The sequence below is a fragment of the Notothenia rossii genome (assembly GCF_949606895.1).
Source record: "Notothenia rossii genome assembly, chromosome: 4".
NCBI classification, from domain to species: Eukaryota; Metazoa; Chordata; class Actinopteri; order Perciformes; family Nototheniidae; genus Notothenia; species Notothenia rossii.
The window spans coordinates 13,181,335-13,297,434 of record NC_136902.1 but is presented as its reverse complement, the minus strand read 5'-3'; the positions used below and the strand labels follow the sequence as shown (position 1 = coordinate 13,297,434).

The window sequence follows — 116,100 nt, the reverse complement described above, 5'->3', positions numbered from 1 at the left end:
TAAATATTTGGTAGTCTTTGTTATGATTCTAAAAACCTTTTGCTGACCTCACACTGCTTTATATAAGCACACGAAGCAGGGTAAAAAGGGTTTTGAGTATGCTCATGTGTAAAGAATCACAAAAAAGGCTTACAAAATAAATAAATCATAGTAAAAATACTGCAGAATTGTCAGAAATGCCACCAAGACCTCTAATCTCACTCTGCTTTTCCCCTTTGGGGTGCGCATTTCAGGGTGTAAATCTGGTGACGAGATGTGACGCACTTTTTTCGCTTTACACCAACGCTGACCTAGACAGTTTACGGCCCTTTGGGTATTACGGTGTGACACAGAGAATTATGTTTGTCCCCTAAGTGAATCACCATTCTTACTGGCCAGCAATAAGCACTCGAACAAGAAAATCAATAAAATCTCAATCAGAGAAAATGGAAGGGAGAGAGAGAGAAGGAGGGAGGACTGGCTTTTTGTAATTTCAAAACATACAACCGGAGAGAGAGAGAGAGAGAGAGAGAGAGAGAGAGAGAGAGAGAGAGAGGGGAATGTAATTTGTTTTACTGTCTGTGGAAACACAATTTCTCAGCAGCAGTACATGGCCGCTGGTTTTGAATTAGAAGTGATCTGGTAATTATAGGGGAGGTCATGCTGTACCAATAAAACCCACCTGAAGAAAGATGACACAATCACATCTCCTGATGTCTTCACCTTTGGGTGCAGGTTGATTAAGAGTACAAACTTTAAGTGATATTTAGAAAGCCGACACTGAGAAGCTTGTATTGTTTAGTGGGAAGTACTAGAGGTCATGTGTTTACATTTCTATGGATGGTGTTTTTATTTCACAACAGTGCAAGATGTGGTCACAAGACTGAACAGATGTGTGGTGGAGTACAAAGATGGGCGTGGTCCAAGCAAAGGGGCGATTAGGGGTCATTGGCCCCCAATTACACTTTAGAGTTGATGGCAGGGTCAAACGGACACAAGCCTTTTACACAGGAGACTGCTGCTTGTGTCCCATGTGAGAAAAGAATGCCAATATAGACTTAAGTCCAGGAAGTTGCTCAGATCATAGAGATTTGCCTTGGAGACCAGAGGGTTAAAGGATCAATTTCCCCCACGGACCAAGTAGAGATTAAGGACTGGTATCTGAAGAGGTGTCAGTTCGCCTGCTGCACCCTGCCGAAGAACACTTGTCAACAAACTCATTACTGCTCGGGGAACCTGACCATGCTCAGACCATCGCTCCATTATTGCATGTGTATAAGTCCTGTCTGTGCATATATGTGTGATTGGTGCTTATGTGTGTGTTTAGAGTTAAATAACACCAAAGTGAACATTGAATTTCCCCTTGAGGGATTAATAAGGTAAGTCTTCTTCTTCTTTCCGAGCAATTTGTCATTTTAGCTGGTGTAACCCCACCACAAAATGGTCGCTAGTTTTTAGTTTTCTGCGCATTGACGTTATTGTCAAATGTTACTAAAACAGGAGTAAATGGTGCATCTCCAGATACATATTTGGGTTGTTGCTTTTGTTTAACTGAACCAAGGTGGTGTATGTAATATTGCCTCAAAATAACAGTGCCCAGGTTCATCATGACCACCGAGGAAAATACATTGACAATACTTGTTAGCAGGTTCACTTCTATGTTGGTGTTGGTATATTTATGGGATTTCTGGACAATAAGAGAAAACTCCTTTGACATGGCAAAGGTTCAACCAAACCTGGAGGTGGATGCTTCTTCACTTTCTGCTGCTCTCCGCCTCCATATTGTTTTGAGAAGGGTAAAAGTAAAATGGCAGCCTTCCAATGTGATTTGGACTAAACAAAAGCCCAACAGTTTATATTCCCTGCTCATCAAATTTCGGTATGACATTTAGGCCTTGCCATTGAATCCATGACAGCTAGACAAGCCTGAATTCCTCAGTGGTTTCTTTTCCACAATGTGTGGGATCTCTTACTGGCCAGTGGATGAAACCCAGGCAACTCTGATTCAGTGTCTGAGTGGGAACAGGATATTGATCCAACACAGATTCATAGCATGCTGGGTAAACCCCGTGGTGTGCAACACTGGCACCTCTCCCATGAGATATAAAACATATCAGCATAGTGATTTGACGGATGACAAATCTAAAGGTTCTCATCGTAGATTTATACTGCTGACTATTGCTGCTAAAGAAGACACTAATAAACGTGTGTGTAGTAAGAGAGAGCTAAAAAAAAACCTTCGCCAGACCTTACTTTGAACTAAACAGGCCAAGTCTCTTGAGAGATTCAGTGCAACTTGGAATACATATTAAAGCCTTTCAGTCCATGACTATGGGAAGCCATTAAAATGCATCACCCAACGTAGGCTTTCCCTCGAAATCACATGTGAAGCCATGTATTTTTTTTCTGGACAATGAGAAAGGGCACATGGCTGCGTTTTAACAAGATGTAAATGCAAATGTTTTTTCTGATGAGCTATTCAGCAACATCTCAACAGGAAAACTGTGACGCTTCGATGAAGGTGATGAGATGAGAAACCTCATATACAGCATCACATCCACCAGCAATCACATCTAGTGCTTCCCTCCTGTTCTTTTTTTATGATTTTATGATGATTTATGATGATATGATTTTATGATTTATGATTTATGTTTGCGGTGGCCTTAAACGTGAAGCAGTGAAGCATTGTAGCCGCTTTCTCGATCTTCAAATCTTTATAGCAAATGCTGCCTTCATGTGTTGAATGCACAGTGTTGGGGCTGGCAGCCAGGGATTAGATCTGGTTCTGTGTCTGTATGGGATGTGCTGCAGATGTGAGGAGGTGCAAGAATGCTATACTGTGTGTTTCACTTTGGTGGGCAATTTCAGATCTGACAGAGTGAGAGGTAAACCCCTCTGCTGGAGCTATGTTTCTATAATCTGTCCAGAAGCTGGGACACTGTGTGGTATTACCTCTGAAGGTTGAAGAGGTACTGCGGGAGAAAATGCCAATTTAGGACTGAATGGAGACTTCTTAGATTATATGTTTCAAAAACAACTGTGTTTTCAAAGATTGTACAAATCAATGCTCACAATTGTTCGTGTTCTACAATATATCATCTGGTGAATGCACATAAAAGTTACTAACGCAACAATATTTGGGATGATAAATGTATAAGCCTTGTTAAATGAGATAGAACAATTCATTACAAACAACAACAATGTGTTTTAGAATAGATACATTTTTTATATTTTTATACAAACATGCAGGGGTGTCAAACTCAAGGCCCGGGGGCCAAATCCGGCCCGCGACTTCATTTTATATGGGCCGCAAGAGCTTGCAAAGAATATAATACGTTTATTATACGGTTACATCCCACTTTACAGAAGCAGGTTGCCCATAAACTACATGTCCCACAATGCATCTCATTTTGTGACATGCGCACTGAAGAGACTTATCTAGAACTTCTGCTTTCAAACGTAGTTTTACCCTATCCGATAATAATCCAATTCAGAGGCAATAATGTAATATAATACATTATTTTATATATATATATATATAATATATATTTATATAATATAGTTACAACCGGCCCTTTGAGTGCAACCATAATGCTAATGTGGCCCTCGATGAAATTTAGTTTGACACCAAACGATTGCTCTATATTTTCAATTCAAAATATTATAATCCAAATCAACTGTCTTTCAGCGTATTGGTTTGGTTTTAGTTTCCTCCTATCATCAGTTTATAAAGACAAACTACACCATTTGCTCGGCACTAAACAGCAGACAAGTTAGCGTCTCGCTTGTGAGCATAGTGGGGCATTTAGCAGCTGCTCAGTGGCATTATATTACCCTCAGGAGTTGGTGGAGACCAAAAACAGAGCTAAAATACGGGTGAATGTAAGACTTTCATCCATTGCATGAAACAGTACTGCAAATAAATTGTGATTTTTGTGTTTTAGCTGCACCAAATGGCCAAATATCATTAGTTGAATAAAAATAATTATAATTATTAACATCTTTGTGTTTGACTTCTTGTTTATTATGTAAAGTTTCACCTTGATAGTGTAAAAATATATCTTTCCCCCATTCAACTATGGTGCTTTACTTAAAACAAAAGACAATATAAATGCATGTGCATTTCTCTAGCTGCACTGGAAAAAAATCATTATACATTTAGTGAGAGCAACAACCTCTCTTGGCGCTGCTGCATATTCAAACAACTAATGGAGAACCACCAGTCCCCGGGGTATGAATCTCATTCAGTAGATATTGAGCTGATCAATGTTAATACTGATGAGACTGACACAGGGCACTGAGGACTGAAGAATGGCAGATGGCCGTAGAAACAGAGATTGTATAAAAGCGGCGGCCAGTAACCGTCCTTCAAGGCGTGGCGGTTTGTCCGCTGAGGTTTATTAGCTCTCAGTAGCCTCTGAGGCACCGGAGCCTACATCACTCATGGAAATTAGTCTGATTAATCAGCTGAGTGCTGGACTGTTCATGGTATGCTGGAGACCCGACCACTCCGACAGTAAATCATGCGTGGTAACAGTGGGCTGCACCTCCATCCACACCACGCCTCTCCTGCTCTCTACACACTGCAGTGGCCTCCCCCCCCCCCCCTCTCCCTGGCACATGCAGAGCTTTTCTAAGAACAGATGGGAGAGTGGGGGAAACCCAACACAAGACGATTCATGCTGACATCTAGTGGAGTCCAAAACATGTGACTCTGTATGTGTATTTAATAAATATGTTGGGTTTAATGTTAATCCCAAAAGAAATCTAGTTCAAAAATAGTATAATTAACTTGATTAGTGTTTCACCCAACAGATCACCAGAGTGTTATATTACTGGACAGTTTGAGAAAGCATCCAGCCATAGACAGCCTGCCATCTGGGCCATGCCTTCAGTGGACAGTAAAGACACTGAGGAGGACGAGGAGTGGGAGATATTTCTGAGAGCGGCGGAGGATGGAGGCTTCTAACAATGTGCAGTGATCTGTCTCCTCTTAAAGAGGACGGTCACAGCGATGACAGTGGACTTCTGATGGAGTGCAGAGTCTCCTCCTCTGTCCTTCCCTCACAACCTTTAGATTCACAGAATAGTTGTTTGGCCTCGAACCGCACCACACAGAACATCTTTCCTGACAGGATACTTACAGCCAAATCTTGATTCCTTGAAAGTGGCGGGAGGTAATCACTGTGAGGCTGTTGTCAATCAGAAACCCTGAAATAGAAAAACAACGTGAAGTCAGAGGCACAGTTCACTTTTGAGTCAAACAAACATATGTTCTGTATTTTCTGGAAACATTTGACAAAGTGAATTATATTTCAAATATTTGCAGGTCAACCCAGTCTCATTATAAAAATGAATTTAAGTGGTTTGAAGGTGGTGTAACTGGTATGTGTATATTTTAAAGATAAATCACACAGTCTTGAATAAAAGCATGAACAATGAAACTTTAGAATTCCACACTGCAGAAAGTTATTACCCCAAAAAATCGTTTTGAGGCAAGAGCAGAACATTGATAACTGTCTTCCTTTCACATAAACACGCTGACATGTGGCTGAATCCAACCAATTTTAATCCACAAGCTGCAGGGCGAATGAATAATGACTGAAAGCTATCCGTTGCACATCACGGCTCACCGGCTATTGAATAAAGTCATTGTCATAACCGTAGGACAACTCTACTGTCCGTCTCTTTGAAAACTGTCTGGGTCAGCGTGCTATACATAAAACAGCTCTCTAATCCAACATACAAAATTCAAATGTAGTTAATAATGAGAGCGTTAAATTCACAATTGTTTTTATAGGAAATATTGTCTCTATCTTTTTGAAACTTCCCCAGTTATCTCTACAGTAGTATTTACAATGTTAAATTATTTACAAAAAACAAAGACCCCTATCTATCCTCCATCCATAATAATAGGCGCGTCCACACCAAGTACTTTTCCCATAAAGATTCCTGAGAACTCTTTAGTTCTCATGAACTAAGTACAGATCGCGTTCACACCGGAAATTAGTTCCTGGGGGTGGATTAGGCAAATTAAGCCGCTGACGTCACTTCTTCTTCTTCTGCTTTGGGTTTACTGGCAGGCCGCAAACAACTTCACGGCGGCCGGAAGTCCCCGGAGTTAGGGACTGGCTTCAGTAGAAGCTGCTGAGTCTCTCCGCGTTTCTGCGCTGGGCTAATGCTAATGCTAATAATGCAATGCGAGGATAATAAAATGGCGGCTTCACAGAAGTTGTTGGGAGTTTTACGGGGCGTGGTTTGCATTCCGCCCAGCCAATCAGACACAGGAACCTTTTTCTCCCACGAAATTCCCTGCTCTCTAGCAGGGACGGAAAAGGGGGTAAAAACGTTCTCTAGAACTAATTTAGTTCCTGGGACTTTTTGGTGTGAACGCAACTAAATCGTAGTTCTCAGGAACCTTTGTGGGAAAAGTACTTGGTGTGAACGCGCCTAAAAACATACTCAAAAGTTAAAGGCATAGTTTGCTTATTTTATCTCTTGCCAGGAGTTGTATAGAAAATACACACTGTCATGTTAGATATGAAGACTGCTCCTAACACTAGGATGGGTCAAATGCAGAGAAACCCGTTTCGTTACTAGTAGCCTAGCTGTACTATGTAATGACAATAAAAGTTCAAATATATATATTTTTTTAATAAATAAGATATAGCCAGGATATGGTTAGCTTAGCTTAGCTTAGCATAAATAAACTAAATCTGCTTACCTGCACTGCTTAAGCTTAATAATTATAATATGCTTGTTTAACCAATATAAAAACCAAAGAGAGAATTGACAAGTTGTGGTTTTACTGGGTTTTTATCTGCTGTCCTACTCTCTTGGCGGTTGCTTCATGTTAGCAATACAGATACTACAGCGGCATTTCCCCCAAACTCAAACTATTCCCTAAAGGTATAACCACCAGCTAAGTAATTTGCTCAACAGCACACCCCGCCTAGCACCAATCTCCTGTGCTATTTAATATGGTTGTAAATCACAATGTGCTTACAAGAGAACTTAACAACTTTTATGATCAGTGAGATTCAGTCCCCCATTCCTATGCAGACCTTTGAGGATATACTATTTGTGGCCCAATTGCCTTATTCTTTTTTAGCAAAACAATCAATTTCATGATTCACTGGACTTAATTGCTTTATTGTAATTGTATCATGAAAGACATCCACAGGGAGAGATAACCAACTTCAATTTGTGCACCTCAGTGAAGGAAAACAGTTCACATAATTCTGCCACCCCCAGCATTGCGTCTACAAATTAATGGATTATATATGGATTATACTTTTATAAACATGTTTATTTTTCTATTGAAATGGCTTTTTAATTACGTCAGACCCTTGGGATCAGCCCATCATTAAATCCTGCTAATGCCATAAAATATATGCACTGTTAAAATAAATTATTTTCTATACCCAATGCTCATGAAATTTGAATCTCACACATACCAAAAGCACTTCTCCACAACAAAATGGCTGATGAAGTTTGTCATTGCATAATCTCATGGTACATGGAAGAGGGTAAAAGCGGGGAACTCTTTAGGTTCCTGCACAGTCAAATACCTGCAGTCCTTATAGAAACACTATGAAACTGTCAGAGTGAGTTGTTTACGGCCAGTTGAGGAGCAACAGTGACAGAGAGGAGAAAAGCCCTTCCTCACTCCGCAGCACTCCAAGAGAACAAGTGGCATTTAATTTCATGTCAAACAGAAAGGTCAAACGACAAGGACTGAATTCAAATTAGAAAAAAAACAAAAACATTCAATCAAATCTGATTGGAAGCTCAAACATATAAATGCTTTCCTATTAAACGCATAGCATGTCAAGGCAGAAATAAATGTTATACTTTAAGCATACATTTAAGGTCAAATCGCACACAAAAAAAGGAAGAAATGTTGAAAGATCATAAATTGGCTAGCTGACAGGGGCGACGTGCCCTGATGTGCAGATTCTCAGATACAATCACGTTAAAGGGAATTGCCTCTTGGTGAACATAATTGGACCTTTCCCACACCTATTTGTGTCCCCAAGGGAGCAAACTATGCAGAGGGAAAATGAAAGGGTATTTAATGAAGACTCTTTTCCCTTGGCTTTATCACAAGTCCACATCAGTGAGCCAGGCTGACAGAGTCATATCAAAATGAACATTGATAGGCAAATTCATTCAATGTTAGGATGTGTGTCACCGGATGTGAAATAATTACAACTTTTAGGATGTTTTTTTTTAAAAGACTAATACTCAGAGCTGATTAAAATGCACCCACACAGTTGTGACAAAGATTAACCAACTTGTTCTGTGTATAACTCTTCATATGATATGTGTATTGATTGCTGCTCTCAGAGGCTTTAAGTCTTCATAGCTGTTAGATAACCTTTCACACTGTCCTGATCTGATTGGCAGTAATGATGGCTGTTGGAGTTGTCCTCATGTGTTAAAATCAGAGCCCATTAAAAGTCATCCCCCCAAAAAACTCACACCACTGTTATCAAAGTTTCATGTCACACAAATCTTCTTTTTCCTTTTCAATATCCAAGCTTTTGTTCCTCAACATTCTGGTTACAATTAAATCCCCAAAGCATTGTCGAAGCTGTCGGCGCTGTGCTTTATTGAGTCATTGATTAAAAAAGTCCAAAGTAAGAAACTTGAAACTTGATTCCTCCTTACTCAAATCACACTTCTGTCCAAGAGAAAGGACCTTCTCTGATTTATGTTCCTTTTTATTCCCCAATTGTTCTCTGTTTGATGAAGAGGGCGATGTAGTCCACACAACGGGAAAAGGCACTCAGCACCAAACTACAGAGCCTTTCCTTTCTCTAACCAGATTACTGTGCAGCTTCTCAGACAGTACTTGAATTGCAGAGCCCCCGAGGATGCCATGCTTTCTTTCTCTCTCTCTCTCACAGTCTCTCGTTTCTCTGTCTGTCTCTAAGACACGTGGCTCCACATGACTGTTGCTCCCACTCAGACATGGGAGGGGGGATTCATGTGGGACAAAGGGAGCCTTCAGGAGACTTTGGGGGGCTCTCAGCTGCCCTGCACTCTCTGGAGCGTGACGTATGAACACTGGAAGATGTGCATGTGTGTAGCGAGGAGCTTTCTACGCAGGAGATCTGGCCCACATAATCCCTCTATTGTGAAGATGGAGGGTTAGAGTAAAAAAAGGGTCGTGCCTGCTGAAATCCCACTTGCAGTACTGCAATGCAGGGGTTTAACAGAGCCAGAAGGCAGGCGTGTACACATTAAAGAAGCTGCCCTCTGATTACACACAATGCACACATTTTTTGCGCAAATACACACGGATGCATGCACACACACAAAAGCCCATTTGATCTCAGATACCTGCATAGAGAGTGGTTGAGAAGCACAAAGAAGTGATTTCACCGTCATGAAATCCTGAAACGCCTACATGGGTTTTATAAAGCCGCTCTTCTTTAAGCTTGGTCACATGTTTTATCTCAGTGCCCAGGTAGGTCAAGGATTTGCATCTCTGCAAGGAGAATGAGAATCACTAATAAACCAAATGTAAGGAGTGAAAACAGAGAAGACAGTTCTTCATATATTAATCATTCATTCATGAGGATGCGTGGGTGTGGGTTGTTGTTGATGTATCCTGATTGTTGCATGAAGTAATGTGACACAGCCTTTTTTGTCCGAAGATGTTGTAATTTTGGCAGAAGATAGTGTGTCCATGTTTAATCCCATCCATCACAATAGGAAGCTTATTTAGAAAGTAGGGCCTTTAAAGGTTGCTCAAATTAAAGAGTGAAGAAGACTCCATCACAGTTGGCATAGGGGCATGGTAAAAGGCACGCTGAGGGAAACACATTAATAACTTTGCTGGACATTGATCAAAATAAAACCCAAGTCATTATTTGTTCAAGACAGCTTTATTTGAAGTCATATAACAATGACGTGCCAAAGTAACCTGCTTACCCTCTCGTTCAAGGCTGTGAAGTCCAAACAGAGCAACAGACAACTGCAGCCTTAAGTAGAGGCTCAATCACTGGAAACACCTGTGCTCAATTCGAGCTTGTAGTGCATGGTCAGAAATGTAGAATGTGTTGACCTATTTGATTTATTGTGTTTAATTACTTTGAACTACATTTTGAATATGTTTGTAGATGATAAGAATAACAGTAATTAAGGGTATAAACAGTTGATTATCCTATGGGGAGGGGCTTAACATATATAAACCTCTGGCCACAAGTGTTTTGGAGTTAGTCTGACTGTGGCTGTAGAGCAGAGAGGTACCAGTTATATTTCTTCAACCTGTACATATATATTATATTGAGGTTTTTCTTTCTATTTTGGACTGTGGATGCTTGTTACTTTGTGTTCTTTCAGCATTTTGGCTGCTAATAAAATCACTTAAGAATACTTTTTTTTTTACTCTAGCCATCTTATTTAAATCCTAGTCTTTTCATCGACCCTTTTTGTAACATAAAGCTTGAACGGTTTCACCAATGCGGCCGCAGCACTACTTTTTAAAATATAAATCGAGATGGAGGCTGTGAGGGGGTTTCGTGTTTACTGTCCATTTAGTTTCTCAGAGCGAGAGAGGTGAAGAGCGTGCTGGGTGGTTGCGTACATGACAGATTGCTGACAGTGGGAGTCTTTTACAGTCAGCAGAAACATGCAATTGATGACACTTTGGCTTCTTCACGCTCTGATACAGCCATTACAGAAACAAGAGGGAGAAACAGGGCTGTCCATCAAAACACTTCTTACTTTAAGGGTTCATTGAATATAAAACTGAATCTCAACATTAGTGTGGATTTAAACAAAGAATATGTCATTTCTGCCACTTTGGGTCTTTCAATGGTGACAATATGACAATGGGAGTTTTTTTGTCTTCATTGTTTAATAAAGCACCATGGCAAATGAAGGTATAAATCATGTCCATGTCTTATGCAACGTACTAAAGTTGTATTCACCTTATGTGAAACAGCCGCGAGTATTATTATTTAAGGTAAGGTACGTTTATTTATACACAGAGGCAATTCAAAGGGCTTTACATCCACTTTAACATAACATTATCTTGCTAATTTAGAATAAGATGAGTTGACCAGCCACACAGCCACTGGAGCTACAGTATGTGGCAAATTCAATCATGAGTTAGCCCGGCGTTCTTATCTTTATACAGTCTATAGTTGTAATCCATGGTCATAACAACCATACTAAAAATAATTGCATGTTTCATCTGGTTAGAGCATCTACAGAAGATGAGACGCAATTGACAGGCGACCATGATGCAAGTGCATCATTGTATCTTTCAAATTGCGGATGTAAGATAACGTTTCATAAACAAATACTATTTGTGTTAATGTGCAGGATTTGTGAGTTCATCATAGCTGATGCTGTTGAGTCATATTTATGATGATCCATTAAAAACCTCTCTTAGCCCAGGGCAAAGCCTCTGCTCTCCCCTGCCCGGACACGCTGTGCCCATCGCTGCTTTATTGGGGAGCCCAGCACCATCATGCTGACATTATGTTGCCTCAAAAAGGATAATATTTTTCAAAATGGCTTCCTCAGTTGAACAGTCTGTTGTCAGCATGGATGTATAATAAGAACTGGATACAGCGTGGGAGGCGGGGCCTCGTTAATTCCTATGAGAGTTGCTCATTGGCGCATGAAGACAAAATGGCCCAACTTTTGAGAGAGCGAAACGTCACGAAAGTATTCATATAATCATATAATCCGTTGTTATTGTGCATCGATGGGTAAAGGTAAAATTCATGTAGTTCTGGACACGTCACATGAAAGTGCCGCGCGGCGCGGTCCCGTGGGTTGGATCCAGGTTCCTAATGCCGAGGAAAATAACTCTCCGAATAACGTTATTAACACATTTTACAACTTGAGGACTGAATGTTTTTAATAAGGGCTATACAAATGTTCATACTGGGTAGTTTATTTAGATTAAAAATTATCCAACGACTTACAGACGTCTCTTTCCCGATGCTAGTCAATGGAAAGAAGTCTTTCCGCGTAGTAACGCCGTTTGGCCACAACAAATATTTTCCTCAGAGTCCGGCGCACTTCCTGGGGGCTTGGTTGTCAGCAGCAACCCCTACTGGCTGAGTTACATAGCAGCTAACTGACATTGTTACATCCACCATTTTGAGCTTTATCCAAGCAAATACTTATTTGGACTTCATCTTAAAAGGTACACATTTTAATTCAGACTTTTTCTAGTTGTTTGCTGAAGATGTAGTAGATTTTTTTATATCAGCTAACTGCCAACCAAGCTAGCTGATATATGCTGTATACATATATGTAACCGCGGCGGTTACATATGCTAATACGACATTCTGAGATGAATTACAGTTGGGCTAACTGTGCTAACCATGCTGTCTTTGCTTTCACTATTATGACTTTATGTGTATGTGTACTAGATGAATGTTCTACTTTCAATGTGGACTTAATGTTGATCCTTTAACTGAAATTATTTTGTGAAACTTTTGTGTTTCCTTCTTACAGTATCTCATTCTCACAAAATCTTTCTTCTAAAAGACCATTACTCCACACAGGCGTGACAAAAAAAAGTAAGTATAGGCGCCATGCAGTCATAACCCTTGACTGAACCTCTGGTGTAAGTTTTGAAATGACATTCTTTCTGCGTTTATGGCGTTTAATATGTTCAAAGCTTCACAGTTGCTCCCAGTAAAAACCGCTAAAGGCCGTGTCCTGCGTTCAACCTTTAATGGAAGTGCTGTCTTCCCTGCACCCACAGAAGAAACACAGTGAGGTCAGACAAAGGACTGTGATACCCTTTAGCAGAGATCTAACCCTGATGATCTTGCATTAAGCCCGGCAGATATCATATTCAATTTAGGAGAACAGGAGCAAACAACTGTGTTAGGCCACAGATCTATCAGATAAATTTAAAATGGCTGCATCAAATCAATTTCAATGTCCTGCCTGGCAGCAGTTAAAAAGTAATTGGTCGATCAGCCTCTTGACACAGCATAAACACCAATGAGAGAAATGTAGCCTTTGCAACATATAGTTTTTAGTCTCTTTTAGGAAACAATGATGTGTCTTCATTTATTTGAAGCACAAGCTATTCTTCCCAAGCTACTGTCCATAAATCCTGGTGAAGAGCGTCTATACTTCCCCCAGGCTACCTGCTTCACCGAGAGACAAGACCTGTGTTTATGTGCAGAAATAAGGCAATTTATCATCCAGTCCCAGAGAAATGGTCAACGGCAGGGACAAACCAGTTTACAATTCCAGATGAATTGCTTCCCTCCTTGCCTATAGCCGATGAATGAAACATAACCCTACAAACCACACTAGACAGGAGAGAGATTAAATATTGTTAAGGAAATAATGACATATATATAAATTTACTTTCTGCTATTGATCATTAACATTTCGTATACATCGAAACGACTGATTGACCTAATTGTGCTACACATGGTTTGAGTTAACAGCCTATTATCATCACGGCTTGACCGTTATAGAAGAGGACAATCTGTACAAAGACAAATGGAGAAGGGGAGACACACTCAAAGGCCTGCAGACCTTCATATCTCTGAATTACATGCTTTCTGAGAGCAGTGAGGCTCAGGAAAAACAACAAACTCCCCAGGGGACCAACAAACTCTTCGAAATGTCAGATTGGTTTCTCTGATGTAGCGCCTTCTCTAGGACATGGCCTCTCAACAGAATAACCCACAATACCTGTCAAGTTATCCATAGCTGAAAGAAAGGATACATTTATTTTGTGTTTAGTGATTTCTGATTAACACCAATGCAACAATTCTTATTTAATCGGATATGTTATAAGGGAATTTAAGATGTAGACGTCTGAAATGCCTAAGAATGAGTGCAGTCTTGCAATATTACATTTGTCAGAGGAGGCTCTTCTTCACTCCTACTAATGCGGTCAAAGGTATTGTAGGACAAACGATGGACAAGCCGCAAGTGCCAAAGAGAGTGGCGGCTCATGGGGATCATTCACCTTCACATCGACAATGAACTCTATTACTAGGCAGGCCCACATTTTGGAAACCACTGCGCCATTAGTCAAACTAAAATTGGTATGACAGCTAACCCCTCATGATGATATCATTGGCACCACATAAAAAACTGAGTGTCGTTGCTAAATAATCACTGTGTACTCACATCAGTCACACTGCATAGATATAGCCTGTAAAACCTAGCAAGGACAACTTTCTGCCTATCCATTATACAACATAGCTTTTAAACATCTAATAAACTAGGAAAATCTGTCAAATATAAAAGAAAATGAAAAATGACTCGTGACTGAAACTACATTTAATAGCTTTATACAGCTGAGCCATAACATTTAATTACAAATGCTTTTAACAGGCTCACTGTTGCACCCCTTTCGATGTAGCCTGTCTTTAATCTGCATTTCCTTCATGAGTTTAAAACAAACTTTCCCTCTAATGATTTTGTATTCATAAAGTAGTAGTTTTACTTACTTCTTTCAAATGAATGAAATTGACTTTAGGCACATCTCTCATGTATTCAAAAAGTCCCCGTCTCCAGTTGATTGATGGAGCGATGTGACCTAAGAACATTGCGATATTTAACTGAGATTATCTGTAAAGTAGACAGAGAGTCGTTTTCAATTAAGAGCTCATTAAAAACTAAATTAGGTACTGACCTTCGAAACATACTTGCATAGGGAAGAGGAGAGGAAGATAGAAGTGTATTTTAACACATCCATCATTGATTAAAATGAGACCTGTCAATGTTGTGTTTCAAGGGACTCTAATAGTACATTATGTTAGCAAAATGCCTCCGAACCATAAACAAATATTAATTACATCAGATTCATTTAGTTGGCTCTGATATACAATTTCAACTGCCACTCACTGCAAATTACCAACATAGTATTTGTCCTTCTTAAATGTGCACTGCATGCTGGCAGTGAGATTGCATGGATATCTAAAGTTAGAAATCCAATCAACTGTAGTGTGCTCAGCAGGAATAAGTGCTTCAATTGTAAAGAAATCTGAAGTGATCAGCTGCACTGTAGCATGTGTTCATGAATAGCTACTTATACTTGAATTTATTTATGAATTAAATTGTGTTTCTGAAGAAACCTATTTAAAAAAAAACATTTCTTCTGTGGCGATAAAAGAAAGCGTGACTTGCATAAACACACATTTAGTAAGATGAGGCGACATACGTTAGGGATGTTCCTGCAGACCAACACTAGTGTATTATCACCTGCCCTCACGTAGCTTAGCAATCAGAGAGCGGCATCAACAATCAATGGAAGGAGGGAAAGTGAAGACAAGACCGATCGATGCCCGTTAGAAACACCACGGTAATTGTACACTTATCAGTTTGGAGCAGCAACCTGCTATGAACTTGAAAGGCCATGAACCGAGCGACCATTACAAAATCGCCACAAATTCCCTGACATTTTTATACAATTAGAGTATTTTTCCTTTTGTTGACTGTTCTTTGCTCAGGTTGTAAATTATAATTGTAATCAGTGAGATTTGATTTTTGTGATCAACGGCTGTTTCCAAAAGCTCTTCCCATTTACTCTTTGTGTGCGATAAGGTGTAGCATTCAGTGTCACATATTAAGACAATTACAAGCTCATGTTTCAAGGGTAAATTGAATCAGACCAACATAAATGTGCTGTATATCAATAGACACTTGACCTCTTAACTACACCCTATACCAACAGACATGTTAGCCAGCATAGACATGAGGTTAGCTCTCATAGAAAGACACCATTTTGATTCCCGAGGAAGAACATGTCAGACTGTATTTATGTACAGTGGTGCTTTGAGCTACATGCTCAAAATGGTACTAGTGACTATGGCTGATGTTCAGCAAATGTGTTTACGATAGTCAGTCACAACCTTGGTTTTGCGTGTTAACATGCCAACATGTTCTCATTAACACAAAGTACAGCTAAGCCTGATCAGAATATGATTACCTTCTCTGGAATTCGTTTTGGAAACATTTGAAACAGTGGAAATTGGGACATTATGATAGCGCTAGATTAAAAGTCTTAAGAGCACCAATTGTATTACAACATATCTTAAATCAGGAGAATATGATAAGTCCGTAACAAATTCTATAAAATCCGTCCAATAGTACTCAAATAATTTCACATAATGCCAAAGAAGTGTACATGCTGGTTGCACCAAAGGAAGTATTTAAGCCTCATCCTCTGGGGACCATGAACAGACTAATAGATAGTTAATTGACCTTACTGTATAGCATGCTACAAACAAATAATAACAGCTTTTGTACACTGTGGTAAAAAGACATTTAAATAGTTGGACAAAAATGCAGGTGCCCAAATACTTTGCTGCAATGGAATCATTAGACGTTATTGGCAGTCAGTGTCAGCTGGCTGGAAAACACAAACAGTTTTGAGGACTTGCTGGTAAATGTTATCACAACCTGCTTTACTGTAGGCCAAAATGCAAACTGAATTATCCAAGAGGGACAAAATGGCTGTGTTTTATGAACCCATCAAATTATCCCAGCAGGATGTAGCACTGGTGAAAGAAGAAGCGATAGTAGGGTTAATGCATAGACTGTATCAAATATAGACAAAGGCCTTGTGAAGCTCATATGGTTGGCCCCAGGCATCACTATCCTGGCAGTGGTGACTCTGCCTTACTAATTAAAAAATGTCCAAAAAGGTGGATCGTTAGTGGAGCCGAGTCAGGCCCGGGTGACGCAGAAGAGCAGACAGCTAGTGGCTAGCAACCTGTGATGACACCCACCTGTCAAGCCTTAATACAATTTTAACGAGTGAGTTATATAACAAATCACCCCCCGACAGCTGTGGAGAAGAGAATTAGCTACAGAGGCCAAAGCCACTCTTTGTAGGCGAGTGTGAACATGGTTATTTCTAATCTGAAGTTGGGAGTTTTGACAGGGGGGTCTAAGGGGATTGACTCATATTTGAAGCCAGCCTCGAGGGGCTTCACAAAGAACTCCAGTTCCTCCGTTGGCTTTATCTTTTTTTAGCACCAGAGGTTGCCACTTGGTTTTAATGTGAGGGCAGAGGGGATGTCTGACCTCGGCCACCAAGAAGGAGCCCAAAAGATCAGGCACCAATGTCTTAGTTTCTTTGCCATAAATATAATTGTACTGTTGTTTGACTTTTTAAAACCCTCATACTCTATTCTGTAGGGCAGAATATACATACTGTATGCTGTGAGCTGTGCGTTTGCTGCTTATCTCTAGCTTTCTATTCTGGTGGCAGATATTGTGACTGGTAATAGTAGGGAAAGCACAGGTGTTACTAATAACACTAATGACGGCTGCGGTTTATTCGAGTGTTCCAGTGAGAGTGACAGCGGGCCAGCATGCACAATATCAAGACCCTCAAAGCCAAGCGGATAAATGGAATACAGCCATCATTGTTTCATTATCAACACCTGTGCCCTTTACTGCTGTGACAAGTCAAAATGCCTTCTGTTAAAAAAGCTCTAATGTGGAGCTCCTGTTGTTTGTCTGCCACCCGTTGACCTTTAATGTGCTTTGCCGATATGGTTGATTTGGTAGTCTTTTCAATTATTTTTTAAATCACTGTTTCCAACATGCTTGATTTTATTATTCATCTGGTTTGGCATACACATTAGTCAGTCAATGAGTCATGGTGGTAAACTGTTAAAGGTCGATAACACAGGGCTGGGTGTGGCCATTGGGATTTCGATGTATTTAGGAATATTCTGCCTAAGCTTTGTCAGCCACATCTATTTAAGCAGGTCAAATCTTATATTTGGCCTTTCTTTTATTACTACTAAACTATCCCAGTTTTACAGGTAGCCGTAGGGTTTCTACATAGCATTCAATGAGGTTTCGCCATAAGTCCTTCATCTAACTGCATCCCAACAGATGCAAAACCCACAATTAAAAACCACAAAGCCTTGAAGGGGCATATAACAAACCAAATCTGTCCACTCAATTGACAATATGTGAAATCCTACACAGCCAACTGACAGAATTGTATCAATTATTCAGGAGGAAAAAGGCTTGCAAAAAGTACTGCACCCCCGGCTATGCAGCAGTAAATCTCTGTATAGCACACCATCTGCTGCTTGTCACAGCCAACGGTAGCTGTGTGCACCGGAGAGCTGAAACACATTGATCTTTAAGTCTGGGTTGATTTCCAGTCTGAATCATAAATGAAAAAGGGCATGTAAAATTATGTCTGGATCCAAATGTAGAAAGAAAACACATTATATGGAGGTATTTATAGTTTCCTGGGCACATTTTTAAATTGAAAGAGTAATATCCCAATGTGCACACTGTGAGCGCTGTGGTATTTCTGTATCCATCTTGTGTGATTCACCTGCCAGGCTAAAGGATGTTACTGTTAAAAGAGCAAAAAAAAAAAAAATCCCTCATTAAATATGGAGCTTCCACATGATGGGATGTAAGGATCCCTCTCGGCTTTGGGTCTTTCACCCTCGTTGGTGTTTCAAAGCGTAACCTCCTCCAGAGACAAAATGTCCCGTATTTAGACTTCAATAATGCAACGGCCTCGTTCTCGGGGCTAAGGGAAGCTTGTCTGACATCTGACTAATCGCTGACAGAGCCTGGGGTTCAGTTAGCATACCAACCCTGTGTACTGGCTATTTTTGAGCAAATAGAAAACAGAATCCTCCTCAATATTCAGTTGCATAAACCAAAACAAAGAGCAACCATTTTGTAACAGTATAACTGAATAAGGACCTTTCAAATGTAACTTTCTTTAGTTGTTTTGTGGCAGTTTTGACTTATAACACTGAGTGCTGAGTACATTTTGTGTAGCTTTTGGTTTCTTTCAAATGACTTGTGGCAAAGTCCATTAAAGAACTCATTTGGTGTTAGAAAATATGCAACTGCATTCAGGAAAGTGCATTATGTCCCACACTGCAGATATCCCAGGACAACAAAGTCAGTGTGGGTTCTCATTATGGCGTTGATTATCAGTTATTCTGCACGCCAAAGTCAATATTTAGTCCTGTCAGTCACCCAGTCAAAGTATGACCCATTTAATTATTCGCCGTGTTTACATTTCCTGATGTCTCCGAGTGAGACACTTCTACTGACATCCGCTGAAACATGTTTAATGAAGCAAACCTTTCCCAATAAGCATCTTATGAATACAACTTCATACTATAACACTTGTTTGAAATGGGTCAGGTGTACACAATACAGTGTTACATTTCCCTCCTTTAGTCAAATTAACTAATATTTACTATTCAGTCACCAAGAGAATCATTTCAGTCTTGGGAGAAGTGTAAATGCACTTTGCCTCCAAACAGCAGCACCTGATTATGAAGCAGCACCACATTTAAACGTTGCATCATTGCACCCCTGGCGCTGCATGGCAGGGTTTAACGTCATCCAATATTGTCATTAAGAAATAGTGACATATCTGTAAAGGAATTAACACTTCACAGAGTTGGAGGAGAAATAATCCGAGCTGCTGTACGCTCTGTTTCATAACTGGCTGACATGTGGGTGGTGCTGCCTGTGAGTAAAAGGAAAAACAGCAGCCATTTTGAAAAAGCTCAATTAAAAGGGATTATTGGTTAAACAAATAAAACATAAAAGTCAATTGGAAATGAATTTGCATTTTTTTCGTGTCATGCAAACTCTTTAAAAGGCACATTTGTTCAGGTTTCTACTAAATGCTCAAACGTTCTGTTTGAAAAAAAGGAAACCTACAAGGAGTGGCAGTTTAGTCGGCAGCTACAGCGGTTTAAAATGTGGTCTCGCACAAAATGCACTGTTGGTTTGACTTCTATTGGAGCTTAACTTTCCAATTTGGATTCATTTCTTCACTTTATAATACGAAAATGGGGAGGCTGCAAAAATGAAAAGAACGTTTGTAAAGAGATTCTTAAACTTTTCAGCCGCATGCCGGGAACTAGATAAGGAGAATATGTCAATTTCAATTTATGTATAATTTACTCTGTAATGGCCCTATGCAATGTTACTGTGCTTTCAGACTGAGAGCAGCACAATCAGCCTTTCCCCATAAACCCATTCTCTTCTCATAGAGCTGAGGCACAGGGGAAACCCGGCCAACGTGATGTCGGACAACAAGCCTGCCAGCTGAGATAGAGCCAAGCTGAGGAGTTGTTCCCTCCTTGCAGTCAGTTCCTTGTTTTCCAACCTATTTCATTTCATAAATAATAGCTCTGTCTGGAAAGTGCAAAACAGAGAAGTTATTTACAGCAGGTTCAAAATGTCTTATCCTACTACTTTAATGTAGACGTGGTGTGAATGCAAGATGGTGCAGCGGCTGTGGGAGTTTGTGGTACAGTAAGCTGGTTCTTCCTTTAATTGGTTTTACAAAGAACAGATAAAACGATGAAAAACTGATGATTATAGCAGAAAAATGTAACTTGAATCACGATAATATGATATCTCATTTATTTAAAGGGGCCCTATTCTGCTAATTTCAGGTTCATATTTGTAATTTGTGCCTTTACTGTGACATGTTCACATGCTTTAATATTCAAAAAGGCCCCCTAGTCTGCCACGTACAATGTGTTGGAGCGCTAGCCAATAGAAGTGTTGCATTGTGATGTCACTATGTTACAGAAGTAAAGTAAGGAGTGTGTGGGAGTGAAACTCTGGAGGGAACTTTGGGACTTTTGCCTTTGCAGAACATTTCCATAAACAATAACCTATACAACCAAAAAGCATAATAGGGCCCCTTTAAGTTATGCTACTAAAAGTAACTCTAAACAGATATTATTGCATTACCCAAGTTAGACAACATAGACTTCAAAGAAGATGTTAACTAAATCAGTCGTATCAAATCTAAAACAATGTCCACTGATCACACTCTGTTGCATCACCCACTCAAACTCATCTCAAGGGTAAACTTTGTGGCGCAGTTTCATATTGAAAGCTGAAGCTTGCAGCGTGATCAAAGGGCCGGACAAACAGGGAATGATGCAGGGATAGAAGAATATCAATAGAAAGAGCAGATTTTTGGATATCATTTTTAACCCTTTGATGCATAGGTGGGTATTTTTTGACCCGGTGAGGTGGTTTTCTTGAAGTATCTTTGTAATTACATTTTTGTATCATTTCATATTCCAGCTATTCCTCAAAAAACATGTTTTGGATATCATAACATTCTAATTTGAAATTTAAATTGTATACATATTAAGAAATTGTAGTTTTTGTATTACTACCTCAAGCTTCCATAAGTAGGTCAAAAATGACCCGCATGCATTTTCTATGGAGTCCTATGGGAAAACGTTTTTTTTCAAAATATAATTTTATTTTTCCAAAATTATAAATAGTGAAAAATTAAATATAAAATATTTCTAGTGTGAACCAAAATATAGTACGAAATATTATACAAGCGATTTTTCTTAACCAAAATGACAAAAATTGCATAAAAACACATTATTCTAATACGGGTCCTTTTTGACCCACTTATGGAAGAGTGTAGGGTCCAGGCACTCGTGCATCTAAGGGTTAAGAATCCTTCAATTAAATGTGATGAGGATAGTTGTGGGGGGTCAGCTTTATCTCTATCAAACTGAAAAATCTACTACTTATGGATCAATGCATCAGAATTTATGATCTATTAATGTCATCTATAATATAGGTCTGAAACTAACAATTATTTTCATAATCCAAAATGTTGTTCTCAATTAATCATTTGGTATTTATAATGTTGCAAAGTGCATGACACATTCAAATTCTGAGGTGATGTCTTACAATTATTGTTTTGTTTGTCCAAAACCCAAAGATATTCAGTTTATTGTGCGGTAAAAAAGATAAAGAAGCAATTATTTCCATATTTGAGTTGCTGAAACCACATGGTCTTCCAACGATTAATTGTTTAAAAAACGATATATTATAATAATAAATTACTCTATGTTCTTCCACTTAGGCAGGATTTTAAATGAGGAATGTACTCTCGTAAGGGAGTACCATTCAAATGTAACATCGGTCATTTTAATCAAGTAAAGTATCTGAATACTTCTTTCAACAACTCACGATGATGACTGTGAATAAAAAAAAGATGTACCCTTATTTTTCCTGAGAATGTGAAAAGGTCAATTAAATGGTGCACACTCTGTGGATCTTGTCAATGCCAACTCCACTGTGTCCCTGGGCGCAGTGTTGACAGTAATGTGGCTCCTCCACGACACATGCTGTAAAACTCTCAAAGGTCAATGGTATCCTGCAGATGTGCTCAAAGGAGACACCACAACGAACCAGAAGGAGTCAATTGTTAAGCAACTAGGATGTGATCCCTCTCTGGCTTCCCATCAACCATCATAACCATGTCTCTGCAGTGGTATAGGTGAGAGTTTAGCCCCTTCACTATCAGCGAATCTCCTGAGCTAATGGCTAATTGCCCCACTGTGTCAAGGACATTTCATAGGGAAGTCTGAGACAGAGAGAGAGAGGGGGGGGGAAACACAACTAACTATCAAGCTCACTGTCACAGCCCTTTTGACGCATTTCAAATGAGGGGGCACAAACCAGCCTTGCCCTAGATAAACGGTACCCTGCTCTGCATCGGAAGACTCTCTACAGCAGTCAGGTTTACATAACATCAGACAACACAGGGGGAAGCACATCACTGCCACAGCTCCATATGAAAAAACACTGGAAGAAACCCTGCTTGTTTAAAAATCACCGAGGAATTTCTCCCTGGGTTTCAACATGACTCACAGGTGCACATTAGATATGCTTTTGTAATATAGGCGTTATAGATTGGTGTGTTTTACTTGGATTTCTATTATTTGGTCAGGGATATGATGCTGTAATTCGTTTCTGAGTAGAACTGTTTGCCAAAGGAGATCAATTGAGATGGAAAATGTGATTTCACACCCACATTCAGGTCGTACATCAATTATATGTGTTTGAAGATCAGGATAGGCAATGGTTTGTAGGGTTAGAATAATTATACTGATAGGGGTTTGGGCAGAACAAATAACCCGTCTTGCTACTGATGCACAGCCATCTTACACACCCAGTCTAAGCTGTATAAAGCATCGTTGTTCATTTGTTAAAATTAACAATTTTAGCGTTACTAAATGTTTGAGATTGAAAGGTTTCTGAGGAATAAAAAAGGAAGATAGCTGAAGCCCACTTTATATATGCATCTGGAAGCCGTTTTGTTCGTTGTATTATCCTACACTGAATGTTTTAGTACAAATGTTAATTTGAGTTTACCATTAATAATTGCTATCTTTTGTCTTTTTACTTTGTGTGTATACATTTTTGCACTCTGTTGATATGACATTTTCCACAATAGGCAATCCAAAATCTACTAACGACTTTACTCTCTTTCGTTTAATATCAGAATTTGCCTACGCAGGTTCATTAGAGCAGAGAAGACTTGAGTAGATCCTGAAATAGGCATCCCTTCTTATTAAATTGAGATATTAAGACAGGAATGACCTTGAATCAAGAACGCAATTTGAATCCTACCTGGCAGGCACAAGAGGGGAACCTGAGAGAGGGGGCGGCCTTTCTGAGATGAAGATGGACACATTACTTCTGACCAAGAGAGAGGTTGCATGTTTGCAAACCAAATTGAATTCACCATTATGTCACCGAAGTCTGTTTCAGACAGCAAGTAAGGAGTTTGGTAACTGCAATGCATAAACCAAAATGCAAAGAAAGCACGATGTGGAAAATAAGACTTTGAAAGGGTCGTGATTCACCAAAGCTTGGATGTAGTGCACTCCCCTCCAGCAGAGAACAGGGTACAACACAGCACCACCACAGCGACATCTTGAAGCTTCCCCCACTTTCGTTTAACTATTTCTCCTTCTGAGCTGTCAGATATTATACAACCATCTCATGCGAGCTCCTGGCGAATAACACATTCGTGCTACAATTCAAAAGGCATTCTTGTTTCAACCAAAAGACACACAATGGATCTCTGCATCATGAGGATTTGTGAAAAGATTCAGGAAAACTCTCCAGATTAGAATGAAGATTCTGAAATGTATTTAGGGACAGCTCTTCAGATAGCAACGCTGGGAGAGGGCTCATACAAAGGGATAAAGGGACGGTAGCAATTATTTCGATCAATATAGAACAATAAATGTCCTTCTTGCTGGTCCCAACTATTACCAGCCTTATCATAGATTTTGAAACCCTCCATCATGCTCTTGGAGAGGCCGACCAATTTGCTGTCAAGTCAATAATCTCTTTGGGAGAGATCGAATCTGAAAGATTTCTCCAAGTTGGCTGGCACACACTGCCTAGGCAACAACAAATCAAGTCATTCAGTTGTTATAATTCACTCTTTTCAATACCAAAGAGAGGTTCAATTAGTAGACATGATTTTTTTTTCCAACTGACACTTCTTGTTTTTGGAGTCTGACTCAAAACAGGTTTGCTGAATACAAATGAAATTCTGTGGACGGCAGCGGCTCTATGACTTGTGTAGAGAATGAGTAAAGAGGACGGGTCGACAGAGTGGAGCAGCTTCAGCTTTACAAAGCACCGTAAGTGACCTGCCACTCACACCACTTGAGTTCATTCAAGTCCCAACAATTGGAGTTCCAAAAACTGGAGTCCCAAACGGTAGATCAAACCTTTGGGATGAACTAACTCGCACGGCCACGATTTGTTTCTGAGGGTATCTTTCCACGATGTATTCAAAACTAGGTTGGTAAGGAAGCTGCTTCTCATTGTTAGCCATGGCTGAGTACTTATTTGCCTTTATTTTATTACTAGTGTGTGATTTTTCTCTAAATGTAATACATTTGTTTTCTTCTTTTACCTGCTATGCCACTTTTGCTGTAACGCTGTACATGTCCTCGCTTGCGGGAATAATAAAGGCATTCTTATTCTGATTCATTAGATATAAATAGATCAACCTTAAATGATATGTCACTTACAAATACTCCTTCTACAACAAGTAACATGTCTCTGTGCCTGACTGCATATCATAATTCATCATTTCAAGAGTAAAACATGTTTTCCCTTTGATTCTGATTCGTCTGTCAGTCGCACGACAGGTAAGACACACGGGGACTTTTTTCGTTCTGTATGCTGAGTGTTTCGGCTGCACACTGGCCTCAAAGAACTCAAAGAGAAAAGAGGCAGCTTTCATGCTGAGCTCCTTCTCACAACAACGCTTAAATACTCTCCTTCCTCCTCTCTTCCCCTTCTACTTGACTCTCTTTGGCAGACATTACATTGCACTGTGTTTCTCTAATGAAACATCTTTGTACACCTCAGATGTGAAAAGCAAACAGGCACCGATCACAGAAGCTTCGACGTCAATATTCTCAAAGTGGTAAAACTAATTTAAAGACAATTACCACACACACTCAGTACAATTCCAAAGCCTTTGTGTTTCTTAAAAGCAGAATTGTCTACTTTTTTTCAGAGTTTCTGTTGATGTTTGCACCGCACCAAGCGCTCTGAATGTCAGATGGGCAGATTCTCACTTGGCAACGCTAAGAAATGGCAACTCAGCTCTCGCACTGCAAAACCCAGTGGGACTGCAGAGAGAGAGAGAAAAGAGAAAATGTCTTCTCATTTCTAAGATTTCAGGGGACGGGAAAAAATATATTTAATGAGGCTCTGAGATGTTTCTCTAAGTTGAAAAACAACAACGTCAGAGTCTGCTGCCAGATGCCTTGTGGGATAAGAAGAGAAATAAAGAGGATAATACATACAAGACCCTTGAACTAGATTTGAAAACAAAGCGAGACCCTGAAGGCGATTTCTTCAGACAACTGTTGGCTAACATGAAGTCAACCATTGCTATTTAGACAGATTGAATCACTGCCTTGGTGATATTGCAGCTACACGATGAACTCTGTATCTTTCTGTGGCTTTTCTCTTCAAGGTTAAATAGTATCTGCCTCTCCGTGCACCTGATAATGTGGAAGTTTCGGTGTGATTTGCTGGTTCGTGGGGGACTGGAATGACACAGCCATCACTACCAGCGTCCTCCCTCTGTAGAGAAGCTTGGAGACGACACAGGGAACATTTCAAAAGCCTCTTTTGACAAGGACACATCCTCCCAGCAGCTTTTGGCAGACACTTCCCCACAAAGAGAGGCAATGCTTTGAGTTAAAAAATAATAAAAAAGGAAATAAAATATATTCAACACAATATGGATAACACTGAATACACTGTTGAGATTTGCTGTAAAGCAGTGAGGACATGAAGGCTGCAGCAGAATAGATGTCAAGAACTGGGAGCAGCCACAGTGATGATGAGGTTAGGTGACAGGGGTGCCAGCAGTACAGCGAGAGAGAGAGATGTGATCAGCGGCCAGGCATTATCGCCCCGGAGACACAGGAGTTAAACAGGTTCCTGGGCTCTGACAGCACCAAAGACCAAACACCCTTAGACATCCTGAACCCTGGATGTGTTTCAAACATGTCTTTATAAACATTTATTCACATCCAAGAGTGATCCCTGAGGACCCTGACTCCATCTTTTTCAAATATGTGCATGCATGTGCATACATAATCCATGTGCCCACTGTGAGCCGAGAGAAGGGCTGAACAGGCAGACGTCTAACAAGCAGGCAGTTTAAAAATAAAACTGAGGAGAGAATAATAGAGATTGTCTCAGAGCACAAAGAGCCTGAAAAAAAACAGCGGGTCTCCTACAAGAAAAGAGTTTCAAAAGAATCTCACCATGTAGACAACACTGAACAACAACCTAGAATCTGTAAAGGAGAGGACTAAATATAACACCGTCCTGCCGGATGAAGCCACTCCTCCTCCTCCTCCTCCTTCCTTATGGTCCAATTCAGACAGACCAGATGAGAGTTACACCAGATGTGTCATATAGGAAGCTGCTTTGCTACAAATTGGATGATTAACAGAGCCGTGCAGCCAGCATTGAGGCACTTGGCTGGGGAACACAGCTCCGAGGAGAGTGATTGGCTTTGAGGGCCGAAGGACAGATGGGACAGGAACACGGGGCTGGACCGGTGTGCCTCCTTGGTTCTGCATCAACATATCCCTCCTCTGTGTGATTAAACACTCACATGGAAATACGAGGTGGCTCTGTTTATAGCAGCCTTGTTCTTCATGGCAAGTTATCTCCGCCTTTAGCTCCTCCCCCTTAACATTAATTATGCAGCTCAATGCAGCACTCCGAATCCCCACTGCAGCTCACCCACACTACTCTGCCGCTTTTCTCCCACTCTCTCAGTCTTCTACAAACCAGTGTTTCTTTATATTTCCCTTCATAACTACATTCTCAGCTATCCACAGTCGGAAAACGGTATCTTCCTCCATGCTTAACCTTGAAAAGTTGAAAGGAATAAAGACATGACCGTAGCAGAAAGATATGTTTTTTTTTCCTCAATACATTTTGCAAGGTGAGATAAGAAGAATCACTACCTGTGAAGTCAAGGTGACAAATATATTTCTAAAGCTTTCATGAAATGTCCTACACATCATTTGTTGCCCCGTTATAAACACAATAATTCTGCACATCTGACACATTTGATGTGAACGAATGCATTCTGAATAATTACACGTTGGATTACTATCTTTGGTTGACTCACAAACAGCATTTATTCTTTTTGGCTTTATCAATTTCAAAGCCTGGAGCTGATTTCTGTGCAAATCAGAAGCAAACATGGTGTGATGTGCCGAGGCAAACACACTTAACAGCTCAAACACCTGTCTGGCAAGGTGTAATTGACTCAGCTACACCCGGACACAGAGAGAGACACAATCAGGCCCTGTCACAGGAAGCAGAGAGTCCACACTACGCAACGTGAATCAGCTACATCAACAGAGAGGAGGGAGAACGTATAAAGAGGGATGCTCTCACGCTTCAGCCGTCAGCCCCCCAGGCAGGCAGTGGGATGGAAACGTAGCAACTGTTTATTGAAGCAGAAACAAGCTTCTCCTTGGTTTCCTAGAGCTCTCACATGATTAAGATTCATTTCACATCTGCACACGTGTGTTTGTGTGATGGCGTGTCAGCTAGGCCAGCCAAAAGGCTGTATAATGAATCCAACTTCAGTGTCAGGCTAGCCTGTGTGACTCATTCACGCACGTCCTGACTTCAAACTGAATAAATAGCGTGTTTTCCTTAAAGCAATAAGCAACATCACATAAAGGTCTTAGCAGCTATTCATGGCATCATTATTTGTAATTCGCCACACAGAGTCTCGTCAACGAAATGTCAAAGCACAGGCATACACACAGAAGCTATTTAAAGCCACATGGTGTTTGTCTCTCCATTGTTGCCATTTCAATAAGCTCAATAAAGTCTGTGTCTTTGTTTGCAAAGATGCTACCAGTGGAACACAAGCAAACAGCGAGGCAGATGTTCCTAATGAGGAAGACACGACCAGGGAAGGAAGGATCATTCGGCTAGTATCGGGTATAGTTAATGTGTTATAGGCTTACATAATCCAGGGGGAGCGTGAATCAACGACTCCCTCTCTCTACATGAATGTGCACTGGCAGGCGCGGGTCGGCTGTTTTGTCATGAACACCGTGCTTCTATCACGCCTTCAAAATCTGTGCATCTTCTAAATGTACAGCGCCGTCAGGTCAAAAGCTCTTTGCGAGGTTGCCTCCTGCGCCGTGCAGCTCTGCGGCTGCAGGGGTCTTCTCAGTGCATGGAACCGGATGGTGAGCAGAGAACGCAGCGGGGGCTGGGCACTGCAATGTACTGCAGTGCTCGTAGCTCTGCTATGCACACCCACTCTCCTCCATTCGAGCTCTGCCTCTGACAACCTCTCAATCCCTCGCTCTATCTCTCGCCTATACGAGTATCGCTTGTCTTACATTCCTCACTTCCCTTTCCTCTCATTGCTTTCAGTCCTTTTCAACCCCATTTTCTACACACTCTAAGATGTCTGTTATCCATGTGTACAACCTCAGCTCTTGTAGTCTTCATTTCAACGAGCCTGCCCTCTTTCGCTCATATGCACTTGACAAGCAAACATTTATATAAATATACGTGTAAAAAAAACGTCATGTAACCTTTTCCTTGAGAGAATAGTAAAGGGGCCTTCTCCTGGTCATGGAGAGGGCACACACGCACGCACGCACGCACACACACACACACACACACACACACACACACACACACACACACACACACACACACACACACACACACAACACTCCACTGTGTTTCTCACGTGTCCTTCTCCTATGACCAACAAGGTCAAATCACCTTAACCATCTGCACACTTCCTCTGTTTAACAGCACAACATTGTTTCTGCTTGTTTGGTGAGTTTCTTACAGTACCTATTCTCCTCCCCTAAAGGCCCGGACACACCAGGACGATTATCGGCGTCGGTGTTAGTCGGACGACGAAGCGTGCCCTGTTGCCCAAACTCAATTTTGTGTGTCCCGCACCGTCGGCCGTGACACACCTTATTTGGCCTTTCATGGCCGACGTATGGCCGATTCAACATGCGTCGGGTCGGGCAGTCGGGCCAAATAAATCACTCTTTTGATTGGCTGTTCAGCTAGCGAATCAGTGCATGAGAAGCGAAACGGAGGTGAGGGACGTAAACAAACGCTTTAATAAGGCACGAAGAATGTCTTCCGCAAGCAACACTCCAATGGCTGATAGCTCCAGTACCGCACAAGACATGTTTTCGATGGACGAGAGTGAAAATGGAACGCACATGCTATTTGTTGTTTGTTTATATCACGGAGTCTGTTCTTCTTCTCTGTTTTCCGGTTGTTGCCTCTTTTGAATGGCGAATACACACTACCGCCGCCTGCTGGTAAGGAGAGTTATTGCCACTCACGCATGCGCAGTTTGTACGTGTTACTTGGCCGTCGGCTAAAGTCTTTGCGGTGTGTTCCAGTGCGACTGTTGGCCAAGAAGCAAGAGACGTGAGGCGACACAACAGTCGTGTTCCGCCGGGACGTGTTCTTTGGTGTCAGTTTGGTGTGTCAGGGCCTTAATATGGAGGGTTTGGGCATTGTTGCTAACTGTAGTCAGGTCACAGAGACAGCCGCTGTTGCTCCGCTATGTTACCCACACCATCATTTACAGGGGCAAACCAAACACCCATGTCGCACAGCCTGGGACTGAGGGTGTCAAACATGCAGGGTGAGCTATGACGAGCCCAGCAGCTGCTCCATTCCCCCAGAAATAAACCCACCGATCTCAGAAAAGAGTTACAGTACATCATTAATGTGCAAACATAGAAGTAGACAAAAGGTCAACTTTAAAATGAAACTTGCAAGCGCTCTTTCTCCAGCTTTTGCCGAGGTAAATTCTAACACATGGCCCACACTGTTTATGTTGCGATGCTGAACAGCCTGGTTGGAGAAGCTGCGATCACACTGAATTACACATACGTTTGTGTGAATCCCAGAATACAGGTCTGTGATTTTAAACTACCCATAAATCAGCGGTTAACTCCGATCCATCTCTGACACTTGCTTCTATCTTAGAGGGGGATACTGGCTAATTCTTAGGAACAGTGAGGGGTCTCATTTCCGTTTTCCATTAAGGCGCACATGGTTCTAATCATTGCTTTCTGAATGACTTTCTCACTGTGCCGGTGGTCTCCTGCAGAGACACTTTGCTGATCGCTCTCAACCATGATATGAAGCAAAGCTTTTTGTGACAGCAGGAGTCAGAGCTATAGGGGCAGCTGCCATTACAGGTTTTATATTTCATTTGAAATGACATAACATTACACCACTCTTGTTGAGCACCATCCTCAAAATGTTTTGAATGTGATTTCAGGGAAACATTATGACTAACTGTCTACTCACAGACACCGTGTATACCGTCTGCCTTTTATTGAAGTAATATGCATGAGATTTAGAGCTAGCCCCGATATAGATCCATATAATAAGTAAGTGTCAAACCTGAAAGATTTTTGCTGCCGCAGCATGTGTCAATCCGAGCTTTGCCGTGAAAAAGGAAGGTGGAACAATACCACAGCACCGGCAGTCACAACTTGAGCGTATAGTGATAACACAAGTAGGCAAGGGCAGGAAGGACAAGGGTTTTCTGAGAGGAAATGGCTAAGAACTGAGTTTTCAACACCTCTACAAACACACACCTCTCTTTAAGATGGACTGTGTTCTAGAAAAGGAGAGGGGCATGAATAATGAAAAGTGTTTTCAACTGGAAAAGGGAAAGAGCAGATGTGCACAGCAGACTGTCACATCAAATTGGGAATTCGAAATATGTGCACCCCGAAGATGTATTAGGTCATCCGAATAAGCATAGTGAGAAGAATTAGCTTTGCCTTGATACAACCCTCATTCCTAAACACTGGCCTGCTTTCAAGTATTTGAGGGAGCTGGGTCCATGGTGCTGAAATGACTCCCATTTCCTCCCCAGCCCTCTCCTTATCCCCGCCTATAACTCTTTGTTGAATAATTTAGACATCATTTAACAGCTAACAAGGATCAGTGAGTTTGGTCAGGTTAATGGTCGTCTTATAGCTACAATCTGAGGGTGAAAGGTATAAGCCCCCGGCCATGTAATATGAAAGCAGCGGTACAAACTGTACTCTTTATCCGGTTTGACGACGCTTTCCAACATGCCCACACACAATACACTGAGTCCATCCATTATGTCCTCCCATTCTGCAGCAGGCCAGTGCTCACACACATTTCCTACAGAGGAAACACACACTGCCCACTGCTGGACAGTAGCATATCTTCATTCACAAATGATGAAGGTCAGACGTCCAAAAAAAAAAGAAAAAAGAAGATGGTGGGATGTAATAAATAAACTGCGAATGTGCTTGAATAAGGTGGTAATTAATACTGGGGGGGAAAGCAGAAATGTGTGAAAGTATGAATCATCTGTCTTTCACTGAAGCAAGGTTTCATTTATTTGAGCGGATTTTACAATCATCATAAACCATATTTCAAAGTGTATAAATACGCATTTTTAACTACTACTTTTATTTTATTTTGTACACTGTAAGCCTCATTCATCCAACCAGAGGGTCTACTTTTGCTGCATCTCAGACTAAAAAAGGTCCCAGAGCAGTGGACAAACAAAAACCAGAACTCAAACACTATCAGGGCCAAATCAATCTGTTATCTAAGCAGCGCCGATATTTCCCAGAATACACAGTGAGGGCATGTACTATAAATCTAAAATGGGCTGAAGCACTTAAAGCTTATCAGCGCATTCACAGTATAATGGAGAACACTTTCCTCTTATCCCATCCAGGGAACAAAAAAATAAGTTCAAACTGTGACAGTGATTTTTTTTAAATATGTATCTGGTTGTAGTCGTGCGTCTTACACTGGCTGGATGCTGAGGCAGCTCCGCTCAGGGATGTAATGGGATACTGCAGCACTAGAGAACCGTGTGCACAGAAACTTGCCTAGAAGCATCAGGGAGTCCCGCACTAACCTCCCCCCTCCCTCTCTCTTTACCCCCCCCCCCCCCCCTCTGCTTTTCTGTTAAGTATTTTAATGACAAAAAACGATCATTAAAGTATGATGTGTAAATGTGAATGTAATGCCTAGTGAAAGGCTGAAAGGTGAAAGTGATGAAAGGGATACCCCACAAAAAAACTTCAGAAGTGTTAAAAAAAACAGCATGCCTGTAGTAGGAGGAGAACGGAGCTGCTTACCGTTTTTTGGCCGGTCGCTCTCCTCTGGACACCGAAGCTCTTCCCCTTCTCCACACGCTCGGAGACACTTTGAGATAGAGAGAAAAATGATCAATCTTCTCTTACTTTCTCTTATTTCCAGTTTTAGAATGAACAAGTCAGGAGTCTAACACAGCCATTTGGACACACCTTTACCCTGTCCTCCTGTCAACTCTGCCACATATACACACACAGGCACCCATTCAAATGCACCCCAAGACTGGAGTACACAAATTGATAAAGATCTGCTCAGGGGAGGGATAAAAACTACACACACTCACACACTGCAGTTTTTTTTTCTCCCTTGCTCTTGCCCACTCGCTCTGCTTCTTTTTTCCTGCTGTCTTTGCCTGCACTGCCTCCTGATTGGCTAAGCTGCTCTTCAATAACATAAGCTCTCTTCTTTAATTGGAAGTGGGCCAGTTGTGTGGTGCATCAGAAACCCTCCCGCCTTGCTCATCTCTCTTTTTTTTCGCCTAAGTGCCTGTGGAGAAGAATGCTGAGCTCTGCAATTTCATACGCATCGAGCGAAGAGGGAAAAAAAAAGGGAATGGAGGACAGAGGAGGGTGGGGGGAGTGTGTGGGAGAGAAAAGTGAGAGTGGGGGAGAGCATCGGTGTCGAAATCACTGGACCGCAGTGGGACAAGCAGAAGCTGCACGGGAACAAAGAGAGGGGAAGGGGCTATTTGGTGGAAACGGGGTAGATTTGGATGCACACTCGCACCAGCCGCAGCGTGTTGAGGGGATGCAGCGGGTCAGATGAAAGGAGATTTCCCTGCATGCACTGCAGCGTGGCAAGGTGGCTCTACTGCAGTGTGGAGTCTAATTGCCAGGCAAGAAGGGGGATGGGAAGAGAGGAGGAGAGGGGGTTGGTTGCAGTGATGCCGAAGTACAGTCATCCAGCCAACCATGGATGTATGGGGGGGGGGCAGCCGCAGTGTACAGCGGTTAATGCCTTTTCCTCATGAATTATTGAAGGTGCTTCAAAGGAGAGAGGGAGGGTCATAGACGGCAAACTACTGACATTGTTCAGACAGTCTCACTGCCACCGAGGTCCACTATAATTACTCACACACCTGAAGTACACGTCGTCAGATTATTATATGGAGCCCCCTTCAGTTCGATTATTTCAACTAATGTGAGAGACTGCTTTAAATGGAGATTGTGCCATATCAGCCCTCCGCTTTCCACTTCAGTTCGTGTTAAAAGGCTTTTGCCATCCCGGGGAAAATGTATGTGTGTGATTGACTTTGTGGTGTCGGGTTTCCTGCTACTCTTTTTCTTTTGACTCACATCTGGTGCCTCCCATGTGTCCCAGCTGCTTTGAAGAACAATACCAAAGCAGATCAATACTTGGTCCATCTGCAGAGGCAACAATGAGCACTCTAGAAGTTATACGACGCCCACGGAGAAATACAAATACACTGTTTGCTCAATCAACAACCTAATTGCCCTGGTGGATGAATGTGCAAATAGAGAGATGCCTGATATTTGAAGCTCAATATCCTGTTGGAAAATACCATGTGAGCAGAAGGGACAGGTGAACAAATGCCAGTATTATCTGCATATAGTGAGCAGTCTAGTCTGTGTGTGTGGAAAGCAGCCGTTACCTTGTCAAATAGGTTAAACTGGGTAGAAGTGGCTGGCTGTAGATACAGATAATAGTTGATATTTTTTGCAAAATAAATTAGAGTTGGGTTGACTTTTGAAGTGCAAAAAAACTTTTATTTTCATGTTTTCTATACAATTTTTCCACTGAAAAATGGCAGCATGTGGAACAAGAACATAAAAGTGCATTTTGATGTCAATAAACTAACTTTTCAATCAATCATCTGCGCATGTTCTCCTTCATCACTTTGCTCTCTGGTCTCTCAGGGAGGCTGTAGACTGTGATGGAGATGTTTGTGGGTTTGAAGACCTGCTCCAGTATCTCTGCCACTTTATTCCACTGCAGTTTATCCAGGCCACAACCAATACTGTAAACAATGGAGAGACAACACAAAGCATCACATTCAAAATAAAGTATTTATCGAGCAAAATGTGGCTTTTGAACCCTGGATGACTAGGTATTTCTAAATGACTGAAATATTATACAAACCGAGGCATTGATATTCTGGTTACACTGTTACTTTCACAGTGTGACCTCATGTGCTCCAGGCTCCGTTCCAGGCTGTCATAGGTGGGCTTTTGGCTGGCCTTTTTCTTTGTAATCTTCAATAGCATAAAAGAAAAGTATCAGTAATAATATGAAGTACAACATATGTGTTAAAATGAGAGATTTCATTTTCATTTCACATCTTTACCAGATAGTAGATGAAACGACTCTCTCTTTTTAGAACAGCGCATTCTCCTGTCAGCTTTTCTGTTTGGAGATAAAAAGATAATATTCCCATCAGAATAAATAAGACACGATACAAACGCATATTTGCCTGAGTTTGTATAAATAAACTCATAATACAAACTCAAGGCATGTTTGTTTGAAGCCCGAAACTGAAAGCATTATTGAAGAAGCCATTACGAATTCATGCTGTGCAAAAATAAATGTCACAGATGTTGATTTAAAATGTTAGTGGTGATCCTTCAGTTACCAAAGAAAACAAACATGGAGGAATGCATTTTGGATAAATGTGTACAAAATGATGCATCCAGAATATTGTCATGTGATGGGATGATGATCCAACTTCAGTATCAACTGATACAGAATAGACGTGGGATACTGTGTAGAATAGCATCCAGTATTTTTAGAGGCGCTTCCCTGTGCAGAACAAAATGATCCCTTTGGAAATCGATGCCCCCAAAAATAGGACACTTTACTCCTGATTAATTTTTAATAAAAGGGCTGACTCACTCTGCTCCTTTAGCTCCTCTACCCCTTTGAAGTTCTTCTTGAACATCACTGCTATGCCTGCCCCCATGCGGCAGTCCTCACTGATGCAGTGGGCCAGAGCCTCGTCTCTGGGGCAGGAGAACAGGTCCCCGGTGACATAGCTCACTGACCAGCGGTCTTCTGCGGGCTGGACAGCAGGGGGCAGCATTGCACCGTGTGGTGAAAGCACAATGGCAGCACAACAAATAAACACGGGTGCATGGGATGGGAAACTATGATAGAAACAGCCCATGTAAAACCAAGATAATTATATATGTTTTTCGTGTAGGTATTAGCTTTACCTTAGCGCTGTCAGTGTTGACTGGTCTTTCAAGTGCAGATGACATAATTTGAGCACTTGAGCGGTGAGTTATTCGGTGTGTCTTTCTTGAACACTCAATAAAACTGCTAAGAGACTTGTTAGCTAGCTTATAATGCGTCATTAATATAACTTACAAAAAGTTGACTGTAGGTGGCCGTTTTAATGCTGAATAAAGGTACTTTCGGAATGCTTCTGGATAGCTCATATACTAGTCACTTTACATGGTTGAAGCAGGAGCAGCCACGGAATATGCCTATCCTCTCGCGAGAAAACACGATACTTTGTGTTGGGGGCGGCACCTCCTGAATAAATTAAACCAGAGCCCGAGAGAAATCTATATTATATATATCTATATTATTATCATATCTCTCTATGACTCGGAATTAAACAAAACAGCAGCTGGGTCCCATGTCAGCTGACTGGATCCGAGCAATAGGAATAGGTAAAAATGTTAACTAAAAATAAATAACTAATACAAAATAAAATAATAATAATACGAAATAAAATAAATTAATCAAAAATGATAATGACAATAAAGAAATGACAAGCAAAAATACAAATAAAATACAAAATGATATCGATACATAGACAATAAATAATAAAATAATAATTAATATTGATACAATAATAAAAGAAAGAAAAAATTATAATAAATAAATACATACAAAATAATAACAACACAAAATAAAAAACATATATATATAAATACATTAAATGTAATTATAATGAAAAAATTATGATAAAAAATACAATGAATAAATACAAAAATTAAATAAATACAAAAGCAATACAATTATAATTAAAAAAATTATAATAATATTTAAAACAATAATGATATTTACAAGGAAAAACTAAAACATTAAAACCAGCCTTATAATAAAATAAATAAAATAAATTAAATAAATTAAATAAACACAGGAATACAGAAATAAATACATTTAAGTGAACGTAAATGTAGGAATATATTAAAGATTTATAAAAATGTGTGTTCTGTTTTATTCTCAACTTGTATTTATTTATTTGTACATTCATTTATTTATTATTTTCCATATTTACTTATGCATTTATTTTATTTATCTATTTATTGCCGTATTTATTTATTCATGTTTTTATTCATACATTTATTTATGCATTTATACTTACGTCATGTTCCGTCCTCCATAACCACCACCATCCTGAGAATTGGTCTAAACATCCTAAATCAGTAAAAACACCATGTGGCGGCTTCATTCATGTTTATTGAACCCCGTTATGTTACTTTCATGGCACAAGAAAATATCTGTAGCATCTATTAATTACAGACAAATAAAGAGCTGTGTAAGACCGTGGGTAAATATGGTCAAAATCTAATATTATCAAAGTGTTGAACCGAAACCAATAAAAATAAAGAGGCTGCCCCTTAACAAGCGTTATTTTGTACAATGTCAGGCTAACTTTTGTCTTCTACATACAGAGAAACTGCAATACAACACAACACTGCATGTCCATCTGCAACTTCATCTGAGTTGACAAATGTGGAATGGAGACAACGACCATTGCACAGCCATGACACAAAACTTCCTTTTTTCTGGGCACACGTTACCATTATCATCCCACAAAGCCATTACAGCAGCCTGACACAGACCCTTTGAATCATTCATGAAGCATTTTAAGCTGTCAGAAATCTGTGACAAACACTCACCATCTCCATTTTCATCGACCCGCTCAAATATCCGGTCAACCATTTGGTCTGGGGTCAGCAGATTGCATTTTTCAGCCAGCTTTCCATGGCAGGCCTTTTTCAGTTGATAAATAGACTTTGAGGGACAGGAAATAAGTTACAAAAGCTTTTTCTCTCACTATATGTTATAGCATATAATTCATTTATCGTATAAAGAAATATGCACGGATAAAACAACGCATAGCTTTCAGTATGGGATTTATCTGCCAATCATTTCCTCAATAAATTGTTACTAAAATATTGAAGAACAGACATCTGCAGCCTCCTTGTTATCTTTTACAAAAATCCCTTAAAGTTGTGCACGAAGAGTCCCACTTTGGCACCTCATAACACATTTATGTTTGCACTATTCTTGCAGCTGTGCCCATGGATGTATAATAAGAACGGCTGTGCCACATCGATTTCCTTGTCTGGGTCACTGTCCTCGCTCAGGCGCCGACCCATTGAGGAAATATTTTCTTCAAAGACTGAAATAATTTCTTACATGACATGACCTTGGTGACTTTTAATTTACATTACGACATCCACGGAGCCCTCAGCTATCTCTCGCACCAATTGTTGCAACAAACTTAGAGCAAATGTTTTCAAATGTTTCAAAATTATATAAACAGTCCACACTAGTGGAATTGTTATTGTAGTCAGGAGGACTGTTATGGATCACATTATAAAGGATTAGAAATGGCTCAAATCATTTAGTTCACAGACAGATCATGAGTGGACTTCTTTGTGGCCCTACTTCCTAGAAAATACATCTGTTAGCTTTGTATAAACACACAAACGTTATGAATATATGTTTGCACAGTATGTCTAAAGACTTGGTGGTGTTTGAAGTTAAAGACGCTAATGTAAACTCGGGTTTCACACATGCCAAGAGTCTTGTTATCCGTGACAGCTTTGACCTTCATAAGCCATGTTATTTTCTGCTACCCTGATTACTGTTTACCCGACTGCTGCAGTCTCACTGAAGCCTATAATAAATGTAGCTAAATTCACTGATGAGGGGTATTACAACTAGGCAACAAGAGGGTAATTATGTGTTTTAGGAAGATGGGTGGAAACATCCAGAAAGCATTTCAGTGTTGGTCAGCAAATGAGTCAATGGGCATTTGGAAATACCTGCATTGACATAACAATAAGAGTGTCATTGTTAGTGGTAGCCATTGTTGACAGGCGAGAGCTTGGACTGGCCTAATACCTTCCTCTGCTGACGACAGGATAGTGATAATCATAGCTTATAAGTGTCAAGGCTATATGACGTGTCACTAGATATATTCTTCAAGTGATTATTATTATTCTCACGTACAATTATTATATATATATATCTAAGCAGGTTTAATGTTACCTTTTTAACCAACCTAGCGTATTAGCATTAACACATTTATTCAATAAGCAACCAACATTAATTGATCATAAAGCAAAGTATGGAAAAAAATTAATTGTGTACCAGATGGCGCTACATGACAAATCAGGAGACCATTATATAATTCAACCTCAGGGATTCATGAATGTGTGTACATTAGGCATGTTAGCTTAATAACTTTAAATATAAAAAAGCTCATTATGCATGTTGGTCATTATTGTATGGTGTGCAATCAGAACTTTAAAATATGTTGCCATAATTCCAGTCAAAGTCCAGCTAAAGACAGATTAGTTTCACAGGTGAGTAGTCGGGAACATAGTGTTGGACAGGAGGATTTTTTGGGGGTGTTGAGTCGCCCATGTAGCTAAAGAGGTTGAAGACTTCAAGGGGAACACCTCAAGCGTGGCTAAAGGTCAATCTAAATAATTCAGTGGCCCTCATTGGTCTGCAGTTATGAAACAAAACTGGATTTGCAAGTCAAGAAAGAAAACACCTTAATATTAACCAAGCATACCGCAGTTTGAATTTTAGCATTTATTGCTTTCCACGAATACTATGATACAAGCTCAAGTACTCAATTTCCAGCAATTATCAGTGTTATGAAGGCAGTGGACATGTATAACAAGTCTACAAAAAACCATTTACAGATGTGTCCTGTAAAAATCCAAGCTATCAAAAGAGATATTTGTACAACTAAGGTATTACATACAGAAAGTGTAAAAGTACTTTGTGTTGTGTGACAGATTTTGATGCAGAAATAGCCAAACCATTCATTCATAAGACTAAACTGGTGACTAGTGGCAATATTTTGTGTTTACATTGGCCGTTTAAAATGAGAAAGCAAAACTATGACATTTTCACATCCTTCAAGGGGTTAATGAAAACAAGTGTGATTTAAATTTGAATAAGCAATACAAGTGCTTCACATAAAAATCTGACGTCTATGAAGTGTTGCTGCGCATTCTTAATGGCATGTGTTCATACACATTCATCAGAACTAGTCAAAACAACTATGCCAAGGCCAAGACACAACTCAAAATGCTAAATGTATCTTTTTTGGAAATACATGCCAAAGGACTTAAGAGTAATGAAATTATTATACATCATTTATCAAGGTTAAATTATAATGCTTATATAAAAATCAATGAATAAAGGGTTAGAAAAAGTTTTAGTCAACAGTGAAAAAAGCCGTCTCCATAATCTTGAAATCCTTTCCTTCCAGTTTTACGACCATGTGGAGACTTGAGTATTTGAAACTGAAAAGGACAAAAGATCGTTCAGTGAGGGGTCTGAGGTCCGTCCTGGTCCTGAAGTCCACAGTGCTACAGTAAATACCCTTTGTGTGATATCATACAGTGTAAAAAAAAAGTCAGTTGGCAGGCGGCCTCAAATTAGTCATTTTCCTCGTGCTCTGTTTCAGTCTTTGCAATGTTTGAACTGTCAGCGTTGCCCTCTGCTGGCAAGTCAGGTGAACTACTAGAAGAGGGGAGCTGCTTGTCACCGGGTAGACCTTCTACATCGCTGCTGCTCTCCGTATTTTCCTCCTCGACGCTTGGACTCTTCTCTGATGGAGCCTCAGGTGGATCCATGGTGCTGTCCTCTGCCAGACGTGGGTCCTTTACCTTCTCAGACGATTCTTCTTCCCCTTCAGAAAGTCCTGTCTGTGTGCTGCTGGGCTCTGAGGACAAGAAGGGACAACAGTCATCTTCATGATAGGCTGTTCAAATGTAAAGATTTTATAGAAATACAGACGGCTTTACTTATGCCTAAAGCAAAAAACAGAATACTGCCAGAAAATATACAAAATATGTTTTAATTTCAAAGGATGAGCATCATAGGAGGAAATGACATGCTAAGCATCAGTTTGCACTACTTTAAAGCAGATGTGTGTCTCTGTAGTTGGTGTAAAGAAGTGGAATTCTTTGACGAATTCTTTGAAGTAAGAACATTTTTATGTTTAAGAAAATGTATAAAGAAAGCGTAATTAGTTTCAGTATTTGTAAGCAGCTGTGACTGAAAGAATATTGCTTTTATTTTACTTTTTCATGGTTATTTCATTTTTTTTAAGAAGGGGCGTGTCAAATAAGATGTTCTTCTCCCTGCTCCTTTCCACAATGCACAAACAATAAAATAAAAAAACAGAGTAAGTGTACATGTTTTGTAAAGTGTACATGTTTTGTTTTAAAATAACTGCCATGTGTGGAATAAATAAATAATTAGTCTTTCCTTTGTTTATATATACACATATATATATATAGGGAAAACCAGAAACGTACATATTTAAGAAGCTACTACCATATAATGTTTTCATTCATCCTTCAGAGAAGTTCCCACTTACCATCATCCTCTGAAACAGTATGTGTTTTACAAGATGTTCCTCTTTTGTCTTCTGTGGACTCCGGTGTCTCTGACGAGCTCTCTGACTCTTTACAACAAGAAGATTCCTTTTCTCCACTTCCCGTTTCATCCTCTTTCTTTTGGTCAAACTTAAGTCTCTTGACCTCACGTTTGTCAGCTTCAGAATCCTCCTCCTCGTCCTCTTCCTCCTCGGGGTGTTTGTTCTTTATCCCGCTGCTTGTTGTAACACCACCTGCTGATGGCGAGGAATCACTGCAGAAAGAACAGAAACACAGGGTATCAGTTTGTGAAATGATATACTTACTTTTAACGCAATAAGTAGCTCATATTCTGTATAGTCTTTTAATGATGGGGTCTTGAGAGCATGTGATTATGGATGTAAGAGTTCGACAGATATCATCAGTGTTTCTGCATCCCAAATAAACAATTTAAAGTGGACCTATACTGCTATATTTTAAATATATATTGTAGGGCCATACCTATATAAAATATGTCTGTGAAGTTTTTTTTTCAAAACACCAAACAGATCACCCATTGTAGCCATGCCTCATACTGCTCAAACCCCTCCTTTGAAGCCCTGTTAGAGAAACTCAGATTTTGGGTCCTTAGCTTGAAAAAAATAAATAAGGAGGCGGAGCTAATGCCTGATTTCTACCGGAGATAAAGTTAAATTCTGTTGTGATAAAACGCCATCCTGTTCAAACCACCTCAAGGATTATTTCTGAAATAGTATGGAGCTCAAATGCTTTTTCTCTTGCAGGTTTATCACAAGTAGTGCTGCGTACCGTTACGCCGAACCGGTACTGGACTTGTAAAAGGTTTCGGTTCAAGCCCGGTTAAAACCGGAACGTCAGGAACCGGTACTTGGACTCGCAAAAAAACGAGCACTTACGTATATTCTCCTTTTTGTTCTAAACCATCTAAAACCTTCCATAGATCTAAATTTGCGCTGAGAAAAGACGAAAAACATCGTGTCGGCTTCTGATATGCCGGCCATTACTGAACTCACGATGTCTTGCAAAATATCGCAACTGCTCGCGAGATCTGTGTGACGTCAAGGGAAGCTAGCGATGTGATGGGCTTAGACATAGTGGACAGCGTGGTCGAGTAGTAGTCACTACAGTGTATACTGTATGGAGGTGTGTAATGTCACAGCCCTCTTAAACGGGGCTCCGCGCTGTAGTGGAAACGCGCCGTAACAGTGTAATGCGTATAGTCTACTCTACACTCTACCTTTCAGCAAAGTTTTAGGGATTCAGGCTCAGTCAGCTCAGGGACTGTTTGGTTACTTTAGTTTGGTAAATGAAATAAATGTTTGAACTTTGTAGTAGTTCACTGTAGTTGCTGTCATAAGTCATTTGTAGACTAAGTGGCAAAAAGTGTTTTTTTTACATTTGTACTTTGTAGAGAAATGTAGACACAAGTTGGAAGGGAGCACAATAAACCTGACGAGTTTGAATTTTAGTTGATTATGAGTTTATTTTCAATTGATAATTAGCTCACAATAAGTTCACTTTAGTTACTCACACAACTTGACACAAGCCATGGGTTCAGTGAGTCCAGGTACGCACTACGCAGCACTAATCCCAAGGTGAGTTCTTTTTTTATTTCCTTCTTTTTAAAACACATGTGCTCTAGATTACAGGTTAGCTCTGAGTGTTAGCGAGGCTTGCTAATGTAAACAAAGACGTCCAAAACACGTCATGCATTCTTTCTGATAGCAACTTTCTGTGGGTCCGCCGCCGAATTGACGTCAGTTCGGCTGGAATCTGTATCCGCTTGTTGTACACCCGTTTTTAAAAGATTTTGATACGGAGGAAAAAAGAGAGGGTTTTATTTTCTGACGCTGTGTGAGTTCCCCGACGCACCGGGGACACATATTTATGTATAAAAGACATCACAAAGTGCATTTTGCATGATAGGTCCCCTTTAACCTAACATCCTCCTTCTTTTCCACTATATATATTTGCTGCATCCTGTGCTTGGCACCACCCAGTTTTAATTGTGATTGGTTTAAAGAAATACATAGGGTTTTTCTCCAGAATGTAAATGGCTGCGGCCACCTTTCTAGAGATTAGGGTGAGTTGTTACTAGTACACTTCACACTCATATGTACAACACTTTTTTTCATTCACCTCCTAAGATGCTCTTCCGCCCCCTCTGTGGTTGGCTCTGGCTCTTTACTGATTGTACAGCCTGGGAGTCCGTTGGAGGAAAGTGAGGACGCCTGTGACAGCTTTGGTCTGGTGAGCGGTGTTGGTGTGTCCGGCCCATTTACATTTCGACTGCAATAACAAGTGATCAGTTTAGAGTACCTTTTAGTCATCATTTCTCACACAATTCATATTACAACATGGCAAATTCAGCAGAAATAGTCAAACCCAAAATGACAGGCAAGCTATATCCGCCCTTACTGTGGCCTCATTCAACTTTCCACATGGTGGTGTGGTGTATGAGGCATATTTTATATTTATGGAAGTCAATCATTGACAAATATGTGGCTCCCACCTGTCTGAATATAGAGAAGAGTTACCAGGAAACATCACTCCATTCATTCTGTTTACACTGGATGCCCCATTTTTCCTTCGAAAGAAGTAGAAAGGCACAACAAATACCAGCTGTTAATGGTCACTTTATAATTGTGACTGAATCAACAAAGTCAAGGGAGCTGTCAATGTGCTCCAGAAGCAGCTTTACAGAAGCACTGCAGGCAGCAGAGCAAAGGAAGCACAAGTGTAACAGCTGATGTACTTACTCTGATGCAGGGTACATACAGCTGACCACCATTACATTCTGCAAAACATTAAAAAAATAAAAAAATAGTGTGTATTAGAATTTAATTCAAAGTTTCAAATAGTTCAAACTAAATGCATGAATATTGTTTATCTCTAGAAAAAACTCTTATTTCTCACCTTCTCTAAACCCATGAGAAACTTGTGTGTTCCTGTGTAGTTGCGCTTGGGGTCCATAAGGAGTTCACATAGACGCTGGATGGTGAATGGGATTCTGGAAATGTGATCAAGGGATATCTTTAGGATTAGCAACACATGGCCGTTTTACAGCCAGCATCAACACTGCCAAATCCTGGCAGCGCTGAATGAGAAACAACTTGGATTGATCTGAACAGACTGGGTCACACATTATTTATGAATCTTGACTGTTTGTCTATAGGGTTGCTTGCAGTTTGTAAAGTGGCTTATTATCAGCTTTACTCACCCATGGTAACCATCCACTATTTTTAAGATCCTCGTCTTCATCTCTTCGAAGGGAACATAGTCCACATTGGGATTATGTGGTGCTCTATGTTCCGGTGTTGAAGCGTGGAAATCATCCATGACTTTTTCCAATTTAAACACAAAGTACGTTTTGAACTGCGACCATGAGATCCTGGAAAAATATTGGAAATGCAAGACTGCATGTCATACCGAAAAAATGAAAAGTTTTGGAAAGAATTAAACAAAAAGCTTGATAAGAATCAGAATGAGTCCAACAGGCAGGCTTCTCATACAGTAGATCTGATGTCTGTGTGTGAACTACTACTCACATTGGCTGCCCCGTCTTGGCAACATGACCCAAGAATTGCTCTAGTTCAGGACAGGTCTCATTCTTGCCTTTCTTCTCAAATTCTGTAAGTGCCCACATGCAAAATAACAACAACATAGTTAATAAGTTAGTAATATATCAACCGACCGGATCAACCTACCTGAACTAAACAGAACCAAAGATTGTTTTACTTAACATTAACCTAAAAGTGGAACTTTTCAAAACAAGCCAGAAGCCCATTCTACAATTAGATATGAATTTGTTCTGGAAATTATTCTGCAAAGCTGTTAAACCACATTTCATTGCATGCTACTTCAGGCATGCTGATTCTACTCTGACAATGATCACATTATTGTCGTGTCAATTACTTAGTGAATATTTGCTGGAGAGGCAAGTTAAACACAACATCATATAAACGTGAAACACCAATTTGAGTTTCCTAACTGGAAAGTTCTTGCAAAAGTTGGTCAAGTTAGCTTGTGTTTTGTGATGCTACCCAGCTAGCTGTTTACATAATCTATCAGTCCGGTAATAAATAGGTCAAAAGTGTAGAAAGCAGTGAATGTATTTCCTGCAGAGAATAACATTACACTAACTAGGCCATGCAGAGACAGATCAGATTGTCCCTAGGTGCTTATTCTCAACGCTAATCGCTGTTAGTAAGCTAAATTGCGGTAATGCACGTAATGTATTTAGCAAGCATTAAGGCATTCTTTCAAGGCATAACAACACATTTGAAATTCATTCACAAAAACATAGCCTTTGTTTAAATAACTGTAAATATTACCTTGAAACGCCTCCAATAACGCGTCGATGTCCATAGCTGTGTCCAGTCACAGGCAGGAAATACTTGCTAGTTAGCAGTAGCATGTAGCAACCCAACAAAGCTGCTGGTAGGGTGGACTGCGCATGTCACAAAATGACGTATTCACATAAACAGAAGATTGCAGTTCAACCTCAGATCATGGATTTTTCTTTTTTTATTAAAGAAAATGTATAAACATCATATCCTTTGTATACACACAAATTCACATCAGGGGTAGACATATAAAGTAAAACAAAATTACATTAAATAAATACATTCTAATAAAGAAAAAGATAATAATACAGTTATTAATCAAAAATTCATTTAAATATATGTTACATAATTAGCTTTTAAATCATACTGTTTTTAATAGTGATACTATATTGTTTTAACTCTTGGTGAGATCATGGATGACAACTGGAGCGGGACCTCGTTCATTCCTATGAAAGTTGCTCAGTGGCGATAAGCCAAAATAGCCTGCCTTTCGAGAGCAAAAATACCCGTATGTGGGCCTATAGAGCATGCGCACTTGAGTTTTCCCTTAAGCCCCTCCTCCGATGTCCCGCTCTCGGTTCAGTCAGAATAGATAGACCAAAATGTTGACCACTACAAAATGTGCCTCAACTTCTGGCGCACTTCCTAGGGGGTTTGTCTGAGATCAACAAAGCATTTGATTTGAATGCCCTCACAGAACCGGAATATAAGTCTTCATTGAAATAGGGTTTATTATTATAGCACTATAGTTTCAATTAAAGTATTTGTGGACTTCAGTGGCAGAAACTTCTGGGTATCACAGGCGGGCGTCATCGCTTCTGTGTTGTGACGCTGCAAACCGGTGGAGCGTCCAATGATTCAACAGCTGATCGGGGTTAATTTTACCCTACCAACCTATATATATAACGACAGCCCGGGCGAAACATCTGCACAAGAGACCGGCTAGTTTTTACGGAGTCTTTCGGGTTTTAAGAGTCAACAATGGCAGTTCCTATAGCTGCATTACAACTGAGCACACCATCCAGCCCCAGTCTGCTGGAGCACAACATTCACAACAACAACAAAGATTTAGGGAGGATTTCAAGGGACAATGACAACGACACTCTACCTTTACATTCTTCTTGGACCTTCTGGCTTGATAGGTAAGACACTGCTTGTGTATTTGTTTCCCTTGATCGTTATATTATTCATCATGAGTGTCAAGTAGGGGAACTCTTTGTTGCTGACCTTTTGATGAGAACAAAGAAGAGACAATGTATCAGGCCTGCTATAAATCGGCATTTTTTCCAACCCAGAACAAATATTGTGTGTTTAACAGCGATTTGGTTATTGTCTGGTTTATTAAATGGCAGAACAATAACATAACAACAAACAGTTTCTTCCAATTTTATAATGGTAGATTTTGTTGTTGTTTTTCATCTGACCTAATACTTGCTCTACATGGAAGGAACATAAAGGAAACAAAAGGGCGTACTCATTAATAACTGGTTAATCATAATAACTATATTTAAGACAAGGTCAGCTCATCCGGAGCCTTTATAAGAAATGTGTTAAAAACTAATGGTGTCACTCCTCATGTGTCTGTTGCTTTTCTTTACTGTTTATAACTTTTTAGTTTTATTTCAATTTGTGTTTAGTTAAAACTTACCAAGCCATTGCTTTATAAAAACTTCCCAATTTAAAGTTATTATATAAAGAGTTATTTCATAATGAATGTTTGGCAACAACAACAGAGGTTATCACAGGTGACCGTGAGTTGAGTTACACAAGCATGTGGAGTCAGAGGGTGCTGTGTTCAAACGGGGTCAGTGTTGTTTACTGGATTATTTGTCATCTGATAACCCCCCCCCCCCCCCCCCCCCCCCCCACACACACGTCTGCTCAGCAAACAGCTGAAAAATGTCTGAGTAATGTAGCACTGGAAATAATGCATTAGGACCATGCTAAAGATAAGATAAGATAGATAAGATAAGAGGAACTACATTCTGAACAAGCAATTTTGACTTCTAAATTCACATAAATTATTATTTCTTTTTGTTAGATCTCTCCCAGGAACTACAGCAGCTGAATGTGAGTCAAACTTGAAGAAAATCTACACCGTAGAGACCGTCCAGGTGAGAGTCTTTACAATCTTGAATAGTTTCATAACCTCTACATTAAGTGTGGAGGTATTGACACATTTCAAAAGCAAACAATAGCATTATGGGGGAAAATATGAAGGTTCAATAGCAATACATATTTTTTTCAAATGCACTGTTGGCATTGGTGTGTGTCATTATCTCCTTACTAATAACGAGTTTAGAGAGCTACATAGCATGTGTTAAAAATGTTGACATCGTAACCCCTGCTGTAAATCTGTATAGTTACCAGATGACTGATTAGTGATTACTGCCATTATTATTATGTGATTATGGCAACCTGTTATAGAGCTCAAGTACCACTTCATAAATACGTAACCACATCGATGTTGGATAAAGAGTGTGTGTGTGGTTAAGGGCAATGAGGAAAAGAACTTTGGCAGTGATTTTTCTACATCGTAACAAATGTGATACATTAACACGGCCAAGTGTGCCCTTCCTGTGCCAATAAAGAGCTCAATAAAACATGTGTTTTCTTCCCTTCCTCATTGACCCTGGAGTAGAACTTTTGGAGAGTTTACAACAACATACCCAGCGTCTCCAGCTTGCTAATGAGATGTAGCTATCATCTGATGAGAGGAGAAAGAAAACCACTCTGGTAAGTTTAAATGTAACAATACAGCATGTATGGGTTCGTAGTGTTTGAAGCTAATTGGTTTGTGTAACACTATCTTATTGTGTGCATCTAGGGAAGAAGAAAGCAATGCTAAAGGTGGTGTCTGGAAGATGAAAGTACCCAAGGAATGCACTGTAAGTGACATTATCAATACATTTATGTACAATTGACTTATTACTTATATGTTTTTTTAACTATGTTGTCTTTTGTTTTACAGCCTGTTGTGTGGAAGGAGTTGCTTTTGGCTATTATTGGAGAGCAGTTCAGTGATTATTGTCCCTCAGGTCAGTATCTTGATTGAGTTATGTTAAAATCAAGAGGCTTCTGCAGAGCCTTGCATTTTGCGTATACAATACTTTAACTAAATTGCATGAATCTCATCCTCATCTGCTCTCATTCTCGCAGATGATGAAGTGGTGGGTGTCAGCGTCAGCGTAAGAGACAGAGAGGATGTGTTTCAGGTCTGGAACGGAAACGCTTCTTGTGCTAACGATTCAAACATCTTAAGCAGGATCAATGAGCTCCTTCCCAATATCCCTTTTAAAGCTGTGTTTTACAAACGTGAGTGTTTTCTTCAACGACATAATGCTATTTTGAGAGGGTTGACGATGACAGACATGTGAGTAATTGTTGTTTTGCTTGAATTTTAGCACACGAGGAGCACCACGCTTTTGAAGGAGGGCGAAGACGTTAGGGTATTTTGCACATCACAGCCCATGAGACGTACACTTATTTTGGATGTTTTGGATCATATTTGCTCACATATTGAAGCAATAGAGTTTATAGTTGCTTCATCTGGATCATCTTGATTACCTCAAAATGGAGCCCATGGTTTATGATTCTCAATCACTACTGTCTTAGAATTATCCAAAATAGTTTCACTTTAGTCAAAAGAAAAAAAAAAAATGTTACCTTGACTTTTATCTGTAGCAGTGTTTGTGTGTTTTTATACTTTAACATTTTGCAAATCTTTAATCAAAACAGCAGATCATGTACATGTCGGACATTTTTAGATGTATTTTGGCATATTTAGTTTTGTTTCATGAGCACAAAGCTAGGTCTCTTTGGATCTAAAAGAAGGCAAAGCAAACCTTTTACAATAAATGTAAGGCTTTTTTAGTGAGTTTATCAGTGTTTTATACGTTACAGCCAAAAAACGTTTGCCGATCATAAATATTTTGTATGCTCTAATACTGATATTTGAGCAGAAAATTGCACATTCTTTATTGACTTTTTTAGGATACGAGCGGATCGTTTAAAGGAATATGTTCCTGATACAATAAAATGACCTCAGTACACAAATCATGAGTAGATGCTGAGACATATATGCAATCATTTCTATTGTCATTTTGTTTAAGCATCTGTCTCAAGTCAAGCACTTTGTGTGTGTGTGTGTGTGTGTGTGTGTGTGTGTGTGTGTGTGTGTGTGTGTGTGTGTGTGTGTGTGTGTGTGTGTGTGTGTGTGTGTGTGTGTGTGTGTGTGTGTGTGTGTGTGTGTGTGTGTGTGTGTGTGTGTGTGTGTGTGTGTGTGTGTGTGTGTGTGTGTGTGTGTGTGTGTGTGTGTGTGTGTGTGTGTGTGTGTGTGTGTGTGTGTGTGTGTGTGTGTGAATAACTGAGACCAAACCCACTCTGGTTTATGTCACCTTATCTGAGGAAATGTAAAGCCGTTTATGTTTTCTGCTTTTAATAGTAACTAGAGATGTGTAGACGACATGTTGTGTTTTTTATGTATTTACCTGTCTTAAAATGGAATATGTGAAGCCTAACCCTTGTAGATAATACTGGCCCTAGGAGAAATGTGAACATGCACATGACCCAGAAAAATATGTCACATGCAGGGACATCAGAAGAAAAAAAAAGATGTTGCTCTTAATCTTACTCATAGAGGGACTGCTTGAGGCCTATTTGAGTGTATTAGTACAAACTGTATGTGTTTGGTGAAGTAATGCAACCACTGCATCAGGGTCAAATCTGTACGAAGGCTACTCAGAGATGAATATTCACCATGACACATCTCAGTGTCTCTGACAAACATAGCTTTTAAGATTTATTTCGGTGGTGATGTATAGACTGTTTTTGTATTATTGAATCCTAATTATATTCGGGAAATGTTGAACCATTATACATCTCACCAAAGGCACCTCTTCTGTGTTTGTTTGAGAAGAGGGAGTCAGATTGAATATTGTAGGCTGCAAAGAGCAGAGCTGATTCTTTCGAGTACTAGTACTGTACTACCTAGACATTTGAAGTAATTGTCTATTTTGCAATGAAACACTGCTGCTGTGATTTAATCAATCGAATCAAATGTTAAAGTATTTATGATGATGCTGTCTTGCCTTGGATCCTCTTCTAAAGAATATTGACAGGAGAAGTTAGTTTTCAGACCACCGACTTGGCCAAATTTGCTTTATTTTCTCTTCACTCTTATGTTGGTGTCATATAAGCACCTAATGCAGGATAAGAGAATACTTCTGTACCCTTGCACATAATGTTGACCACTCACTTCAGTCCTCAGACTTTGTAACTGATTGTTGATCTTGGATGGTGCCTTGTGTTCACCAGCAGTTTAGAATGTCCTCTGTGTTCAGCTTGTGAAATTGTCATGTTTCTCTGTTAGTTTTAGAAATAAAGATGCCTAAACTGTCAACATTTGCTGTTTGAAATACTTGCTGTACTGTATGTGTGATGTGAATATCCATATTGCATTGAACTAATAAAAAAAACATCACATTACCAACATAAATCCAGTTTTTGGGTTAGGGGTTTGTCGTTGTAGGAATTGTGTTCAACTCTTAGATGTATACATGAATTTGATAATATCTTTTTTCCACTAATTAAATTGCTATCGCATTAAAAAAAATAAAGACATGTTTTATTAATCCCAAAGGACCTTTTTCTCAAGCAGCTATTACAAATATGTTCAAATCAAACTGGAAGTATTTTTGTGGCCATTGGAACAAACTGAGGCCCTGAAAGGCTTTAATTTTACTCAGACCCATGCCCCTAGTTGACCTTAAGAATACGGAGCCACCATTTCATGACTTCCAGAAGGAAACTGTCTCCCTCTTGTGGTTTTATCAATGCATGGACAAACCACAGTTTACAGGATACATTTCATACAACGATCCTCTCGTGTCTTGTATGAATGCAGTATTGTCTTTACAATGACAGTAATCTACAGTATGCAGCATAGATGTGCAAGGAATCTGTTCACAGACAGTACTGAGCAGGATGTTTGTGTTGTTGGATTGTACAATCTTGATGAAATGCCTTTTTATGACTGAGCCATGTTTGGTTAGTGATGCAGGGAGACATAGTTTTCACCTCTGCCTTTGCCTGGTTACCAGAGGTTGGAGAAGTACTCAGATCTTGTACTTCATTAAAAGTAGAAGTACCCGGGTGTAGGAAAACTATGTTACAAGTAAAAGTCCTGCATTCAAAATGTTACTAAAGTAATAAATTATAAGCATCAAAATATACTTCAAATACAAAAAGTAAAAGTACTCATTATGCAGATTGTCCATTTCAGAACAATATATCTTTTGATTATAATCATTGTTTCCTTAATGTGTTTGTTAAAGCTGGTAGGTGCAGCAAGTTTTAATTACTTTGTAGGGTAGCTCTTGTAATTACTCCAGGTGTAACTAAAGTCATATTTAAGTGTTGATTTTATTTCACATTAGTAATCAAAATCTGCAAAATAACTAAAGGTACTAAATAAATGTAGTGGAATAAAAGCACACGATTTACCTCTGAATTGTAGTGGAGTAGAAGTACAAAGTAGCATAAAATGAAAATACTCAAGTAATTGTTAGTTATTGTTCGTTTCAGGTTATAAGAATGTACAAATAACGAGACATACCATTTCAACTAAATCAGAAGGCAAGATGAATAGTGATATATTTTGATACTGACATGCATTTCTTTAGCTTTGTTGGCTTATTTAGCTTTATGAATCTGATAATGATAATCTGATAATAATCTTTAAATAGGTCAACCATAAACTGTTCATATTTAAATTCCAACTAATTGACAAGATGTTCACCCCCAATAATAATTGCATTGGTTGATTTTGTATGGGCAAATGAAATAGATACAATATAAATACTTTCTTTAACTGAAGTCTCGCGTGACGTCACCAATGTTTACTTTCACCTAAGCCACTCCCTCTGTTAGCAACTTGTGGCTAGCTCGCTACAGGGGAAGGAGGCAGAGCTCCGAGGGCTGATCCTCAGACACCACGCCGAGCAAAAGACTGTCCGCCCGCACGCAATTCGGTGAGTAAAGCTTACCTAAACAGTGTGTTTACACTCACTGGAGTTAATTTAACGTTGGATTTAATGTGATATTACGAGGTGTCAAAACGAATGGCTGAGAGAAGCGTTTCATACAGGCTAGCGTTAGGAAAGCTAGCTTTTGTTGTTCTGTTAACACAAACGTTACCTCCCCGTCGCTCACTATTTGTTATACTAGCTAACATGTGTTCTTCAAAGACAGCCTACTCTATGATATTAATGTTGGTTAGCACAGCTTTAAACCTGCTCTTTCTCGGTGTTAGTGCCTAGTTAAAGGCTCAAGTCCTCATTGTAGACCTCAGACTGCAGTGGTTGGCGTTAACGGATATTGACTCCATTCATATCATGCTAACTTAGTGTAGCTATAATGTACCTGACGTTACTTCAGATTACGCTCATTAGCAACTTAATTTACGCACCTTATAAGCTTTAGGGTTTGATCGTCTGTCGAAATTGTGTCTGGAATCGTTGCTAAGTAAACTTCAGACAGAATGAACCAGCTTTAATCAGATTTCATTTAACGAAGATAAGCTGAGGTTATAACTTTCTACGGTATTACGTCTTCAAGGTTATCGACATTTGTAAGATTGTAAATGATCGCACTGACGAGTATCAGTCGGCACCAAAGACTAAAACAATGTATTATGAAACCAAACTGGTTAAGTGCATTTAAAAACTCAATTATCAGAGGCTTTTGTGGTTATCAGTTGTAGTTATAGGTAGGTTAATACACTAACCATAGTTTGATAATAGTAAAGTTAGGTATCAGTGGGAATACTGTATTAAATGTGAAACGTCTTAGCTTGTTACAAAATGCCCATATCATAATGCACCACTGAAAATAAATATCTATGCAATACATTACCAAAGACACAATTTGTCCCTGAAAGCTGATGTAAAAATGTTTGGTTTGCAGTATCAGTAAATGTGAACTTGAGCAAAATGTGTTTCTGATAAATTGTGGGGAATCTGGGGAATGTGTCTGTATAAATGTTAACCAGTTGGTATCAACAAATGTTAGCATGATTGATTTAAAAGTATATTTTTTGTTTATTTAAATTGCTTTAGTTTCCTTGTGTTTACATGGGTAGCCTTATCCATTTGGATGTTGCCAACTAAAAGCTTGTGTCAAACCATTTGTCCAAAACGATATTCTTAAGAAAAAGGGTGTATATTGTTTACTCATTCCTAGGAAAGGCCTCTCTGCAGGGTTTCCTCTGCATTCTTTGAAGAGAAGTGGCCCCTACTGCTGGAGGGTTGCCCCTGTGTTCAAAATAAATAAAGTAGAAATTAATCATGTACTGATTACGCAGTTCCTCTTTAAAAACGGTTGCAGTGCTGCACGACTTCCCAATTATCATATTATTACAGTATCCAGATAAGGCTGTTTGTAAAATGATGCATAGGGGAACAAATGTGGCACGGGCCCAGTGTTGATCCTGGTTCCACAACCGTAATCACCCCTGGCGTCTTCAAAAATGTCTACAGGAAACACTGGCTTTTGTCTTCAGAAATAATCCTGATCCTGAAAGCAAAAGTAAACAGAGTGGAAAACCTCAACCAAATGTGCCTCTTTTGATTAGATATGTTTACGGTTTGGATTGCAGGAATTACCTTAGTTTTAATCGTCTAAATGATGACACGTTGCTGCAGCTAGACATAAATAACTGTTCAGTAGTCACTATTCAGACACGGGGAGCTGTTTTCTTTCTTCCATTTGTAATTGTAACATTTCTTCTGTCAGATGTTGCCCAAATGTTGATGTTGGCTTTCAGTGGGGCTCAACTGATTGATAGATCAACAGATTCTCAATATGTGAATGTGATAGTTGGGTAAGCCGAAGAATAATGACATTATCTTTGAGGCTCGGTGGTCTGTTTCATTCCAGGCTTTCTGTGTAGTTTTCCATCTGCTCACATTATTTGTTTGCCTGCTTTATTTACCTTTGTTTATGCTGCTTAGCTTTTACCTCAAACACGCCCAAGCTGTATACATAAAAGCTTATTTGTGCATTGTACGACTGCCACAGCCGTTTATCGCACCACCTGGTTAATGGTAAATTGTTCCAGAAGGAAGATATGTTTGCACATAAACACAGACCCAGGGCCCCTGTGTTTACAGTAGTCATGGCAGCACTCGGTTATTCAACAAATAGACCTGACATGTTCCTCTCTCACTTGTTGAAGAGAATGTTTGTCTTGCTGGGGAAAGCTATAACAGTGTACTTCTTAACTTTTAGTACTGTCCGTTTTCACATTTGAGGTTGAGTTTATTTGACATGGTGAACGACTGTGTTATTGGTTCCTTCATTTTGATATTGTTAAATCTTTCTAAGAATGGACCTTATCACCTTGTAAAGTAAAAGGCTTGTCAAACACACCCAGACAGTGGTAGATATATAACATTACATGTCACTTGTTGTACTGTGGGCGATTTGGGGTGAAGTGTTTTGCCCAGGGACACAACAGCATGCTGACTGCAGTGGGGTTTGAACCTGTGACCCCCTGGTCCAAAAACCAACACACAACCCACTGCACCACACGCCTCCCCCTTGTCTACTCCCTACATGTCGTTATTATTGATCTGCTTTATCCAGTGGTTTTCATTCATATGCATTTCCTTCCTCAGGTCATTGGAGTCCAGATGCATGAGTCTGGGTCAGAACCCACAAGCCACGTCATTCCAGCGAGTCAGACAGAGAACGGGAATAATATCGAGAATGAGAGTGGAGTGAGGGGCAGCCAGACTCCTCCTGCCGAGGCACCAAGGGTCAGTCACTCCCAGCTGCAACACACAGATTTTAAAATCAATGTTTTCTACAAAAGTTGCAATATATGTAGGGTTTTCCTTTGCATATCGCACCAAAATATGAAACCTTCCAGTATTTTGAAAACACTAGATGCTATACTTCAGTTTGATTTGATTACTTCAAAGGGAAATTGAGCAACAGTTATTTTGATAGCTGCATACTTTAAACCCGTTCAAGCCAAACTTTTCAGGCATTTCCTGGATCCAGCTTACGAATGTGAAAGTGTAATTCTTTTTTTTTTATGTCTAACATGATAGTAAACAGGATATCTTTGCCCTCTGGACTGTTGGAGACAAACCCAGTCGTTTGAAGATGTCACTGAGACCTTAAGCAATGGACTTTGTGATTTAAAAATACTAATGGATGGATATTAAGAAAACTATTTGTCGATGAATCAATAATGAACATATTTTTTATTTGCATCCCTTTTCTTACATTGTTGTGAGATTGTGCTCTCAATGCAGTGGAATCAATAACATTTATTATAGCATATTGATGACATTTTGTTGAATAAATCTAGGATCCAACAAATGTGTGTTGGCATTAACGAAAAGGAACACGTTTGTGTGCTCAGATCTCGGATAGCTAAGTCTTGATTTCGAACTGTTTGATTCTAAAGTGAGCCGTTAAAGACAGTCGTGAGGAGTGCCTGCTTGTTTTGCTTCATGTGTTAGTTATCGACAGTTTCTTGTTTTAAAAAAAGCAATGTTCAGACGTCCCTCTTGGCTGTAGGAACTCACAGTGGACTTATTTCAGACCAAACTTTTTTATGAGTGTGCTGATTCATACATAATGAATATTTTGTTGCAGTCCTGAAGCAATGCTGTTGTTTTCAAAAAAGCTTTATTCTCCAGTTGAGTGCAGTTCTTTGACTTTGTAATCCCGCCATACGGCTGCAGAGAGGCATGTTTGTTCTCAAAAAACAACTATTGCAACGGATACTTCTGTTACTTCACTAAAGTGTTCCTCCCCATGAGTTATTCTACATTTAAATATACAGTATGTCATTTAGACTGGTATACAAACATCATATCTGCTCTTGTCCGTTTTTGAGAATACGGGGTGTTTGGTCTTGTAACATTGCAACCTTGAACATTTCACTGTGAGTTTCCCAGGTTCTCCAAACTGCAGTGTTTTATATTTCTGCTAGAGAGGAGCAGGGGGATGGGGGAGGTTTTTCTGAGGCTGGGAAGGGGGGGGTGGGGCGGGGGGAGCCTGCTCCTGCTGGGCGGAGGGATCAGTGTCATATTATTAGTTTTGTTGCGCACATCATGTAGGTTAGTGGAGCTAGACAGGCAGAACATTACTGCTGAGGAGAAAGACAGACTTTTCAATGGAGACTATCAGGTTGGTCAAACTCATTTATTGAATCATGTTTTATTATTTCATTTCGAAGCTTCTGTGTAATCTGTGTTTGTCAATGAAAACGAGCTTGTATTTTGTAATTACATATTTTTAGATCCCTTCATTTTCAGTTGAGTTTATTACTGAATATATCCTTTTTTTTTTTGGCCCACATCTGTTGTGTTGCGCCGATTGAGTTTGTCTTTCAGTGAGTTTGTAGCGTTCCCGTTTGCTGTCAGTCATCTCAGAGTTCACAAGACCAGTCTTGCAGGAACAGATCCGTGTTTACACTCAGTTGCTCACTGGTATGACTTTCAACAATAACAACAACAGAAGATGTTTGGACTTGCTGGCTACCATGGCAACAGAGATTAGGCAGAGGCTGTTGTTGTGTTGATGGTGTCCACAGAAAAATAGAGGGGGCCAACTGGCTCTCTTTGTGGGATAGACCTGTTTTCACTGCTTTGTCGGCCACCTCTGGAGCATTGCATTTCATAAGAAAGGACAAAGTAGGAGGCAGTCGTCTGTTATTGTAAGCGCAAAGCCTGTGAAATTCACTGTCAGTTTGTTTACCCCATTCAAAACAGACCCTGCCTGGGAGAGACATGTTTGTTTGTGATTCAGACCTTAATTAAAATACGAATCTCAAGTTCTGTTTTCATAAACAGGCTCTGTATGCTTTTTATATTCATTATTTATATGTCTCTGCGATTTTGATTACTGTTTGTGTTTACTGTAAACAGCCCTCTAGCTGTGAGGCTTGACAGGGAGGGGGGTGGTGTGGTAATTGCTGCGTGCCTCACAGAGGATGTTGTTGTTGTTTTTGTAGCACTGGTTGTTGTTGTTGTTTTGATGGAGTTCTAATTCCCTGAGGTCATCCAATGTTGTTGTTTTTCTAGGCTTCATTTTGAGCAGAAGTGGGAATATAGTCACGTTCAGCCAGATGGATTGACCTGTGAATGGTGAATAATAAATAATAAGCAGAACTACTGTGAGTGACTTTAGTTATTTATAAAGCTGCAACAAACTGCCAACAGTGAAATCCACCAGCGGAAAATGCTGAAAAGAAGAAAAGTGTATTATGATAGTTGAGTTATCGGTTTATTCTCTTTTTTTTTTTAAACAATGTCAGTCATTTGCTGGTTCAAACATGAGGTTTTAATAACATATATATCTTTTATTTAACCAGGCAAAAGACTCATTGAGATTAATATCTGTTTTCTAGGAGTGACCTGGCCAAGAAGGGCAGCATGTACGAAGTTACAACAGATAAAACACAGGCAGACATGGCACATTAAAAAAAACTAAAAAAAACTATTAAAAATCATTAAAAACTGGCAACATTTAAAACGATTTTAGGATATACGAGCACTCACATCTACCAATGGTGTCGTGTTCTCCGGCCTTTAAGATGAACCTAAATTCCCCCATAGTGACTCCATCTGAGAGTCAAAGCTCCTTCTGAACGTTGTTCCAAGCTGTGGGGGGAGTATATTTAAAAGCTGTTTTACTTTAATTTATCATAATTTCGTATTTAACCAATTACTTTTAGGCTTAGGACACTCGGATACTTCTTAAGACGTACATTGGGCTGTGGGAGGTCATGTGTTTTTTTTCAACGATTTTCTGACTGAATAATCGATTGAAAATAATCATCATAATTTGTAATTTAAAAAAAAAAGGCAGTTTGATATTACTTGTGTGTATATAATGGGTCCCTTCTAGTTGTTGTTCATGTACTGGAGTCTACAGTAAACCCACAAAATGAACACAAAGGCGATAACAGGAAAAAATAAAGAACAACATGCTGACTTGCACTGATATAACGTGTTTCCTGGAAAGCTTTTAAACAACAAATGAATTGGTTTCGATTGGCTTGCTTTTTTTTCATGTTCATAAAGTGAAGTGACTATGCAATTGAAGTAAATTACCTTTTTATTGGACCTACTATCATATTGACCAAGGCTAGCATAAATGTGGTGTAAAAACAAACGGTGTATACAGATCAGTGATGTTGTGTGGGAGACATAACACTTTGACGTGACCTCGGTTCAGCTCAGCAGTGGAAGTGTATTTTGACCTGTTTGTTTCAGTTTAAGTTGAACTTTGGATTTAATTATTTTGGATACAAGAATGCACTACTACATGTTTTCCTTTTTATTCTGTCACAGGAAAACATTTCCCTTACGAAGTCTTCGTCTTGCTCATGTGCTCTTATTCAAATCTATTTTAGAACTCTGTAAACATGCCTAACCAAAAAGCTTGATAGTTTGTTGATTTTCATCACTCTAATACAGCCCAGATAGATTGAATATTAGCTTGCAGAAAAACACCCAGAACAGCCAGTCTACAATTATTATTATTTTTTATTTTTGTATATTATGTATTTATTTCAACAAGTAAGTAAGTAAAACTTTATTTATATAGCACCCTTCTCAACACGGATGTACAAAGTATAGTACAAAATTCACAGTACAATTTAAAAAATGTAGAATAAAAGGCATAAAACAATGTCAGGTAATACATAGGATAAAACATACCAGTAAAAGACAGCTACTAACTCACCTTCTCCGACGACCCAAAGGCCTGTCGGAAGAGGTGGGTCTTTAACTGCCCCTTAAAAATCTCTATTGAGGTAGAGGTTGAGATTGAGGACCATGCATACAAATACATTAATCTCAGAAAAGAGAAGATATGAATTATGCCAGATTATAGCCAATAGCTCATTTCCATCTGCAGTCCTCAGGCCGGTACATAACAATCAACAAAGACTACCGGTAATAACATTTCATAATCTCTCACACAAACAATTATAAAACATGATTTTAAGTACAGGTCAATCAAATAACACATAGTACAGTTAAAATATAATATTACAATACAGTTCAAATTGAAAAACTCAGATTACAGTGTAATTAATGTTGGCACGACTGGTTACTTAATATCAATGTGTTTGCACCATAAGAGAATGAGTTAAAGTCAGTACAGGTTTTTAATGATCCCTTCTACACATATACTTTTCAAAGGCTTTTATTTTGTTCTGCAATATGGATTGTAACTGTTGTGTTGTATCTGTGGATGCTGCAGGTTCCAGTGTCAGTCTCCATGATGACCCCACCAGCAGAGGCTCCACAGCAGCAGGTCCTCAGTCCCCAGCAGCTCCAGGCCATGCTCCAGCAGCAGAAAGCACTCATGTTACACCAGGTAATGCATGGTTCACAATGTGTTTATCAAAGCCTACATGACACACAATGCTTTTTATTTATCCTTACTAATATGTCATCAACGTTTTTGCAGCAACAAATTCAAGAGGTCTTCAAGAACCAGCAAGAGCAGCTAAATATCCAGCTGCTGCAGCAGAAGAATGCTGGGATTGTTAGTCAAGAGGTAACTTTGTAGTCATTATCGCATCAGTTCATGATAGGAATACTTACTTAGAATTTTATTTTGGACGTATAGCCAACCCTTGTTAGCATTTAAACATTCTTATTGTCTGTTAACGGCTAAACAGTTGATTATTAACATTGCTACAGTTAATGAATATTTGATTATTTCCGTGATCATGCAACAAAGATAATTAACGTAGTTCCTGAATTGGGTGTTAGTCTACTTCAGTGTAGTTCAGTAGTACAAAAGGTTATAAGACAAATACATTTCAATGATAGTGATTATAATTTAAATGATACTGATATATCACATTCAAACTATCCATTTCTCAGTGAGGGTGAAACTTTAACAGTAACAGTCCATAATCACGTAGGAGGTGCTTTTAGCTGTGGGAGGCACTTATTTCTAATGATTTCCAATTAGTTGAAAGGCAGTTGCGTGTTGTTAGTGGAGCTATTTATGGTGCATCGCATGTTCAGGAACTACATGTTGCACTGTCACACAACTCACACCTGCAGTCATTGACTGTCACAGTTTCCTGTGCATGCATTTGCTTGACATCTTCAGTTAAAGGAAACATTGTAGACAGCCGGTTGTAGAGTCAAGGAAAACAATATTTAATCTGCTGTTAGCGAAAAAATGTGCTCTGTGTTTCTTTTGATCTATTTTAGATAAAAACAAAAGTGGTTATTTCTTCCATTAGATCTTTTATACACAACTGAAATGGCAAAAATACTAGTAATGCTAGTTTCTGATCACAATAATTGACTAACAGAGAATATAATGATACAAATAAGCTGCATCAGACCGCTCAAATGGATGCTTGTTTTTTCCATAAATAGTTAATGACATTAGCTGATTTCATTACCTTTGTGAGCTACTGTAAGTGATTGACAGCCCCGGACCGTGTGTGTGTGTGTGTGTGTGTGTGTGTGTGTGTGTGTGTGTGTGTGTGTGTGTGTGTGTGTGTGTGTGTGTGTGTGTGTGTGTGTGTGTGTGTGTGTGTGTGTGTGTGTGTGTGTGTGTGTGTGTGTGTGTGTGTGTGTGTGTGTGTGTGTGTGTGTGTGTGTGTGTGTGTGTGTGTGTGTGTGTGTGTGTGTGTGTGTGTGTGTGTGTGTGTGTGTTCCAAACTATTATAAAAGTCCAGTATGATGAGAAAGGTCTTCTAAAGGACATTCTCTATCACATCGTTTTGTTTATCTCAGATCATCACTGACTCAAACCAATCAGTATTCAGCACGAGGCATACGGACAGTGTTTTCTAACAGATGTTGTGCCGTGTCTCTGTCCCAGCTGACAGCGCAGCAGATTGCCATCCAGCAGCAGCTCCTTCAGATGCAGCAGCAACATCTCCTCAACCTGCAGAGACAGGGCCTGCTGTCCGTCCTACCCAGCAGCCCCATCGCACTCACAGGTACGCTGTTTACACTCATTACTGCCTAGCTTTAATAAAAAAAAACACCTTGAAATGCTTTCAGGTAACACCACTGAGCCAAGGAGTCTGTTTAAATGTTGAAACCTTGATCCTTTTAAATGTTAAACTGACCAACTTATATCAATAATGGTAGCCTTATAACAGAAACACCTCTTCCAGTAGATGGGTTTTATTGCAAGACTGTCTGCTTTAATTTAAGCTAACTGTACATAATAAACTCCTCCTTAAACTAAGAAGTGACTCATATAAGCGTATAGTAGGACCCGGGTGTATTTTAACACAAGAATCTATTTATAAATACTATTTCAGGCTGTGATGGTAGCACTCTGTCCACCGGTGGAGACCCCAGAGAGTCTTCCAGTCAACAATCATCTACCAACGGTCTTCACAGTTTGCTGAGGAGGAAAGAAAGGTACTGCCTTGTCAGAGCTTCAGTTTCTATCAACCCTGTTTTTATTGTGCTTGAGCTGTGCCAACATGTTGATGACTAATATTTGAACTTTCTACTCGTTGCAGTGGGTCACTGGATCTGGAGATCACACAGAATAGCCACGCCCTCTATGGAAACGGCATGTGTAAATGGCCCGGCTGTGAGACTGTGTTTGGAGACTTTCAGGCATTTCTCAAGTGAGTGAAAGTGTGCTTTCCTCTGAAGCTGGCGTAATGTTTACTTAATGATATAGTCATCTACACACATGAGCCGTAAATCGTTTCCTCTTATTTTACAATCATTTATTTATACCCCTGTTTGTTACGTTAAGCCCTGTGATGATTTGAATATTAGTGAGTTGAAATCAATATCATTTTGAATCTAATTATTACGATTACTTGCAATTATCCTCTTCGTATTTCGTAGAGTGTGAAACAATTTTGTATGCATTTGTCTGCAGGCATTTGAATGGTGAACATATACTGGATGACAAGAGCACAGCACAGTGTCGTGTGCAGATGCAGGTGGTTCAGCAGCTGGAACTGCAGGTATGCTTAAGAATGATTGTTTAGATTTTTTGTTTTGTTTTTATATTTCTCATTTTAAAATTAAATTACTAAAGGGAAAATATATTTTTGATTGAATGAGAGTGAAATATACAGTCCTCTTTAAGACTATTGCCAAAGGAAGGGAAGAGTTTTTTTATAAACTCTGACAGGAAGTGTTAGCAGTGGTGGTTTGTTTTCGCACCAGGCCTGGAAACAGAAGTGAGTCTCTAGATAATAACACTTCTCAGGACGCTAGAAGTATTCCCACACCAAAATGTCATTTCCTTATTTAACACAAGCTGTGAATTCAGCAACTCTCTCACTTCTATTTCTGTGTCCCGCTCTATCGCAGTTGAAGAAGGACAAAGAGCGGCTGCAGGCTATGATGGCTCATCTCAAGTCCTCTGAACCCAAGCCCACAGCGCAACCTGTAAGTACCTGCTGCAACTGCTTCCTTCAATTCAGATAAATATTGCTTTGTCTACGGTAACGCTGACGTTCTGTACATAACTGCTTTGTTTTTTTCAGGTGAATCTGTTGCCTCTGTCCTTCTCCCAGGCAACAATGCCCAAAGGCCCTCCTCAGATGAGTTTGTCTCAGAGTGCCACGGCTCCCTCCACCCCCCTGACGCCGCTCTCTGAATCCCCCTCGGTCCTCACCCCCAACAGCATGTTCACTGGGACCCCCGTACGGAGGCGCTACAGCCGCTCCGTCAGCCAAGGTAACGGTGAGAACATTTTTCATTCTTCTTTTTTAGCTGAAACATGTCTCTGCAAAGATGAACACGTGTCTAAGAGACACAGGAAAGTGGCTTATAAGTTGCTTCTATTTTCATTGAATTGGAAATGTTATCATCTTTGTTTCATGCTCTTTCTGTATATATGAATAAATATAGTTTTTTGTATGTCTTTCCACAGATATAGTTGATAATAAGGAGTTCTACTTAAGCACAGAAGTTAGACCGCCATTTACATACGCATCCCTCATAAGACAGGTAACATTCACTTTCTCTCTTTTTAAACTTCCAATACATAAAGAAACAGAAATAGATGTTTTAATATCTCATTGCTCTTTCTTTCTCTATCAGGCAATATTTGAATCTCCTCGCAACCAGCTGACGTTAAATGAAATCTACAACTGGTTCACAAGAACCTTTGCATATTTCCGGCGTAATGCAGCTACTTGGAAGGTATGAACTGAGTTCATGTCTTTTAGATTTTCATCAAAAAACAGAAAAAGTCTCCAGAAACAGCAAATAACTAAATAATTCCTAATTTTATTCTCTTCTTTAATCTTCCAGAACGCTGTCAGACATAATCTCAGCCTCCATAAATGCTTTTTGCGTTTGGAGAATGTGAAGGGAGCCGTGTGGACAGTGGATGAGATCGAGTTCCACAGGAGACGACCTCAGAAGGCTGCTGGTACCGGGTACGTTCGCTATCACCCTGGGTGGTTTTTTAGATTGAACTACAAGTCTGATAAGCAGGCCATTTCTGACCTTCAAGCCCCACCTGATAAGTACACACAATATTTACTGTAAGCAAGTCCTAAGTCCACCAGCGCCACAAACAAAATTAGATTTGGTGTGTTCAAACAAACAAATGGATGCCTTTGAGAACAAAGTGATATTTCCCACAACCTTGATCACTCAGAAACACTCCTGTCAGCAGGTGTGTGAAAACGGCACGTTATTGTGTTATTCTGCTTGTCATGTCTTGCCACGGTGACTCAGACGCCTAACTTGTGTTTATTTAATTAAACTAACAGAAACAGAGAAACAGAGTTTTTGTTTAGGCAGATGGTCACAGTGCCATAAGTTTAAGGATATCCCACTAAGTCCCACCCTCCTATGTTACTGTTCCTACAGTACACCAGTCAGGGAACAGCAGCAGCTTTCCCTCTTCAAATTCCCTCCCAAAACGCCTGTAGAAGAGGGCTTAAATATTCCTTTAATTGCTTCATGCATAATATCAAAGTAAAGAATATAAATTATCTTAACCATTGAATGAACCATGTAGAGATCATGGGGAAAAACTGTTCTTGTGCAGTGTAGAGTTGGGACTAGGATAAGTGAAAGTGAGAGTTCAGAATGATATTTCACTCATCTAACATTAACCTTTATGGCTGCTTCAGTCATCGAGCACCAAATATTGCTCTTAACATAGTGGTCGTTTCTCAATCGCGAGGATGCTGGCTTGGTAGTCCAGGGTGTCCGCGGGGTCTTAAAAATTATTAAAAGTTGATAAATCAATTTAGCGAAAATTAAGATAATATTAAAAAGTATTAAACGGCATTTTCCAAGGTATTAAGAAGTCCCACAGCAACGACAACATGAAACACCCTTTAATTTACTGAAACGACATGTCGGGAAACCCCCTCAAGGCGGCCCCATGCATAGCGCGCCGTAAAATGCTGCTTCTTATTTTAAGTTTCGTTGCCTTGCTCCGCTCTGTGGGGGTGGGGGGGGGGGAATAAACGACTACGGTAACGGGTCCCAAGGTGGGTAGACCGGCATACGCAACGCTCTGGGGGTCCAACAGCTCCGTGTGTAAGCCCTATATGATCATTTTCTGATAACGATGAAAGAGCCCGCCTCCCTCTCCCCACGTCTCCTGCTGCTGCTGGGCTGTCAGAAGAGGGGGAGGAAAAGAGAGGCAGGCACCGTTTATTAAATATTATTATATTATTATACAGAGAACAGAGTCGTTATCAATTTGTTTTAAAACTCAATAAATAACAAAGAAGACCTCTGACCGGCACTTTTCTAATTTTGTACGGAAGATTTAAACTTTAACATTTTTTTTAACGGAAACTCTGCCGCACGGTTCCCTCGTCCCTTGGAAGAGGCGGAGAGGTGGGAGTTTTTCATCTGCTGGTGGACTACCTGAGAGATACAGCAGGAGAACACGCCGTCCACCGCGGAGAATAAACAGAAGGGCAACCATGCTCCGGGGTCTTCTTCGCTGCTTTTGGTGTATTTTGTGGCGGCAGCAGCGCCACTTACAGGCCTGACATATGTACTACATTGTTTACAGCATTTCCAGCGGTCTAGTGTGAACGGACACGTTAATGAATCGAATGCGTGTGAGCGGAATACTTTTTTGCGTTTGCGTATGCGTTTTACCGTATGCGTCCTCGTTGGGCTGGGGTCTAAGCCAAACTATATCCGGTCACAGAGATCTGCTATTTTAAAGTAAAGTCAACACATATCGACCCTAATATAGTCTATATTAAGAACGAGAAAAGTCTTAACATATATATCCTTTTTTGTAAACATATGACAAATGTGTGAGGGTGATGACGTCAGAGCATCGTCCTATGTGCCAGGGCTTAGCCCCGGACAGCCCCAGCCCAATTTAACCCCTGGGTATTTGTGAGGGAGCTCCTATATGGCATTACCCCGCTGAAGCTCACCAAAGTTTAATATATTTCATAGTTCAAAGTTTTGTCAATTGTTTTGTTTATTGGTCAAATACTGGTTTCTAATGGTTTCTGAGGAGTTTTACTGGAATGAAAGAGCACAGAGTACAGAACCAACAAAGTAGCATACTGCATTAAACCTGACCTTCACAGAGAGGTTGAAGTTCATGTGGAGAGGAGGCTTCAGCAGTCTGTCTGCACTCTGTTTAGTTTTGCTATCTTACAATCAATATAGTCAATGTGAGGTAAAGTGTGTCGCCAATGTAACCGGTTTGAACTCAAAAGTTGCGATGAGGTCTTAAAATGTATGGAAAGGGTCTTAAAAAAGGTCTTAAAAGGTATTAAATTTGACCTCAGGATTCCTGCATATACCCTGTAGTCGCATACTTCCAAGTCACTTCCTTCAGAAACGAAGCCAGTATGCTTCCAAGCCACGGCTTCAGAAAACTAAGAAGAATGGAACAGACTAACAAGTGTGCCACTCTCTCTAACAGTTTCAACATAAACTGTACCGAAAATAAATACCTCACGATGTCTATCTAATTATGAACTTGCTTTACTTTCACGGAACACATTTTTGCTGATAACAAATGTAACAAAGTCACATATTTACCAACACATGTTCTACGCCACTACATACTTACATTTAAATGCGCGCTGCGTCGGTTCAGCCATTCTCCACAAGGGTTTTTGAAATTGGTCCGTGCGCAAAGCATCGTGGGGATTTTAAGGACGCGAAGTGTACCCATGTGCAGCCTCGAAATTTCCCCCAAACCAAGGACGCGGCCTCGGTGGAATTCCAAGTATGCTAGAGATTGGAACAGTACTTCGGCGGCACTTGATGACGTAGTATCCTTGAAATATTGGCTTGGAAGCCAGTATCCTCGAGATTGAGAAACGGCCAGTGCCAGCCCAAATCTATGATGCATATCTCGATCCCTTAAGGTGTTGATTCTAAATTAAATATAACTTTTTGTCGCTTTTCTCTTTATCTCTATTTATAGGTCCTTGCAGAAAAACTCATATAACAACCAGAGCGTATCGGGGTCTGCTCCTCAGGTAAGACTGACTTAAAGCCCTTTTTTTTTTCAATAAAAGAACTGAAATGTGTTAAATTGTTATATGACACTATTAGCCCATTATTCATAATGCTCATAATAGTCTGGAATTGTCTCGACTTTATCTGTAATGTGTTGCTGCAGTGTGATAATGAGAATTGTCACTTTTTTCAGAGTGGTGGTCTAGACGGCAGCAACTGTCTCTACAACCCTCTGGGCAGCATCCCATTTCACTCGCTGCCTCACCTCCTCCAGGAGCAGATGAATGGAGCCCTGGTTAATGGGTCTGGATACCAAAGTGACAGCAGCGCTACACAGTCCCCTCCACAGGCTTTGTAAGTGTCCTCTCCGGAGCTACATGATTGAATGTAATGATGTAATCACAAGTCCTGATTACACGTTGTTTTCCCTGACACAGCATTAAAGAGGAGCAGGAGGATGAGGAGATATGTGAAGGTTATCCCTACGAATCTCCGGAGAGCACAGACGAGCTCGGCCACAGCCCGGAGATGAACCACGATGAACACATGGAGATGCCCAATCTTCATTTCGATCGCGTGCCTTCTCTCTGACCACGAGGTCCAAGACTCTCCACTGCGAGGTCGCCTCACTCACAGCCTGTGTGACTTTATATTCCCAAAGTTTCCAAAAAACGACTGCTTCATCTACGTAACCAAACACTCTCTTCTAGGGGACATTTTTTATCATCATTTGTTTTATTTTGTTCTTAATCTAGTTATTTCTGTACAGTAGAGTGAGATCACAAAAACTCGTTTGTGAAGCTGTCTCTTAATCATTTTCTTATTTTATATGTGTGTACACAAAAGGACCAGGATGAGCAGAGAAGCCAAAGGAAAGGGAACAAGGCTGGTTAGCACTTCACAATGAAAAGCTGCCCCCCTCTGTATTGCTACTTAATGCTATGTTGGGGCCCTCACTACCTGATTTTATTCTATTAGTCATAATATATATAAAAAAAATAAAAATGTAGAGGTAAAGAAAGAGGTTGCTTTTTAAATGAAATTATTCACTGCCAACATGATCTGATATTTGTATTTAAAGTATAATCAATTGATCAAAAGAAAACGTAGCTTCTTTATACTCGTTGGTCTTTTTTTCATTCCCTCCACAAACATTGCAGAATTCGCTCTTATCGAGCTTGTAAGAGTAGATAATATAGATTTAACATTGTTGTAAACCAATGCATCTCTATGAATAATAAATCCCTCATGAAAAATGTGTATACTGTTTGTGTCTTTTATCTATTTTTATGATTGCTTTGACGGTAAGCGGTGTCTCACATTATGACATTATGGCGCCTAACAGCCCCGCTTCTCTCAGTAATGGAAGAGAGAAAATGCTCTGGCTGGCAAATTTTCCACCGTGGTATGTTGACGTTTTTATAAACGTTATCGATTCAGCCGTTTACCGTCAGCAGATGAAGCACTGGTTGCGGCAACGTAATAAATTGCAGAACAATCATTACATATAAATGATATTGTTATCTGAAATCACTCGATGTAGGTGTTTGATAAGTGACTCGGCTTGCCTTTCCATTGACATAATTGAATGGATCTGTCATACATTATGAATCGCAGATCTGTAGTTGCGCCTCCTGATAGGCGGGTATTGATTTATGTGGAGTGTTCTCACATTGTGGGTGTGTACATGCTGACGGGAGGTACTGGAGCTCACAAAGGGGTTCACAGTTGCTGCTGCTACCGATCCCACTGTTGGATATTTAACCAGTAAAGACAGGTAACCTTAAAGTAAATATTTTTGACCGAATTAATAACTTTTAATAATGGGGTTGGTTCATGTTCTACCTTTGTATGCAGGCACATGTATTGCATTATTCTTCAGGAAAACAGGATGTTGTGATTTATTGCTGTCAGTCTTCAGTGAAGCTCTTTAGGTGATTATGATTATTCAGCATGCATGTATTGTATAAATATTTTTGACAGAATTAATAACTTTTAATAATGGGGTTGGTTCATGTTCTACCTTTGTATGCAGGCACATGTATTGCATTATTCTTCAGGAAAACAGGATGTTGTGATTTATTGCTGTCAGTCTTCAGTGAAGCTCTTTAGGTGATTATGATTATTCAGCATGCATGTGTCTCACTGTGTATTTTCTCCACTCTGCATAAGATGACCGCTCATGTACAGCTTCCTGTGAATAATCAGGATGGATTGGAGCTTGGGAAAATAGAGGACCGTGTGTGTGATGGTATGTTCTTTTTGTCTGATCAGGCTAAAATACCGCTTGGATTAAGTTATTGTTAGTCACAACCAGAATAAAACTGCATTGTGATTGATGGACGCTGTGGAGGAGTATATTTTCACACCGTATTCATTTTCCTCCTGCCCAATTCAATCCAGGAAACTAGATCCGAATAAAAGCTTGCAAATCAATAATCTCTCCTCGCTGAAGTTTTATTGAGCAAGCCTCCATTATGCGCTTCAGGTCTCACCTCCCTGAAATACTGCATGTTAATGGTGCTCTGAATTATTAAAACTGCCTCCTAGACTTAGAGGATGTGAGTAACTTATCCAACTTAGAGGATGTGAGTAACTTATCTAACATATACAAGACTGTGAGGGGAGCAGTCACTCCTCTTAGGATTTTTTTTCCCTAAACCATTCATTCTTTCAAAGGCAGTATCCCTCACACGGTGATGGAGAATCCACCCAGAAAGATGACGGGCAGGTTGGTCAGTGCGGTGTGCAGACTGAGCACCATCTCAGAGCAAGAACAAGACAAGCTAGACACCGATCCCAGTTCCAATGATCCCCTGGGTGGCAGTAAGTGGGGCGGATCCAGCTTCTCCCTGTGTTCGGACAAGTTGAAGAACAGCAGCAGTCATTTGTCCTCTGATGATTCATACCAGCCGGGAGGTGGAGGTACTGTTTATATTACTCCTTAAATACATCAATTGATGACATTGAAAATCTCTGAAACTGTAGTGTTATTAAAAAGATTAGGAAGGGTGTAGTTGAGATTTATATTTATGTGAACTGGATGACTCTTTTTTGGATTTCACACTATGCAATTGTTTGAGAAATTTCGTTTTTTTCTTTCTTTGTAGACCAGTCAAATTCATTTAGCAATTGTCAATTCAATAATACAAGTAAATAATATCTTGACGAAATCAGAACACAAGAAGCTTGCATAAATAAAATAAAGATCATTAGATCAAACCAAAAGGTGGTCAGGCATGTTTTTTTGATGATAATAAATAAGATCTAAACGGGATAGGTATTTACACGGCTTTCAAAGGTATCGATGGAGAGTTAGAGCTAAACAATCTAATTGCTTGGAGGTGAAATAAGGGATGGGTAGTTGAGAAATAAAACAGTCAATGCTGTGCTTTAACAATCATACAAATTATCTTTAAATACAATATGTACTTCATTGGGAACGGATCAAATCTTTTACATTTTTCTTTTTTTTAAGTGTTTTCTGAAATGCTGTAGCGTTTTGTGAAATGTTTAAGTGTTTTCTGAACTGCTGTAGTGTTTTCTGAAATGCTGTAGCGTTTTGTGAAATGCTGTAGCGTTTTGTGAAATGTTGAAGTGTTTTCTGAACTGCTCTAGCGTTTTTTGAAATGTCGTTGTGTTTAATGGAATGCTGTAGCGTTTTTTGAAATGTCGTTCTGTTTAATGAAATGCTGTAGTGTTTTGTGAAATGTTGTTTTGACTTGCACTTCAGGGCCACTGTAAGAAAGCACATATTAAACAAAAAAATATAATGCTTTACGAAGAGCAAAACAAATCTAATTGCTGGGAGGTGAAATAAGGGATCGGTAGTTCAGAAATGAAACTGTCAATGGAGAGCTTTAACAATCATTAAAATAGTATTTAAATATAATCTGTATTTCATTGGTAACTACTTTAATCCTGGTCATAAATATTTCCTCTTTTTCATTTTACCTTCTTCTACCTCGTCACTGCCTCCAGATGACTGTGCAGGACTTCTCCTCGCCTGCCTGAATTGTCGTTTCCATGAGTTTATGGTTCTCATACAGGATACATGCGAGAGGGCCGTGAATCGCTGTTTCCCTTCATACAAATACATCGCAGCGTTGAGTGAAAGAGATCAGCAGGGACAGGAATGCTGCAATTACAAGCTGGAGCTGGACTGTAACTGCTGTGGCTCCTGTCAGGATGCCGGAGAACTCATAGAGCTGGCCATGGAGATATCAGAAGTCTGCTATCGCTGAGAAAGGACTTCAGACAAAACCACAAACATTATAAATCGTGAATGCTCAACAAACCTAATTACTGTCTTGTCTTATATATGTGATGAATTGCCTGAATTGTTAGTTTGTTGTTTTCCTGTTTATAAAGCACTGAATGGTTTAGGACCAAGATACATTTCTGATCTTGTGCTACATTATGAACCATCCAAAATTCTCAGGTCTTCTGGGATGGGTCTGCTTTCTGTCCCCAGAGTCACTCAACTAAACACGGAGAAGCAGTGTTCAGTTATTATGCTCCATAGATCTGTCATTTGTCATTTCTAATGTTTCTGTTGCACTATATCTTAATGATTTGAATCTTTTTGTAAAGCACTTAGACCTGCCTTGTGAAGAAATGTGCTAAATAAATATACTTGCCTTGCCTCATGGGAAATGCATATGATCTTTAACTTTTGTGCTTCACCATTACTTCAGCAGGTAACAACTGCCACCTTGTGAAATCCTGTTTTGAGTTGGTTGTTAAATAAAAGCAAAGAATAGCTCATTTGTTGTCAAAGCCACACTCAAGAACTGCCCTGTGTGTCATGCAGGAGAGGAGAGTGTAAGTTGAAGCGTTTCCATGTCCTCTTGACTCACATCCAGTACATTTTCAGTGTCACTCCATAAAGCATGACATGTTGCATATTGGATGTTAAAATCTAAGTTTAGAATGGAAATAGCTTGATATTATGCATTAAAGGGACTACACTATAAGGGACTACACTGTAATATGTATTATTAATAGGTTTTAGTTCGTCTCTTTTTCTCCAAATGTGTTTTTGTTTATAAAAAAAATGTTTTACTTAAAGAGTACTTTGGAGATTCATTACTCTTTTTGGGATACCGTATTTAATAAAATCTCACAGTTGATCCAGCAGAACCAGAGATATGAGATATTCGACACATTTTTATCCTTATCTTATCAAATGTAGCCATGTACTTCCTTATCCCCACACCCTCAGATTTTGTAAAATGTTTGACCCAATTAAAGCTGCCTCAAATGACATCTCTCAATGCAGTTTGTGAGCTTTTGAGTAGCTCCCCCTAAAGCCAATTAAAAGCATATACAACTTTTTGTATACTCACCAAGACCCGTAAACGTAATTTGCTTTTTATAATCTATCGAGTTAACCGTTAAACTAAGGTTTCCAATTAATGATTCGGACCAGAGGCGTTGTCTCGGAAAACGCAGTAAAAACATTGGCATAAGCGCTAAGAAAGCTGACACTATTTACCTGAGAAGAAACAGGAGGCTGGTTGCTGCATTTCTTCGTCGCCTTGGGTCGGCACGGGCACGGCAATATCAAGGGTAATGGTCAGATACTTCCAACCAACCCAGTCTCACGGCATTTCGTGTTATAGTCACGAAATTAATCTATTGATTCGTGTTAACCAACACGATTTCCACATTTGTTTTGTGTCACACGAAATCACGATTTTAAAAGCAATGTAAATAATAACAAATTAGAAGGAAAAAAATATTAAAAAAAATACAGATTTCAGTATTCTGACAAAGAACGATTTTAGAAGCAATGTATTTCTAATGATTTTTCGTGCCTGCACCAAATAATAACAAATTAGAAGGAAAAAAAGATTTAAAACATACACACAGCTTCTGGTCTTCCAAGACCCGACCGGACAAAAATACGTGGTGCAGGCACGAAACATACTACCAATAGAAATACATTGGTTTTAAAATTGTTCTGTGTGACACGAAACAAAATGATAAAATCGTGTTAGTGAACACGAATCAATAGATTACATTTATTTCGTGACTATTACACGAAATGCTGTGAGATTGGGTTGCAACCCAAACAATACATATAATTAGCCTGTAATCAGATTACATCCCAATCAGAGGGAGAGCTATGATTCTCTGCTAAAGTAGATATGATTCCACTCTCTACCCATAGCAAATAGCTGATGGTTGCTCTCTTAAAAAACCTGTTGAACCCCATCCCCAGGTCTGAGGGCTTCTTAATTTTTAATAAACTATGAATGTTTCATATCCATGTAACGGGAAGAAACTCAGCTAACTGATCTTTTTTTTTTTGTGGCAAAAAAACCCACAAAGCTAACGCTGAGCCTATGAATTAGCCACAAGCGAAAAAATGCTAACGCGGATGCACAGAAAACACGGTATAACACCCTTATTACTTATCGTAACTGCAAATCGAACCCATCGATTAGCATCGTGAGAGTACACAGAATCGATAGGTATCATCAGATCATCACTCCATGATAAGAACTCTCGACTTTATAAACAAAAACAGACATCACAACACATGGCGCTAGATAGCGAACACAGCATTATGTCTTACCTTCGTCGTTGTCTGATCAAAAGTTGTCTTCAATGGCATTACAACGATAAAAACGCTGCTGAAGGTTAATCCATAGGTTAATCCAATCCAAGTCCGTGTCACTTTGAAATGATTTCTGATAATCCATTAGCAATAAACCTTCTTTTAAATTTTCAGATTTCGCTTCAGGCAAACTGCATGCACATAGCCCCCACTTCACAATGGTAACGTTGGTGTGTATGTGGAAATTCCCCTTCGATTCTATTGGCTCTAAAAAGAGATGTCAATCATCAAAATCGACCAATGGGTTCCAGAGAAACGGCAAAAACGCCCATTTCCACCCAAATGACCCCAGAGGTGGAGTTTCCTTTGCTAAACCTCTCTAAAAATGTCAAATGTCACTTGTTTTGCATCAATCTTGATACAGGGTACGCAGGATATTAGGAATTAGGAAGATTAGGAATATGTTGTACTTTGGATTCCTAAAGCTTTTAGTCTACCGTCCCATCACTCAAGGGTGGTTTTCACTATAAGTCCAAAATATTTTTTGGACGGACACTATAATTTACAGATTTTTACTATGTTCAATCAGAAAAAAAAACATCTATATTGATTCTGACTTTTCTACATCCAACTCACGGGTTTATCATTGCTTTGAGAAAAAAGATTATTCATTTTCCCCTTTTAGAAGGGTAGTTATGGTCATTTGTTCTGGAAATGTCATTAGAGCCTGAGACCTGAACAACAGGGATGGGGTTTAACAGGTTAATGCTCTTCATAAATTAAATAAAGCACCGGAATGAAAGTAATAATACTCTCTAATTGAATGGGAGATTTGTTAAAGGTGCTCATCATTGGTTTAAAATTAATCAAGAGGATGATACCAATGATGTAATGCATGTGGACGTGGTAGCCCGTGAAGGAAGTGTAATTCACTGCTAGGTTACTGCCAACCATTTGTGAAGCACAATTAATGCTTCCCATTGTTTTTCAGGATTTTCTACGGACATAATTATCTTGCAGTTCCTGCTGATGTGAAAAAAAGGTTTGTTTGCTAAGACCATAATTATGATATCGTAGATGGTAATTTAGTTCCAAACTACGGTGGCTGGGAAGTGCAATGGACAATTACAAAGTGTGAAACACTTTAACAAAGCTTGAGACAAATTTACGTTTTATAAAACAAAATTACATTAGCAAAAACACTTTTACCAAGGATAAAACAATTTAACATTAACAAAAACAAATTAACAAAATGCAAAACACTTTAACATTTCCCGAAACACTTTAACATTTCCCGAAACACATTAACATTTCCCGAAACACATTTACAAACCAGAATTAAACCGGAAGTGACGTGACGTGACGTGACGTAACCATAGGACGTGACGTGATTGGCTCAAATTTAAATTTGTTTTGGCGGAAAGACCGAAGGTACGAGTGTGTTTCATATACAGTCTATGGTGTGTTTACGTTCGGTAAACATGTTTTGTCCGTTTTGTGGAAACAACCTGGAACAAGTGACACGGTTTTGCCTTTCGTGTGGAGGATCTCTGGAGTGTTTAAAGGACACGGGTCAGACAGAAGGACCAGATATCTTGCATCATTGCGTGCAATATTTTAATGAAGGTCACTCGTATGCTGTAATCGTGGACATTTTGTCTACCTTTCACGGTGTAAAAATCAGTTTGCGGACTCTTAAAAGCAAACTGAATCAAGCCGGGTTTTACCGCAGAAAGGGTTATTCCTCTCAAATCGCTGTAATTAACGCCATCAGGTTGGAACTTCGTGGACCTGGACAATTGTTTGGATACCGAACAATGTGGCAGGCACTAAAACAAAAGTACAGTCTTCGAGTGAAGAGAGATGATGTTATGAATTTGCTCCGGGAGCTTAACCCTCGAGGCTGCGAGAGGAGATCTCGCAGAAGGTTTATAAGGAGAACCTACCACTCAATGGGACCGAACTATATGTGGCATGCTGACGGTTATGACAAACTTAAGCCATTCGGTGTGGCCCTTTCAGGATGCATAGATGGATTTTCACGTAAAGTACTATGGCTTGAATGTGGTCCAACAAACAATAACCCAAGAGTTATCGCTCAATATTTCCTCAAATGTGTGCGAACCCTCGGTGTCATCCCCATGAGGCTGCGGACTGATTGTGGCACGGAGAACGGAATTATGGCTGCAATTCAGTGTACCCTACGTCACCATCACCATGACTACTACTCTGGAGCGTCCAGCCACATGTATGGCACATCCATGACTAATCAGCGCATTGAGTCCTGGTGGTCCATATTAAGAAAGGGAAGGTAAGTGTTTATCATTATTTTCTATTACTTGCCAACCCTGTCAGACAAACAACATTTGCTTAGCTAAAGTGTATCAGTTTTTATTATAATAGATATAATATATAGCCTGTAGTCTATGACCCAGACTATACAAGGCCTTTCTTTAGAACTTCTTTTTGGCAGAAATAAAGTTAGAAACTGTGAACATCTAAGCGTGGGTTTTGGATTGAACAGCGGCCCCTGAGGGGACGTAGGTTGTGAAGCAAATAAATTATGAAATAGACACTCAATGATTTGTTGTTGATTTTACTGGTAACCTTTTAATGTAATTTGTAGAATTGTTGTATATTGCTTAATAATTCACTTGAAAATATATCAATTTCTATAGGTCTCAGTTCTGGATGGAGCTATTTGCAGACCTCCGAGATGCTGGATACTTCAACGGGAGTCACGAGCATCAGTGCCTTCTGAGATTCTGCTTCGTTGATGTTATTCAGAAGGACTTGGATGAGTGTGTGAGACTGTGGAACAGTCACAGGATTCGCCCTTCCAGAACAGCATCATGTCCAGGAGGAGTGCCCAATGAACTGTACTACTTGCCACACAGGTAATACATTGGTGATGGATTGATACTTCTTTGTGTTTTTATCTTAAATGTAAATAAATACTATATCTTCTATTTAACATAGATTTGGCTCCAGGGACTGTGGATTTGAGATTGAACAGGCAGAATTGGATGCTGTTCCTGAGACAAGCCTGTCAATAGCTCCATGTGGGGACCAAAACATGCAAGAGTACTTGGACTTTGCTATGGAGCACAATGACCTACAGAAGCCAGAGAACTGGGAGACTGCATCAGAACTGTACATGAAGCTGAAAGAATATGCTCAGTTATAAAGTAATCGAAAAGGTATTCAGAAGTACAGTAGCACTGTTTCACCACTCCAAATCAGATTTCAGGGCTCAACAATGCTTGGTTTCATGGTTTGTCAGACTGCATTTACTCTTTCCCCTGTGACGTATCCAAATGATTATGGTACCTGTTCATCCGAAGACTGGTCCTATTTAGAAAAAAGATATTCCCATACATTTTTAAATAAAAACAGCATTTTGAAATGAACATTGTTTCCAGCCAATCACCATATTTGTTTCAATGTCATTTATACAGCACCAAATCACAGCATAAATATCTTAATCATTATAAAATATAACCGGAATAACAACAAACAACGCTCCAATTAGCAAGCACAAACAAGGTTATGTTGTGTGTGTAATTGTGTGCAGAAAGAACATTTCTGTATAAGTCTTATTTCAACCATGTGGACTCACTGGAAACCTGAGAATGAATGACTGATTTACAACAAAGAAGCTATGGGTGGCAATGTGAAATATGTATAGCAAAGTTCAGAGTATTTATAAAAATTGTATAGGTATAGAACAATACTTTGATTTTGTCCCAAACTAAATGGACAACATGAGCTGTAAGAAGAAAAAAAAACACGTTCACATCCAACAACAACTATGAACAACCTTTATAGAGTGTTTACTCTATGAAAAACCTTCATAGAGTCTGTACTCTATGGGTCATCCAGTCACATGACTTAAAAACAGCCAAATCCTGGAGAATTTTGCATTCCAAAGTCCATTTGGGACTTAAACACATTGTATGCGTCAAGGAGAGGTAGTTTTAATGTGTTGGAACATGTGTTTGCCATTGGGAATGGAGAATCATCAAGGAACTCTATTCCTGGCGATGGTTCAAATCCAGATGGGGGAAGTGAAGTCAGCCCAGTCGCAAACATCAAAACATCTTCCAAAGACACAGCAGTCTGGCTTTCTGCAAAGAAAACATGTTCAGATACATTTTGGCAATGTGTTTCCTGAAATAGTTATAAAAACAGCGATTTACAAACCTTCACAATCGAGGAGATAGTCTGCCCAGTAGCCCAAAGTTTGACTTTCCCTAAGCCTCCTGTTACTCCCTGGTGGACTGAGGTCAGGCTTGAAGAGTCGCTCAAGTTCCAGAGCAGTAAGTCGCTTTTCAGAGTGGCACAGGACCGGGGCCAGCAGAGTAGGGTGCTGCTGTAGTGCGTTTAAAAACTGAAGGGCTGAAAGACCCTCCTTGAATCTGAAGAGTGAACAAAAAAAATATTTCATCACAAAGTCACATTTAAATAACCTAATACCTAAAACAAGGGGGGGTGGCATGAGCACTTAAAGATTGGCACAAGACAGGCAGGGAAAGGAGAGACGGACGTCCCATATCAGTTATACTACACAGGCACACATTTTGACACTGACTAATTGCTAACAGATAAACATAGAATAAACCAAAGAGGGGGACCATGAGGAATTTTAAACAAAAAATTCTTACATACATTAAAAAAAAATCATATGAATACAAATATGATCTTACCTCTCAATTACAGAGGAGTTTCGGCCAATAATGTACCACTGGAGGTAGTCTGACACAATATCATTCTTTCCTTCAACAGAAGCCACATGTCTCAGACAACCTGCTGTCTGTAACATTGTGCTGTGTCTCATGGTCATTTCTCGCAAGGCATCCACTGAGGCAGCATTCTCAATCTGAAGATTATAAAATGGATATAAACAATCCAGTCAATAACTGCATGTACTGTATATTCTTGCCATTTTTTTTCCATTGCAAGATTTATATATTACTATTACTACTATCCTTGTACAATATATACCTGGCTGCTAAATCCTCTATTACAGGATGTGTTTTTTGTAAATTGTGTTTGTGTATCTTTACTAGTTTTTTATCATTCTTCTTAGGTAACATTAAGTTGTCTTTGGCTCTATTCTGCTCCAACAATGTAAATGTCCCCTCTGTGGGACTAATAAGGGTATTCTGATTCTGATCACAAAACCAAAAATGAAGCCAATTCGGTGTATGTGATAAAGGTAAAGTAAAGATGTCTCAAAACACTGCAGGAACTACATAATAATCCACCCTACCACACTGTTGCTGTATGCAATTCTCACCTCTTGTAAAGCTTTCCCTACTTCTTCATCAGTTATTAAATCAACTGTTGCTTTGAATGAAGGCTGGCCTGCAAGATAATGTACAAGATCTTCTGACAGAAAATGTGGCCCTGGACCTCCATGCACAACTGACACTGCAATCATCTTTCCTGCCAAGTAGTATTCATCCTCCCTAACAGCTGTGAATAAAGGTATTCATATTGCAAAATTAAAACTTTATTTAGTATATACTTTAATGTACTGTAATGAAACTCAACGTTTTGGAAAAAATTGTTCAAGCAACAAATCATATGTCATGTGATATATATGGTTAATGATCATTAACAATTGTATTAGTACACTTCTAACCGTATGCATACCATTTGCATTGTAGACCAAGAAGCGGCGTCCGTCTGGCCCATCAAAAATGGGCCGGTCTTTCAGATTCTTCATCAGTAGAGATAACAACTCTCTCCTGGGACCACCTGAGTCAATTCCTTCTTCGAAAACACCAACATCATCAGTGAATTTTACCAGCATGTCACAGTTTTCTGAATACGATGTACGCTTGAAACCTCTGACTGCTCCATCCCAAACATTAGCCCTTGAAATGTTGAACCGGCTGACTCTTCCATGATCAATAGGCTGTGAGAGGTTAGCAATAATGGCAGGTAATGTAATGTTCATCTCCTCCCTGTAAAGGAAAAAAAGTGACCTTATTAGTGGATATTCCAGAGAGTGCACAAACAGTTAAAAAAAAAAAATGTTGTACCAGAAATATTGTACAGAGAAAAAAAATGTAATGTCACTGTAATAGCTGTCCGTTTACATTTCAGTGTCCAATAAACTCGTCATGTTGACTGCAACCAGCTCTTCGTCCTCTTCTTCAACACATGGTGCATACAGGTCTGTGTATGTACTGTTAGGAAGTGATCATTCCCATGTTAAAACATCTTACAAACAAAAATGTCTTTCTCGTGTAAGTGAGTTACTAACATTTGTACTTACCTGTAGCAAGTAGTCTTGTCTGTATTTGTTTTGGGTGGACCCATATCCTCAGTATCAGATATTACTATCTGAAATACAAATACAAATTTCTGTAACAAAACAACACTGAACATTAGAAACATCAGGCTTCCACAATCTGCCTCAATACCTGTCCAGGCTGAGTTGTGGATGAATGTCCAAGTGCCTTCCTGAAACATGATAAAATTGATAAAATTATTAACTTCATGATACAGGGTATAGTTGAGTTTTAAGTAACATTTAGAGGTAGGAGGAACCATAAGATTTATAAATAACAGATTATTTTTGTTTGAAATTAGATTAAACATGACATGTATGGTATTTTTGTATCCATGTTCACCAGAGAAAATGCTGTGGCCTATTCTTATCATCCACTTAAAGATAAATTACTTATTTTGTAAAAATAAGTACAAACTTACCCTTCATTTTCCGGTTTGTGTTTTGGAGTACTTTTGTTTCGTGGTTCAAATTCAAATACCTGAGAGTAAAAGTGTACAATTATCAACAGCTTCCATTATTGTTCCCTTACCACATATGTCTATCAACAGTGAAACGTTGTGAGTGTTTCTGATAGTAATTGTAACTGCCAAGTTGGTTCTTCTAAAATATTTACCAGAATATAGATTTCCTGCTTAAAATCAAATGTATATGAAAAATAAATAAATGAACATTAAAATAAAATCATTTACGCACCACAGTGTCAGCCTGATTGAATTCAGCTGTGCTCCTAGATGTGATGACAATATCCGAATCAGAGTCTGAGGTATCATCCCCTGTAGTAAAAGCAAAACGTTCAACACATTATTATGTATGCTGCAGTAGAGGATGTTAACATGTAAACAATTAAAATATTGAATAATAACATCCACAAACCTCCTCTAAAATGTTTCTCAAGGCAAATGAAAAGGGTGATCCTGGCATATGCCTTTCCTAAATCCTTTTTATATTCTGCCAATGTGAATGGCTTTTCTGAACCAGGCACATTGACAACCTCTGAGCAGTCTGGATACAAAAGGACGTACGGTCCTTCATCCATGTCCTTGTTAAAGGCTTTCATTTTCTGGACAGCTCGTTCCAGTATAGCAGGTGCTGCTACCTCCGGGTCTGTAAACAACGGGAGTGTTTTCCCTCTCCGAGGCTTTAAATCAACTCCTTGTGGCGACATCATTCCTATGTTTATCTAGTAAAATAGCAGAGATATAAGTAATGAAACACACAGAGACACTGAGATTTCTATGAAACGGTTAATGCAGCTTACCTGGACTCGTCTCTTTTCTTGTTTAAGTCTTCCTTTCCCACAGTTAAAAGACTGTTTCTCTTTTGACTTTGAGTTTCTGTACTCCATGAAAAGTTTATAGGATCGGCCTGGTTGTTCTGCTATGAATAGTTCCAATAAAAATATAATAATTAGCAGCTCCAACAATCAGCAAAAGCAAGTGTGCATTAAAGTTTACGGAAAACCTAAAAATAAAAACTAGCATATTAGCTCAATGCGTTGCTATTCCGTTAAGACATGGATTGGTATTTGACTGATATGAAACTGTGATTGAACTTTTATTTACTGCATGTCTTACATTAGCATCACAAAGCTAGCGCAATACTACACTTACTTTGTTTCGCATTTTCCGGCTGTTTCGATGTCCCCTGTGCGCTTGGTACACCCGTCTGGTCCGTGTCCTTTAAACACTCCAGAGATCCTCCACACGAAAGGCAAAACCGTGTCACTTGTTCCAGGTTGTTTCCACAAAACGGACAAAACATGTTTACCGAACGTAAACACACCATAGACTGTATATGAAACACACTCGCACCTTCGGTCTTTCCGCCAAAACAAATTTAAATTTGAGCCAATCACGTCACGTCCTATGGTCACGTCACGTCACGTCAAGTCACTTCCGGTTTGATTCTGGTTTGTAAATGTGTTTCGGGAAATGTTAATGTGTTTCGGGAAATGTTAAAGTGTTTCGGGAAATGCTAAAGTGTTTTGCATTTTCTTAATTTGTTTTTGTTAATGTTAAATTGTTTTATCCTTGGTAAAAGTGTTTTTGCTAATGTAATTTTGTTTTATAAAATGTAAATTTGTCTCAAGCTTTGTTAAAGTGTTTCACACTTTGTAATTGTCCATTGCACTTCCCAGCCACCGTACCAAACAGAAACTAATTATCCTGTTGCAATGGGCTCAAACAATATGTATTTGACAGTTAAAAATCCTTTGTTTGACAAGCTATGTTGTCAAGATATAAAAACACTACAGACAAACAATAGACAGAAATAATAAGCAGACTCATTTGAATTTCCTGAATACGGATTTGTCAGGATATTGTGCACACAGGATAATCATGTGTGCCAAAGCATTAATCTTTTACTCAGAAGTTTATAAAATAGTACTTCAGGAGCTCCTAAAATCTCCCCACAGGCACTTAAACGCTCAAGCGGCAAATAAAAAAAAAATTCTGTGTTAAGAGTTTTACTCGATACAGGGTGTACTTTGACGGTTTTTGACTCTGCAGACCGTTTACATGCATAAAGACCTTCATAACACACAAGGGGACGGGTAATAACCAGCAAAGCATGACATGGGACCTTTAACAAGATTTATAAGAAATAGAGGCAATCAAATGTTTATTGAGATGGATAACCTTTCCCAAACACGTCTCAAGTCATTTGAAGCTGATTAACACCTTATACTAAAATTACCTCAGTTCTTGGCAACAACATCTAAGCATAGCACATTGTTTCCTTGATTTCAAAATCTTTACAATTTCAGCCTGTTTGACAAACGGGCCTTATTGAAAAGGCATTTAGAGTTATTACCAAACTCTTCACTTTCCTATACAGCTTACACATTGTGCAATAGTGTCTGAGTATATGTTTTATTATGTATAGGCATATTGACAGTTAACATTTACTAAATATGTTTTTATATTTCCATATTTTCTGAGTGCACAGAGGATGTAGTTGATAAATGGAGAGGTGGTGAACATGACCTTCGCCATGGTGCATGTTGCCCACCAGAGGGGGCTACTCACAGTAGACAACAGGGGCCTGTTTCTAGGAGTAAACCCTGGCTCTGGTGCACAAATCCACCAAGGAGCATCTGAAGACCTCATGGCTCTCTGAGGATGTTTCTCCCCCCACAGGACTGGGACATGCAGGTATAATAATATTCCATAAATCCCGTCTGACAACATTCCCCCTTTAAACATAGTATGAAGAAAACAAACACAATTTCTCTGTTAAAAGAAATATGCAGATTACAATTGTTCTGTTCTTTTCAATGTATATCCCATTTTTTACACATTTATTTTATACTATAAATGTATGTGGATACAGTAGAATATAGTTATTAACATGTGTAAATGTGGCAAGATATAAAAGTCCTTCTGTGGGCACCTATGGATTATTATTTGTTGTGTATTAAAATATGAATAAACACTTAAAATGTCAATATATTAATGTGCTTATCACTATACTGTATGATAGTGTCTTATAAACCATTTATTTTATGTTTGAATACTGATTTTAAATGTTGTATAGGCAAACATAAATAAATAATTAAACATTTAACAAAAACTGTGAAGAAAAACAAAAGATCTACAAACATTCAAAGGCAACTTTTAATATTTCTCACAAGATAAATTCAACATTGAGTACCAAGAGTTTGAGTTCAGTAATCTGAAACCAGTGCTTACAGTAACTAGTGCTACATTCATCTAATCTAAACTGTAACAATAAGAACATTAGCAACATCAGCCGAGAACGTTGTCTGTGTGAGCCACAGGAATGAGAAGGAGGAAATCTAAATTGAGCTTACATGGTTCTTCATTAGTGGTTTACCCATAATGTGCCATACTAATTAACAACAGGAAGATTCAATCAAGTCAGTCGTAGGGAAAGATTTTAATTAATTGCCAACACTATCACATGCTGACGTTTGTAACCTGTCACATTGCAGGGTTCAGATGATTGATCTATTCCATTAAAAAAGGCTGATCTGGGTTCAGTCAAATGGCAATGTTAAAGGCCAGTGTGTGTTGAACTGTTAAGGCTCAGTAGCTGGGACTGGTGTCACCATAAAGGCCATTGTGCAGTCCTTTAAAGCTTAATTCACCCATGACAGAAAAACTGAAGGTACATTAAATGTAGCTTCTGACCACATCAGCTAAGCTTTCTCCACCTGCTGTTCAAGACAGTGAGATGTAGTTGTAACCTCAGGAAATCTTTAATAACGTTTTTTGTGTCAAACTACTGTTTCCAGTAGTACTGTCCTAGTTAAGTCATGGCTGATTGCTATCATGTGTTATTGCTTGTTACAACAGAAGAGAAAAACACCACTAACAGGTGCGTGAGCTACGCTTTTAAAAAACAGCTATTTATACCTTTTACATAAACATATTTTATATATCATTTTGGCAACACATTTTGGCAGTCATCACTTAGATCTACAATCATACTAGTCTGAAAAGATGCTGAATATTCAGTACAACTTTGGAAACCCCGCCCTCAGTGTGGAGCCCCAATGTGTTCAATATTACAAATAATTTAGAGGTCAGAAATTAAGACATTTCACCCAAAGCGAAAAATGTCAACCTGTTGGTGGCAATAATGGAATCACCAAATTAATTAGGATTCATCCACTGGGCACCACTAATATTATCTTTAGAAATGTATCATCCATCGAGTAGTTGGGATAAATATATATAAATATATAAAATGTTAATATATTTTATTCTCAGCCAACCTGGTGGGCCGACTGACCATTCCTAAACCAGTATATTAATAATGATTTATAACTTATCAAAATTCAAGTCACTTCTGTTAAATGTTGTTTCATCAATATTTATTTTCACATAATTGCAATTTCTACAATGACACCTTTTTATTTCAAATTATAACTTTTTATGATTGAGCTCTCCCTCTTTACAAAATGACTTGTGTTTTTCTATGGAATAATTTTAAAGACGTAATAAGGTAACTCTGAATGAATGAGTAAGCTAATACTGTTAACACTGGCTCTATATATTCCAGGTTTACAAGCCAACCTAGCTGGTTAGCTGGTTAGCTTGTAGCCATGTTGTGTTGAATAATAGTTAGTTGTCCTTGCATTGTGTGTGTTTGCTGCAGCGAGTCAGTATTAGTTTTAGCATTTCCGTTGCTCTAGCTAACGGGAGCTAGCTGGAGAAATGTTGTGGCTGTTAAGGCTGTTTGGAGAATTGAGCGATTGGCTCAAGAGTTAAGGGGTTGTTTAACATTAGTGAATAAAGACGTTAGTGCTGATTTTGAAATAAAAATGTAATTGAGAAAAATGCAGTTATTAAGCAAAAACAAACTTTTAAAAAAGGGCACTTTGAAATAAAAATAATCTGTACAGAAGAAAAAAATAAACACTTTAAAAACAAATAAATAAAACACTTTTAATACGAAAAATAATAACGATGAAATAAAATGTAAAATTGATTAGTTTTAATAATTTATTAAATTACTTAAGAATTCATTGATTTACTTGATTATATTATAATAATTTATTTCGTAATGCCTTTTTCTTTTCAGTACTGAACACTTTGGGGTTCCATCGTGACATCTTGGTGGCTCTTCAGTCTGAGAGGCTTCTTGAGTTTCCTTGTACTGACAAACCACCTTTCCTACTGCTTTCTAAAACACTTTGGCACTCTTCAGTTAATTCATAAAGCACCAAACACCAGTATTAACATCAACAACGTTTTGCATCACTGTCTACAACTCCTCAACACCATGGTAACAGAAATGACTGTAAGGCACTTAAATCAATTAAAAAAGAGAACTACATTGACATTGTTTTAGACTACTTCATAAGGAGATCACATTGTTGAGACATGATGCTATTCTGCAGGCACAACTTCAACCATTGCATAGTTTAACAAAAATGGAGGCTGTGCTGTAACAGTAATGGCAGGAAAGTATAAACAAAGGCTTACCTATACAATGTGCTACAACTGTTGAACACAAACTGCTGAAATGTACAATAACCGCACACCATAAAGAACCTACAATCACATACAATATTCTGTATGCATTTGAAAAGCCAAATACAATTGTTAATATGCTTAAATAAAAAAAAAATGTGAACAAACCATGTTTTAAATTACAGAGGTCATTCCAGTGTTTCTGACATGCGTTTCATACAAAATCCCAAAGCAGTCTCCTTATACTCCTTGGCAATACAAATGTTCACATCATGGAAAATAAATGTGGTGAAAGGTCATCGCAGTGGTGTCAAATAACAATAATTTAGCAAATGGAGGGACAGTTAGAAAACCCAGCACTTGCATCAACACAGGTTTGAAGTATAAGCAGTGTTATCAGCTGTTTTAGTCTGATCACTACAGACAAGAATGAAATAAAGGGTAACTGATTAATCTTCTTCTCGCATTAATTATCTATCAAAATGGTATAGAATTATTTTCAAGTGAAATGTGCTTCTTGAATGCATTATCAAAAATAATACTTTTCTTAAATATTTGTTAAGTTTGAAGTACTCCGTGGTTTTGGCAGTGAGGAACGTATACTTCAGAAATATCTGGCACACGTCTCTGGATAGTTAAGGATGGATCAGTGTGACACAAATAGATTAACTGGATTGTTGTGCTGCTTCTTGCGCATTAGTGAGCTTTTATTTATTATTATCTCATGTATTAAAAAAAATGGCTCTTTTTAAATGCCTTGTTATAAACACATGTTTTAAGGTGAATGTTTACATAAAGTCCTGTTTACATTGATACATAAATAAGATACAATCTACAAATGATTATTATTTATAATTTCCAAGGAAGACATTTCAACTGGAAGACTGACAAAGACTCAGCTAACAGCCCAAAAATGTGCATAGCAATACAACATCGATGCATCACCATCTTAATAAGGCATTGGCACCTTCAAGTTCAATCTAAGACACGAGGAGTGTAAAGCACTATAGTAATAAATAGTTTTCTTCTATTATTGCTAGTGATTTAAAAAGCAGTGTTCATCTCAAGACGAAATATCTACAACTCTGACCATGATTTATAACTTCCCTAGATTCGTTGGAATCAATAGAAATAAACATAATCTAGCCTCTATTCAAAGATGAATGCATATATATATATTTAAAATATAAAAACTTCTATTTTTGTAACTCATTGTCATCAAAGTTTTTGATTAAAGCGAAAGTACTTCATAATCATTCTTTGAAATCAAGGTTGACGGCTTGAAAAGACAAAGATATCACAAAAAAAAATGTAAAAAAAAAAATGTAAAAGATTAAAAACATGTAAACACTGTCGGGGGGGAGAAATAAACAAACAAGTGACACGCACAGGAGGAAGCGTCTCCAGCAGAGTGTGTAAGCTGCAGACGGCAACACTTTGCAGCAGGGTGGAGAAGGTTGGAGATGCAGGTGTCCTCCAGTAGGGGGTGCTAACACACCTCATCATTCTCATCCATGCTCACACTGCTCTTACGACTGCTGTCCTTGGAGGTGTCGGGGGAGACGGACGAGAGCAAAGGGTCCCCCCCTCTCACCGGGGACAGGGTGTCTTCCATGAGGATGTCGTTGAGTTTGGAGCCCAGCTTGCCGTGCACGCTGTAGGGACCTTTGGGGTAGTTGGAGTGGCCGTCGTTCAGCTCCAGGGTGCCGGGCGGCTCTGCAGTGCAGTCTGGGAGGAGCTGGTGGTTGGGGTGCAGCGTGTACAGCTCCTGGCAACAGTCCTCCAGAGAGCGCTCCTGCTTAATGGACCGGGCCGCCAGTTCAGACGAGCAGAGCGCCGAAGACGTGATGACCAGACCGTGAGCCCGCGCCTGCATCTCCAACTCCTGCAAACACATAGACTCACAGTTTAGTCAGTGAAGTGGGACAATCTCTGCCATAATATCTTTCATATTTACACAGGAAATAGTTTAGCTGAGGTGTACATTTTGTTCTAATTAATTTAAAGAACCGATACAATTATCTTTATAGTTACTGCACCTTAAATGCACAATGTGATCATTCAATCGATTTCCACTCAGCCGAATCCAGCAGACCCTGATGCCTCCTGTCATGTGATCAATTAGTTACAAGAGTCTAAGCAGACGTCTGCTTCCTCTCATTCGTGGCCTTTGCTGTCTGAAATAGCGGCTCTGTTCCCTGAAGCTTGACTTCTTTCATAAAAGGGTAACAGTTTTATTCTGACTGTCTCTTTTTCACACATATATGCAACACATGTTGTAGTTATACTTTTAGTATCAAATAACCTTGCAAATAGCATTGCGATAACCTCTATGATTGTACCTTCCGATCACTACACGTCATGAAGCTTTGTTTACCTGTATCCTCAACAGCAAATGACGATTAGCATGCTCCAGCTTCTTCTGGCGAGTCTCCACCTCTTTGGCCCTCTGCTGCTCCCGCTGTAGTCTCCTGATGTAGTCCACTGACGCCTTCAGGATCGTGCCTTTGTTCCAGCGCATGTCCCTGAAATCACAAAGGAAGCATTATCAGAGATGGGAAGTAGTGGAGTACAAATACTTCGTTACTGTACTTAAGTACATTTTTCTGGTATCAGTACTTTACTCCACTATTTATTTTCTGACGACTTTTTACTTTTACTTATTACATTTTTAACACAAATACCTGAACTTTCTACTTCTTACATTTTCAAAACAGGCTTGTTAACTTTAGTTTTAATCTGCGTTTGGTGGCGTGATCATTATTATTTAGAGTCATTGCGTGCCTATTGATTTGAACACGATCCGTGTATCCATCATTTCCTGCTCTTCTCTAAAGAAGAGGGACCAATGAAAACGTTGTCATGTTGCCGTTGTTCAGCATGGAAACATTCATTAGCTAACAATGACATTATTGTTCTATTAATATAAAGGGAGGTCAGGTACTCTTTAAAACAGTTGGTGGTTATGGGTACTTTTGACTTAAGTACATTTTGAGACCCATACTTCTTTACTTTTACTTGAGTAAAGAAGTTTAGTCAGTACTTCTACTTTTACCAGAGTATTTTTAAACACTAGTTTCTTTACTTCTACTTGAGTGAAGTATGTGTGTACTTTTGCCATCTCTGGGCATTATGAGTCCACCCTACACACAGTCTCTTATATCCTTTAGATTTGATGTCAGACAATCGGCAATAAGCCATCTCTATTCAGAAAGAGAATCTGACAGAGACAGAGGAGGATAATGAGGAGGAGCAGAGCGGCTCCGGAGGTCAGAGAGGTGAGCAGCAGTCAGAAGTCTGAGCTCTCTGCAGAACTGAGAGCAGCATCATACATGTTTACAGGGGAGCTCAGAGAGATCACAAGCAGTCATAAGGCTGACCCCTAAAATTGATACCGAGGTGTGTAGGTTGAAGCAGTTGGAAGCCTTAAGGGCGGAAACACATCTTTCTGTCTCTGATTATTATACGATTGAAGAATTCAAACTTAAAGTAATGCATTTATAGTTGTTTTTAAGATTGTTTATGCAAACAAGCCCATCTACCATTTCTTTTTATAATTATTCAGGTGTTCAGATTCAGATGTAAATGGAGGTCTCTTTGTAAAAGGAGTTTCCTGATTTTGTGTGTGTGTCGGTATATGTGTGGGTGGAGCACACAGCTGGGGTTAAGCAAAACAACCGTGGGTGGAGAGACAAAACAAAAGAGGCTGCTGGGATCTTCCCAGAGCCAGTGGCAAGGTCAGAGGGCAGAGGGAGAGGAGAGTGAGCTTTAAGTGGCGCTTTAAGTGTCTACGCACACAGAAAGTATGATAAATGTAGCCATAATCTGACCAATTAAATCATCATTTTGTGGGTATTTGTATTTTAGGTGTTCATTCCTTTAACCGTATTGTGATTGATTTATCATTATGTCACTTGTATAACCAAATAAAGAAGTACAGTGTATAAAATAGGAAACTTACGGGTCATTGGATTTAGGAATTAAGGTTCCCAATTCCTTGATTCGATCGTTGATGTTAAACCGCCGTCTTCTTTCAACTAAAGGGAAACAAAACAGAGGAGAAAAGGTCTATGATAAGCTGTCGAAACACCATCTGAAAATATATTTGTATAAAGCAAATAAGCATATGACACTAACTACATCTATTAGTCTTTTACATTTACATTAACAGAGTTATAATTAAGAGCATTTAAAGTGCAATTAAAACTCACTCTGATTATGGTTATCCTTCTTCTGCCTTTCCTTTGCCATCGCCCTAACTTCTGATTTAAGAAAAAAAGGTTTGATTAATGATAATAGTTTTAATTCAAATATAATCAACTGTGCAGCACAAGTATAACATATGTGTTTAAAGCTAATGAGCCGTACGCACCCCCAGGGAACCCTTCAGGACTTTGATAGTCGTCGTATGTTCCGCACGATCCAGATTTATCCAGCATGTGCATGAGGGCCGTGGATTGTGAAACTGTAATAAATGTTGTTTTTAGTATTAAAATGTGCAGAATGGATAGAAATACATTGAAAAACAGGTCAGTCATGCACACTTCCCACACAGAAAGTTATTTTTAAAACGCTTCATTATGGTGCGCACTGAAAAGCAGAGCAACATGTGGGTTGTTCGAGCCCTTATGTTCTCCATGCAAGAAAAGATTAATGGATATTAATGCATGTTTTCACAGCTCTAAGATCTGTAGATATTGGATGTATTTGGATGACAGTAGCCCGTTGCCTAAAGGTCTCCTATTATGCTATTTTTAGGCATATATTTTGGGTCTCAGATATTAAAAAATATATAAAAAACATGTCTGTGATGTGTTTTGCTCTAAATACTAAACAGATCATGTATTTTAGACATCCCTCATATCCCTCTGTTTCAGGCCTGTTAGAGAACTGCAGGTTCAGGGTCCTTAGTATAAAAAAAGAGGAGGGGGAGCTAATGCCTGCTCAGAATTCTACAAGATACAGCTAAATGCTGCTGTGATTAAATGCCATATCATGTTCCAAACCACATCAAGGATTATTTCTGAAACAGTATGGAGATCAAATGCTTTTTCTCTTGCGGGTTTACCACAAGGTGAGTTCCTTTTTTTATTTCCTGCTTTTTTACACATACTCTCTCCGGTACAGGTTAGCTCTGAGTGTTAGTGATGCTTGCTAATGTCAACAAAGACCATATTACGTCCAAAACACGTCGGGCATTCTTTCCGATAGCAACATTTCTGATAGTGCCGTGGGTCCACATGTACGATATTACGTCATATCGGACGCAAATCTGGATCAGCTCCGTTTTTAGATATTTGGGTACGGAGGAAAAGACTTTCTGACACTTTGTGAGTTCCCTGACACCGACCTGACACACATATTTATGTATAAAAGAAATCAAAAAGTGCATTTTGCATGATAGGTCCCCTTTAAGTTTTTTTTCAAGAATTGCCTTGGCTGTGCTGCTTACCGGAGTATTCCCTTTTGACGTTGGGCAGGTTGGCAGGGCAGGAGTTGCTGATGGGCAGACCTTGCTGGGCCATACCCTGATTACCATACAGGTCCATGAGGTTAGCATTCACAGGGATCTGAGGGGACACAGCAAAGACATTAAGCAAGGATAACCCCCCCCCCCCTCCTCCACTGTATAGATGCTAATCAGCATCACAAGATGAGCATGATGGGAAGGGTGGTGACAGGGCCATGGTGCAGTCAACTTTAATAGGTGTCGTTATAAGCAAATCAGTGTAATGACACTGTTTCAATAGGTCTACATTTTGGGAAATTGAACTATTTGCTTATTGACTTAAGATTGATAACTCTATAATGTTTTCAGCAATCAGCTGATTAGCCTAGCTTAGTTTAGCAACAAGACAGATAACAGGGACACTGGCTCTGTGCGAAAGAAAAACAAAATCTATCTTAGAGAATTTCTATAGCTCTCAATTTTACACACCAATTCAAAGTGTGACAATTAAAAAATGTTTAGGTTATGTGAGAGACTTGTCTTTTGGCGAGTGCAGTGATTTCCTTGAATCTTCGCTGGTAGCCTGAAAACATCAGGGTGAAGAGAAGACTCCAGGAAGTGTTCTCCTAAATGTGAGACTGTTTCTTTGTTAATTTGAGCAACCAGCTAAAGATAGTCTGTCTTTACGTTCTGTTATTGCAGAGATGTCAATTTAGCATTCAAAGGACTGTAGCCAATAAGATTGAGATTTAGTTTTTTCACAAGTATCAGAGAATTTATTTGGATATTTGTACCCCCAAAAAAAACATTGAGACGCTCTCATTGGTTGACCTTTCAAAAGAGTGAAGTGCTTAGTCTGTATGAAAGCTAATCACACACACACATACGTTAGCCATCTGAAGTCCTGGGTCCATCAGGCTGAGGATTTCATCACTGTAACTGGACTCCAGACTAATAATGTCATCAATGACATCATCCATCTATAAAAAGACAACATAAAAGGTCAAAAGACATACAAATAAGTGTCATAATGAGGAACACAGTGATTCACAAGCAGTCACCTCTTTCTCGCAGTTAGTGTTGAGGGTCAGTAGGGCCATGGGGCTGTTGGGGGCGCTGTTGCCCGGCCCTGGCGGCATGCCCCCGTGGTCTGAGGACTGGTTGTGGCAGGGCAGGCTCAACACCTGAGAGCCGAGCTTCCCCAGGTAGCGCTTCACCTGCTGCTGCTGCGAGCGCTGGATGTGGTACTTGGTGGGGTTCTCCAGGTGAGTCTGGACCTATGGGGGAGGGGGGGGGGGGGGGGGGGAGGGAAAGTGGTAAACAGGAAGAGATATGTGTTATTTACAGAAAAGATAAGATAAGAAGTACTTTATTGATCCGAAGTGTCCAAACTGCGGACCGGGCGCCATTTTGAATTGGCCCGCAACAAATTCTAAAAGTATAATGGAGTATGGCCCACACATGAAACTTGTGCTTTTCCTATATTGTGCTTCTTAAATATATATATATAACATAGTATTAATGTTTTAAGGAGCCCACTTTTCAAATAAATTCTGTCAAATAAAGTTGAAAACATTTTCAAACACATCTTAGTTGATAATAAAAGGAAATGTTTGTGTTGCAGCAGCATAAAAAGACACGGCATTGTACAATACAAATTAAAAGACTAGAAATAAACAAGAAAGTAGAAAATATACATGTTGAATTACAAATGTACAGTAACAAAATATATAGATATATAATATATAGATATTCAGTTTGGTTACAGATGCAACATGGGAAATACATTTTTTTGTCTTCGTATGCTTTAATTAGTTTAAAAAGTCTAAACATGTTTAGATATATAGAGAATAAAAAGGATAAATATACCTCAAAGTCTGTCTCTAGTATTGCACCACTAACTCCAATATTAAAATAGACTTGGTACGGAGATCAAATCCGGAGACACATTATTCATTTTTCTTTTGAGACGCTTTCAAGTAATATTATCTCAAAACAGTGTCTGTACAAAACCATTTATACATTTTTTTTTTTAAACGTATTCATATAGTCCACATAATTTAAGTGACAAAAATAACACGCACACCCGTCTCTGCACTTCCCCGGTTATAGATACATTTGATTTCTGAGGATCCTTAAGCCCCACGCAGCATTAAAGATCCAGAAAAGCAAAAACAAACTTCAGAGAGTGTTTGTAATTCTGTCACACATTTTAAATGGAGCAGTGCTGCTGCATCCCAGATGAGTCTATATTTAAACCAGCTGTCTATTACGTGAATCTCTAATTTATGCAAAAACAACAGTAAAAAGTTCATCAATAAATATAGAAACATAATAACTGTACAAACACGCATCAGCACTGACACTGTTTTTAAGATTAAGTCACATACTGTCATGTTATTTTTCACTTATATAAATAAAAGAAAATACCACAAAAAAAGATTGTTGATTGTAAACATACCTCATAAGGTTGGTATCCGAGCAGCTCAAGCATCATTTTAAGTAATTTAAAAACCTCTGTTTAACTTTCTCTCTATTTCCTAACTATCTAACTTCTATCTAAACTAAGAAGTTCTGTAGCTGCTTCCCTCTCGCCTGCACAGGAAGACTAAGCCTTGCTGAGGAGAGGCACCACCAGCTCATCTTTTAAAGACAAGAAAGGTCATTAGTTATGCATATCAGGGAGGCACAATGAGCTTTTTCAAATGTGTGTTGTTTTATGTAAAATCTGAATTTATCACTTGATGTCAGGATGTGCTGCTAACAGTTAGTGCCTTTGTTTTGCAAGGCCACCTCTTTTACTGAAACTTGCCTGGGGCAGTTGCTTTGCCGCAGCCACTTTTTTTTTTTTAACCCTGTGGATGCTAGGCAGTTCAACACAGCCAAAAAATAACAACGTTTTTGTCTGCAGTAGCTCGCCTCTAAAGGTCATTTCTAATCAGGAACAACAAGCATTAACATCTCAAAGTTAACAAATAAGAGGCTACTTTTATTTTTACGTTTATGTATTTGTTCTGCTTAAACTCAGAGGATTTGGGTTTATTAACAGAGCTGACGAGGTCACAGGCGCTTGACAAACTCTAAGCTACGGCTGACATTTCCTCTGCTTCTGTGAAAACCCTATTGGACTGCACTCTACAGATGTGGTTATTATATCTCATGGAGTCTGATAAAAAATAAATAAAATGCTTTGACACATCTATTTCTGAGCATGGATACTCAATATGATCAAGATAATAATGTGACTCAAAACAAGTCCAAATGTGAGCTTAGTAGGGATGCCAGTGATTATTCGATTATTCGTTACAGTCTCCATAATCGAAAATTATTTTAAAAATTCGATTTTATTTATATATTTTTTTATTATTATTTATGTTTTTTTTTTTTTTCCTGGCTTAGTTTCAACCAAAATATAGACTAATGCTAATAACAATAATAGTATAAATAATTGTAAATGGCCATTGGTCACACCACCAGTTTGTTTTACTGTAAACTTGGAGGAAGCCAGCAGCGCAGCCCTTTGTTGCGCGGGGGGGGGGGGCGTCGAATAATCGGTTATTATTCGCCAGGGCTGTCCGATTTTCGATTTTGATCATGGTCAGTTTCTGGCATCCCTAGCGCTTAGGGCAAATCAATATACCAATATTATATAGAAGTTGTGATATGGACAGCATATGGTCTGATAGTGTAATATGTTTTTCTGTTTTGAAAGACTCTTTTACAGTAAAATTATGCATTTCTCTTATCTTACTCAACTGTTACAGAGGTTTTATTATATGTTATTCAATTAGCCATAGTCTCCAAATGTCATTGTGTAAATATGTTGTGATGGCACCAAGCAACAACCATACAATATCGTCTCAATATCAATATTGGTCAGAAATATTGTAATTTCTCCATATTGCACGTTTGTAATGGTGCATCTTTTTATCCTTTAGAAAGTGTATGACCTGTCACACCTCTTTGATTCTACCTCTCATATGAATACATATTAGGTCTAGTCAAGTCAAGCCATGTTATCCGTCCTTATGTCTGTCTGTGACTACTGCATTTGTCCACTTCTCATCAGAGCAGAGAGTCTTTCACAGTCCCTTCTTCATGCTCAGAGACAGTATCATTGTTCTGCAGGGGGATACTCATGTGAGAGGTGCGTTAACATTTATCACGCAGGTATGACGTCATTACAGGGTTGTAAAGCTGACACCGCTGAAGGGGACATATTTACAGCGCGCCATCCTCCATTGAGAAGAACCATGTCACGCTTTGGGCTCGTTTCAAACAATGAGAGTCTTTAATGTTGCTCACTACAACCCTTTAGTCTTTACTTTGTTCTCATTATGGTAGATAACTACTCTGTATCCTTAATGATGCTTATATTTCAAGGATCATTTACATGGTTCCAATAAAGCAGCTCCTCTGTAAAGCCACAGTCACCACTGGCTCGCAGGAATACTTTTAATACAAAATGATTTGCTTCTTACATTGTGGACCACCTTGGCGCTAAACCTCAAAATAGACCTGGGTTGCAGAGTATTTAAACACCTAATCCTGATGGATAATACTTAAGCCATAAATAAGCAATCTAATTATTTGCATTCACATGCGTAAACTAAGGGTAAACAAACAGTGAAGACTAGATGATTACTACTAAACTATACACTACACTACGACTGAATTTGGTTGGAGTTATCCGGAACAAAAGTTGGCACAATACCCAATTTCAATTTACATTTCTCTCTCATATGTTTATTTTTATTGACGGAGAAAAAGTTGTTATGTAGTGAGAACATATATCTTAGGAGATAAAGAAAGCAGGTCATAATCACACTTGACCAATTGGAAACCTGCAATATTCAATAACTTCAACATATTGTTAAATACCCAAATAGACTGAATAAGAGGAATTGAAAAGGTTTTATATTATACTTTTGAGTCTTGACTGAATACAAAATAGGGATATAAAGTGTTGATTATTTTAAGGTTAATTACCTGACTAAAGCACAGCCATGACCACACAAGGCAATTATTCCCCTTTTAGTAAAAGCGGCCTGTTATAATTTGCAGTCAGCTGCTATCATCATAAAAAAGAGTTAGTGGAACGCATACAAAAAGGAAACAGTTTATCTTGTCTGTCATCAGTTAGTTCCCGCCATGGTTCCAACACTCGAGGTGTTCCCAAACGACCTCCAGGTTTACTGAGTATTCTGTCCGACTCCGAGTGGGAAAAATACTTTATTATTTAGCATCTGCTTGTGAGGAAAAGAGTAACCAGCAACTTTCCTGGTTTGACTTGAAAACTTGCCAAGAACTGCATCTGACTTTGAAGACTTAAAGCAGGGGAATCCAAACTTTTTTCACAGGGGGCCACATACATAACAATATACGAAGGGCTGGGCCACTCACAAGAGGTATACTGCCTCATAAGTTAAGTGATAAGTCAGCAAAATCAATCAAATGTAGGTAAAGTATGCTTGATACTTGAATGTGCTTTAAGAAAACAAACAGCCTATCACAGCTCTCCATAGGGTTTCATTCTTTTGTTAGCAGCTCATTCCTGAACACAGAAACCTCAGATTTCTTATAACAAGAGGAAATATGAAGGGTATGTTTCAAGCTTGTTATGTAAATAAGTCATTGGGGTTTTTTCTTATCATCTTAGATTTGTTAGAAATGGTTTTCAACTTTAATTGACTGAATGTATTTGAAACATTTGGCTTACTAACTCATGAATACTACTGTGTGATATATGTTTGCATATATATTTGAGAAGTACAATATGAGACACAAGCACAAGTTTCAGTTGTGGGTCAAATTTCATTATATTTTTTGAATTTGCTAAGGGCCGATTCAAAATGGCCCAAACAACAAAATAGTTTGGACACCCCGCGCTTAAAGGCTCACCTCACGTCCTGCCTTATGGTAAACTGGTTAATTATGAGAAGTCAATCAATGAATTAATACAAATAGAGATGTGCAAACTCAGGTCTTCTTGGAAACTTGGAGTCATATTTTTTCCTGGTTCTTTTCTTTGCAGTTTTGTGAAATACTGGTTAACTTTCTTTGGAAACCAATCCAGTAGTAAATCCATTCAGCCATAACCAGGCTCTGAACACGTGAGCTAAACATAGGGAATAGGCACATGTTATATAGTTATATTTTGAATCCTAAAGCATTTTTTATTCATTTAACTGCATTTATGTACCCCACCCTGGCCACTTTGGGTTGTTTTGTACTTTATTTTATCTATTTATGACACCACTTATCACAAGACGAATATTTAGTGTAATGCTTGTGACCTTAAACACCACAGCATTAGACATTCAAAGATTAGGGACGCTGAATTTCTTCTTTTTTTTTTGCAGATGTGTTTTTCATACTTTACTATTTTATAAATGATTAAACAACACCATTTTTTCCTATGACCTGTTGTCAACCCATGCTATGAGGAACATTTACATCAAGATTTGTGTTACAAAGACCCACTGACTCTTTCATTTCGACTTTGTTTGTGTGGATTTACAGAAGAAATTCACAAATCCGCACAATGGATAGCTGTTCATATCTAAACATTGAAAAATGATTACAATGTACAAAGGATTACTTCAGGAGCCCAATACAACAGTCAATCTCTTCTCTCAGTAAGAATAGACACAAATATGTTCTTAAGGGCATTTTGTTCACAAGACAAAGCAAAAGGTGTCTCAATAAAAGAAAGACATACAAGTTTGTCTCCTAATCCACATGATGTCCTGACTGAGAAGGTTACTTTGAAATGATTCAGAGTTAAATGGATCAGTCCTTTGACCAAAAGAAACATATCTATTGATGCTAAGCGATGGTTAATTGAAGTTAAGGCTTAAGGACATTCTGAAGGGGATTATTAAATATGGTTTTTCAATATTGAGCGATTAATAGAGAACGCTTCACTAGTTACGCAATTATAAAAAAGTGGTTAAAAATCATAAATTCCTTCAGTATTTAATATTGTTTCTTTGCTGGTTAAAGTCTCTTAAAGACTTTCATTTATTTGTCATGATAGTTAATGAGTTTTTTTTTTTTTAAACAAAACCAGCAGTTTTAATACATATATATATATTTTCTGACTGTATAGACTAAATTATGAATTAATTAGGACATAAATAATGAGCAGATCCATTATGAAAATATCGTTAAAAAAATGTGTATGTCTATAATAAACTAAATAGTAAATCTCTGACATTGACTTAACCAGCTGCATTTATCTTTATCCCTACATAATGAGCACAAGTGGTTTCTCAAGCTTGTTTTTGTCCCGAGGGATCTCCTAAATGATCACTTATTAGATGATCTCACAGCTCTGAGTTTGTTATCACCCCCGGGGGGGCCGCAGACCTCTCGTTGGAACATCCCGGCCTTGTCGATACATACTGTAGCTTTTGTGAGTATAACTTGGTCTTAGAGAGAAAAATGATCTGAGTTCAAAGACCCCGGCCAGTGTAAAAGGGTCCTTTTCATGGTGTATTTTACGAGTGGACACATCTGCACAGACTAGACTACTACTACAGGGTCTTTGTAACTGAAAATACCGTATGTATAAGGAGTCTAAACATGCTGCTGTGTGTGTGTATAGCCACTGGTTTAACTAGATACATCTCTTATACCAATCATCCAGTTCTTCAGCTTGTTTAAGAGCCAATAGGCAGAATAATGGACTATCGAGAGGTCTTAGCGCCAGCAGGTCTTGAACTTTACTTTGCCCAACTTCACTAAATGTACTTGTTCGAAAATACACTGTTTGGATATGTGACGTTCACTGCTAACGCACAGCAACTGCAGCCATAGCAAACAAGAAAGCTTGTTGTTTACCAGCTTGCTTTTAGCCTTCCACAGCCCCGAGGGCAGCGTCTACTTAACCCTCAAAAAGGGTCCGATACACGCTGCAAAAACACACACAAAGCAGACTGCTGTGCTGCGAGAGGACGCAGGGTGAGAGCTCACAAACACTGATCTGTGTTTTTTTTTTTGTATTTGCATGCTTTGGGCATTCCATGATGGTCCGACCAGGATACATTAACAAGAATGCCCCCATTTGCTACGCGGGCTAGAAGAATAGGCCACTTTGTCTCACAGTTAAGCTGCTAACATGCTCTGTGGAAGCTGCAGACAACGACTGTGATGCTAATGTGAGCAGCAGCATCACGGCAACCTGCTGTCTGACGTATTGTCATGCTATTGTGCAAAAAAACACAGCTAATTACCAACGGAGCATAAACCTTGTGTCCTTAAATGATAAATGTTGTGGTACAATTAGCATAGATGCTAAGGAAGTAGGGCTTGACCATGTGGTTTGCTGGTTTACTTACCGCTGTTGTATAACTGATAATACATAAAAAATGACTGTGACTAAATTACCAAATGAAACAATATTAGCTTATTTAAAAAAGCAATGAGAGTAACATTTTACTGTATGGTACATTTCAGACAATGATTGCACTATACACCAAGCACACTAAATATGTTAAAAATATAAAGTATCATGCCTTTTTTTTTTTATCACAGATAACAAAAAGTACTTTTCTCTCAAGTGTCATGGCATTAACTCACAAATGCAGCTAACTGAGATATCTGTGGGGCATCTTTGTATACTCTCTGATGTGTACTGGTCACGAGCTACCCCGATGGTATAATCCATATGAAATGTTGTACAAGGGTAGAAGAGTACTTTGTTCTTTTTGTGGCACCATAAATCCTTAGAAAAATTTATCATTTTTCAACCCTTTTAGGAAGCTATCCTACATACATTTCAAAGCAGTGTTTTTTTTTTCATCTCTTAAATATGCCGTGGAATGGAGGCAGTGGGGGCTAATTACGAGCATTCTTCACTGAATTAGCGTTCGGTGTGTGGTAAGGCTGTGCTCGCTTTCGTCTTGATCCCTTAACTGATCCCTTACTTAGTCTCCAGAAGGTCAGAGGTCACTTGGTTAATTAAGGGTCCAATCAGTCTGTAGATAAACTCATCTGAGCTTAATGTTTGCACTTTTTTAAAGTTCCAGCAGCTCTGCCTGGTACCTCTGAGCTGTTCATGCTAATCTACCCACAGACAGGGGAGTAGGTTAACCCAGCTCAACAGCGCCAAGCTTCAACGGCCTTTTCATTTCAAGGCCTTCAGTCAATGAAGAATGTCTGTAAGCTCTCGCTAAAGCAGAGAAATTACTCTAACTTGGTGTATTGTACACAGGGCGAGGGTTCGGGGTGCGGGGGGGGGGCCCTAAACCTCTCAAAGAGCAGTAGATTATGGAGAGAAGTCATGTTTATGCTTCAGAAGCAGGGCAATGTTTTCAATGGAGATACTGTATTTGTCCTTCTCTGCTGGCCCATGCTGCACACATCCAGGGTGATGAAAGAGGGGCTGAGCAAGCAACCATGAAATCTCGGGTTGTGTTGTGGATCAACAGAGATTACTCACTTTATCAGTGCTTTGTTTGACTCTTAATGTGCGGCTAAACAATTACAACTTTGATGTATACTCTAATTAATTGAGCAGCAATGTGTTATATACCTGATCCACAATTAAGTCATTATTCACTGACAAGAAACGTTTCGCTCTGGTATGAAAGTCAGATTTTTGCACCAAGTATTTCAAATTTGTAGCAAAAGGCAAAAATCCCCTTAAGTGTCATATATGTTTCCAAAATGGAAAACCTTGCATCCATGATTACACAGCTTTTTGAAAATAATGGTCGTGGAAATCAAACTGAAAGCTTAATTTGTCTCTTTCTTAGAAAATGGAAAACTCACAGGAGGTATGTGTTCTCAAAACAAACGTCCTAAACATTTCCATTACATTAATGTAAAAACCAACTGCTCCAAAAAGGTACAAAACTGAATTTGAAGCAATCCACTTGAAAGTTTTGTCACTAACCCCTGCAAAAGAAACCAAACAAAAACTTTTTTGTGCAAATTACACACGTTTTTTATATCGATAAGCACTCAATTACATGAAAATCTACTGTGCAGGTCAGAAAGATGTGACCGTAAAGCAGCAATTACACAGAAATCTGTATCCACATGTTCACCGTCACACAACACATTTGTATCGATGTTTCAACAAGGATTATAAACTCTCAGAAAACACTTAAATAGTAGAAAAACTTACCAGCCTGCCTTTGTAAAAATTATCCCTCAAACAAAACAGTGTCTACTCGTACAGAAAATCTCCACAGTCTCCTGTCCCTCGGACTGTGAGGGAATCAAAGCTATGAAAAGATGTGAATCTAGCTGAGCAAATAGGATTAAAGATGGCTAAATCCAAATGGCTGGAAGCACAGCATGCATTAAAGAGGAATTCTCTCAGGAAAGATAATCCCCATATACGCATTTTAACACACTTCACTCACTCCTGAGTTTTTTTACACACAGTCATAGTAAAACCACTATAGCCTGACTGTCCACACACACACACACACACACACACACACACACACACACACACACACACACACACACACACACACACACACACACACACACACACACACACACACACACACACACACACACACACACACACACACACACACACACACACACACACACACACACACACACACACACACACACACACACACACACAGCATCTAATAATACAGCGCTGCCTGGTCCATACAGACTGTAACCATGACACATGCAACTTCTCATTCCAGACGTGGAAACTTGACTCTGTATTAAATGTGTCAGCGTGCTAATCATACATGCTGACATATATTATTTTCCTACCAATGTTTTTTTTTTACCTTGAGCACCTCCATTGGTACCTGGGCAGCAGGCGGCAGACTGGCAGGGACGCTGACATTGATGGCAGGGGTCTGTGCCGCTGTGGTTTGTGGGTAATGGCAGGCCTCTTGTTTCTGCTGCTCCCGCCGCTCCTGCTCCTGAAGCTGCTCCCGCATCAGCTGCTGCCGCAACAGGATGCGTGATGTCATGGCGGAGGAGCTCAGCGGGGGCTTGGAGGAGCCGTGCTGCTCCGAAGGGCTGCCGCAGAAAAGGAAAAAAAAGATGCCAGATGAATGAGCAGAGACAGTGAGCGATTGTGGAGATAGTGATAACACAGAGAGGGTAGAGAGGGGTCGGACAGGGAAGGAGAGGTCAAGCAAAAAGAGAGGAGAGGAGGATGGTCAGAGAGCAGCAGAGGTAGAAGAAGATGAAGGGAGAGCAGATGGAATAAAAGGTTAATATGAGCGAAGGGCAGAGATCAAAAGGAACATCTTGACTGTTGAGCTGCAGAGATTTGATGGTTTTGATTTGCTAAGATAATGAGTGAGCGTAGATTCAGACTCGGGACAGGGATTTGAAAAGCACTAATGTCAAACTGTGGCAGGTTCCAGCCTGTCATGATGTTTTTGAATATTGGTTTGAGAAAAACAAGCACTTAGAAGAAGAGAAAAACAAGCACTTAGAAGACATAGCTATGGCCCTAGGACATGTTGATACTTTTTTTTTTTGCTATCTTTTGACATTTAATGTATTAATTGGTAGATTAGGCCCTTTTTTTATGCAACTTCCAAGATATAGACTTGACAATTAAACCACTCAGCATTAATTAAAATGCTATTTTCAACAGATACACTTTCTGATTCTGAATCAGAAGCAGAAACAGGTTTATCGCCAAGTGGGTTAACAGATACGAGGATTTTTCCTTTGTACATGGTGCACATAAACACAGTTAAAGAAGATAGAAAGTAAACAAAACAACAAAACAATGAAATAAAAACAATTGAAACCTATTATAAGTTAAGATATGGGCAATTATTCACATGAAATCTGGATATACTGTAAAACTACGTGCAGAGTATGTATTATTAAAGTACTTCGAATAATACAATGAAAATAAAATATGTACAGTATTGTTATGGAAAGTGGATGAGAGTATACAAATGTGCAAACATATTTGGAGGGTTGAGCAGAACTGGCAATACTTAGATTAAATAAATCAAAACAAGAAAGACTTTGCATAGTGTGCATTGATGTAATGTAATGAAGATGTTTGAGAGCTCCTAGTGCATTAGAGGAATTAAACCTCAACAGAAAAGAGGAACAGGTTTCATAAAAGGTTGCTTCAGTTTTCCCACTCTCTTAAATTTAGACGGCTGCTCCCCAGACAGAGTCCTAAAATAGAGAGGCTCTGCTGAAGCAGAAGTTGCCGGGATGAAGCCTTCATCGAGTGAGCGATCCTTTTGACAAATCTCAGTAAAACGTCTGGCCAATCCAGCTGTGCAGTAATCGCACTAATTAGCCAGTGGAGTCAAACACAGCTTCGGTCTGCAGCGTATTCACTGGGTGTTGAACCCTCAGCATACCATCATTCTCCCCCCAGTGCTGCACATAATCTCATTGTCTGATTCCACGCCCACTGAACCCTGCACAAGAGCGAAAACACGCTACGGTGTAACAAAACGCCACGTTTTCTGACTATTATCTACAGTCAAATCCGATTAGGTATTGCCCTTTAGCAGAAACATCTCTCATTCACTCCTGAAGACAATGCTGATACAGATACATTGATTATTGGTCCTAGATAATGGTTAGAGCAGAACAAAGGCTGGGGTTTTGTCTCTAAAAGTCCTGCAGCAGTTTGGGACCCTCAAATGTTTTTGTGTCAAGTTTCTTTGTACTTCTCCCGCTATAGAGAATCAGGTTTAGTGGTTATATTTATAATTCCTTTGTCAGTGTGACTTTAGGCGATTGTGTTTCCTTTCATCCCCTAAGTTTCAAACTAAAGTGACTGGATCCAATGTCAGCTTTTTTTTGTGTTAATTTCCACTGCCTGAGCAGAAATCCTTTGATTTGTTTCTTTCTTTAATCTGTTTCACTGTTTGAGTGTTTGAATTTTTTTTCGTGTGTAGCTAGAACAAACATAAAAAGTGAATTTCTTTCCAAAAGCCCACATTTTTTAAATGCAAAATATGATGAGATACGATATTTACCACATTACTTCCTTAATTTCCTTAAATTCCTTAAACATTTTGGGATACTTTACAGTGTTTCCCCTAGGTTTACTGCTTTGGGGGGGGGGGTGCTGCCTGAGTGGAAGGGGGGGGGGGGGGGGGGGGCGGCTATCATTGGGATATATATATTTTTAATCCCCTGGAGCAGAGAGAGCAATATTGTTATTGATTAGTGCATCTGTGGTTAGGGTCAAAAACACTAAACTCCAACTTAAAATGAAAGTATTTAGTTTATTTAATAAAAGAGCACATGTTCAATGTGAAAAGTGACAGTAGATATAGATTAGTTGCAATTTGGTTCCAATTTTTTCTTTTTATTATAAAAAAAAATAACAGAATTTTTTTTAAAACACCTTACAAAGGTAGGGGGAAACACTGCTTTAACTTGGAGGATGTCATTTCATTCTTATACGTCTATATTCAAATACAAATCAGAGGTAAATAAATAAATGACATGTTGATTATTAATGCAAAATAAAATGAACAATACAATTATGATGTATTATTACACTGAATAAAACTGTTTCCGGCCAGTTTAAAAAGTAGTTGGAATATTTCCACCTTGACTAGCAGTGATTACAGTTATTTACAGCTAAATGCATCAATAATAATAATGCAATATTATAACATATATTTCTGAAATAATGTCTACTTTTACAAACTCTGATATTCACTATAATTAAAGCTTAACCCAGTGTAATGTCAATTAATGCTAGAAGCTCTGTTAGAACACAAGCTATTGGATTACACAGGATGTAATTTGTCATAAACCAAGGCAATGGCAAATATAAATCAGTGAGCTTCTTTAAGCGCTAGAGGAAAAGTGAGGAGTTCATCAAAGTTATTAGGATTCATAGTGTCGGAATAATAATATGCCTCTACCAAATGATGTGCCAATACATCAAGAAGATGTTGAGATATTTCACTAGATAAGTTAAAACTTTAAGTGCTGGTGGCGCTAGACAAAATGTCAAGGATCACCAAAGATATTATGAATTATTATGTGGGCACAATGGATATCTACCAAATGCAAGACCTAGATTTTACAGTTATAATATGAACTTGCCAGTGCTCTCTGGTGGATCGAATATGTAATAGTATCGCTGTTTTCCCTTTCCAGTAGTTAACAATAAGTCTGTTATGTAGGTTTGTTTTTGCATGTAAACGGTCTGCAAAGGCTTAAATCCCAATTTCTCTCACACACACACACACACACACACACACACACACACACACACACACACACACACACACACACACACACACACACACACACACACACACACACACACACACACACACACACACACACACACACACACACACACACACCTGCCTGAAATGCCTTGATTGGACTCCTTTGTTTACTACCGCAACATAGTGACGTCACTATGTAACACTCGTTCTTCTATTGGCCAGCACTCCAACACATTGTACGTGATAGGCTAAGGGGCGGGACATCACAACAGAGCCGGCCAGCTAACCAATCAGAGCAGACTGGTCTCTGGTTTCAGAAAGAGGGTGAAAAGAGGTGCTGCAGCACACAGGCAGTATGAGAAAAATAAAAACATTGTTTAACATTAAAGCAAGGAAATATGTCACAGTAGAGGCACCATGATAATCACCAAATACAAAAATGAACCTAAAACTGAGCAGAATACGTCCTCTTTAATTATATTTGTGTTTTTTCCCTACTGGAATTTCTTGCCATGAAATCAGCTGTAATACAAATCAATAAATCTCTGATAAGCAGCTAAAATCAGCCATTTTTATCAATCAGGCCGTTAGTCTCCATTTAAAAATAGATGTTTACAATATAGCAAAGATTTAGTGAGAGTTGTAGCGCCTCATGATATCCTTTAATACATTTCTGATTATCTGTGTGTGTGTGTGTGTGTGTGTGTGTGTGTGTGTGTGTGTGTGTGTGTGTGTGTGTGTGTGTGTGTGTGTGTGTGTGTGTGTGTGTGTGTGTGTGTGTGTGTGTGTGTGTGTGTGTGTGTGTGTGTGTGTGTGTGAGAGTTAGTGTGTGCATGAATGACCAGAAGCCTGTCTACAAAGCAAAGCTCCACTTCCCTCTCTCTGTTCCTTCCTTTCGACTGTTTGGTGGCTTTTTGCCAAAGTGACCACTGAAACACATAAAAAGCTCTTTTGTCCCTTTAAAAAAAATGTTTCTCTCGTGTGTGTGTGTGTGTGTGTGTGTGTGTGTGTGTGTGTGTGTGTGTGTGTGTGTGTGTGTGTGTGTGTGTGTGTGTATGTGCGTGTGTGTGTATGTGTGTGTGTGTGTGTGTGTGTGTGTGTGTGTGTGTGTGTGTGTGTGTGTTCACTCCTCTCATGTTTGTGTATCTCAAAGGAGAAAAAATAAATAACAATGGCAGTACAGTGCTGAAGAGCCCCACCCACCCAACCCATGATTCCTCTGACTCGGCTCACTACAGCACTCCATCACACTCCATTATTAGCCAACTGTCAGAGCTGAGGCTTTGATGAAGGTATTACTGCCCAACAGCACTCAGGGAGATGAGGAAGCTTCGCATCCTGAGTGAGGAGAGGCTAAAGCACAATGTTTAAAGTAGAGAAAGACGTCTGATCTCTGTCCAAACTCTGAGCTGGTGGAAAAATAAAGTGCAGAACAGACACCACTTATACTGCTGCTGGTAACTGACTGGAGCTAATAGCGCTGCCTAATGGACACTAATGGTACAACAACAACTTCCTCTAAAAACTAATGGCATGGCAACCATGTATTTACTGTTAGAAAAATCCTTTTCAAACTCTTTTGTGATTATCCATTCAAAAAAGAGAGGGTATCAAAGTGACACAAAATCTTTATTGGTTCTCAAAATCAATGACAAATGTGTAAACAATGTCTTAACTTAACAAACAACTAAAAATGATGTTGATTATTAACCAGGACCAGTTTAAGCACCAACTGTTCAACAGAAAGCTCACTGCTGAAGCTGTTATCGTATTTACTTCACATAGTTCTCTGCAAACTGTACATGTTGTGTACATAATACTATTACAAAGTCATGCAAGCATGCAGAGACGCCATACTCACAAAGGGTCAAATGAGCAGGGTCTGTGCACTCCTACAGCCTCCATATTTATTCTATTTTTTTGCACCACCCACCCTTGGAGAACTATGAAAGTCATGCCGGTGGTGCAGCGCTGAAAGTGTGTCAAAGGTGGGAGTGTCCGGGGCCGGCCTGGACTCTCCAATCGCCTCACAGAGAGGAGAGGAGACCACTGATACACACTGCCCATCAACTAGCTGATTTAAAACACACACACAGTTTCCCTTGGAGGCATGAGTCCTGACTGTTCAGTGGACGACGTGCAGACAATCTGTAGTCACTGCATGTATCTCCAAAAAGCTAAAAGCAGTGGTGTTTGGTGATATGTGATAAAGGATTGGTAATAGATTGTGTCGCTCAGGTGTTAAGCAGTATTTACTGTACGTTGTTACTCTACCTATTTTTTTATAAAGTGAAGATTTGTTTACCTACTTTTGACACATGCTCTGATAGAATAACTGTCTGCTGTTGAAAAAACCCAAAAAACCAGGGTTTAAAAAGAAAAAAAAGGAAATAGATAGTGTCCTTTCTCACTGTTATCGCTCAGCAAATGAGATCGCAGAAAAGCTGTCCTGCATCTAGCTGCTTGTAATGATCCTGTCTCCTTTTGTTTGTCTCAGAGGCTGCAGGTGGATCACAGAGGAGATCAGACTACCCCCCCCCCGCTCAGCTGGAGCACAGCGCAGTGATTATGTAGCTACATGACGGTAAATTGATCCACTCGCGCCCCCCTGCTGATCACTACACCCCAGCGTGCTGCAGCTGACATCCCCCCCGCAGGAGAGACATATCCAGCACATCTCTGACGACAAACATCCGGACGCAACTGTTCATAAATGAAAATGGATTATACATTTCAAACAAAACAAAACCAACGTAGCATATTGTTATGTGCATTCTACAAAAAAATGCAACAAGTTTTGTTACTAGAGCAGAGAGAATTTGACTTAATTAATCACTTTTTAGCTTCAGTTGCCAACTCTTCTTAAAGTGTAAGAAATGTTATTCAAGCAAAATCCAAACCTTTGTATTAAGTAACAATATATTTAGCATATGTTGAATTGTTGTACACCTTACTGAGTCCAAACAAGACATCTGGAGACATCATCCAACAACATCTAAATACAAATACGTTAAAAAGTATGTTGGACTAATAAGTTGCTCTGAGGGAAGTAGCTTAACCGGCCCCTGTAGTAAACTAGCCAATTAAAACGTGATGCTACTACACAATGCCTAATAATTCTTCTTGTCCAGATGCAAATCACACAGTGTCAAATAAAGTACCAAAAGTACATATAGAAACTCTAAAAACCACATGTCTCTACAAATTGACAGCGCAGTTAATCTGAATCTATCTGAATAGATTCTGATTCAAGAGCAAAACTAAATTGGGTAAACTGTTAAATCATCAGGAGAGATAATCAGATACTTTCCAGGAAGCCAGGACCCCGTAGAATAACTTGAACTTGCCGGGTCTTATTTTTTAACAGCATACCGCTCTGTACAATAAGTTTCTTCATGCAATGCGCCTCATACAAGTCATCCTCCCTGCTCCTCACAGTTGTTCCTGTCAGTGAACTCTCCTGAGGGCTCAGCTCTATCAGTGGCTGTATTTATTTCTAACTGCGGGAGGAAATTCATCAAAAAGAATCCTAATACTCAGAATTGTATTCAAACGTTCTCTGTGAAGCGCCATGAATGCAGCCCCCGAGGGACTATATACTTGGGTAACTACTCGTGATTTCACATGTTTGCCAAATGCAGCGTCTTGCAGCTAACAGTGGTCAGGTGGTCTGGTGCTCCTGGATCACAGGTGCAAGGGGGCGTGGCCTGAAGAACAATAGGGAAGTGAATTGTTTGGTCCTGCGTTGAAGCAGAAAGGCTTTTGGAGATAGACAGAGGAGCTATGGATGATCCAGGCTGCACACTCGGCAGATGGAAAAGGCATTTGGATCTTTTTTTGATGGTAGATCCTCATGTGAAGAAAAAATGGGAGACTTTTTTTTAAGAATATTGGGAATATAGCAACCAGAGGACTTGGGATCAACTAGGCCGGACTCCTAATCAGAATCTATGTGTGGTAAATGACAGTCTTTTGGGTTTTTTATGCATTTCTACAGCTCTTTATCTATACGTCTCATTTAAAAGGAAAACATATGGGTTGGACTCTGCGGGCTCTATAAGGAGGCCTTGTTTGAGTTGAACTATCTGTGTTGTCAACCTAGTAGACATGAACCTAATGGTCGGGCAGGGGTTTGTATTCTTAAAATGTTTTGTTATTTGACATTTAGTATATTGATTCCTAGATTTTGTTATTGTCAGAAGGGCTTTAAAGGCTCCAAATCCTTTTTAATTTCCTTTTTAAATAAGGCTTTTTGGTCTTGGAGTTTCCTCATTTGGACATCTTCTTTCGAATTATATTTAACTATGCTTAAAACCCAATCTGTTAATCAAAAAGTTTTTTGTATATATTTTATGAAATGCTTATTAAACAGTGGAGGATGTGCTACCTCTCTTCACAAATAAAGCAACAGTCTTTAATCCTTATCAAAACATTTCTGAAATGAATACATTTTTGCTGATTTAAGCCAGTTTCTTAAGAAAAAAATTACAAAAAAGTTGATCAATTGCTTAAACAAAGTGTCTTCTGTTGTGGTCAAAACATGCAATTTGTAGACTTTACATTATTGGTTTCTAAGATATACTTTGCTTGTCATTGTTTTTACTATCTTCTGACATTTCAATAGATTAATTGAGCAAGAATTCAGCAGACTTAATCAATAATGAGCTGAGTTATACAGCCCTTCAATATTTAGCAGGAAGCAGGATGCTGTGTAGGAAGTGCTGTTTCAGTGTTGTTGCAGTTTTACTGGTCACCAACAGAGGCTGACAAAAATCACACATTTAAATTATTATTAATACTCTTGAAGCAAAGCAAAACAATTCCAAAGTTTGTGAAAATGATCCGATGTGGAACTGTAAAGTGCTTCAAGAAGCCACAAGTAAAGCTTAGGACGCAGCAAAGTGATCCTAACTGCAGGACAAGTAGTGAAGACGGACTTTTAGTGCAGCCACCTGTCTGTGTCATTAAGCTCCTGTCCCTATTAGCTCATGCCTGAAACCCGTCACCTTCAGACATCTCTGTCTACGATATCCCCTCGGGAACAAGCTGTTCCCAACACTGCACTTGCATAACCCTCAACCCACGACTCAGCTGTCTCTCACAGGCAGTTATCACCTCATTTTATTCCCAAATTCATAAAAACAAACCAGCATTTAAAGGCAATTGGGCACAATCTAATGTATTTGATATTGTAATATGTTCATATGAGGTCATCCAGGCAAACCATATGGAAATATAAGAATTAAACCTCAATATTCACTTAATAGCAATACAGACATTTTGCATGTATGGCAACCTGTCCAGTATCATTAGTAGTCATTGATCGATCATTTGATCACATTATCAGTCTTGATTGTTTATTCTTTGATTGAAAATTTCCTGATTGTGTGAATTTTAAAAGGATTTTTTTTTTAGCAAAGCCCTTGCAAAAGTTATATTCTAAGTAATATAATATAGCATTTTTGATACTGATGCAAAAAGTGTCACCCATCTATGTGAGATCATATCTGCTTTTTTTAAATATACATTTTGTGCTTTCTAATGCATTTTTTTCTCATGCATTAGAAAGCACAAGACTAGGGCTGCACGATTTGGGGAAATAATCTAATTGCGATTTTTCTGACAGATATTGCGATTCAATTTGCGATATTTGTTTCTCAGCGACCCAACGGAAGTTTATTGTAAAATGAGGCCATATCTCCGGCTAGGAAGGTCGTATCAACGTGCTCCCGTCTCTAGCCCCCCCGCAGCCCGAGCTACGAGTGAAAGAACTAAAGAACTAAACTTACATGAAACTTCCGTTGGGTTGCTTTAAAGTCAAGCTTCAGTTTAAGATTCACCCTGTCATAGATGTAAAACACGTGATGGAGCATTACTAACCTGACTCAGGTGGTTTGTTTCACCAAACCATCTAGTAGAGCTCCATTGGAAGCCATTTGGAAAAGTATTTCAAAAAGACTTGGCAGGTGATTGGATCAATCTGTCTATCACCTTCTATCATGGGCCACTTCTGATTGGTTAAAAATGGCTGGTACATGTGGAGAACAGCACTTCTGATTGGTGTGGATGACTGACACACAAGAAGAAAAAAATAATAAAAAAAGAAAGAAAAGTGTTTTTTTAAATCGCATCATTTCAAATCGCAATTTCGATTTCAAATCGATTAATCGTTCAGCCCTACACAAGACTTCACTTTGCATGCCAAGTCAGCCAGAAAATAATGAGGCTTCAACTCTCAGTTTCAGAGTTAACACATCCACTGCTAAATATATATCTTGTTCACACTGCACAGTAGACTAGCTTCACTGTCTGTCTCGCGTCTATGTTCGGCACATCGTCTGCAGCAGGCTGAGCGCTCTGTCAAACTGATTTAAGAACAAAAAATATGTCTTTGAAATGATTTTGTCACACCTCAGATTTTAAATTTAGAAACCACAGGGGTAATAATGACGGGATATGACACCAATAATCAATGGAACTAATTATATCCATTTTGCGCAACAATGTCTCGCAACACTGTCATCGTGACTGTGCTGGATCATCCTCATGTGATGGGAAGAGGAAGTGGGACGCCTTCAATCTAAACAACTTTTCAGACAACTTCACATTTTCCAAAGTAACTGGCATGAAATAATCTGTGATTCCTCGCTCGCACTGAGACTGGATGCCTTTGCTGCTCTGCCTGCGACCTCACAACACAACACAGCTCAGATTGTACGTATAACAGTATAATGACATTTCACTAATCAAGAAATTAGTTTAAAAAATGCAGAACTGGGTTAAAGGGTAAGGCTGTGCGAGAGTTGGAGTTGTGGCTGAATTTAGAGGAACGCAGATGAACTCCAAATCTGCAAAAAGAAAGTCTCAAGAATCAACCAGAGTCTACCAAACGTCTGTAATAAGAGCTCTGTCTGAAAACAATGGTGTACTGTCCTCTCACAATGAAGCCATGTTTTGCTGAACAGCCTCACAGAGACACGTAGATCCAAAAAAACAACTGATAATGAAACACCATTCTGTTAATAGAGGTATTATCACTCCCATCAGCAACACAGCAAAGTGGTGATTTTCACAACATCTGCGTTAGATCACAGCTGAAAAGTGTAATCTATTAGAATCACCCGGAAAACAGTGTCATGCTTTATCGTCATCAGTCAAAATAGACTTTTTTTTTTTGTCAGTACCTACAAATTATTCTGGTATTTATCTATATTCAGAATTAACTTGGGTCAAAAGTCATTCATCAAAACATGACGTTATTACAATCAGCTACTAAAAAGTGCATCAAATAAGTTTTATACTCCATTTTGGCGATAACTTTCATTTTCTTTCTTGCTAATCGAAGAGAGAAATCTTTCTGACAACTCTAAGGAACTGTCATTAACAAGAGTGATATCTAAGTGTACGGGAAAAAAAGTTTTGTTTTTACGGCAGTCTCGTCATCACTAAGGTGCTGGAATATGGATTTTGTTAACTTCGTACAGAGCCACACTAGCTGTTTTTCTTTTCTTTATGCTAAGCTAAGTTAACTGTCACCCGGCTCCAGCATTATATTCAATTTTAGGACATGAAAGTGGTATAAATCTTATCTAACTCAAAGAAGAGTTTCCCAAAACTGTGTCTTTAATGACTTCCTGAGACCCCTTGATATATATTAGTATTATTGCTTATTAGCATCTGAACATACATTAGATGGCAATGAGCAATACTTCCATAACAAAGGTGAAAGGTCACATGAGACCACAGAGACCTGACTCAGCCATTGCTGATTGTTTGGAGAGGCCTCAACAGCAGCTTTCTGATAAGTCTGTGTGTTCATGTCCTGAGGCACCATATGAACCTCTAATGTATGTCACGTTTATTCTACAACACTGTTTGTTTTAGTCAGGATTAAGATGCGACTCTCCAATGTTTACTTTCAGCATTGCATTTCCAGCTCTTCAAATAAATACATAGAAAGCAGACACTGGATTCAAGAGCAGATTGTGTTAGGTTACACTTTTATAGCTCTATCCGCCTCTTAATAGTTGATATGAAATGTAAACATCTCGCAGTGTAGCTTCTCTACAAAAATATCTGCACATTTTCCACTGTAGATGGTTGTTATGTATCCTACTATAATTTACGAAACACAGTGACACTATATTATTTGACTAACAAGTTATTGGTAACCTACAGATTGCATTTGGTTATAAACATTTCCATCAAGAGTTAGGCTATTTGTACACTTTCTTTAAAGTAGTATCCATACAAACATCACCCCACCCATCAGCTTTATCAACACATCAGCAATGAGTGAAGCTGAGCAGCATCTCCTGTCTTTCGCTCCTCTACAAGCTAATATTTGAAGTAGATTTTGACAAGACAACACCCAAGTGTTGCATAACTTCATGCCAGCAGGATAACCATAAGGAATGGGAGTTGAATCCCGGTATGGAGATGAGCTCCAGTAACATCTGTGGAGAAACCTGCTACATGCACGCACTGTGGAACAACAGCTCAGAACAGAATCTGCAGCCCAATTATCACCTAAACACCAAAACCGCTCCGGCGTGGGAAATAACTGTCTCAACAACTGACCTGTTTAAGGGTTGACTCTTCAATTCGTAATACGTTTTAGGCTCCTCTTGAAACTCCTCTCCAACCTCGAAGTCGGGAACTATTCCCGATTCGGACTGCATTCTTGCAGATGGCAACTTTTTTTTTTAATGGAAACGTCAAACCCCTGGAAAAAAACCAGACGGTGGATATTTGTGGCGCCGTCCTTCGCTCCGTACCGACCGCTCTCAGCCGCCTCTGTGCGGGACCCGGAGCTGTGTAGTCCTCCGCCGCAGCGAGAACCGCACTCCCAACGGGCTGCACGAGACCAACGAACTACGACTCCCAAGATGCACCTGGGCTGTCAATGTCAGCCTGGTTTTTATTGGCTACAATATGCGAGGGGGATTTTACACAGCCTTATTTGCTCAAAACGAAAGTGTCGAAAAGTTTAAAACCTTCAATAATAAATGATAACAGCTGGTTAATGATGGACATTTAGACTTATTTTGGGTTACAACAATGCAAATGCTTCCTGCAGTTCCCTTTTTTAATGATTTGTTATCGTTTATATACCTCATAACGACTAACTGCACCAAAACAATACAAATATATATGTATAATATGAATGCAGCCTAAACACGTATCTACCTTATTAAAGTGTATTATCATCCAACATATGCAGGTTTAATTTTAGCATGACGATACAACATCAATACGTGATCAATTGTCATAATTATGCTCAATGCACCAAACATGATCGAGGCTATATTTAGGCCATATAGTGACCTTGAAAAACCGCTTCATGCTAATGTAGATCATGATCATCATAAAAAAGATTCCAATAAGATGACATTGCATGGCTTCACCACTTCACGTTTACTTTCTTAATAAATGAAACACTTCTGCACCAGAAAAGCACAAAATAGTACATTCTTTAAATTATTGATAATTATTAACCTTAATATTGCATTTCTCTCATCGTCACAGCAGTTTACTCATGCAGGTATTGCCCCCAAATCCCCACAAACCTGGTGACTCTGTCGACCCTCATGCCTCGGTTCCCTCGCTGTGTTTCCTGTGCAGACAGACTGACCTGCCTCTGCTGCTCGTCTCGTCCTCAGACCCTCACTCTCCTCTCTGCTCTCCAACTTTGGTTTCCTCACTGGATCCCATGATCCCATCCACCACTTGGGGGCAGTATTTGATAGAGAAGCCAGTGTTGTGGGCTCATGGGGCACTTTCTATTACAAAATGGAAATTCTAGTTCAATATTTGCATTAGCTTCATCCTGCTGAACTGGTTTGAGTCTACTACTGCAAATAGCCTATCATCCAGATGTTCTCCTGTTGGAAAGCTCAGGCTTCTAAATAATATAAAACGGAGCCTCAAATGGCATGCTCATAATTGAACAACATAACTGGAATAGGAAACAGTTTACCAGTGTTTGTTCAAGATATTTTCTTTGCTCCGAAAGCTCAAAGCCTGTGAAATGCAAACAGAGTTACAGTGAGAGCGGGAGACATGATGCATGCATGGGGCTTCACGTTCAGTCAAAAAAAGACACACAATAGACTAGACAACATATTATTCTGGGTGTTGTAGTTGGGTGAATAGCGGCACTGATTACAACGGGCCTCCAGCTGAGGGAGGCCCCCAGAGTTTATAGACTACAATGCCCTTTAGTTGTTTTTTACTCAAGTATAAGTATTTGATACTCCAGTTCAAATTGATCTGTCTTTGAAGAAGGATTTTGTTGAAACTCTTGCAACATAACAGATCCTTGGTCACCTTTCAACCCAGAGACAATGGTTGTTTTGACCCAGTGTTTGTGTTATTTTCTATACAACGAAACTAAAGCCTGTCCTCAATTTCCATCATTTACTTTAGCATGCTTTGTTTCATATTATTATATGTTGTTGGTGTATCCTTTGTAGTTGTTAAATGTCATGTCCACACAGTTTTTTGAAACTGACAACAAATCAGTTAAAAATCAAAATACTTTAGAAAACTAAAACTTTAGCTTGATTTTTCGAACATTGGGTCAAAAATAACCATTCATGTTGTTGCAGTAAAAATACAGTGTTTGCACACCGTCTCTTTATTTTGATGGGTTACTGACTGGTTTTTCCCATGTGTACTAATCTTAAATGAACCTAGTA

The 116,100-nt window shown here is 39.2% G+C and overlaps 8 protein-coding genes across 13 annotated transcripts; 4 read left to right on the top strand and 4 right to left on the bottom strand.

Annotated features, from left to right (window-relative positions):
* Nucleotides 1-5,128: 5,128 nt before the first annotated feature.
* Nucleotides 5,129-35,998, bottom strand: oard1 (O-acyl-ADP-ribose deacylase 1). Its single transcript, XM_079674038.1, has 7 exons — nucleotides 35,700-35,998; nucleotides 35,380-35,545; nucleotides 34,835-34,893; nucleotides 34,630-34,742; nucleotides 34,349-34,507; nucleotides 32,514-32,580; nucleotides 5,129-5,190 (listed from the first exon to the last, which is right to left on the bottom strand). The coding sequence occupies exons 1-5, from the start codon at nucleotides 35,838-35,840 to the stop codon at nucleotides 34,360-34,362; spliced, it is 627 nt and encodes a 208-aa protein (XP_079530164.1). The 5' UTR covers nucleotides 35,841-35,998; the 3' UTR covers nucleotides 5,129-5,190; nucleotides 32,514-32,580; nucleotides 34,349-34,359.
* Nucleotides 35,999-39,318: 3,320 nt separating this feature from the next.
* On the bottom strand, nucleotides 39,319-45,618 carry LOC307036588 (serine/threonine-protein phosphatase 4 regulatory subunit 2-A-like). The gene is made up of 9 exons (XM_079677040.1): nucleotides 45,488-45,618; nucleotides 44,702-44,783; nucleotides 44,374-44,544; nucleotides 44,070-44,163; nucleotides 43,913-43,950; nucleotides 43,666-43,740; nucleotides 43,293-43,442; nucleotides 41,138-41,409; nucleotides 39,319-40,477 (listed from the first exon to the last, which is right to left on the bottom strand). The coding sequence occupies exons 1-9, from the start codon at nucleotides 45,519-45,521 to the stop codon at nucleotides 40,191-40,193; spliced, it is 1,203 nt and encodes a 400-aa protein (XP_079533166.1). The 5' UTR covers nucleotides 45,522-45,618; the 3' UTR covers nucleotides 39,319-40,190.
* Nucleotides 45,619-46,203: 585 nt separating this feature from the next.
* LOC307034694 (eukaryotic translation initiation factor 4E type 3-like) lies at nucleotides 46,204-50,986 on the top strand. Its single transcript, XM_079673565.1, has 7 exons — nucleotides 46,204-46,641; nucleotides 47,541-47,613; nucleotides 48,141-48,235; nucleotides 48,327-48,387; nucleotides 48,471-48,537; nucleotides 48,659-48,814; nucleotides 48,904-50,986. Exons 1-7 carry the CDS (start codon nucleotides 46,481-46,483, stop codon nucleotides 48,945-48,947), a joined length of 657 nt encoding a protein of 218 aa, XP_079529691.1. The 5' UTR covers nucleotides 46,204-46,480; the 3' UTR covers nucleotides 48,948-50,986.
* A 1,405-nt stretch (nucleotides 50,987-52,391) lies between these two features.
* On the top strand, nucleotides 52,392-68,220 carry LOC307037369 (forkhead box protein P1-B-like). 3 transcript variants are annotated; one of them, XM_079678194.1, is made up of 16 exons: nucleotides 52,392-52,530; nucleotides 55,177-55,317; nucleotides 59,789-59,905; nucleotides 59,999-60,088; nucleotides 61,382-61,502; nucleotides 61,833-61,935; nucleotides 62,040-62,150; nucleotides 62,414-62,501; nucleotides 62,854-62,931; nucleotides 63,030-63,222; nucleotides 63,419-63,495; nucleotides 63,589-63,690; nucleotides 63,802-63,929; nucleotides 66,926-66,980; nucleotides 67,154-67,314; nucleotides 67,398-68,220. In XM_079678194.1, the coding sequence occupies exons 2-16, from the start codon at nucleotides 55,192-55,194 to the stop codon at nucleotides 67,549-67,551; spliced, it is 1,704 nt and encodes a 567-aa protein (XP_079534320.1). In that variant the 5' UTR covers nucleotides 52,392-52,530; nucleotides 55,177-55,191; the 3' UTR covers nucleotides 67,552-68,220. The 3 variants fall into 3 exon arrangements, with proteins under 3 accessions (XP_079534320.1, XP_079534319.1, XP_079534318.1); XM_079678193.1 differs by having other exon boundaries at nucleotides 63,030-63,228; XM_079678192.1 differs by having other exon boundaries at nucleotides 59,789-60,088.
* Nucleotides 68,221-68,346: 126 nt separating this feature from the next.
* LOC307034704 (uncharacterized protein) lies at nucleotides 68,347-72,069 on the top strand. The gene is made up of 3 exons (XM_079673575.1): nucleotides 68,347-69,211; nucleotides 69,640-69,885; nucleotides 70,840-72,069. Exons 1-3 carry the CDS (start codon nucleotides 69,079-69,081, stop codon nucleotides 71,202-71,204), a joined length of 744 nt encoding a protein of 247 aa, XP_079529701.1. The 5' UTR covers nucleotides 68,347-69,078; the 3' UTR covers nucleotides 71,205-72,069.
* A 2,631-nt stretch (nucleotides 72,070-74,700) lies between these two features.
* On the top strand, nucleotides 74,701-76,935 carry LOC307035766 (uncharacterized protein). The gene is made up of 3 exons (XM_079675453.1): nucleotides 74,701-75,836; nucleotides 76,204-76,422; nucleotides 76,505-76,935. The coding sequence occupies exons 1-3, from the start codon at nucleotides 74,983-74,985 to the stop codon at nucleotides 76,710-76,712; spliced, it is 1,281 nt and encodes a 426-aa protein (XP_079531579.1). The 5' UTR covers nucleotides 74,701-74,982; the 3' UTR covers nucleotides 76,713-76,935.
* A 24-nt stretch (nucleotides 76,936-76,959) lies between these two features.
* On the bottom strand, nucleotides 76,960-81,961 carry LOC307035765 (G2/M phase-specific E3 ubiquitin-protein ligase-like). 2 transcript variants are annotated; one of them, XM_079675451.1, is made up of 13 exons: nucleotides 81,440-81,961; nucleotides 81,088-81,206; nucleotides 80,703-81,009; nucleotides 80,523-80,602; nucleotides 80,249-80,307; nucleotides 79,960-79,999; nucleotides 79,812-79,879; nucleotides 79,633-79,722; nucleotides 79,184-79,497; nucleotides 78,825-79,003; nucleotides 78,232-78,404; nucleotides 77,729-77,943; nucleotides 76,960-77,652 (listed from the first exon to the last, which is right to left on the bottom strand). In XM_079675451.1, the coding sequence occupies exons 1-13, from the start codon at nucleotides 81,612-81,614 to the stop codon at nucleotides 77,417-77,419; spliced, it is 2,055 nt and encodes a 684-aa protein (XP_079531577.1). In that variant the 5' UTR covers nucleotides 81,615-81,961; the 3' UTR covers nucleotides 76,960-77,416. The 2 variants fall into 2 exon arrangements, with proteins under 2 accessions (XP_079531577.1, XP_079531578.1); XM_079675452.1 differs by lacking the exons at nucleotides 80,703-81,009; nucleotides 81,088-81,206 and having other exon boundaries at nucleotides 81,440-81,960.
* A 1,467-nt stretch (nucleotides 81,962-83,428) lies between these two features.
* Nucleotides 83,429-115,092, bottom strand: LOC307037368 (microphthalmia-associated transcription factor-like). 3 transcript variants are annotated; one of them, XM_079678191.1, is made up of 10 exons: nucleotides 114,970-115,092; nucleotides 101,993-102,230; nucleotides 92,282-92,497; nucleotides 92,108-92,200; nucleotides 91,224-91,341; nucleotides 90,144-90,236; nucleotides 89,983-90,033; nucleotides 89,733-89,808; nucleotides 88,149-88,296; nucleotides 83,429-87,656 (listed from the first exon to the last, which is right to left on the bottom strand). In XM_079678191.1, the coding sequence occupies exons 1-10, from the start codon at nucleotides 114,990-114,992 to the stop codon at nucleotides 87,261-87,263; spliced, it is 1,452 nt and encodes a 483-aa protein (XP_079534317.1). In that variant the 5' UTR covers nucleotides 114,993-115,092; the 3' UTR covers nucleotides 83,429-87,260. The 3 variants fall into 3 exon arrangements, with proteins under 3 accessions (XP_079534317.1, XP_079534316.1, XP_079534315.1); XM_079678190.1 differs by lacking the exon at nucleotides 114,970-115,092 and adding an exon at nucleotides 113,981-114,272 and having other exon boundaries at nucleotides 89,983-90,030; XM_079678189.1 differs by lacking the exon at nucleotides 114,970-115,092 and adding an exon at nucleotides 113,981-114,271.
* Between the last annotated feature and the right edge of the window lie 1,008 nt (nucleotides 115,093-116,100).

Excerpts from the sequence above, each read along its gene's own strand:
- LOC307037369 (XM_079678192.1), top strand. The coding sequence starts at position 55,192 with ATGCATGAGTCTGGGTCAGAACCCACAAGCCACGTCATTCCAGCGAGT. Across the intron at positions 63,223-63,418 it reads CAGCCGCTCCGTCAGCCAAG|ATATAGTTGATAATAAGGAG; the intron begins GTAACGGTGAGA and ends GTCTTTCCACAG. Across the intron at positions 63,930-66,925 it reads CAGAAGGCTGCTGGTACCGG|GTCCTTGCAGAAAAACTCAT; the intron begins GTACGTTCGCTA and ends CTCTATTTATAG.
- LOC307034704 (XM_079673575.1), top strand. The coding sequence starts at position 69,079 with ATGATTATTCAGCATGCATGTGTCTCACTGTGTATTTTCTCCACTCTG. Across the intron at positions 69,212-69,639 it reads AGAGGACCGTGTGTGTGATG|GCAGTATCCCTCACACGGTG; the intron begins GTATGTTCTTTT and ends ATTCTTTCAAAG. Across the intron at positions 69,886-70,839 it reads ATACCAGCCGGGAGGTGGAG|TATTTAAATATAATCTGTAT; the intron begins GTACTGTTTATA and ends TCATTAAAATAG.
- LOC307034694 (XM_079673565.1), top strand. The coding sequence starts at position 46,481 with ATGGCAGTTCCTATAGCTGCATTACAACTGAGCACACCATCCAGCCCC. Across the intron at positions 46,642-47,540 it reads TGGACCTTCTGGCTTGATAG|ATCTCTCCCAGGAACTACAG; the intron begins GTAAGACACTGC and ends TCTTTTTGTTAG. Across the intron at positions 48,538-48,658 it reads CAGTGATTATTGTCCCTCAG|ATGATGAAGTGGTGGGTGTC; the intron begins GTCAGTATCTTG and ends TCATTCTCGCAG.
- oard1 (XM_079674038.1), bottom strand. The coding sequence starts at position 35,840 with ATGACGCATTATAAGCTAGCTAACAAGTCTCTTAGCAGTTTTATTGAG. Across the intron at positions 34,894-35,379 it reads AGAGGAGCTAAAGGAGCAGA|AAAAGCTGACAGGAGAATGC; the intron begins GTGAGTCAGCCC and ends ATCTCCAAACAG. Across the intron at positions 34,743-34,834 it reads GTCGTTTCATCTACTATCTG|ATTACAAAGAAAAAGGCCAG; the intron begins GTAAAGATGTGA and ends ATGCTATTGAAG.
- LOC307035766 (XM_079675453.1), top strand. The coding sequence starts at position 74,983 with ATGGTGTGTTTACGTTCGGTAAACATGTTTTGTCCGTTTTGTGGAAAC. Across the intron at positions 75,837-76,203 it reads TCCATATTAAGAAAGGGAAG|GTCTCAGTTCTGGATGGAGC; the intron begins GTAAGTGTTTAT and ends CAATTTCTATAG. Across the intron at positions 76,423-76,504 it reads CTGTACTACTTGCCACACAG|ATTTGGCTCCAGGGACTGTG; the intron begins GTAATACATTGG and ends TATTTAACATAG.
- LOC307037368 (XM_079678189.1), bottom strand. The coding sequence starts at position 114,081 with ATGCAGTCCGAATCGGGAATAGTTCCCGACTTCGAGGTTGGAGAGGAG. Across the intron at positions 102,231-113,980 it reads AAGAGTCAACCCTTAAACAG|CCCTTCGGAGCAGCACGGCT; the intron begins GTCAGTTGTTGA and ends TTTCTGCGGCAG. Across the intron at positions 90,237-91,223 it reads CGTCAAAAGGGAATACTCCG|TTTCACAATCCACGGCCCTC; the intron begins GTAAGCAGCACA and ends CATTTATTACAG.
- LOC307035765 (XM_079675451.1), bottom strand. The coding sequence starts at position 81,614 with ATGGTGTGTTTACGTTCGGTAAACATGTTTTGTCCGTTTTGTGGAAAC. Across the intron at positions 80,603-80,702 it reads TGAGAAACATTTTAGAGGAG|GGGATGATACCTCAGACTCT; the intron begins GTTTGTGGATGT and ends CTTTTACTACAG. Across the intron at positions 79,723-79,811 it reads GACAAGACTACTTGCTACAG|TACATACACAGACCTGTATG; the intron begins GTAAGTACAAAT and ends ACTTCCTAACAG.
- LOC307036588 (XM_079677040.1), bottom strand. The coding sequence starts at position 45,521 with ATGGACATCGACGCGTTATTGGAGGCGTTTCAAG. Across the intron at positions 43,951-44,069 it reads TTCTCATGGGTTTAGAGAAG|AATGTAATGGTGGTCAGCTG; the intron begins GTGAGAAATAAG and ends AATGTTTTGCAG. Across the intron at positions 40,478-41,137 it reads TACTGTTTCAGAGGATGATG|AGCCCAGCAGCACACAGACA; the intron begins GTAAGTGGGAAC and ends TCTTGTCCTCAG.